The sequence below is a fragment of the Gopherus evgoodei genome, chromosome 3 (genome assembly GCF_007399415.2).
Source record: "Gopherus evgoodei ecotype Sinaloan lineage chromosome 3, rGopEvg1_v1.p, whole genome shotgun sequence".
In the NCBI taxonomy this organism is placed as follows: Eukaryota; Metazoa; Chordata; order Testudines; family Testudinidae; genus Gopherus; species Gopherus evgoodei.
Window position 1 is genome coordinate 99,576,882 of NC_044324.1, and position 125,319 is coordinate 99,702,200.

At 40.3% G+C, this 125,319-nt stretch overlaps 5 protein-coding genes across 8 annotated transcripts; 1 reads left to right on the plus strand and 4 right to left on the minus strand.

Moving 5' to 3' along the window:
• Nucleotides 1–12,094: 12,094 nt before the first annotated feature.
• Nucleotides 12,095–13,761, minus strand: DHRS1 (dehydrogenase/reductase 1). Its single transcript, XM_030556175.1, has one exon. It carries the CDS (start codon nt 13,664–13,666, stop codon nt 12,674–12,676), a length of 993 nt encoding a protein of 330 aa, XP_030412035.1. The 5' UTR covers nt 13,667–13,761; the 3' UTR covers nt 12,095–12,673.
• A 1,058-nt stretch (nt 13,762–14,819) lies between these two features.
• ZUP1 (zinc finger containing ubiquitin peptidase 1) lies at nt 14,820–29,042 on the minus strand. 2 transcript variants are annotated; one of them, XM_030556174.1, is made up of 9 exons: nt 28,741–29,042; nt 26,056–26,166; nt 24,657–24,766; nt 22,957–23,125; nt 20,784–20,972; nt 19,922–20,090; nt 17,739–17,890; nt 17,142–17,362; nt 14,820–14,909 (listed from the first exon to the last, which is right to left on the minus strand). In XM_030556174.1, exons 1-9 carry the CDS (start codon nt 29,030–29,032, stop codon nt 14,862–14,864), a joined length of 1,461 nt encoding a protein of 486 aa, XP_030412034.1. In that variant the 5' UTR covers nt 29,033–29,042; the 3' UTR covers nt 14,820–14,861. The 2 variants fall into 2 exon arrangements, with proteins under 2 accessions (XP_030412034.1, XP_030412033.1); XM_030556173.1 differs by having other exon boundaries at nt 24,657–24,769.
• A 373-nt stretch (nt 29,043–29,415) lies between these two features.
• Nucleotides 29,416–61,367, plus strand: KPNA5 (karyopherin subunit alpha 5). Its single transcript, XM_030556172.1, has 14 exons — nt 29,416–29,498; nt 31,628–31,761; nt 35,649–35,750; nt 35,834–35,933; nt 38,841–38,935; nt 40,380–40,511; nt 41,553–41,641; nt 43,506–43,605; nt 45,305–45,468; nt 46,948–47,026; nt 49,743–49,868; nt 51,845–51,972; nt 55,685–55,863; nt 57,476–61,367. The coding sequence occupies exons 1-14, from the start codon at nt 29,495–29,497 to the stop codon at nt 57,661–57,663; spliced, it is 1,620 nt and encodes a 539-aa protein (XP_030412032.1). The 5' UTR covers nt 29,416–29,494; the 3' UTR covers nt 57,664–61,367.
• FAM162B (family with sequence similarity 162 member B) lies at nt 58,692–68,785 on the minus strand. Its single transcript, XM_030556176.1, has 4 exons — nt 68,448–68,785; nt 66,780–66,891; nt 62,879–62,987; nt 58,692–62,573 (listed from the first exon to the last, which is right to left on the minus strand). The coding sequence occupies exons 1-4, from the start codon at nt 68,602–68,604 to the stop codon at nt 62,481–62,483; spliced, it is 471 nt and encodes a 156-aa protein (XP_030412036.1). The 5' UTR covers nt 68,605–68,785; the 3' UTR covers nt 58,692–62,480.
• Nucleotides 68,786–84,645: 15,860 nt separating this feature from the next.
• GPRC6A (G protein-coupled receptor class C group 6 member A) lies at nt 84,646–100,922 on the minus strand. Of its 3 annotated transcripts, none has more exons than XM_030554239.1 (6): nt 100,729–100,922; nt 94,598–94,901; nt 92,204–92,515; nt 89,016–89,228; nt 87,842–87,965; nt 84,646–86,564 (listed from the first exon to the last, which is right to left on the minus strand). In XM_030554239.1, exons 1-6 carry the CDS (start codon nt 100,920–100,922, stop codon nt 85,441–85,443), a joined length of 2,271 nt encoding a protein of 756 aa, XP_030410099.1. In that variant the 3' UTR covers nt 84,646–85,440. The 3 variants fall into 3 exon arrangements, with proteins under 3 accessions (XP_030410099.1, XP_030410097.1, XP_030410098.1); XM_030554237.1 differs by having other exon boundaries at nt 91,688–92,515; XM_030554238.1 differs by lacking the exon at nt 89,016–89,228 and having other exon boundaries at nt 91,688–92,515.
• Between the last annotated feature and the right edge of the window lie 24,397 nt (nt 100,923–125,319).

Genomic DNA, 125,319 nt, shown 5'->3' on the forward strand with positions numbered 1-125,319 from the left:
AAAACAACAACAAAGGCATGAGCTGCAGGAATAAAAGGAGAATGCAGGCAGAAGCCCAGCAACAGAGTTGGGGCTACCCAGTTTATTTCACCCAGTGCAGCATGTATGATTACCTACCCTATGGGCAGGTGGCATATGCATACATTCAGTGCAAAGAGCTGCTGGTCCTCAGAGACCACTGTGGCAAGGCACCTTCTCAGTCTGTCAAGCCTCAGCTGTTTTTAGCTCTGGTGAGATGGGCTTGGGGTAAAACAGTCCCCATTGGCTGCACAGGGGCAGGCAGTCTGTCCTTCTCTCAGCCAGTGTTTTAGGGCTTGTTTTTCCTCCCTTATGGGAGGGAATACAGGCCCCCCGAGGCTTGGTCCCCTATTGCTACTCAGGGAGAGAAGAAGAGTGTGAGTGCACCCATGCACTCTCTCTCCTCTTATCCCAACAGGAGAGGGTTTTAAAAGGTCTCAGGCAGCCCTTAGTTGGAATCAGCTGATCCTGATTGATCTCTGGTAGCCCCTTCTCAGCTGATCCTAACTGATCTCTAGTTGCCCCTTCTCAGCTGAATCCCCTCTCTTGAGAACCCCATAAAATGTTCAAAATGTTCAATTTGATACTATGTTTTTTGTTTTGCCCAGTGAATCTGCTAATCTCCCTGGAGCTTTTAAATCAGATTGAGGAATAATGTGTTTGTTTGTTTACAGTTAGATGTGTCTGTGGAAAAGCACCCTGTGATAAAATAGTTGAGTCATAAGAGCAAACAAACCTCATTCTACTACATAAATTAGAAAATAACTCATAATAATATGCTCTCACCCAGCAGTACTGCAATCACTTTGAAGATTCCCTCCCTTCCTGCTTTCTGAATGCAATCAGCCCCCTTGCTAATTTATTTTATTACTTGCATTATTTTTTTCCCAACTTATAAAATTTCAACTTCCTTTTACCCTTCAGGCTGTACTACAAGCTCTACAGAAGTTTTCAGCTTGATGAACACTGCACAAGGGCTGGTCTAGGGTGGTCACTCATATGCAGGAGTACGGGACTTATAAACTTTCTACAAATATCAAATTTCAGCAGTGATGTGTAGAATGACATTAGGCCAGCCAGGTGCAACAGTTGTACACAAACCTGTTTCTCCCTTAACTTTTCCATCCACCTCTGCTGACACAGCAGGAACTATCAACTACCAATTAAAAGTTCCATCATCATGCTGATATTGTAAAACAGATGATGGCTTAAATTACTTTGAACTCTTTAACACACACTGTTGTGACTTCTTTGTTGGATAACCACACACACCAAAAAAAGCATTTCAGAATCAGTTTCCCATGCCACTCAGCTTATTGCCAAAGAACAGTGATGGAAAATATTTCCACGGCATACAGTTCACTGTGGAAGTTTATAAAATATTTAATTCATTCACAGATTTACTGATGGAGATATTTTAGTAATGTTATATAATAAAATAATATTTACCTTTTCTGTGCTATCTCTGCTGCTCCAAGACACAAGCCCACACTTCTGCCTTCCACTTGAATAAACAAGACTGATATTCACTCCTAGAAATATAAAAATACTTTCTTTACAGCTGGTGTGCAATCTGATTGGAGTTTTATGGGAGTGTTTTTTTTTGTTTTTTTTATTTCTTCCAACCTTTGATCTGAAGGCTGACCACTAGTGAAAGATTACCAAGCAGGGTAGTTCTTAGAAATATGAAAAGAGTTCAAAATGTCTGAAAAAAAATAATATGACTGCAATTTTCTGAGTATGTCTGACTGTTCAAATGATAGCATAGTAGTTTTCACTTTCACTCCAACTTTTTCATAGCAGCAGTATCATTAAGGAAGACAGGTTAAATGGAAGGAGGAAAAACTATTTGTGCTTTTTGTCCCTGATGAACTATATGAAAATTATCTATTCACAATCTTATAGATTTGAAAATATGTCCACTTACTTTCATAGAATCATAGAATATCAGGGTTGGAAGGGAGCTCAGGAGGTCATCTAGTCCAACCCCTTGCTCAAAGTAGGACCAATTCCCAACTAAATCATCCAAGCCAGGGCTTTGTCAAGCCTGACCTTAAAAACCTCTAAGGAAGGAGATTCCACCATCTCCCTAGGTAACCCATTCCGGTGCTTCACCACCCTCCTAGTGAAAAAGTTTTTCCTAATATCCAACATAAACCTCCCCCACTGCAACTTGAGACCATTAATCCTTGTTCTATCATCAGGTACCACTGACAATAGTCTAAATCCATCCTCTCTGGAACCCCCTTTCAGGTAGTTGAAAACAGCTATCAAATCCCCCCTCGTTATTCTCTTCTGCAGGTTTAACATTCCCAGTTCCTCCAGCCTCTCCTCATAAGTTATGTGCTCCAGCTCCCTAATCATTTTTGTTGCCCTCTGCTGGAATCTTTCCAATTTTCCACATCTTTTTTGTAGTGTGGGGCCCAAAACTGGACACAGTACTCCAGATGAGGCCTCACCAATGTCGAATAGAGGGGAATGATCATGTCCCTCGATCTTCTGGCAATGCCCCTATTTATACAGCTCAAAATGCCATTAGCCTTCTTGGCAACAAGGACCCCCTGTTGACTCATATCCAGTTTCTCATCCACTGTAACCCCTAGGTCCTTTTCTGCAGAACTGCTTCCTAGCCATTCGGTCCCTAGTCTGTAACAGTGAATGGGATTCTTCCGTCCTAAGTGCAGGACTCTGCACTTGTCCTTGTTGAACCTCATCAGGTTTCTTTTGGCCCAGTCTTCTAATTTGTCTAGGTTCCTCTGTAACCTATCCCTACCCTCCAGCATATCTACCACTCCTCCCAGTTTAGTGTCATCTGCAAACTTACTGAAAGTGCAGTCCACACCATCCTCCAGATCATTAATGAAGATATTGAACAAAACTGGCCCCAGGACAATCCTTGGGGCACTCCACTTGAAACTGGCTGCCAACTAGACATGGAGCCATTGATCACTACCTGTTGAGCCCAAAAATCTAGCCAGCTTTCTATCCACCTTATAGTCCATTTGTCCAGCCCATACTTCTTTAGCTTGCTGGCAAGAATACTGTGGGAGACCATATCAAAAGCTTTGCTAAAGTCAAGGAATAACACATCCACTGCTTTCCCCTCATCCACAGACCCAGTTATCTCCTCATAGAAGGCAATGAAGTTAGTCAGGCATGATTTGCCCTTGGTGAATCCATGCTGACTGTTCCTGATCACTTTCCTCTCCTCTAAGTGGTTCAGAATTGATTCCTTGAGGACCTGCTCCATGATTTTTCCAGGGACTGAGGTGAGGCTGACAGGCATGTAGTTCCCCAGATCCTTCTTCTTCCCTTTCTTAAAGATGGGCACTTCATTAGCCTTTTTCCAGTCATCCGGGATCTCCCCCGATTGCCATGAGTTTTCAAAGATAATGGCCAATGGCTCTGCAATCACATCCACCAACTCCTTGAGCACCCTCAGATGCAGCGCATCCGGACCCATGGACTTGTGCTCATCCAGTTTTTCTAAATAGTCCTGAACCACTTCTTTCTCCACAGAGGACTGGTCACCTTCTCCTCACACTGTGCTGCCCAGTGCAGCAGTCTGGGAGCTGACCTTGTTTGTGAAGACAGAGGGAAAAAAATCATTGAGTACATTAGCTTTTTCCACATCCTCTGTCACTAGGTTGCCTCCCTCATTCAATAAGGGGCCCACACTTTCCTTGGCTTTCTTCTTGTTGCTAACATACCTGAAGAAATCCTTATTGTTATCTTAACATCTCTTGCTAGCGGCAACTCCAAGTGTGATTTGGTCTTCCTGATTTCACTCTTGCATGCCTGAGCAATATTTTTATACTCCTTCCTGGTAATTTGTCCAGTCTTCCACTTCTTGTAAGCTTCTTTTTTGCATTTAAGATCAGCAAGTATTTCACTGTTAAGCCAAGCTGATCGCCTGCCATATTTACTATTCTTTCTACACATCGGGATGTTTTTTTCCTGCAGCCTCAATAAGGATTCTTTAAAATACAGCCGGCTCTCCTGGACTCGTTTCCCCCTCATGTTATTCTCCCAGGAGATCCTGCCCATCAGCTCCCTGAGGGAGTCAAAGTCTGCTACTACTTTCAGGTAGTTTATTCATAAAAGGAGAAAATCCTTTGATATACAATATTGACACACATATATCTATATCTTTTTGTAAAATAGTGATTATTATGAAATTTAGTTCCTAATTACAGAGTTTAAATATTACCAAGCAGAGTGTGTGTAATTACCACTTTCATGGTTTAAACCTAGGCCCTTTGGTACTGAACACACAGACCTTTACCACTACAGCAACTCTTCCGGGCCATGGCTATGTTTGTAACTTAGTACATTGTGGGGGGGTTTATCTGCCTTCAGCAATCTGCAACAAGGGACCCCTGATCAGTTCATAGACACCACATTGTTATCCCGCATTCAAGTCAATGTTATCTCCCATCTTTGTGGCCTCACAGCATGGTGCTGTTTCAGTATGAGCGCTTACCATTCTGCTCAATCACTGTTCTGTATGCATTCTGGGATTTTTTCGTGCTGTGAATTGTGAGACTTAGCGTCAAACGCTTTAATTCTCAAGATGCCTCTTGCTTTCATCCCCTCATCCTTCTTATGTTTGCAAACCAGCAGCATTTTCAAAGCAAGTGCTGCCAGAAAGGCAGCATGGGGGAAATTGGCTAATGCTGCACTTCTTATGATGATGAATGTAGCCAGGCAGCCGCATGCATACCTACAGTTGTGCAATGAGCTCAGAATCAGGAATACAAGGGCACCACCTGAGGAGGAGGAGGCTGATACTGAGCAGAACTTTAGAGCCCTGGCCTGCCCAATTGCAGGCATACCCCTGTCTACTTAGAAAGGGGAGAATGCCACCAGTGGCACTTTCTCCAGCTGACCAGCTTCATTGATGTACGGAAATCTAGAAGTGAAACAAGTCAGCTCTCTGTAGAAGCTGCCAGGGAAAAGTAGGCCAGCAGAGCCAGGAGCCACCCACACAGACAGCTCCTGCCCCTGTGAATCATTCCCCAGGGGGTGAGAGTTCTCACCCCAAGCCTTGGCATCCTTTAAGAGACAACATATGTAAAACAGAAGTGATTGCATTTTATTATAATATTTTTTTCCTGCTGGGAAAGCAGCTTTTATTAGCACTTCATTTTTACAAATACAACAGAGAACTGTGCCAGATTAACTTAATATGTGTGTGTATGTTTGGGAAGAGATACGAAGACATCTCTACATATAAAACAATACGTCTAGGTCTTCCAAGAACAATGGTGTAAGTAGCAGGCTCCCATTATAGAAAACTGAAATACTGATTTAAGGGACAAATGTCCAGTGAAGAGAGGCCCTTGTCTGTGTATTCTCAACTGTGCAAGTTGCTACTTTGAGCAGGGCTGCGGGGTGCTATTGTGCAGCCTTCCTGGCCAGATCCAGTTTAGCGTTGCAAAATGGAACTAAACACACATCGTCACAACATAGCGTTAAGGGACTGACAAATTCACAGAAGAGGGGAACTTCAGAGATAAAAGATCATGCTCCACTCTTCATTCACCTTAGTGAGCTAGAGCAGCAGGAAGAGGTCAACACCTCAGAACTGTAGGTTAAATTATGTAAACTGAGATACCTGAACACAAAGGGAGGAAACCTCAGAATTCCCTTGTGGTAAGGACAGATATCAGACAATTACAATGATTAAGACAAGGTCTTATTTGATACTTCAGTCAAAAAGGCAACAACCTTGTAATAAAAAAGGTGAATACGTGTCATTTTAAGTTAGTTGTGACAATAGAGAACACATTCCCTTTGTCAAAGCAAGTTACACAATTTCCTCTGCAAGATTCCCAAAGATATGCCTCACCAACTGACTCAGGATAGAACTCATGGAATCATGACAAGAGCAATAGTTGCCATTAGCCACCCCAGACACAAATTCCTGTTTCTTCTTTCCCTGGGTCAGTGTATCTTGGAGCAGTCAGTCCTTTTCAGGCAAATTACAGTCATCCTTCGACAGTAATAGATGTGTCCTTGCATAGTCCAGTTTAAATGGAAAGCTGAACGATTCAAATGCAGAGATGGTCAAAGCTGCAAGGCAGGTTTCTAAACTGGAGCACTGTGGATAAATTGGTAACCCCCTTATCAGCATTTGTACAACAATAGTTTACGTGGCACCCATTGTTGTGGGATCTTAAAAGAATTAATATGAGACATTCAAAATCCCAATAATAGAGACTAAACAACATGCTCCTCTGCTGCCAGCCTGCCTATGACTATCATGGCTACGTCTGGGAGCTACTGGCTGTTGCAGACATTTTTCATTTAAAAATTTTAGTACAGCATCAGTGACTACTCCTTCTACAGCATCAAAATCAACATTATAGTGCTTCAAAGCCTTCACTTTCTTGCTCGTTTCTGATAGGGGATAGTATGAGAAATTGGAAGCCAAAAGAAATTTGAAAATGCTGTGAAAGGGGTAACAGATAGAACGGAATGTTTCATGCAACCTTCTCTGTGGTATTGCTACTGTGATTCCATGGATTTCCTTTTATCTATTTCTGAACTTATTGGCAGTGTTACCAGCTGCCCTCTTCTTACCATGTTATGGGACAGGGCGGAAGGCCTGAGCAATTCTCTCTCTACTCTTCTCAAGTTTGGATACCTTAGTTAAGTGCCTTAATTTCTTTCACACACAATAATCCTTATTTATTTGTTTGTTTGATTGCCAAGAAAACATAGGGACTTAATTTTCAGCACTCACCAGGGGCCTGATGTTCACACTGGGTAATGACAAGAACAAGCAGTTATTGTTCAAATTCTACTATTCATGTCAACAGTGCTAATATGTTTTTCCCTCAGTTCTGGAATTCCATTCCCACAGCCTTTTTCCCAGTCTTGCTTTGAGCTTGATGTGGTGAGATGTTTTCAAATGATTCCTACATGGCATATGATACTTGAGTCTGTGGGTGCTAGCTGGGAGCTGATCTTACCACATGATGGAAAGGAGAGAATAACTCAAAGGTGCAGCACTAGCAGGCTGCTGATGGACTAAAGGTGTTACAAGGGTGTGGGTGCAGTAGAGTCAGCCTTGTTATTAACTTCATTTTCACAGCTTACAGGTCGAAAAAGGGGGTGCATAGCAAAAGGGAGTGAGGAGGAAAGCCAGACTAAAAACTGATGTTCACTTCTGCAGTCTGCATTTGCTTTGGACCACATTAGAGTTGCGTGTGCACAAAAGGCGCACACATTCTTTTCAAAAAGGCCATGGGAAAAGCCGTGCTCTTTTTTGAAAGGCTGGCAACCCCAGAGTTGGTTTGGCAGTGGAAGAGAACTGCAGGCTACCTTTGAAACAAAGAGGGAATGACTGTCAAATAATCTCAGGGCTCAACTGGAGCATGACCTTTGACTCAAATTCTCTTTTGTAAAACTTGAAAGTGTTCACTGCAAGATAAATCAAATACTGCAGTAGCATCAAATGGGGGATTCAGAGCTCGCAGCGTTTTAAATTATCTTCCTGTTTTGTAATGGATGTGTAGCATTTTAGGCCAGGCTTGACATGAGTAGTGGACATAGATGAGGCCTTATTTCTTGGATGACAGGAATAGGGAGGAAAATGAATCAGCAGGCTGGAAACAGAATGTCTGTAGCAGCTAAGATAAAGAGGGACACCCATTTCAAATGGACAAAACAACAAAACACACTGGGATATCTAAAGTTTCTGGGTCCAGGGAAAGATGCTGCAGTATTCCCACTTCTGCAGTTTGTGATAACAGATCAAAACGGTTGAAAATACAGCAGTTGTCTGCCCACCAAAACAAAAGTGCACCTCGTGTGTGGGGGAGGGTTTGAGTCACACAAGAGTGAGGCCAACCATGCAATGTTATCAATCTTATCTACATGTATTATCTCTCTAGTTACTATAAGTGGCTGTTGAAGGGGCGGGGGTTGCAGAATTGCCTTGTGTTTGAGGTTGCAGTAAGCTTGCCTTGGGGAGTGGAGTGCCAGTTCTTTTGAATGTCAAAAGGTGCTAATCCTAGGTGGAGGGAAGGAGAATGGTGGACCCTGGTATAGGCGGGAGGGGAGAATGGGGACAGAGAGCCCAAGCCCCCTGGCCTGGAGAGGAGAGAAGAATGAGGGTTTGCAGTGGTCCTGAAATAGGGGGGAATAGAGGAGTGGCTTGTGGAAGGTAATGGAGGAATGTAAGGCCCCATTGGTGTATGCAATGCCCTCAGCCTAGGGAAGCAATTCAAACCGCAGGATCACACATTTCATCTCCATTTGTCCCATCCTATATTTCCTCCAGGAACTGCTGCTTCTATTTTAGAGCTCATTATTTCTTCTTTGTTGCTCTGGAAGTGGAACTGGAGGATGTACAGGAAGATTATTCACTGGGGGCAGAATTTCAGAAAGAACTGACACTGAAATCTAGTGTTTTTATAGTCGTGACACTAGAAGTCCCAGTTAAGATTCAGAGCCCCATTGTGCTAGGCATTGTACATATACACACTAGGAGTCGGTCCCTACTCTTAGGTGTTTACACTCTAAATAGGTGGGGCACAGTGTCATAGGCACCTCTCCTCACTGCAGGTGGCGCCTCCCTTCCTGGCTGCTCTAGGGATTAGCTCCTTCTGCCTAACACCCTCTTCTTGCACTTCCCCAGTCTGCGTCTTGCTCTCTCACTCTGCGGCCCTCTCTTGTGTCTCAGGTGCTGCCATGCCTCATCTTTGCAGCTTAGCCCTCTGGCCAAATCATAAGAGTCCTCCCCTTCCAGGGTAATATCTACGTCTTCCTCACCATTCCAGACAGGTCTTAAGTCCACTGCCTGGCTGGGCCACTCCCTTAGTGGCTAGGACACATGGTCCCAAACAGCCTCCAAGTTCACTGCCCAGATTGTGCCACTCACTCAGTGGCTGGTAGGGGACCCCAGGCCTGCCCTCTACTCCAGGTTCTAATCCAGGGGCCTATTTCCAGCCGTGAAGGCCTGGACAACCACAAACCTTCCTGCCACCCCCTGGACTACCTCCTACCTTCTAGCCCACATACAGAGAGCCTCACATTTTGGTCACCATCCTAGAGTCCACGTGACTAGGCTTTACAATGAGTAAGTGTATAGATGGGATCAGGCAACCCCGTATTAGACTACGGATAGAACAGTCCTTCTGACATACTTGCACAGGGACACTGAACCCATTTAATCACAGACCCTAATCCCTTCACTGGCCTGCCTTCATAACAGCCTTCCATGCCATTCCACGCAAGACTGAGTCAGAGACTTACTCCACAGGCCACCTCCTGGCCACTCTGCCAGCACCTCCCCTACTTTGGGGCTTAAATAGTTTAGCAGGCCTGGTACACTAGGCTAAATTTCACTCACTTAAGGACAAAAAAATATATATATTGCAGAGTTTGCTCCATTTTGACAGTAAATAGAACAAACTGCCCAATCTCCTCAACCTGTTTGTTGTCCAGGGTCTTCTCGAAATCTTGTCCTCTCTTAGCTTTTGTGACTCAGTCCTCTTCTCTCTCTAGTCACTCCGTCATTCAGAAGATTCTCTTCATCAACTCGCCAACTGTCTGTGGGGATTTCACAGGGCTCTGTCCTGGGTCCCCTCCTCTTCTCCCTCTATACCTTGGCACTGAGCTGTTTTATTTTCCCTGTTCAGAATTAGCATAGCAGGAAGGCTAGTCTTGTTAGCCATGTAGTCGTTTCTTCTGCTTTGCTGAATTAGCATCTGTATTTGGAGGGGTTAGTGGGATTTAATCTTGATAACAAAAAGCGTTGAAAGTTGTATCTCCTTTCTGCTTATGTTCTTATATTGGCCCACAGTATTCCTTTTGACAATTCTACTGACAATAATTCTTTTTCAAATTTTATAAAATTCACTAAACTTTAAACCTCCAACAACTACATTGAATTTTGGTCTTTTTTAAGAATTACATTTTCTAGCAATGGCACAGCTGTTGAATGAGACTAGGAGAGCTGGCACTTGGGTATTTTACGACATCAGCTTAGTCCCACTGAGAGAAGAAGCCATCAAAATTTGATCTGGCCTTTGAGATTAAAAGCCCAGTAGCTAGTCAATAGACTACTTATTGATATTCTAAACTTAAGAAGGAGAACAGACAAAGTAAACTTACACAACCCCTTTGCGCAGACAGCATTTGAAAGCAGCACCATGCACATGGGAATATTGTGACTATCCAGCATTGAATGCAAAGGGCTGACAATGCCAAAATATCAGTCATTTTGCAGAAGACTGCAGAACAAAATGGGTAACAGAGGTAAAACCTATATATGACATTTAAGGCCTGCCAGAAAGCAATGATTCCATCTCACCAAAAATGTCAAGATTTTGAAATGTCGTTTCCATTCCAATGAGGAAAGGAAATGAATAATCAATATTTTTCATGAAAAGTTTATGAGAGACAAAGAGAGAGACCCCAACATAACCAATAGCCCATCTAGTACTTTGACCATACATGTGGGATGTGGAAAACACAGGCCTGCAAACCTGAGTTTCCTATTTGCTAAGTGATTGCCCCAAACCACCAGAGCAAAAAAAAAAATTTCAACTGGCTCTAATGACAATGCAGTCTTTCTTCCTAGGGTAAGTCAGTTTTTAGGACACTTAACTATGGATATCAAATTTGTTAATTAAGACACACTAGTTGGGTGGGAAGGAATTAATGGGTGCAGGGTTTCCAGGTTCAACAACTAGTAAAATTAGGCCAAATTCATTGGCTTAATGTAAAGTTTTGCTTGGGCTTTTCAGACTGTATCTGAGAATTTTGTGAAGAGAAGGAGGGACACAGGTCAACCCAAGCTAGCCCAAATCCTCCTAAAGGTTCACTTTCATAATGAAACCTAAGAACAGATATGTCCTGGTTACAAGGTTTCATTATGAAGGCTTTGCCTCGGTTTACATAAGACTTGATAACATTGTGAAAGACCAGATTCCTTTCCATTGATGTCAGCACTTCACATCTCACTGTAATTCTATGGTGTGACTAGATTTGATCTGCTTGGACATGTTTATGGTTCTGTACATTAGCTGTACAGATATTGAAAAGCCTCACCTTAATCATTTCCTCATAGGAAAGGAAGAAAATATTGAAGTCATCCCATTGTGTATACCTCCCTATGACATAGTCAAACCATAAGCTTCCCATAAACAAACCAAGAAACAGATGTTAATTAATAATCTGACCACTGCCTATTCCATGAGCTATCAGTGGGATGTTTGGGTTTATAAACTGGACTGGATGGACATTGTGAACTAATTGGCTGATTTCAGCTAATGTAATTATCTTTCCAAATTTAATTACACTCATGTTGGGATTACAAAACCTTTTTCCCCAGTCAGATCCCAAAATGCCACACCCAAGCCTGCTGTAAATATTAATGTAAAAATGAAAATACAAAATATGTGCTAGGTATTCAAAAATACTCTGCCATTCATCTTTCACACTCTTTCTCTCCCACCCTGTCTCTTCCCCCATTCTGTTTTTCCATCCTCCCTTTCTTTTCTCTCTTTTCCCCTTTCTGAAGCAGGATTTCAAACAATATCTCCACTTCACCCCATTGCAAGCCATGGCCACCCAGGAAAATTGTTACCAAAGTTCCAGTCAGTCACATTTATGCAATCCCACTGATAACAGAAGATTACACAGGGGTGTGGGAGATCATAATTTGATTTGAAGAAACTTCATTCCACTTGAACGCTAATAAATACAGTTTAGTACTTAAGTCTCAGACTGAGTTTACAGTGGTAGCAGTTATTAAAACATAAAGCAGAACTTTATCTGTAAACTGAGTATATGAAAAAAAAATTGAGACACAAATAAAACTCCCACAATACTATTTTTTCCAGTAATTTTTCTGAGTAAAACTGCAATCTCAAACTCAGATATCAGGTCGTAGCATCACCAGAATAAATTTTACAGTAAAGTGCTTTTCCCAGAAATTCTCGTCTAATTTTACAATGTTTATGAATGACATTTCCTTTTATCATAACAGCCTACACCTGGAAGATGCATCAGGGCCTAACGTTGGGACTGTGGGGCAGTAAAAAGGTCAATCAGACAATTATACTGAAAGCAGGACATAATCCGTTTTATTATGTACTGTAAGAACTTCTCTGATAAATCAAGATATCCTGGAACAACGTGGGTTACAGCTGATATATTTGTTCCAAAATCTATGGGTATCCAAAGCATTCTAATGAGAAACTCTTACACAGCAAAGGATTAAATCTGAATTTAAAATTTTGCAGGAAATGGATAAGTGGTTGTACACTAAATAAAAGTTCTGTAGTCTTTACATTATGGGGAACTAGCATGAATAGCTGCTCTTTGGCCTTGAGGGGCAAACGAAGGCAGGAATTATTGCAAAACTTCAAAGACAATTTCAAAGGCTCACTGAAACACTCAGCCAAACCCTTCATCCCCAGAGGGAGAGATTATAAACACCCACCTTATAATGAATATCCAAATCAGGGAGTGTCCCTCACCAAAAAGGAATAAGCTCTGGGGAAAGCCAGCTTTGAGGATTTTTGAAGACTCGCTGGGCACCAGGGGGAAAGTTTCAACCCCAAGACACATTTTCAGAAAGCAATGAAGAAACAGAAAATTAAAAACCATCATGGGCACATTTTTTATTATGAATTTATCAAACATTTTTTCCAGGTTTGAGGGCTGGTTGCAGGGGTGGATAGACACTGAATTTGCTGGAGTAAAGTGTGAGAGCCCATTTGGGTATGCTGACGCACTCTGGGATGAGGCGGAAGAGGCAGGTCAGCCCTGGCATCAGCATCATGAGAATATTGCGCACCGATACGTAGTTGTAGACGGGTTTCCCATCCACATCACGGAAGCGGTAGCGGCGGGCGAGGTCTGGGGTGAGCAGCACCTTGCCGCTGAGGCACATGATGGCGGGATCGGACGCCAGGCCCACCACGCACTTGCCGCTCACTTCGGGGCTCTCCGAATTGCCAATCATCTTCTGCAGCACCTCATCCCACGAGCCTGAGCCTGAGCCCTCGGCTTCCTTCAGCACCGCCTCAGTGCGGACAAGGCCGGGCCACAGTGTCACGCAGGCCACGCTGTAGGGGCGCAGCTCGACGGCACAGTCGGCAGCCAGGCGGTCACAGGCGGCCTTGCCCACACCATAGGGCACGTTGAACATGTAGCGCAGACCGCCGGGCGAGGAGATGAAGACGATGAGGCCGTGCCCGGCCGGCACCATGAGGCGGGCAGCGTAACGGGCGCAGAAGTAGTGGCCCCGCAGGCCTGCATTGTTGATCAGGTCCCAGAGGGCGGCCGGGCTCTCCCAGAAGGGCAGCCCCCGCTGAGCGCCGATGGCATCCACCCCGGAGAAGGCGTTGGCCACCAGCACGTCCAGCCGCCCGCCCTCCGCCTGCTGCAGCCGCTCGAACAGCGCTGCCACCTCCTCCTCCCGCGACGAGTCGCACACCACGGGCACGCAGCGCCCGCCCCGGGCCGACACCTCCTCCGCCGCCCGGAGCAGCTGTTCCCGGTGCCTGGCCGTGATGTACACGGTGGCGCCCGCCTCCGACAGCTGCAGCGCGATGCCCTTCCCTAGGCCCCGCGAGGCGCCGGTCACCAGGCACACCTGGCCCGCGAGCCGCCCGCCACTGGACATGCCGCCGCTGGCGCGGGAGGGCGCTGCCCGGAGTCGGCGCTGCTGCACCGCAAAGCAGGGAGAGTGCGGCCGCTGCAGCCCGGTTTTTAATCCCGCCTCCCCCGCGATGCAGCCAGGGACGCGCCGGAAGTTTCCAGCTCAGACAAGCCTCCCTCGCCTACAGCTAAACGCCGACCTGCCCCGCTGACACAAGGGGAGCGGCCCCTGCGCTGGAGACACCGCTTGGCTCAGGCCAGGCCCGTTCCCCCTGGCGCCGGAGCACGGCTGGGGGCTGCTGGGATCAGGCCTCCGCTATCCCCCTTCCCTGGCCGCACGGGGATGGGACAAGAAGGCTCCGAGTCAAAGTCCAGCCACCCAGAGCTCCTTGCAGGAGCACCACCCCCCCACCCCCGGCCCCACCCTAGCTGCGCCGTCACACCACGAGTGAATACTCAGACCGTGAAACCCCCGCATTAGGAAAGGCTCTACAGGCAGCACTGGAACGCATCCAACACTTTGAAAGGAATGACAGATTTGAGTTAATCCTCTACTATTTTACTACAGCTTCTGAGCTCCACCTTTGACATTTTTTTTTCTGCAACACTGATTCATGTGAAAAGCTGTAGAGGAAATAGAAGCAGCAGCTCCAGGTATATAGTGCATGACCATCACCCTGTGACACAATTTCTCATCTCAAAGACAACATCATAGATATAGGAGAACAAGAACGTTGCAATTGTTAAGGCAGTTATCAATTACACAGATACACTAGCCCTATAGAGTTGCTCCTATACAGAAAGGGTGGTTATTAGAATAGATACTAATAAAAACTGGTGGAAGAGTAAATAAGAGCCTTGGTAAGCCATACAGCTGTAACACATTACAGTTAAAACCTTGTGGTACTATTGCCACTCAGGAGCAAGTCACTATACTCTTCCATACTCCAGTAAATTGACCAGATTCCCCACTTTATTATGCTACATGGCTAACATAAGGCCCAACCTTATATCCCTGCAGGGTATAGAGTACACAACCATGAAGCCTATAAATAGTTACTAAAAAATTAACAGGACAAACTTATTTTTTTGGCAAGGTATAATTAAAAATGCTGAAAAATATTAACACATTATAAATAAGATGATTGAAAAGCTGTCTAAATGCATTTAAAGTTTCACATCCACGGAGTTCCAGAGAAAAGTAGTAAATAGGCCACCCTTTAAGGAATCCTCTCTGCTGTGAACAGTTGAGAAGCCTGGCAGCGAACCTTAAAAAGAAAATTAGATGCATTCAGAGAACAAAAAATACACTTAACATTTACCTTATGTAATTCTGAGCATTAAGTAATTTCAAAACAGTATTATAAATTAGTTTAAAAAAATTATATGTATTAAATAACTTTAACCTGAGTTAAGGTTACCTATTTCTTTCCATTATAAACCTTGCTTGCAGTTGCTTATAACTTTACCAAACTTTTAGACATTCACGCTGAAGTTTGTCCATGCTGGGTGTCTACCTTAGGCTGAGGGTTTAAATTTCAACTGAAAGAATGAGATTAGGGAAGTAGTTATTTTGCCTATACTAAAAAATTCATATAACCATTTTGTTGAGAAGCTCTAGCACCTCCATGTGGAGGGGGGCACCTGGTGTCAAAGAAGTGCCTTTTGTTAAGGGTGATTGCCCAAAAAGTTCACCCCAAATTTGGCCAAGTTATAAGCCACTGAAAAATTTGTTTGGATGTGCTCAGCAGAGGCCTATTAGAGTTCTAATCCATGGAGCACTGCATCACTAATGGTCTGGATGATGGGATGGATTGCACCCTCAGCAAGTTCATGGATGAGACTAAGCTAGGGGGAGAGGTAGATATGCTGGAGGGTAGGGAAAGGGTCCAGAGTGACCTAAACAAATTGGAGGATTGGGCCAAAAGAAATCTGATAAGGTTCAAAATGCTCAAGTGCAGAGTTCTGCACTTAGGATGGAAGAATCCCAGGCACTGCTACAGGCTGGGGACCAACTGGCTAAGTGGCAGTTCTGCAGAAAAGAACCTGGGGATTACAGTGGACGAAAAGCTGAATATGAGTCAGCAGTGTGCCCTTGTTGCCAAGAAGGCTAACGGCATACTGGGCTGCATTACTAGGAGCACTGCCAGCACATCGAGGGAAGTGATTGTTCCCCTCTATTCGGCACTGGTGAGGCAACATGTGGAGTACTGCATCCAGTTTTGTGTCCCCCCCCCACCCCCAAGGATGTGGACAAATTGGGGAGAGTCCAGCAGAGGGCAACAAAAATGATTAGGGGGCTGGGGCGCATGATTTATGAGGAGACCCTGAGGGAACTGAGCTTATTTAGTCCACAGAAGAGAAAGGTGAAGGGGAATTTGAAAGCAACCTTCAACTACCTGAAGGGGGGTTCCAAAGAGGATGGAGCTAGGCTGTTCTCAGTGGTGGCAAATGACAGAAGGAGGAGCAATGGTCTCAAGTTGCAGTGGGGGAGGTCTAGGTTGGATATTAGGAAAAACTATTTCACTAGGAGGATGGTAAAGCAGTGGAATGGGTTACCTAGGGAGGTGGTGAAATCTCCATCCTTAGAGGTTTTTAAAGCCTGGCTTGACAAAGCCTGGGCTGAGTTGATCTAGTTGGGGATTGGTCCTGCTTTGAGCAGGGGGTTGGACTAGATCTAGATGACCTCCTGAGGTCTCTCCCAACCCTAATCTTCTATGATTTGTACTGAAGGAGGAGAAAACAACCTGACTGGAAATCAGAGGGGCAGGGGAATGGTAGGACTTAAAGGGTGAAGAGCAACAGAGGGGGAGGGGGAAAGGGACAGACAGGAGATACAGGGGGAAAACAGTCTAGTCTAACCACTGAGTACACTCCCCTCCAGAACCAGGAAGTGAACTTAGGTGACATAAGACTATATTTCTCTGCTCTCAGCCAATACCAGCGTGAAACAGGCTGGTGATGTGTCTCTCTCATCCCCCACTGATTTACATATAAAACAACAACATATTGCTACAGCCTTAATCTTAGTGTAAACAAGATCTAATTAAATTCTCTTTACAGTTTCAGTTGGGTATGGTATTCTTTGTTTCTGAGAAGAGCTCAGTATTCTTTTCGAGAAAATGCTGTATACATGTAAAATATTATGTACATACACAAAGTTGCAAGCTTCACAAAACTGATGTAGGAAACTGTTTTTAAGAATAGTAGAATTAGTATATATATTTTGGTCATGAATATTTCTTTAATTAGAATTACAAGAACTTGAACCACATGAGTATAAGAATGTGTATTATTGTGTTTTAAAGATCTTACTTTTATCTGAAGAATAAACAGATGGGCATTTTGTTTTGGGGTGTTTTGCTGGAGTGTGAGGTGGAGAAATATGAAAAAAAGATCACAACACATCCAGATTATCAAATGTATATATCCAGAGTGGTTAAGACAAAAGATTAATTCTATTATGTTTCTGTGTATAGAAACTTTTCTGGAATACTTACAACTTTCTCCTCTGGTGAGAGCTTGCCATCTACAGCCACTATTTGGTACTGTTTATCTTTTAAACTACCCACAAATTTCCGAAGTAGTTTGAGACTGGTATCATCATTGCTTTGTTTTAACAGTTTCTGCATTTCTTGGGATGGACATCCTGGGTCAAATATTAGTAAACATAATGTTCTATTCTTCCTCTCTTCTATTCCAACAATAGTACGGCTATGCCCTAATTTCAAAACAAAATAATGACAGTAAAAACTCGCATAAGATACTAGGACGTCTTTTATCCCTTTATTGCTACAAGTAAAAAATGATAACATTTTATTTAACAAGCTATTTGCCAATGAAAAGTTTATTTCAACCAGTTCAAACCCCAAATCTGGCCTTGAGTTGACTAACAATTTTAATCTGATGGGAATTTTATTTTATATATTTCTCTTACTTATAACAAATAAGATAACAGGAAATAAATTGGGAAACTTCCTGCATACAGGGATGAAGGAGGCAGAGAATATGAAATGTCATTTGAAATAATACCATGTTATACAAATATAATAAAATTCTATACAAGAGATCAAGAAACTAGTACAGATTATGCTAACCTTGGTGCTGCATGTAGATAGGTGGTTTGGGGGTACACACAACCTTTGTACCACCTTCTCTGTTTGAAGAATAGTAGCTCAAAACCCATTCAAATAAACGAGGGTGTGTACCCAAGGGGCCAGTTGGCTTGTGAAAGTCAATGATTTGACACCTACAGGAGATTTAAGATGAAAACTCAGAGTATTATAGTAAGTCCAGGTTTTTTCTTTGAATGGTTTGTAGTGTCTAGTCTTTATTCTGTAATGTCAGATACACTTATCACTGCCTTTACACAAATAGTACTAGCAGTAGTTTCATAATTGCGTGGAACCAGAAACAGACCACAAACCCTGCTGGTCTGGAATGGCCTGATGACAGTTCAGCCAGATACCTTCATATTATGCTTAAATTTTTTTTTTTAAACTAGAGCAAAAGCTATACTTGAGAAGCAATGTGATTTCTATTGCCCAAAACTCTGAAAAAAAAATCCCTTCAGTTACAAATGTTCTATTCTTAGTCTCAGCACAAATTTGGGGAGTTTATGAAAATCCTTTCACCTTCACCTTGAGTTATCCAAAGTGGCAGGAGTACATCATATTTTAAGTTTGAGTAGTAAATTGAGACACACGCAAATCAATAACTGCACTTAAAACTTTTTTCATAAGACTAGACTTCCATTAGGAAGTGGCTGTGAAAGTTTTAATAAATGTGAAGCTTTACTTAAAGTGAGTTTTATGCATAGGCAGTATGGAATTTTACTAAGGCCTTGTCTATCCTGCCACTTATGTCGATGTAAGTTATGTTGCTCGGGGGTATTAAAAAACCGCACACCCTTAAGCCATCTCACATAGACTTAATGCACCGCATTATGTTAGCGGGAGAAGCTCTCCCGTCGACATAGCTTCCCTCTCTCATTGAGGTAGATTAATTGCATTGATGGGAGAGCACTCTCCCATCAACTTATTGTGTCTTCACCAGACTGCTAAATCGATGCCGCTGCATTGATAGTGGTGCCCATTTAGTGCCATAGTGAAGACATCCCCTAAATTCTAAGCTGAATAACTGCCTGCAGTTCTATGCAGATTCACAAATTGTGTGGTGCTTTAACTAAGGACTTCTCTATACCACAAAATTAGGTCAATTTAACTTAGGTCTTCCTACAGCCACCTCAGTAATTCAATTGGCTGTTGGTGTCCATACTACACTCCTTTTGCTGGTGAAGCGTATCCTCACCAGGAGCACTTGCACCAATTGAATTGGGGCACTGACAGCCGCAAAGGGCTCACACCTGGAACCTCCATGCACCTAAGGGTGATAGCTCCCAGCTGTGAGCTTAGTACTGGGCTCAATTTCACAGCTGTAAGATTGACATTCTCATCAATTTCATGTTGTTATTGTCTCTGCTCCACAGGGCTCTGAGCCTGGACAGCTGGTTTCCACCTGGGAGCTTTGCAGAGAGCTTTGGCTCTCAGTGCAGGGCAGCCTGGCTCACAGCTGTAGCTGTGAAATTGACAAACTGTAAGCCCTCCACTGGCTCAATTTCACAGCATGGCGCCTACCAGCCTGAAATTGACATTCTTGTCAATTTCACAGCTACAGCTGTGAGCCCCAAAAGCCACTTTAAAGGAACACAGTGTCTACAGGGACACTGTGTAGCCCTAACTACACCAACATAAGGGCTATACCTCTTGTGGAGGTGGGGTTATGAAGTCGGTGTAGTAGGGCATTTACATCGGCGGGAACAAGGCTGTAGTGTGTACGCTGACATAATTAGGTCAACGTAAGTTGCCTTATGTCACCCTAACTCTGTAGTCTACACTAAACTTCAGTCTTATGTGCATTTAAAGACCAGTCAAGTTTAAAGCCAATGAAGTTGCATAAGTTATACAGCTCCAAAAGCAGAGTGCCTGGTTCTCACTCTCATGGAAAGGAATTTAAAATAAGAAACCAATGGCCTAAATTGGTTTGAGTGTGCAGATATATAAAACACAGCACATGTATAGGCTAAGGATTTTGGCATCTCCACCACCTTCAAAGCTGATGTGATGTGAAGAGAACAGACAGAAGTGTGGTCAATTATTAGCTCTGTAATTATAAAATTAGACAAGCAATACAGTGTACTATCGTGTTACTGCTCAATATGTTTAGTTTGGAACTGAAAACATCCCTTATTTTTAAGACATTATTGAAAATCTTCACGTACTTTAATCTGAGACTGGTTAACAGAGAATAAATTTCACATGCTCCTATCCATGCCTTGGTACCATGTAATCTATTGTTGAAGTGAGATGCTCCTTGAGGATCAAAACCTTCTTTCCAAGCATCTTCAATCATGGACTGAATTTTTGGAATACAAGGAATTAAAGTAATATCTGAAACAAAAAAAGCAATATTAATCTTGCTGATCTCATAAACTGAAGCAGTCTCTTATTGCAAAAAATGCAACTAAGGGTATGACTTCACTACCGGACGGATCAGCAGGCAGCGATAGATCCAGTGGGGATTGATTTACCATGTCTAGTCTAGACGCGATAAATTGATCCTCGAGCGCTCTCCCGTCAACTCCTGTACTCCAGCTTGGCGAGAGGCGCAGGCAGAGTCAACGGGGGAGTGGCAGCAGTCAACTCACCATAGTGAAGACGCTGTGGTAAGTAGATCTAAGTCTGTCAACTTCAGCTACCTTATTCACGTAGCTGAAGCTGCGTAACTTAGATTGATCCCCCCCCCGCCCAGTGTAGACCAGGCCATAGTCTTAATCAGTGTTTCATTTATAAAAACAGAAATGATAGATAATAAAAAAGCCTTAATGTGTTACAAAATACATTTCTCTTTTTAGCTCTTTACTCTAAAATATTAATTTCAGTTGTGTCTCCTTCAGTATTCAGTCTTCTTGTCTCAAATTTGTTCCTGAAAATTTGTAGAATATCTGCTAACGATAAAGAAAGTATTTCATAGATATCACTAACCTATTAAGTATAGCAAAAAGTTTACACTCCCTGATTTCTAATTAATCAGAATGTTGTATGCAGAAGTTAACATTCAAAATGGTAACTCACTGTACATACCTCTCAAACAGTCGTTATACATGCTGTTGCTCAATAACGAAGAAAGCAGCATTTGAAAGTTCCTGTAGCCACAACCCCAACCTTTGTCTCCCAAAGATGAGTGGAAGTGATCCACTCCTGTAGAAAGCCATACGCGTCTTACATCTTTGATTTCATTTTGATAGTACCTGCAAAGTGCTTCAATGACTCCTAAAAGATAGGATATAAATATTAAGCCTACACAATGCACAAGTTAATATTCTGTAGGGGCAGGTTCTCTTTATCTAGGAGCAGGTTGAGAAATCAAAAAGACAGTACAGGTCAGAACTGATGAATGAGCATATAGCAGTCAGTTAAATCATGAACTTAGGTCATGTACAGACAGACAATCTGGCCATTTCATTTCTCTCCCACCCATCTAACTTGATGAATCAACATACTTCTGATATATTTTAAAAATCTGGCTGAGCTTTTCTGTTGCAGCCACATCAAGTGCCTTTTCTAAGATCAATATAGCATCATTGCATGAAAATATAACAGCATATGTATAATTGGTAAATTGTGAACTACAGAAATGATACAAGAGATGTGACTAACTACCACTAATTACGTGACAAGTAATTCCAACAGACAATGCTAACACTCTATCCCCATTATGTTATCCCTTTCAACCATGAACATCCTTATGGATACTATCGGTAATCCTCCCTCACTTCTTCCAGACCCTCATTTTTTTAAGGCAGTCCTTGAACAATTACTCACCAAGCAACATCCCCCAAAGTAATGTTCAAGAAAACAATGGCATAGAATTCAAATGTTCAAAAATTAGAAAAGTCACTCATTGTGGTGTGCCAAGTCTTTCCTTGCTGCATAACAATACTTTTCTTGGAAGTAGCTTTGCATTCATTTAAGTGCCTCATTTGTTGTTCTGCCACAAACATTACCCCTTAAAGTTTAAAAAGCATTGCAGTTCATCTTTAAGGTCTCAAATTTTTAAGACTAAAGTTGTTAATTCCAATTAATACAGGTGGAATTAAAAGCTAAATTTTAACTATCAAGGCCTAAATTGAAGTTTCTGTAAGCACTAGTTGCTAACTATAGCTGAGGTAACAAAACCTTGAACTCTGGTTTTGGCAGGTAAATAAAATGAATGGATTTTCAATGCCTTTTTAAAAGGCACTGGTAATTTTTAGTACACTTAACATACTGAACGTAGTTTAGGATCTAAACTTTAGCATATTAAATGCTAACTGCATTAGGTACTAAGTAAACATCTACCACTGAAGAATCTTTTCCTGGACCCTCCAATTAGGAGAGTTGAAGTTGTCACCAAAAGAATCACTGCTAGAAAACAAAAGTTGCCAGTAGGATAAACTTTCAGAGGTATAAAATGCAAGGAAGTGTTAAGGAAAAAAATACAGCTGAGTATAAAATAAGCCATTCTGGTACCATGTTGCTGTCTTTTCGCTATCATTGGTACATACTGTAACCATGCCACTGAGCAAGCACTACACTGTCTTCAGGAGAAAGTGAACGTTATTGGTGATGGAAGGTTAAATAAAGAACCTTATGGAATTAGCTGAGACCCTGCTAAACATAAACAGAAATGTAAATGACTCAACCTCAAAAAAAAGACATGAAAATGTAGGGGAAACCCTATTAGATCATGCGTAATCCAGACAAGCACGCAGAGGGCCAAATGGACAGACCAGATAGCTAGATTCCAAATTTTTAGGGCCATCGATCGCAGAAAGATGGGAACAAACAAGTCAGGAATGTGCTGGGCTTTACCTAATTAATAGCTAGTACAAATATCTAGGGATATCCAACAGCTCTGAATTAAGACTGAATCTTTCTCTATCTAGCTCAGGTTCTCGACCTGCGGCCCAATCAGCATAGAACTGTGACCCACGTGACATCCTCAGGGCTATGTAGGTAGTATTAGATGCAGCCCACAATGGTAAATAGGTTTAGAACCACCGGTCTAACTAAATACATGGTACAGAAACTGAGGTGAGCTACATAGTAGTAACTAGGCAGAATGAGAAGACCAACTACATGAGTAACAACAAGAGCATATTAGGCATAGCTGCAGTCATAGCAATGCCATCACCACAACTTTTGGTCTCTATCAATCTGAGCCGAAAAGATGAAAGGATCCATGCTCCTCCAACAACACAGGTTAAATACTGACCCGAGGTCTTTGTTTTCCCATCATCTACTCCAAAAGCCAAAGATTCCATCATGTCAGCTTTTCTCTTATGATATTCAGAAGGCTGCATCCTTCCCCTAGCTACTTCCCTTTCCATATTCTTTAGTGACTGCTGCTTGTAGCCTCCAGCACTATCCAATCCATATTGTCTCTGTTGAGCACAAAATATGAATAATTTTAATGGGCTTCTTCCTGCTGATTATCATTGTGAATAAAAAAGAATGCAATTAACAGGTATTGTTCTGAACAAATTTACAATGATTTGGAAATGCACTTAACATGGAACTAATTCTGCCATGTGGCATTTTGTGCTCTACTGCAGCTATGTCAAGCTTGAACTGATAACACCAGTCTGCCAGAAAGCACCTTTCTAAGTAAGCGTTTGAGTATTATTGGACTCTAGCATACAAAAATAAATTGCAACACAAGAACATTATTACTGAAATTTTTATGCTGATTTAAATTCATAAAGCCTACCATTGTTATGAGCTTTTACTGAATTTGGACCTCTCAAACTTCCATTCTCAGAGGAGTTAATTTTACATTCATACTTCATTATGTGACAGCTACTATACAGAGACATGACATAGCCACTTAATGCAAATAAATAAAATTAAATAATAATAATACTTAACATGTATCTAGTGCTTTGCATGATCAAAGCACTGTATAGATATTTAACTAATTAATTTTCAAAATATCCTTGGGAAATGATTCACATTTCACAGTTGGGGAAAATGAGACAAAAGTGAAATGACCTGCCCCAAAGGCTACACATCATGTCAGAGGCAAAGCCAAAATTAGAACCTAGTACCTCCTGACTCCCGAACTGCCCATTTCTCCAAGACCACATTACCTTTCCACAAAGGCAACTCTGAATCTCATCATGACTTAGAGACTTCCTAACAGAAGCATTTTCCCCAGCTTATTCATTTGTAGTGAGATTCTGACAAAGGTCACTCAGCCAATCAAAACAGTTGAGCTTTTTTCTTCTTATATACTCAAATTTCATTGGTCAAAAATATGTTAACGGTGATGTGGTAATGACTGTAGCAATGAAGTATGACCTGCTGATAGAGCTGCTTGACTAGAGTTTTTTGAGTTAGATACATGGTAGCTATGTTTATCCCACTCTAAGCCAGAGCTTGACTGCTTTTTATTATATTGCTAGTCATGTATTAGAATTTATTCTTACGCTATAGATAAGAAAAGCATGACTTTCTCTTTATATGGTACAAAATGCACTGCGCCTATAGTACATCACATCTGGGATACTACCAAATTTAATCATTTCAGGTTCAGCTCTGCCTGCACAATATTTATCACAGAGATACATAACTATGAAAAGCAAGACTATTTTATCAGTCATGGAGAAGGGCTCCAAGTTTCACCTTACTCAAATTAATCTGAATTATAATATGAAGTTATCAAAACAAAAATAATCTAAGTTTCTATTACAGCTGTTCAGTTTGTTATTACTGAATTGCTAGCAAATTGTGTCATAGGAAATTACCAGGCAAAAAATGTGAAAAACAGCAAGATACAACAGCAAGATACAAATAAAGAGTTATGTGGAGATGCTAAAGTGAGAATGCACAAAACACAACTCCAAGATACTCAGTTTGTGGTTGCAAAATTTTTCAGTGGTACCGTTTGGATGCCATGGAAAAAATGTACAGTACCTGCAGTTTTTGGAATTCTTCTCTTTCTTCTAATCCTTGCTGTCTGTCTTCTTCATTCTGGAGCTGCTGAGCCAGTACCAAATCACTTAAACATCCACCTGCATTTATATCTACTGGTATCATATTAAAAGAAGAGAAGATGCATGCACGTTTCAATAGGTTGACATAAATATATATATATATTTACCTATAGCAATGTGCTTGCATAGACATAGCTGGGTAGAGGATTAAATAGTGAATGCTAAGATTAAAATGTTTGCTTTCTGTATACTGACAACAAAAGAATTAAAGCAGACATTAGGCTGTGTGTAGAGTTCATTTTTGAGGAACTGAGTAGGTATGCCCTGGACAGCTATATAGTGAACTGTAAGGGACTCTTGTGAAGCTAAGGCATCTGTGGATTTGGGTTATGTCTGGATGATAAAGCATGTGAACTGAATTTGTCTGGAAGTTAACTAGTGTTTCCTTGTTTTTTAGTGATTGCATTGACAGGAAATACATTTGAGTGAACTTAACTGTAGGATAACTCTTTTTGGGAAGAATTCCCCTATTTTCCTAAGTTATTAACAAAAAACTTTAAACAGAATTGGTGTAGGTGTGATCTGATGCTATGGAGGATTACGGGCACTGTTACCTGACAAGCAGCACTTGTAAATGCTACCAAGAAGGCATCTTCTATGTCTGAAAAAAATTCTCTTTTAGTTTGCTAGAGAGGAGCCCCAGTCTGTTGGACTTTACTAGTTCCAAAAGACCAGGACTCCCACAGACAAACTTTATCAGATCCATGACAGGTTGGGTGGCATGGACTGAAAGCGAGAAACAAGAAACCTGGTGTCAGGGACTGAATGGGAATCTGTTAGAAAGCTACAGAGCTAGGGAACCAGAGAGGCCCATATAAGAGGACAGAAGTAACTGGTCAGTCAGCACCAGCTCCTACTCTTGGCAGAAAAGAACTGTGACTTTACCATAGGAAACCTATGTATGTGAAATTTAGAGTGTGTGTATTTGGACTGATATGTTCTAGGGAGTTGGAAAAAACATGAGGTAAACAAGGCTAGTTTTTTTAAGGGTCTCATAATAAATGCTTTAATTTTGCCTAATATGTACACTACATCTGTTTAGTGGTTCCATAAAAAAATAAATTGTGATGGTTTGCAGTAAGTGTAGTTTGTGAAAGTGACCTGTAAAAGGGAATTACAGGATTTTATCTCTCACTTATTGACTAAAGTTTAGTGTAACCTTAAGTTCAGCGTTGAGAGTGGCATCTGCCTAATAAAGTAAAAATTTTTCTTGTACAAACTTAGACAAATGCTTGAGAAGTTCAAACTATCTTTTTCTTGATTTGCTTGGGTACCCATAAATAAATATAAATGAAGTACAATACCAAGTTTTCATGTACCTTCTGAAAAGCGGTGCTCTTCTAAGTGCAAGTCCACATGTTCCTGGAGAATCTGACAGTTTGCACAGACAAGATCACACATTGGACATTCATATAGCTGTTGTCCATTTCCTGTATTTAAAGAAGAACTGATGAACAATGCTATTCTTTGGTATTTCATATGAAAAAAAAATAGTTGACAGTATACACCATATTCTGAGAGGGATATTCAAGCTGACAACAGTGATTAATTTTGTATTGACAACAAAATAATTTCCTACTAGATAACCCAATGAACTGTACAGAGTAATTATACTTAAAATGGATTTATATATAATTTGTATGTTAAGAAAATTAAACTCTTCCCATTTAAGCTATGACAAGTCTGTTGGTGGAAGGATTCTCTTTTTTTCTATCAAATAACTGTTCATCAAGAATAATATCCTGCCCCATTTAACTTAATGATCAGAATTTGTTACCAATTCTTCATTTCAGAGAGAGAATGTTTAGCTTGAAACATCCATTCAAAGGCAAAAGAAAGAAATGTCTGCTGTCAAGGGAAAAACCCATGTTTCCAAAAGAACAAGTGTCCAGCCCTACAGTTGTGAAACCAACATGCAAAGGAAAAACAAATCAGTTGGTAATTTTTCTGCTTTATTATGTATAAAAGAGGTGGGAAGTTTTACCTATCACCACCCAAAAGAGATTTTTCCTGCTTATTTTTTTAAGCTTAGAAATATAAAAAATATTATGATTGCCTACTGTTTTTGCTAAAGATCTCCTTGGAGGACCAGAAGACTGGAATGGGGAATTGCTTATTTCATTTACATATACAGGATACTGTGATGAATCTTTAACTTTTCTTATAACTTTTAATCACTTTTTTTTTATTTTAATGTGTTGTTAAAAGCAAAAATAGTTTTACAGAGTGACAAAAATTCACTTTCCTTTCTCAATTATCTTTCTTGGGACATACTCAATGTATATGAGAATTAATAAATGGAGCACTGTTTTTACAGGAAAATGGCGATGAGTGATGAGTGATGCTCACCATGAGTAAAAATTCATAACTGTTAGAGACAACTGTTAGAGACAAGGCCTTTTATGCTCCATGGACCTACATTCAGCAACAAAGGTACACAGCACTTTAAAATTCTACAAGGGCTTCTTTTAAGTGTGTGTGTCTGTATCTAAAATTAATGGAAGATGTACTCATCTTATACACAAATCAGCATAGTAGTGCCTCCCCCATCTTATTTTTATTAAATTCTAGCATATAATGTTGTCATGTTTTCATTTTTTTTCCAATGCCACAAATTTTTGTAGTAATGGTATACAACTACTGTAGAATTTGTCAGGAGTGAAGCTGCAGGTTTAGATAGTTTAGAAGGGGCTATTGTGGAAGCATGGAATACAGTTCGGAACTGTGAGATACGCACATTAGAAGAATGTTTCTGCTGGAATTTAATAGTTAATGTTGATATTTAAAGAGTCATCTTCAAGTGTGAGAAAGACACTAAGATTGATGGGACACACTCGGTTCATTTTTCAAGACAACCTTTGCTCCTATAAGGGCTAAAAATAACTTAGAAAAAAAAAGACAAAAATGAAAGCTAAATTCTGAAGCTCATATCTACATCAAGGGATTGATTATATGGCAAATCCTGAAGCCATGAAAGAACTGGCTACATAAGACCTTGAAACGCTTACAGCTCCCACTGCTCACTGTACTCTCAAACATCAGATTGAGATATACAGAGTTGGAGCTGTTGACTGGACATTGGAATATACGTAAAATGTTACTTTATAACAGATAAATGTATCACTGTTCCTTAGGACAGCTTTCTAAAACTGAAGACAATAATGTACTGCAGTCACTCCAAACACTTAGAAGAATCATTCCTGGCTGAGATGCCAGGACTAAACATATTTGAAGCTACAAGAAACTGAATATTGGTGTTCAGAATAGAACTCCATTTCAACTTTTAACTACAGCATAGCATTTTGACTATACTAAAATTAAGACTAGGGTTCCTGGATGCTCACTGTCTTCACCTTTGTCCCTTCTCTCTCCCAGGCTCATGCAGGACACTGCATCCACTCCTATAGCTTTCCCAGCTCTCTTCCTCAAGCTGAATGCCTTTTTCATCTCAAGCATTAAGTGTGCAGGAATAGCTTGATGGCTAAGTAGTACCATAACCCCAGTAAGTGTTGTACTTAGTATTCGGATACATACACATCATCCATAGCCAGCCCTCAAACAGTCATGCCCATGCTTAGCTTTAGGCATCATGGTGCCTTCAGCCATAGTTAAGCAGATGCAGGAGTACCGGGCAGGGGAGCCTGTCTTGCGTGAGCTGATTAACTGCTAAGAGCTTGTCTACACTTGGGGCGGTGTGTAGGCTACATGTAGCTACACCTGGCACGGTAAGGCAGGCAACATTCACACTTGCCCCAAGCCGCAGGGCAAGGCTCTGGCAGCGGGGCACTACTCTGCTAGATAGCCACGTGGGCGGCACGGCTCGGGCGCGTAGCGAGCCGTGTGTACAGGAGGGCTGGGGTGCATGGGTCTCTCTGCCTCACCGGCTGTCCATACCCGTGCTGGGGCGTGCGGAGCCGGGCTAGGAGCAGATCTACTCGGGACACGGAGCCCCACAGGCTGCCTGAGAAGAGACCCAGCAGAACAGGGGACCCGCCCGCACTCACCCGGGGCCGGCGGGTCCAGGAGGTGGCCATGCCGGGACCTCACGTGCGCCTCCACCTGGCGGCCCGAGGAGCCGGTCTCCCCGCAGAAGGGACACTGGGGCGGGCCGCCAGTGGGGGCGGGGCCCGGCTCGGGGTGCGCGCTGTCCACGTGAGCGCGCAGCTCGTCGTAGCCGGGCGCGGAGAAGGAGCAGAGCGGGCAGCGGGACTCGCACTCCAGGTGCGCGCGCAGCAGGTGGCGCCTCATCTCCGGCTCCGTGCGCAGCGCCTGGCCGCACAGCTCGCACAGCAGCATGGCGCGCGCAGGCCAGGGACCGGGACAGCGGCCGCTGATCACCGCTTCCCCTCTTCACCCGCAGGTTCCATTTCTGCTTCAAAAGCGCAGCGCATGCGCTGTAGGAGTCGTTCAGCCGCCTCACGTCATGACCTCACTAGAACCATCGCTCTATCCCTGGTCCCGAGAACTTCCGGTTTGAAGGGGTCAAGTTGTTTTTTTTCTCCCGTCTGCTACCTAGGCCCGCCCCTCACAACGGGCCCCTGCTCTCTTCTCTTCTCGGTGCATGATGGGACTTGTAGTCTTTTTAGGCAACGCCGGCTCTTCACTGACTCAAGCTTGGTGCGCAAGGCCTGCTGGGAAAGAGGGACGGCGGTGGGGCTGAGGCCGCCATTTTGAATTGCGAACCTGCGCGGGCGCCGTTTTGCGCTCCGGCGAAGCGCAGCGGACCCTTCTGAGGCAGCGGGAGCCACCGCCGCATCGATGGGTGAGAGGGCAATAGGGGAGCGGGGTGCTCCCGGCCCGGCCGGGCCTCTGGGGGCCAACAGCGGAGCTCGGTGGCGCCTGTCACCTTCCCTGGGCTTGCGGCTGCGGATCGGGCCCTTCCTGTCGTCTCCCGTGTAGCGCCCGGCGCTGGGAGCGGCAGCGTCGCGCTCGCTCGGGACTCTCGCCCTTCTTTGCCCGCCGAGGGCGCTCAGCGGAGCAAGAGCCGGCGTCCCCGGGAGTCCCCAGCGGTTGGGTGTCCGGGCAGGTGCCAGGAGAGCGACCCGGGAGACTCCCCGCGGAGCTGGCGCAGCGAGCCCGGGAGGGGGCTGGGCAGCGCGGGGAGCCCCGCATTGTCCGTAGCCGCTGGTTTCTTGTGGCCGGCACCAGAGAACCGGCCCTGCCCTTGAGCGTGGTCCCTTCGCCCGCCCCACCTGCGTTCGGATGGTCCCATCCCAGGTCAGCTATGGGCTTCGGTTCCGGAATGTTTGGAAAGTAACATCACGGCCCCTTTTTATTTTAGTTACACCGGCTCTTTGCTGTCTGCTTTCTAGAGGCACTTGCCCTCACCAGAGATTTTGGGTGGACTTCATATGGGTTGGATTAGAAGCTGTATTTCAGAAATATCTCGAGCCAAACCCATGTAACACCACTATTTTTACAGGACTGAGGTGGGGAAATCAGGGTATAACAGTATGCCTAGGAACCCCGTTCTGGGTGTCATTCTGCCGGGACCTGTCATTCTGCCAAACTGCAAAGAGGATAGTGTCTGTGTCAAAGATATATGCAGGGTTGTTATAGCTGCGTTGGATCCAGAATATTGGAGAGTCAAGGTGGATGAGGTGATATCTTTTATTGGGCCAACTTCTGTCATTGAAAGGTAGAAGCATTCACGCTGCACTGAGCTGAAGAAGAGCTCAGTGCAGTGTAGGGAGAAAGCTTGTCTCTTTCACCCACAGATGTCTAATAAAAGCTATTGTCTCACCCACTTTGTGTCTCAGAGAGTTTATTATCTAGGTGTCAGGATGCAACAGATAGACAAAACAGCCAGGTCGCTGGAGGAATGAGGTTACAAAATGAACAGCCTTCAGCAGAAAATGGCCTGAATATGTTAATTAGCAAAAGCCTGGGCAAAGAGGTTTTTACACCATTTCTTGGGAAACTTGGGCTTTATTGTTGGTGGGAAAGAATTCCACATATGAGTGCTTATTGTGGTGCCTTGAGCATCACCTTTGGGTGGTTAGTCACTTTTCAGATGAACTTTTTAATTGTGTGGAAAAGGTACCACCTTACTCAGCAGACCTCCTTACGTGTATTCAGTGTTGTTTATTTCAATAACAAATATCAATCCCTTTCAACTTGGCAGAGTGGTTGCTGCTAAGAGATGAGGGTGGGATTTAATTTTTTTTTTTGCGCATCAGTAGAAATTTTAACTATGTTACTAGTTTAAAACTATTGAAGGCAATGGGTTAGAACAGATATCACTGACATCTTAATTTGGTCTCTGCAGGACTGTTGTTAGTGATGCAAGGAAAGGACCCAGGTGGATACTTGGATCCAAGGTTGTTTGTGTGGTGGGCATTTAAGAAAAATAAACTTGTAAACAATACAATTAGTATGTTTAGACATTAACTGATAGTAAACATCAATTTGTAATTTTAAGTCACTTTTCACCTTAAAAATGCCCTCACTTTGATGTATAGTTTGCATCTCTCTCTCAGATATAACCAGCTATCTCCCATGCCTGTTTAGGAAATGATAGGCAATAATCAGCACTTCAGATTTCATGTTGAAAGTGACTTGCAGTTGGTTCACAGTGTAATTTGCTTTTTGCAGCTCACCTTCCTCATAAGGCTGGCAGCTTCATTTTGCAGTAGCTGAAGTGCCCTTCACGGTTAATCTTGGATAGAATGCACTGCAATAATCTAAGCTAGAGTTTACAAAATATAGCTAAGTCAAGTCACTATATTCTCACTTTTTGGTATTTTAGCAGTATTCAAAATGGGCTAGGCCAGGGATAGGCAACCTATGGCATGCATGCCAAAGGCGGCACGTGAGCTGATTTTTCAGTGGCACTCACACTGCCTGGATCCTGGCCACTGGAGTAAAAATCCCATTGTTTGTTTGTTATAGACATGATGGCAAGCCCAGGAAAAGATAATTATAGAATGAAAAGTTACAAGAACAATGCACTGAATCCTCAAGAAATGCGCAGACGGAGAGAAGAGGATGGAATCCAGCTTCGGAAACAAAAAAGAGAAGAACAAGTAGGTTTCTAACCATAAAATGTAATAAACATGGTTTTCAAGTGAGAGCTTTCCATTCATAAAGATTTAGTTTTACATAATGTTCACATAAACAGACTGATTTTTTCGGTAACTGTAGCTGTTTACGGATACATACTGAAGTTCTAGTTTCTAGAAGAAAGTAAAGACAGTAGAAAAAATTTTGTTTACATGTAAAAAAAATTAGGAGCAGTCTACTAAAGCATAAATATTACAGTTGAGGTAGATTTATCTCCAATATATAAATAGATACAGGAGACTAATATATTGCTCTAGGTATATTGAGGTGATGATGGTAAATATTGTATATTATGGTAGTGAACTGCATTAAAATAACATATTAATTTTAGTCAATTACTTTGTAATTAAAAAGTAATTTATCTAATATGTAACGGCCAAAAAGAGTACATCCATATCTACCTGGAATGTACAAACTCAAAATAGTGCAGGAAAATTAGCATAGGTAATCAAAGAAATGGGTAGATATAAAATTGACATCCTAGGACTTTGTGAAGTTAGATGGAAAGAGCAAGGTATGATAACATCTGGAGAAAAAGCAATATATTCAGGTGGAACTAAGCATGAGAGGGGTGTAGCAGTCATCATGAATAGCACTACATAATTACTTATGAATTGGCAGCCAATATCAGATAAGCTACTGGCAGCTAGATTCCACTCTCGGCACATTAAGTGCACCATAGTCCGGGCGTATGCTCCAACAAACAATGCAGATGAAGAGGACAAAGAGAGTTTCCATACGAAATTGAACAAATTGAAAATGAGAAAAGTACCAAACCACAATCTTGTCCTGGTTATGGGATATTTTAATGCCCGGGTCTGAAATGAAAGAAGAGGTTGGGAAACAGTCATTGGCCTGCATACAACTGGAACAACGACAGACAATAGCACAAGACTTCTTGAATTTTGTGCTGAAATCAATCTTAGCATCTGCAATTCTTTCTTCCAACATAAAAATATGCACAAAAAGACCATGGATTTCACCAGATGGCCGTACGTAAAATGAGATCAACTATATCAGTGTTGGTCAGAGATGGAAAACATCAGTGTTAAACAAAAGAGTATTCAGAGGAGCAGATATTTGGAGAAATCACTATTTGCTGAAAGCAAACATCAGATTGAAGTTTAAAGTGTTTAAAAAGAAAAAACACAGACTCGGATTATTCCATACACAGAAACTACGAGATTGCAGGATACAAAGAGTACCAGATAGAGGTCAAGAATAGGTTTGAGGCCCTTAAAGATCTTGAAGAAAACGAAGTGGAAAAATACTGAGATCTTTTCAAAACAGCTATGCTAGAAGTAGCTGAAAAGATAATTGGTAGAGAGGAAGCAATAGAGAACAGTGAATCTCAGAAAAAACATGGAAAATTATAGACAAAAGAAGAAAACAAAGCAGTAAAGAAACAATGCAAAAAGATAAGCAAAATTGGATAGAAAGTAAAGCTAGTGAAGCTGAAGAAGTGTGAGAAATAAACGATACAAGAACAATCTACATGATTTGAATTTTGATCCATATCCTGTTAACTGTTTCAAGAAGTGTCCCAGTGAAAGAGAAACGAGGAGAAATTTTGAAAACACAGGAGGAACAAGAAAATAGATGGGTGGAACACTTCAAAGATGTGCTAAACCAACCAGAACCAATTTAACAATGATAAACCATTAGACCTAGATATAGATGTATCTGAGGTACAAATCAAAGAAGTAAAAAAAAGGGGGAAAAAAAAGCATTGTAGAAGCTGAAAAACAACAAGGCGCCTGGTTTGGACAGCATTCATTCTGAAATGCTTAAATATGGAGGCGAAGATGTAGAATCAGTCTTCTGTTTGTTGTGCAACAAAACATGGATATAGGAGGAAGTGTTGTAAGAATGGACCCTCGGCATCATAATCAAGTTAACAAAGAAATGTGATCTAAATAATTATTCAAACTGGAGGGGAGTTACTTTTCCTGTGACAGACAGAAGTGTATTAACAGCAGTCCTCCTGAACAGAATTAAAGGAAATATGAATACCATACAAAGTGAACAGCAATCTGGATTTAGACAAGGGAGATCATGCACAGATGCTATTTTCACCCTGAGATCAATTATGTTCTCAATAATCCAATTCCAAGGCAATCTTGCAATCAATTTGTGGACTTTCAAAAGACATTTGGTGGTGTAAACAGAGAAACAATGTGGAAAATTGTGGAACGATATGGATTTCCAACAAAATTAATTATCATTTATGAAGGTATTTTATGCCAAGTCAAAATGTTGCATTAATGGAAAATAGATCGAGTAAGCCATTCAGCATCAAGACACATGCAAGGCAGGGATGTGTCCTGTTGCCTTTTTTGTTTATGCTAGTTGTCGACTATGGATTAAAACAATGTAACAGTGATTCATGTGGCCTAAAATGAAAAATTCAAGGCTATTTGATCTAGACTTTGCTGACAACCTGGGTCTTATCAGTGAAGATGCCATCGGACTACAAAATTGCACAAAGCAAGTAAAAGAAGTAATTTGAGTAGATAAGTTTGAGATACGATACAAAGAAATGTAAAGCCATGTTAATGGGGACTATAGGGAGAACAGAAATCAAAATTGAAGGAGAGAATCTATAGAAGGTGAACAATTTTACGTATCTTGGAAGTACCATCAGCCAAGATGGTACTAGTTCTGAGAAAATAAGAATCGGGAAGGCAAACACTGCATTTGGAAGACTCAAACGTCTCTATCAAGACACAACTGGTCCTGTACGAAGTAGTTGCTATCGCCATCAAAACATACAGCAGTGAAATATGGCAACTTACCAAGAAAGATACGCAAAAGCTGGATGCATTTAATCACAAATGTCTGAGAAGACTATTGAGAATAACATATAGAGATAGGAAGATGAATGAAGAAGTCAGAAAAATTATTGGACAAGGCACTCTGTCACAGTCTACAAAAGAAGACATCAGTGACTGGGACATATGCTGAGAATGGAGAAAAAACACTTACCAAATACCGCCCTTGAATGGAAGCCAGAAAACACAAGAAGAAAGAGAGGAAGACCATGAATAACATAGAAACAAACAGTTCTGAATGACATCTAGCACCTCAGCATAAAGTGGGAAGATTTGGAGAGAAAGGCAGTTGACAGGCAAGGATGGCAAATGTGGGTAGCCCAGTGTGCAGCAAAGCATGGGCTAGACTAAAGGTAATATGTAATTACCATATGTAAAGAGGGCACAGAATTTTTTACCAAACTTTTTTTGGTTCAGAAGATCAAGGAACGCCTACTGTAAACTAGTGCAATAAGCACCATTAGACCAGTTTTGGTGACTTTAAAATATCTTTCAGTACACAAAACCATTGAGAAATCGGTTCACATTATATACTCTCCATTTCAAAATCTCTTTCGAATTGCAAGGAATAAAATAGGAAACTATAAGGAAAGGGAATTGGGTTTTTTGAAGCCTCTGAAGCACATTAGCTCTTTCTGGATTACAGATACTGCAGGGGTGTTTGGGTTTTTCCTTTAAATTCCTAAAACTTTATTTTAAGATCCCCAGTTTCATGGGTGATTGAGGAGAAGAAGGGAGACAGTATACAGTCATTGTTAAAGTTCAGGTTTATTTGAAAATGGAGACAATACTATCACTCATCCTAATCTATATGCCTTACTGTTTCATATGATCCACTACTTTCTGTGAAGTTTGAGAATTGGTGAGAGGTTTTGATGACTGCTTTGGAAATTTATTTTCTTCAAACTTATAAAAAAAATCTATAGTAGTTCATCCTTCTATATGCTTTGCATATCTATCCCATAAATTAAAAAAAAAACACACAAAACAATGTAAAATTTGACACATTTTTCTTTTAGTTATTTAAACGCAGAAATGTTTCTCTCCTGGGAAACGAAGAGTCTATGGTGGAAAGCCCCATCCAGGATCCTGATGTCAGTTCTACTGTACCTATTCCAGAAGTAAGTAATACATAAATACATTTAAAGTATTTTTACAAATGTGCTTAAAACTGCAAACAAGATACCATTTTTACATTTTTCAGGAAGAAGTTATTACAGCTGATATGGTGCAGATGATTTTCTCAGATGATCCTGATCAACAGCTCACAGCAACACAAAAATTTAGAAAACTGCTTTCTAAAGGTAAATCAGCGTTTTACTTATTTAATGCTGCTTGTTTTATGTTCATATAACAAGTATTAGTCGCATTGAATTTATACATCTTAAATTTGCAACTTTAAAAAATACGAGCTTCTAGCTACGTTTAAATCAGATGAGTAGTCACATTCATTTGGACATAATGGCTAAACACAAAAAGATTCATTATAGTAATGTTAAGTCTTTCAGATGAAGCAACAAAAGCAAGGACTTTGTGATTAAAGGGATCTAGGGCAGTGATTGCACACTTACCAGTGCTCATTGCAATGTTTGAATTCCTTGAACAATTTTGATTCAGCTGCTAATGTTAAAATACACTTCCAGTTTATTCTAGCTGGGATTGTGGCTGATACCATAGTGGCATCTGTCTCTAATGCTGATTTGTTCCTTTATATGGAACATGATACACAATCGACTTGTTCTGTATAATCAGATCTTTAGAAAAAGTGAGTCAGATGTTATAATATTTAAATAATTATACATCCTAAAGAAGCCTAGAGAACTGAAATTATTAGGAAACCATATTCAATATGTTTATGCCTACTTATTTAAAGTATCTATCTATCTAACCATTACTATTTTGGTATTCTCCTGTTGCGTTATTTGTATTTGATTTCCAAACTAAAGTATTCAATCTTGAGCATATTTTTGTAAAGTACCTTATTTTTTGTAGTACAAACTATAATATATAGCTACAAGTTGCAATTGGATTTTTGGATATCTTGCTTTATTGGTATAGCAATCGATAAAAGGAAATATATTTACACAAAATGCAGTTACATTGTGGCAGTGACTTTCACAAATTATCATTGAAGCCAAGAGCTTAGTAGGATAGGAAAAAAACTAGACTTCTATATTGATTTATGAAAACATTGAGTTGCATTAAATAAGAATAAAAACTAAATTTGGGATGGATATGAATTGTTGTGCTTTAGGGTAATGGTCCACAAACTTTTCAGGGTCATACCCCTCCTTACCTCTGAGGCCGGGAGGTAGGCTGGCACAGAGGCTGAAACAGACTGTAGAGAATGTGCTATTCCAAAGGGAAAAATAGATTTCCCCCCCCCACCGCCACCTCTGTTATGTTGTAATTTTAGAGGTTATCTGTAATAATAGATAAGTTCATAGAAAATTCAGATAAGTGTAGTTTTTAAGTTGATGGTTTCCCTTAAGCAATTATCTAATAATTATTTCTGCTAGATAATAAATAGCTGTACAATCTACTATTCAAGTAAATCCGTGAACCTTCCTTCAAAGGTGCATGATTAATTATGTTACTTATATCTGAAGAGCCCCCAGGGCACAACTTGTAGACAAAATTTCAGACTCTGACATTTGGAAACATTCTAAAAAGAAGTGGTTGAATAACATTAGCACATCAGGCTGTGATTTTTAACAAGCTGTATATGTAGTCTGACTTTTACTGGATTCTGAGTTATTGTCTTTAACCTCGTGATTCTGGATCTTCATTGCTTTGATTTTTACTTTTTGGATATTGGTGAGTCGGATAAGTTTTAGCTGACCAATGGTTTGCTTGAAAAGCAGACTTCTCTCTGGATTGCAGTTGGGATGCTAACAGCAGCTTCAGACCGGGTAGCTGTTTATGGCTCTTCAGTTTTGAATACATAGCTGTGAATAGTAGATTGTACAGCTATTTATTATCGAGCAGAAATATTTATTGGATAATTACTATTAGCTAGTAAAAGGAAGTAATGAACACTTAGAAGGAACTTCTCAGATTGATTATTTTGAAGACATTGCCCTGAGAGATTGGCACAAAGTAAACGGTGTTACAATGAGCTGATTATAGGCCATCATGCAGGGGGCTTAACATGGTACCACAGGCTATACACAGTAAGGTACTTAATACACTACAGTAGTTTAGTGGGGCTGTATCTAAGTGCTTGTCAGCAGGGAAGCTAACAACAGGAAAGCAAAATACCTAGTGAAGGAGCATAGTCTCACATTTGACCTGATTAAGTTAAATTGAGTTTGGATCTTGATGTAAGTGATAGGCCCGAAGCATGTGACCAGAAAGAGTGATTTGCTTGTTAAACTTCTAGTGACCCTGAAAATACAAGTGTTATCTTATTTAAGATTTGGGCTAAGCAATAGAAATAAAGAAAACATGGGTCAGTTGGGCACCAGGTGTGGTAAATGATTAATTAGAAATGCTTAGTTCAATAGCTAGGAAAAAGTATAGCTAAGTGAGATAAGGGGAGAGAGCTTGAATTCAGTGTGTCCTAAACTGCTTGAGCTGACTTTAGTTAAGATCCAGTAACCAGCAGTGACATTGCTTGTTTGTGTTTATAAAGCAAGGTTGTCTAGCAGTTCTTTGAGTTTTTCCTTACCACTTTGGAGTCATCCCATGATGGGAATGTGTCTCCCTAACCTGAACCTGTTGTAAGTAGTTTGGCTAATGCTTAGGACTATATTGTTGCTTGTTATAGAATATGGGTGTATATGCTTATATTTATATTTTGGATTAAACACACACCAAGTGGCCTTTGGGACTAATAAAGGAATGTTTGTGTGGAAACTGAGTAGTAGTAAACCTTAATAAACTTGGGAAATTATGTCCAACAGCTAGGTTGTAAATTTAAAGCACAATAGTTTTTCTGCACTAACTTCCCATGTAGATGCCCTTATTCTTCACTAAGAGTGTCTTTGTGCACTTTAATTTTATCTACTTCAAACTATCTATTTCAAGCTTTTTCCCCTGGACAAACAAGACGTAAGATAATAAATGAGGGAACTAATTTTATTTGAGGTTACAATTATGGCAGGAATTTCCTGAGAACTGTGCTCAGTAATCTGTTTTATTTTTATGATGTAATTTAAGCTATTGGCTTTCATTTTCATTAGTGCAAATAACCTCCTTTTTTCCCCTAGAGCCTAATCCACCTATAGATGAAGTGATACAGAAACAAGGAGTTGTGCAGAGGTTTGTGAAATTTCTAGAGAGGAATGAGAATTGCACTCTCCAAGTGAGTGAATATTACTGATATTGACTTAGGATTGGGAATGGGGAAAAAACCTCCAGAAAACAAACGGGGGAGAATATGGCTTTAGAATTGGATTTAGTAATATGTGGCCATCAGGGATTTGTATTCCAGTTGCATGAGATGCCAGCTTATTGTCACTTACTAGAAATCCTGACTTGGCCCTCAAGAGACTTCCAAGAGACTTCCATGCTAGTCTCCCTATGTTCATTTTATCACATTCTCCTTCTGTGTGAATGGCATTTAGTTCAAGAGAGCCCTCAAACTGAAATATCAGAAACACTGACATAGATGTATAAGCAAGCTGACACAGCATCTGTCAACACTGTCTGGTTTGAAAATGTTTTTGTGACCATTAACTTCATTCACAAATCTTGTAAAAGAAAATTAGGTAAAAATGGTAAATCAAAAAATTTCTGTTTGGTCCCTCCAGAAAATCTTTATGAAGTTTTCAGCAAACAATGGAAATACACCTAGTTTCGCCCAACACTTGCCACGTGGAAAGCCAGACTAAGGGCATGTCTGCACTACAAAATTAAGTTGATTTAAGATAGTTCGACCTACAGCCACTGCAGTAATTAAATCATCTCTTCGTGTCTGCGCTATGCTCTTCTGTTGGTGGTGCATGTTCCCACCTGGAGCTCTTACACTGACTTAAGTGGGGCATTGTGGGGACTTCAGGCTGTCAAAGATAGCAACAGGCAATGTAAGCAATGCAGTGTGTATGACGATGCTGCGTTGACCTAAGCACTACGCCTCTCACAGAGGTGGAATTATTTGGTCGGCGTAGTGGGCAAGTTAAATCAGTGGGAGAAATGTTGTAGCCGAGACACACAGGTAAACATAAGATGCCTTATGTCAACCTAACTCTGTAGCATAGACCAGGCCTAAGGCTTTGTCTAACCAAGAAAGTAGCACCAGAATTAATTTTAAGCTAAACCTGGTTTAAACTGAAATTAGTGTCCATTTAGGGGTTTGCATCTGTTGAACTAAATTGATTTAAAATGACTTCAGTTAAATCAGTGCAACTTTCTTGTATTGTCAAAACCTAAGAGCTTGTCTACACATGGAATTGTTACTAATTTAACTCCATGTATGGACAGTCTTATTCCAGAATAAGACTGTCCACGCATGGAATTAAATTAGGAACAGTGAATCAGGAATAATGCCATGTATCGAAAAGCCCTAATAATGTAATCAAACCAACAACTTCCTTTACTAAGATGCTTAATAGGTACTAGATTATTTAGTTAATGCCAGTGACTTTCTTCTTCATAAAAGCATAGTAATGGAGAGATTTATTTTATTATCAAAAAAGAAAAATGTAATTGAATAATCTGATGATAATTCCAAATATGTAAAATCTACTCTGTTTTAATATGTTTGCTTTCCCATTAATGACTTCTGTTTTGTCTTTCTCCTTCAACAGTTTGAAGCAGCTTGGGCTTTGACAAATATAGCATCTGGAACTTTTCTACACACCAAAGTAGTAATTGAGACTGGAGCTGTTCCAGTTTTTATTAAGTTGCTTAATTCAGAACATGAAGATGTACAGGAGCAGGTACATATTTGTGTTTTTGTAATTTCTAAATAACTGTCCTTTTTCTGTTTCCTCTGTGTATGGTTTAAAAAGTTTTGAGTAGTAGAATGTGTACTAGTTTATTATGACTACAAAAATAAGGCTCCACACTGTATGCTCCTTTTTTCCATCTCACGAATGTCTACCTTCTTTCTGTGCTGCCCCTAATGCTTCCTCTTTTCCAGCCTCTGTCTTTTATCTCATTCTGTTTCCTCCTAAAAAACTTATTTTCTGATGTGATGTTTGCAAGGATCTTAAGGCATAGCAACAGAGAAAATAAAATAACTTCATGACCAAGATATCCATATACTTTCTTGAGTTACCGCATGATCTTGTTTCCTTATCTTTCCTCTTAACTTCTCTCCACCCCAGTGTGTCTTGCTGAATTTAGGGTGTGGCATTTCAGAGCAGGGACTGTCATTTACTTGTTTGTAAGATGCCTAGCTCATTTTGGAGTGACTGAAAAATAAGCAATAATAGTTCCTGATCTAACAAATCCTATATAATGACTCCATTTTAAATAGCTATGTGCAATTGAGTTGCTTAACCAAAGGGAACTTTATCCTTAATTGCATATAGATAGAGCCCTGCAAGTTCGCTGATATCCATGGACCATTTTTGGAGATCGCAGATCAGATGCAGATACAACATTTTTATTGTTGCAGAGAAATTATCTTTTTTTGGTTGAAGCATATTTATATTATAAAATACCATTAATTATGGATATTATTATTAATGTGTTTGAGATTTTTGTACAAATATATGGCCTTTATAAAGTTTGTCTAAAAGGCTAGCAAGCCCTTTCTTGGGTGTAATTTATCAAGTATACAAGTTTGATTTGAGAGAGTTGTACAATGAGAGGATTTTCTTTTCTAGAATGTTCAGGTAATTATAATTATGAGCTTTTTGACTCCATCATTGGAATTTGTCATGAGAGGAATACATAATGTATAGTCTACACTATAAAAGTATTTTAGATAAACTTTTATTGTGTTTTATATTAGCTTACTTTGTTTTCCAAAGGCAGTGTGGGCTCTTGGTAATATTGCTGGTGACAACGCAGAATGCAGAGATTTTGTCTTAAACAGTGGAATACTCCCACCACTCCTGGAGTAAGTATTTAAACTAATATTGTAAGTAAAACACAGTTCTAGACTATAGGAACCATACACTACAAGTTATTGAGGTGTGTGTGTGTGTGTGTGTGTGTGTGTGTGTGCATTTAAAAAAAAACTTTACATAGGCTTTTATACTTTTTATAGGAAATATTTGAATGTAGATTGTCATTTTTGCTTTACTAGCTCTTAAACCAATAACACTAAAAATAAAAAAATCTATATCTATTCTAATACTTGGAATATCTAGGCTTAATTTGTTTGGATTTTGTAATTGATTTATGAGTGGCATGGTATGGTATTGCCACTCTTAGTTCTGTGGTGCTGCTGTTGGAGCATTGCCTTCAGAACTGGGCGCCTGGCCAACAGCTGCCACTCTCTGGCCACCCAGCTCTGAAGGCAGCACAGAAATAAGGGTGGCAATACTGCAACCCCCCTAAAATAATCTTACGACCCCTTGCAACTCCCTTTTGGATCAGGACCCCCAGTTTGAGAAATGCTGGTCTCCTCTGTGAAATCTCTGTAGTATGGGGTAAAAGCACACAAGACCAGATTTCGCGGGGGGCGATCAAATGTTGTGGTCTGTGACGTGTTTTTCGTGGTTGTGAATTTGGTAGGGCTCTACATATAACTCCTTAAATATTATCCATACATAAATCTCATGATTATGATGACTGGTGAGCTACTGCCTCTCAGTAGAGACCTCGTATGCCATCTGCAAGTTCTTACTATGAATATATGCAACATAGGAATCCCTGTAAAATTATGCACCCTCATGCCCCCTGCCGGTTGGCACCAAGAGGTTCCTGGGTTAGAGTTATTCAGGAATAGCTGTTTTGCTTTAAATTTGTACCTTACTTTAGTCCAAATAAACTTTCAAATGTAGAGGAGCTCCAATGGTTTGTTAAAATAAATAACCTCAGCACTTTACAAACAACTTGAAAATGTCAAACACAGAACAATGTATCTGTCCATTCCTTCCGTTTTTGCAGCCCAAATATTGCAACATTGTTTACCATTTTCAAACTTAAATGCTTAAAAAGTAAATTTAGATTTAAAAAATTATTCTAGTAACATTGGTAGCAATCTTTTTAAAAATAGCTTAGCTTGAATGTGTTCCTTAAATGAAAATACCTGTATTAATAAGAGAGGTTCCCAACTGCTTTTCCTGGCTCCTCCTTGTAGCAGCCGCTATATTGCATTACAAGAAACTCAATTAATTACCTTCCTATTATTTTTCATGTAAGTAGTTGCTGTACTTGCCACCGCAGTGTTGTGTGATTGTGAATGAGGGGAGAGGTGCTATACAATAGTGCAGGGGTCGACAGCCTTTAAGAAGTGGTGTGCTGAGTCTTCATTTATTCACTCTAATTTAATTTAAGGTTTTGCGTGTCAGTCATACATTTTAACGTTTTTTTAGAAGGTGTCTTTCTATGTCTATAATAACTAAACTATTGTATGTAAAGTAAATAAGGCTTTTAAAATGTTTAAGAAGCTTCATTTAAAATTAAATTAAAATGCAGAGCCCCCTGGACCGGTGGCCAGGACCTGGGCAGTGTGAGTGCCACTGAAAGTCAGCTCGTGTGCTGCTTTTGGCACACGTGCCGTAGGTTGTCTACCCCTGCAATAGTGTAAGGGAACGTGTCTCTTGTGAACCACATAATCTATTAAACTGGTCTGTGCCATGAGAATATTTCAAAGCAGGCAAAAATCAGTGTTTGCAAGAAGAAAGGAGTTAAACTAGTGCAGGGAGATAAGAATTATTTCTAGACTTCTGACAGCATTAAGAATCCTAGGAAAACAAGGAAATACCACTCCTTGGTAATGAATTTATTGGGATATTTGTTCTCTTCCTTGGCAGATTGTTAACAAATTCAAATAGACTTACAACAACTAGAAATGCAGTCTGGGCCCTCTCAAACCTCTGTAGAGGCAAGAATCCACCTCCAGACTTTAGTAAGGTATGTAAGGTATCAAAATATTTCACTTTTAAGGAACTTACAAAATTTGAAGGGGCACTACACTTGTAATATGGTGTTCTCATACAGAGAAGAATCTTCTTGTAGTCAACCCAGTCAATCTCTGGGCTAAAGAATTTTTTGTTATGAGAAGACATGTTTGCAGTAGATCATATTATCTATTCTTCTCATTCTGAGCTTGTTTTAAATTAAGTCTTCACCAATAAATAGTCGCTATTTTGTGTGACAACAGAAAATGTAGATGTTACATTATATGCAAAGCATTTCTGCTGACCTTAATGCAAGTGCGAAGAGTATTGATTCGTTCGCTATCTGAAAACCAAACCAAATCCAGTGTGTCTAAATAAGCTATCATCTTTTATGATGCTTTCTATAAACAAGTGAATAAACTATTAAAAGTAGTTGAAAAGTGTCCCTTAATTTTTCGTCAACTTGGTCTACAGTATCTTGCTAGGAAACAAGTTTCTTGTATTTTGCTGTAGCTCTTCAGCAGAATAGTATTAATGTGGTGATGTCTTAACTTTGAAAAAGCAATCCATCTTTGTAATGTAAGTATTTGTTTGTCAGTGAGGAAGATATTTGTATCATTAGCCTAAAGCTTTTAAATAGTTTATTTAATTAAAGTAAATCAGTGGGTATTCTGGAAGAGGGGAGGGAAGTGAAGTCAGGACTTTTGGATTTTAGTCTCAGTTCTGCCATTGGCTTTTGTGACCTTGGGTAAATTAATTGCTCAGTGTGTCTCAATTTTCCCTTCTGCAAAACTTTTCTCATAGAATGTGAGATTGATTGATTAATAATTTGCTACTTCAATTTTACTCTTGTGTGGGGATGTTAACAAAATGGTGAGTAGTTTCTCCATCTTGCTATTCCAGTTTATAAGATGCTGCCTTCAATAATAACCCTTTCTGGTAGCATAGAACAAGAATGCTCTTGGCTGCTTACTTATTCCCTTCTCTGGGCAACTGCTACTCTGAGTAGTTCCTTTGCCCGTCCAAATAGCAGCATTAAAAGGAGATAGAGGAAGCAGAAGTCTATAGCAACTGTCAGCTGAAGAGAAAAGGACTCATAATCCCTGCAAAGAACCCAGTATTCCCAACATTGACCACTGAAGGGAAAATTGAGTGATGAGGTGGGGCTAAAACTGGCTGCTTCTTCAGACAAACTGCTATGGAGAGGTGATAGGAGGAGGTGGGTTCCAAGTTCTGCCCTGAGAGACTGCAGGTGAATAGGAACTGAGATCAGAAGAAATTTTCCTGGCTTGGTTCTGTAAAACTCAGTAGTATATAGTCAGCTGAAAAACATATGATCCCTTTTTGTAAAGTGATTATTATAATGTAATTCCTTCAAGTGGGTAGGCTGAAAAGCAAGCCTTACTTAATAAATACATTCAGAAACACACAATAAATCATTTCCTTTTCGTGCAAAGACTAACGTTACTGCATGGTTGTCTTTGTAGCAGACTGTGATAAAAGTAATTCCTGCAGAGTTCTGATTTGGGTTTATCAATCATCCTTAGCCTCTGACCATGGAACAATCTATTCTGAGATAGTAAGCCTACTCTACTCACCATACAGTGCATGTAATTTAATTCACATTTTTCTGTTAGCATAGGGAAAACAAATTTTAAAACAAAAAATAGAGGAAACATCTAATCATGTATACTTTTTTTTTTTTAACCTAGGTTGCTCCTTGCTTAAATGTTTTATCAAGACTGTTATTTAGCAGTGACCCAGATGTATTAGCAGATGCATGTTGGGCCCTCTCTTACCTTTCAGATGGACCCAATGATAAAATTCAAGCAGTTATTGATTCTGGAGTCTGTCGAAGATTGGTGGAACTTCTTATGTAAGTGGCTTTAGTCAAATCTCTATTTTAGGATGTTGCCAACATGAGCTCAAACTGTGGGCTTACAATATTGATGGGCTGTCCTCCAGAGCAGTAGTTCTCAGTTGGGAATGCACAGATCTTCCAGGGTGTACATCAACTCATCTAGATATTGTATTTACCTAGTTTTACAACAGGCTACATAAAAAGCACTGATTAAGTCATTACAAACTAAAATTTCATACAGACACTGAATTGTTTATACTGCTCTCTATATATAATAAAAATTGAAATATAAGTATAATATTTATATTCCAATTGATTTATTTTATAATTATAATAAACATGAGAGAGTAAATTTTTTATTGTTTAAAGGAGGTGAAACTTGGGGTATGCAAGACAAATCAGACTCTTGAAAGGGGTACATTAGTCAGGAAAGATTGAGAGCCACTATTCTAGGGTTACTCCATTTTTTTTTCTGTCCTCTCTTATGGCCCATGTAAAATGCCTATCTCTTTGGCTGAGAAGGACTGGACATAGCTTTAATCTAAGCCTTTCAGTGACACTTCTGGCTTGGTCAGCTCCTTGAATTTTTCCTAGGTTGCTAGTGAAAGATGCTTCCTCTGCAGCACTGGCAACCTGGAAAGCAAGGGATTGTGCTTGAGACATGAACTGTCTTGAAAACTTCAGGTTTTGAGTTTTGTATTTGTTTTCTTGCTGGTAATATTAAACTTTAACGGGTTCACTAGCAGAAAGATAAACAGTTAATGGGTGCATAAATCCCAGAATAGACTTGTGCTATTTTCACGTTTTCCCAGTTTACTAGGTGGACAGTTCATAGTCTTCCAAGAGAGAAAAAAACAAAAAAACTCTACACTTTGAGACTGCAGAATAGCAGAGTACGAATCCTTTAGCTGCTCAGTCAGCACTACTCCCTATGAATAGATGGCTAGGATACTTTTAGGGAGAGCGTGTTAGACGTTTTTTTTTTTTCTTTCATGATTGATGAAGGACAGTTCAGTAGACTCTTGTCCTAATTGGTAGTTGCAGGAGGAGCGGGGGTGTCTCCATGCTACTGTGAGAACAGAAGGGCGTCTGCCTCCCAAAACACTAGTTGGAGGAAGGGGACGATCTTCATTTTCACTGCCTCTCTGTTTAGGCTAGATGGCTACTTCAGGAATTTTGCTCACTGGATGATGTCATTCCCAGAGGCCTAGTTATTCTGTGAAATTCAGGCAGGGTGAAGTCATTCATGTCCTTGATTTGTAGACATAGCTTTCTCTGTGACAGACTATCACTGTTGCAACTTCCAAAGGGAAATCCTTCCTTTTAAAATAATCAATTGGTTGTAACAGCTATGGAGGAGAATTTGGCCAAACAGTGGAAGATTGCAAGAGATGGCTTTCTGTTGCCATGGCCATACCTTTAATCCTATCCGAAGCCTAAACCCTCCAACTGTAGTTACTGTATAAAGCAGTGTAACATTTCTACTGTCTCTAGGCACAATGATTACAAGGTGGTGTCTCCTGCATTAAGAGCAGTTGGAAATATTGTGACTGGTGATGATATTCAAACACAGGTAAGAGCAACTTCTAACTTGAGAAATATAGCTAATTTGGAAAAGAATATAGAATATTTTTGGTGTAGGAATGAATTGTGCTATTCAGAAAACTGATTAAGGCTATTAGTTGCATTCACATTTTGTCCAGGGCTGCCCAAAGTGGGGGGCAATTTGCCCCGGGCCCCGCAGGGGCCCCCATGAGAGTTTTTTGGGGCCGCTGGAGCGGAGTCCTTCACTCGCTCTGGGGTCCCCGGAAAACTCTTACGGGGCCCGGGCCCCCGGAGCTTCTTCCATCTTGAGTCTTCGGGGCACTTCGGCGGCAGGGCCCGGAGCAGAAGGATCTCCCGCTGCTGAATTACTGCCGAAATGGGGGCCCCCACCGCCGAGGACCCCAGGCCCCGTAAATCCTCTGGGCTGCCATGCATTTGTCTAGCAATGGGTGTTCAGATACTGTAGTGAAAGGGGCCATATAAGAATGTAGAGACATTCTGTATTACCAGTCTGACAAGATATTAATAATTTTGGCCAAGGACTTTTACACATAATTGCTGTGAGGATAAAGTTAATTTAGTCATTCCAGTTCTATGGGTAAAATACTGTTTCATTTTTAAATGTTACTCTTATTTGTTCTTCCCAGGTATTAACATAACACGTTTTCAGTAATTATTAATAGAAGTCATCTATATAATAATGGACTTGGACAAAGTATCTTTAGTAGCCGTTGTAGTTGCTTTCTTAGACACATGCAAACTGATTCAAAACTTCCTCTTTTTCTCCATAAAAACTTCATACAGAAGTATCAAAGTGAACTGTAATTATGGCTTCTACTTCAGTATGAACCTTATAAATCACAAGCAGTAGACCAGGAGTAGGCAACATCTGGCACAGGTGCCGAAGGTGGCACGCGAGCTGATTTTCAGTGGCACTCACACTGCCTGGGTCCTGGCCACCGGCCTGGGGCAGGCTCTGCATTTTAATTTAATTTTAAATGAAGCTTCTTAAACATGTTTAAGAACCTTATTTACTTTACATACAACAATAGTTTAGTGTTATATTATAGAGTTATAGAAAGAGATCTTATAAAAATGTTAAAATGTATTACTGGCACACGAAACGTTAAATTAGAGTGAATAAATGATGACTCAACACTTATGGAATGGCTGTGTGGAAACTGTACTCCATTCTTGTATTTATCTGTTGCATTTAGGTGGTACACTAATTATTTGTCCATGAACCTGTGGTCCCGCTTCTGCAAGGTTTCCTAAAGATTAGTCAAGTGATGACATTGAATTTGAGGCTGCGCAGATAAAGTCATTCTCTGCTTTAAATAGCTCACTATCTAAAAGACTTACAGAAGAGGGGGTTGATTTAAATAGTTATGTGATTTTATTGGGCCTTACAGAAGTAAACTTTTAGGAAGGATTTAAATGGAATGGCAAGGTCCTGTAATGCACTATGGATTAAGAGAGCATTGCGTGTATAAAGATAGCATGGAAGAAGGCACGAAAAAGAGAGCGGTAATATAATTGTGCAGGCATCCAGCGGTGGTACAAAGTACTTAAATTTGATACTGAGGACAAGAAAGAGCAGGTGGAGAGATTTGACACAGGAGTTGTTCAGTAAACAGGCTGGCTAGAAATAAAATTTTAATCGCTGCAGTTTTGGACTCTCAAAAGGGGAACAGTATAGGTTTCAGGGATGCTAGAGAGGAGGAGATTACTGTAATCAAGACTGGAGATGTGTATGCCCTGGACAAAACTGTAAGCATGTGAAATAGAAAGGAAGGCTGATGCTTTCTAAAATGTATAGAAAGTGTCAGGATTTTGTGACAGCGTGGGTGTGTCAAAAGAAAGGGGAGGAGTCAAATGACTTAAGGTAAAGGCCTGAGAGATTGTCAAAAATAGTGAAAGGAGGAAGAAATAGGGGGCTTAGGAGGAAAAACAAGAAACTGTGTCTAAATTGAATTGATGGTACTGCATCGGTCAGATGTCGAGTGATTTTTGAGTTGCCATCATATAGATATCGAATCTGTGGAGTACATTCCTTCCCAAAGATAAGTAAAAGACAAGACCAAGCAGAGGGAAATGCACACACAAGGATGGAGAGAAAGATAAACTGCTAAAAGAGACTGAAGCAGTAATTGGCAGCAGAAGGAGAATCAGGATAGGGCCACAGAAATTGAGGAGAATGGTTCTGTAGGAGTTTTATTTGCATAACTGAGTGCAGAATATGGCCCGTAACAGTTAATTATTTGTGCATTGAGCATTATTATGTGTGTGTTGGGCGGGGGGGGGGGAATGGTACCTCCATTATTTCTTCCTTTCTTTAAAAAAAAATTTGTCATTGGCATGTGCATTTATTTGGTTTTTGGATCTAGCTTCAGTAACTTTAGCTTCAGTAACTTTAGTGTAACGTAGGCATACAGTTGCCCACCTAAGTTATTTAATAATTTGTATACTAGTCTTTCAGCTGCTCCTGTTTCCCCGCCTCTCCATAACAGCTTTCCTATTTTGGCCTAATCAGCTGCACCTCTCCCCAAATCACCAAATTATCTGTTTCTGTGGCACTATGCTGTCATTAAACACCTTCATTTTAGAATACAGTATCTGATAAGGTGCCATAAAGTATTAAACTATTCTTATAAAGCCTGTCTTTTTTTAATTCACCTGTAAACTGTGAACTGTACCTTTTTATGTTGTATAGGCAGAAATTTTCAACTTTTAAATTATTTTAGGTAATTCTAAATTGCTCTGCATTACCCTGTCTCCTTCATTTGCTGAGTAGTCCTAAGGAATCCATTCGAAAAGAAGCATGCTGGACTGTTTCTAATATTACTGCAGGGAACAGAGGTCAGATTCAGGTAATGAAATGTTAGTAATATAACCATCTTCTTCTGAACTAGCACTTAGTGCTTTTCTCTTGGAAGGAAAAATATAGTTAACATATTTTACCCTTCCATTTTGATTTTAGTTTTAGTTGCAGTTTTATATTTGTTTTTCCCAGCCTTTGTGGCGCTTATTAGACATTCTAATCTAAGTTTACAACTAATTACATAAAAATAAAACCATGTAAATATCTGCATTGTTTTTGTGCTAAAGATACTGATTCCTATTTTGACTTTTTAAAAGGGACTGATAATTAATGATTATAAAGTGAACTGAAGATTTAAAAGATGTTGAGTTCTAAGTATTATTGTTTGCAAAGAATTTTTACTTGCAAGTGCTTCCTTACAAAGTTTTAAATGACTGATGCTTAAAAATGTTTATGGAGCTTTGCAAAAAATACACAAAGTGTGTGTTACAGAATGGCTTTGGAGTAGGGAAATCTTCTGGGGATGTACAGGATTTTTATATGCAACATTCAGAATTATGTACTGGATCTGTTTTTCCCAGTTATTGAAAAGCAAATTGAGTTTAAATGCTATTTCTATGTTAAAAGGACATGATTAAATTTGACAAACATGAGAGATGCAAGGGAAGCTTATAAAATATTTTTTCAACAGTATTAATATGACAGTTGCTGTTTTTCCCAAGTTAACTGTGTTAATCTCTAACATAATTCATGAATTCTGTCAACTGAATACATGTTAAAGGAGCTTGATGTGGCAGATGGTGCATTATAGCATGTAGATAATTCACTTCAGTGAAAGACTTAAATTTCACATAATTTATATCAAAATTTTCTGTGGAAAGATGTCTGTTTTGATATTTTATTTTTCGTTTTGGCACAATCAAACAGTTTTGTTGTTTCAAGTAGACTTGTAGATTCAAAAGAACATTTTTAATTTAAAACTTCTTGATATTGAAATTTCTGGGGTTTTGTTGTTTTGTGAAGTTTTTCAATATTTTTACTTCCTGTTTTGATTTGATATGGAAATTTAATTTCAAAATCTCAAAATTTCCCACAGGAAAAAAATACCATTTCCCAAGCAGCCCTAGTTATCGCCATGAAAAAGCCTTGTAGTTCCAGATTGAGATATTGCAATTTTAGTGGAACTTCAAAAAACAAATTGGTGAATAATATGCAGTGTAAAGATACATCTTTACTAACTAGCAAACCTGTGAAAGACTTGTTTTTCTTGTTTTGCACAATGATAATCAGCGTAGTATGTATTTGCAAATTTTTAATCTCACAGACATCTAGCCTAAGTGTTCAGATATTATTATGACAATACACCATTTTAAATTGTCAAATTTTCATTTACAACTTGCAGCCAACATTGCTTCAATGGCTTTCTGTAATTAGTTGTGGCCCTAATGTGGGGACTGAGTGTAGTTGTTCATATTCTAAGTTTTTTTTTGTTTTTTAAATACATTTGTAGAAGTGTGGCTTTTTGTCACAAAAGTTCTCCCGGCTGGCTGGTCTGGCTGAGGCTAAATTATTTTAATCAAAGTTTTTTAACTTCAAATCGAAATCCTAGATTTTCAGCAACTTTGTCAGGACTCTATCAGGGTCTTAAATATGTTGACCCAATCTAAATATCCTTATTCAAAAGGAACTATTCTTTGTACTATACTTTTGAGATTCTCATATTGAGGCAAATCTATAAGTCGGATATTCTTCAGAAAGATACTCCAGGACCTACCTGAATATAAACTAGTGTGCACTGGAATCTTCACATGTTAATAGACAATTGCTGATTGGTGCACTCTTAAAGAATGAATATCTTTAACAACTAATTTCAAAATAAACAAGAATTAGCTGACAGATTCTATCATGTGGTGGTATTCTCTGTTCTGGAAACATCTTTAATGTTCTTTCTCGCATTTATATTAACTTGGTTGTTTTTGCTACCATTGAAAGCCTGTTGTGTAATGTCACTGTTTCTTGTTTTAGACTGTTATAGATGCAAATATTTTTCCAATATTGATTGGCATTCTTCAGAAAGCTGAATTTCGCACCAGAAAAGAAGCAGCATGGGCCATCACTAATGCAACATCAGGAGGTACTCCTGAACAGATAAGGTAATGAATTAGAAGTTGATTCAGAGGAGTATTAATATGTGAAATTCACGTAATGTTCATCTGAAAATAACCCAGTGAATTGAGACACAATTAAGAATTCTATGATGATTTTGCCACTTACCTTTCTCTTTGACCTCAAATATTGTTTTCTTAAAGAGAAAATTCTTAGTCCCATAATTGGATTCTAGCAAAATTCACAATAAATTCCTAAAAACAAAGCTGTCTTCTTGGAACTAGTTGTTGTCTTTATACAGTGATTTTTTTTTTAAAAGAAAATGGGTTGTATAAAGTATGTGTGAAGTTTTGGGGATCACCCAGACTAGTACTCGGCTCTGTCACCTCCTGCCCTGTAACCTGGAGTATCTTTATGCTGAGCAACTTTGGTTCAGACCCCTGACACCAGTAGCCTGCCCACAAGCACAAGATGTCACCCTGGATTCCAACACCTAGTTATTCCTTGCAGGGTGATCCTAACATCCCTTCCAATCTCAAATCTGTCCTCAGAGTTCTTTGCTACCAGACATTTGGACTTTTCTTCACTGTTTTGTCAGTGACACCAATCCCCCAGACACATCTTACTTTAGTTCACACACTCAACATAGTTTACAAACCGGACACCTGTTTGGGGTGAAAGTAAAAGAAAGATTTACCTAATAGAGAGGGGGGAAAAAAAACACAGTTTCAAGGATAAAATAGTAAGAAATAGCAAACATATACAAGTTACACAGAAAATAAACAAAGATACAACCTCAGGGTTTAGAGTAGCAAATTTCCAGTGTACCATCTAGTCTTAATCGAGCATTTCATGGACAGCACCTGTCAAATGACTGTCCCTCAATTTCTGGATACTCTTCAAACCCCTTTTTTTAGAAAGTGTGGGAGGGGTTTTTATTTGTTTGTATTTGGTTTTTGTTTGGGGGGGTGGGTTTGTTATGAGTTTGAAGATTATGCAGATTGGGGAAATTCTAGCTGGGATGTCTCATTGTCTTCCCATTAAATCATTTGTCTGTCTTGGGTTGTATAATGCTAGGTGCTTGGACCCAGTCTCCTCTGGTTGTGGAGGTAGCTTCTACCTGCTTGACTGCCAACTGCCCCTCTGTGAAGTGGAGCTGAATGCTGCAGCATAAATTATTAACATTGTTTGTTTTTATTTATACACAAATACAAAAAAACAGTCTGTATACATAATTCGTAATGACTGTAAAGTTCAGAACGTTACAAGCTTTCATCAAATACCTCACACAGTATACTTTTGTAGCACAAACTTTGTACATAATAAGCAGTTGAATCAACTGATTCTTTGGGATTCAATCCCCCAACCACCATTCTTCCCTTAATGTGTCTGGACCCTGATTGTCACAGTATGCAACTGAATTAGCAGCACAACTGAAATACTGTAATTTCACTCAGTGAAATTCAGCCTTGTGAAAGCTCTGAACACTGAAGTTGTTAATCCCCCACAAAGAGTTCTGCTAATGTCATAATTTCAAAGCAAAATTTGAGCAGTTGATGAACAGCAAGTGTGTATTGCAGCCACATGAAACTGGGTCATGCCTTTTTATTGGGAGAAATTTAAAAAAATATATTCTTGACTCCAAGTTCAGGCAGTCATGTTACATAAAATTTAAGAATATTGTTTTTAAATAAACGCCTGACTACAGCTGCAAAATGTAGCTTAATTATTTTGAATCTGTTCAGACTACTTTAATTACTGTATTACTTTAATTCTCTTTGAGACTTCTTTCCACTCAGCTTTCCCAGAACTCAATTTGACTCCAGTTTTTTGTCACTTGGGTATCTTTACTTGGCATAAGGGAAATGCTCAGTTATGCTGAGTTGATGCGACTTAAACATAGGGGGTGGGTGAGGAGCGTATCATGCGTCCAAAGTTGCGTAGAAAGCTCTTCCTTTATATACTGTTACACATTACATTGCATTTACTATAAATTGCATACCTTTTGGGATTGATTTGGTTCTTAAAAAATAACCAATCTCTGTGCATCATGCTCTGTCCACATGTGACACATTCTTTACTTCCGCTTACCTTCCAGGCTTACCTTGTCCATTGTAAATGGTTCCCTGGGTGTTCCCCCTGCCCCCCCCCCCTTTATATTAGCAAGTTACAGACATTCTGTGTTTTTAGCTTACTGACCTATTTATTTATCTATCTGTTGCGAGCCTGCTGATCCATTTACCTCCCCAGTGTTGTCTCCCAAGAAATGAGGCCCCACCCATTTTTAATTACTCATGTCAAACCAAGCCTCTGACTACTAGGGTATTCCCACAGATAACTATCTGTGTTGTTATGATGGTCTGACTTGGAAAAATAGCTTTGATCTCTTTAGTGATAGAACAGAACCAAACTTTTTTCTGGTTTATCTGAATACCTATAGTTGGATTATTTGTTAGTTTAAAGGATTTATTGATAATATGTGACTACCCTGGTAACTAATTCTATAGTTGTGTTGTAAACAGTCCTTTTAAAGCAAAAATGGCACGTGCCACACAAATAGACTTATTTTTGTGAAACCAAAAGTGTGATAAGTACTTGTATATTTCCTGGAAACAGTTAAACCATTTTGCACCATTATAGCCACTAAATATTCTAATCAGAATGCCATAAAACTAAGGTATTTTTTTAAAAATTGTTCTCACAACTTAACATTTAAAAATATTATACCCTTTATTTTAAATAAAACTTGATGTGGAGTCCTCCTGAAACTTTGATTGTAAGTTAAATATTTGTTTGGTGCTATAAATACTCTACACATTACAAAATGCAGAAAAAGGTATGGTCTCTGTCACACAGAGCTTACCTCTTAAGTACTCTGCACTTAAATAATGGCACCTTGAGGATTTCAGAGTGCTTTATGAACATAATTAACTAAACTTCAAACAACCTTGTGATGTAGGTAAGCATTACTGTCTTAGTCCTGCTGATACAGTAGGAACTGAAGCACAAAGGTGGTGACTTCCCAAGGTCACACAGGAAGTTTGTGGCAGATTTGGGAATAGAAACCAGATCCTCTGAATCCCAGTCCTTTGCTGTAGTTACAACATCCTTCCCTTTTTGGTAGCTAATGTTCAGAATTAGAATCATAGACTATCAGAGTTGGAGGGACTTGAGGAGGTTATCTAGTCCAACCCCCTGCTCAAAGCAGGGCCAATCCCCAGACAGATTTTTGCCCTAGATCCTAAATGGCCCCCTCAAGGATTGAACTCCCAACCCTGCAAAATTATTTAAATGCATTCTGTTCATATTTTAATGGGTTGATACTGAATTGAAAGAAACATTCTTGTCTCTTTGAAGAGACTTGCCTAGAGCTTTGGCCATTACATACTACTCTTGATTCGAGAAAAGAGGATGTTGCATCAGACTGTTACATATGGGAGAAACATTCTTATATAATCAGAAGTATCTGAAATGCATGTTTTTAGAACAAGGTAGAATCATGTATAAAAGAGATTGGATTATGTAAACATTTTCAAACATCAGTTATAAGTAACTGTTGTATTCCTGTCTCATTAGGGTAAACCAAGGTTTGACTGTATTTCAGAGCAAAGTTCCCTTCATAGGTTATAGAAATGCTCTTATTTCAGCAGGTCAGTTACTGTTTTTAGCAGAATTCAATACCATAGAGGAATGGTGTCAAAGTTGTACTTGATTATCAGTCCTTCTTTTTTCCCCTCTTTTTCCTCCATCATTACGAAGGTATTTGGTAGCATTAGGTTGTACCAAGCCTCTTTGTGACCTCCTGACTGTGATGGATTCCAAAATAGTGCAGGTGGCTTTGAATGGACTTGAAAATATTCTGCGTCTTGGAGAGCAAGAATCCAAACAAAATGGAATGGGCATCAATCCTTACTGTGCCCTTATAGAGGAAGCATATGGTAAGCAATTATTTCTTATGAAGTGTGCGCTTACAGTTGCCTTATTTGTAACTGAAAAGGGATAATAATGTAAAACACTTTGTTAATATAGTTACAAGTTACTTGGACCTACTATTTGCCATACCAGTTTCTAGCCATATTTCAGACAAAACTAAATCAATATGCTGGAGTTAAAATTCAGCAAATACCTAATTTAAGGCAGAACAGAACAAAGAAGAGTTCTTCAAGTCCCAAACGTTAGTAAGCCAGAAACTCACAAGTAAAATCAGATCGTATCTATGAAATTTAGGCAGATTACTTTTGGTTGCACAAAGTTAGTGGTAAAAATAGAATTAATATTGTTACGAAAATTAATCTCTTCCATAAGGACCTGGCTAGCCAAAATTGGTCTTTGCAGCTGCTCTACTACAAAATCTATGCAGGCTTCTCTGTGCTTCAGAGGTGGCTAATAATTCTTTTGTCTTCAGTGACTGGGGAATACCTGATTAGATATTCCATTACTCATTTTTCTGTAAAGCAAAGTCTCTGATTTCATTGAACCTGGATGGTAGGTTGGGAATTGGACTTTTAAGATGAAGCAGGTTTACGGAATCCTCTTGACAACCTAATATGGAAGCAGAATAACTTCTGGGTCTCAATGTTAATCAGATGGGGAGAATTAACGGGATCTAAGCTGAATTTGTTCTGCCGTGGCTGTCAGGTTTATGCCTAAAATCTTCAGCCCTTACTATTGAGAGGCAGAGGAAAATAACTGGATTAAATGGCACTTTTGGGCTGACTTCCAGAACATACCTGTCAACCATGGGACAGCAATAAATAGGCTATTCACAGCCCATAAGATGTAATAACTACACCCTCACACCACAAAAAGATTGAAACTTGTCTAAAAACATTACAAGTTTTCTACCTGTCCCATGTCCATACTTCAGCCTTTCTTTATTCACCCCTTTTTAAAAAGCAAGAATAAGTCACTGGACTTTCCTGAGTAGCCACAGGTAGGAAAATATAAAGTTAGACAGAAACCAGTATTGGAGGAGGGAAACAAAGTTCTTTTGGAACTGCAACATGGAACTAGGGATATGTGGGGGCCTCGCTGGCAGATTTTTTTCATAAATCACCCTGCTTTCAGAATCAGTATTGCATGCTAATATTTAATTCTGTGTAAGTAGATATTTGAACCTCCTTCTGTTTTGCTGTTTTCACATTAATTTCATATTGTTTATAAACTGTCAAATTTGAACTGAAAAGGTAAAAGGAAAACCAAGTCTGCAAGTACATGATTGATACATTCTCTTATCAGGCTGTTGGGAGTATTTTGGCATAGAAAAAATGCACCTTGTTTTTAAAATAATAATCCTGGAGTACTCAGGGCTAATGTATATCAGTGATTTTACAGATTGGTTCAATCTGGGTTGTTTTTCTCTTAAACTAGAAAGTTCCAATTTATTTCATATTAAAACCTAATTCACTGATTCATTCATCACACAACTTAGTGATAGTATTCATTTATGTGCTTAACTCTATTTTCATCCTAGCTTTGTACTTCACCTTTTAAATCTTTTGGAGCTGTTGGATTTAGAGCATGTCTTTCTTTCTTTGTTTTTAAATTTAGGACTGGATAAAATTGAATTTCTTCAAAGACATGAAAACCAAGAGATCTACCAGAAGGCTTTCGAACTTATAGAACATTACTTTGGTGTGGAAGAAGAGGATACCAGTATTGCACCTCAGGTGGACGAGAGTCAGCAACAATTTGTGTTTCAGCAGCAGGAAGCACCAATGGAAGGATTTCAGCTATAACTATTAAAGTGAAGACAAGGCAAAAATATAAACATTTTGTAACTTTTCAGGGGTCTCCTCTTCGTGGCCAAAGTTAGAGGAGAGGCTGGAATGTGTTTGCAGAACACAGATAAAGAAGCAGCCCGTGCACTGTTGTATCTAACAGAAAGTATAACTTTTCATTCAGTGTTTTTGGTTTTGGGTTTTTGTATTTGTGTGTTCTTCATATGTTCAAAACCTAACTCTGTGAGTAATCAAGTTATTTTAACAAGAATAGTTAAGCTTGAATAATAACTTCAGTAGGATTTTAGGTAGTGGTTCTGAATTTTTCATGCAATTTCTGCAACTGCAGTAAAGCTGTTGGCAATTGCATTTTGGCAGTAAACTTGACATGCTCAATCTATATTAAATCTACCTCTATATTGAAGCAAAAAAGTTGCTTCAGAACTAAAGCATGAAATAAAGATGAGCTTGTCAAAAGCTAAATTTAGAATGTGAAAAATATTTATTTAAATTGTGAAATGTAATTTTATGCATTATACTTTGCATAGAGCATAAACCAGTGAAATATATTTATAAAACATTTAAAAGCATAATGCAGATTTTTGTTTAAGTATATACTGTTTAAATACCAGATGTAGCTTTGAATATGTGACAAAAAAGCTGTTCTGCATTATGTGGTTTTCAAGGTGTAATCACCAGAGAGCTGGCTGGTCATGTGATGCTGGCTCCTTATTTCAAGCTGCTAAACAGCATTAAAGATAATCTACAAATAAAATACTTTGCTGTGTAAGCAATTGCTGAAGTTGCCACAGGGATGTTGTGATTATAAATGAGAGAGGAGGTAATTTGCGCAGTTGTAAATGATAGGGGAGATGGTTTATGTGACTATTTCCATATTAAAATGTGGTGGTAATATGAAAGTTCGATAAATCTTGCAATATTTGCGTTTCTTGAAACATTTACTTTGTTTAAACAAAGTTTAGACTGTATGTATTGTATTTGTAACCAAATACGCTACTGCTTTTTTATTTATTTTTTTTTTTTTAAAGTCAGATGTCTCCATTTTCTTTATTTTAGGCAAAGCTGTAGAAATGTGCCCAGTTATAATCCAAATGTGCTACAACTAAGGGGAAAACCAATCTTTTTTCCATATGATTGAAGGAAAAAGGTTTGCTTTGTTGTAAATATCAAGTATATGAACACCAAAATGGATCTGAAGATGTCTGCTAAATATTTAATTTCTAAAACACTTAATGTTTGCTACTACCCGCTAAAAGAAATATATCTTAAGAATTTGAAACAATTCTTCTGTATGATTTGAAAACCTACATTAGATTTTTTTTGTATATTCAAAATGTCTATACCACACTGCTTGATCTCACTTACCAGTAGCTAGTCTGAATTTGGATTAATGAAAATGTATAATTGTGGTTAAATATGTTAGTTAAATACTGTGTTGAAATAATAGTGAAAGCTTTTTTGAGCTATGAAACTATTTGAACCATGTACAATAGTTGAAATTTCAACAGTTAAAATCACTCTTCCCATGGTAGTGTGCTTGTCTCTAAACAAAATGTTGATACACTGAGAGCCAAATTAGAGCATGGTATCATTTATTATATACTGTGTTCTGGATTTAAACTTGTTTATAAAATGTGAAAATACTGTTTTCAGTTAAAATTCATAATGTGTTTTACTTTGAGACTGTTAAAGCACTATATATTGTGTAGTAGTTTCAGGGTGGGAATTGAAGCAGATTTTATAAGATTAATAGTCATTTGTGACTGTTAATATGTTTAAGAAGCAAGATTCAATTCAAAAAATTCATCCTCATTAGAAATTCTTCTCCTGGAAATAAAAGGTATGTTATGAGGAAAGGAGTGAATATAGGTGTGTGGTTACTTTGCAGATTCTGTGTAACGAAAGATTTAGCAAACACTTTAAACCTAGATTTGTATAGAATACAGCAAGTTTGAATACTGTGCACAATGCTGAGCCAAATTTTTCTTATGTTTGAGAATTGTATTTGTGCCCTTTTTTATAATAGTTAGAGACTTTACTATACTGGCATTTTTTGCATCGTCTCTTTAAAGTTCAGGGTAATTATATTGGAAATTTACAGGATTACCGGTTAAATTATGATGATTTCAGTGTTCTTTTAGTGCAAGAATAATCATAAGTATTCAGGTAACAGGGTATTCCACTGTTTCTTGCAAACATTGTTTTGATATTACATAAGCCAGCTGTGCCTGCTTTTATTTTGAGGACCCTGTTGTAGACACAGCATTTATAAGCCTCTTCAGTTAAGCCAAATCTAAACTTTAAAAAAAAACAAACAAACCCTAATTAAGACTTGTAAATGGATGGGGGGTGGGAGGGATTTCAAGTATTATACTTATTTGAGAGGATTACTTTGTGGATATATTATTGTGTAGGTCTGAATGGTTTAAAGTGACTGCACTTTATGTATGTAAATACAAATTCAAGCCTATGGTATATTCAAAGTAGTGCTTTTTAGTGTAAATAGGAACTAAGATTGATGGACTTTGGTTACTGAAAGGGACACTAGTTGTTTAATCTCAACCTTTGGTTAATCCTAAAAATGTTAAATCTGGCATTATTCTATCATGTTGCGCTGTGTGTGTGTGTTTTATATATCTAAAATCCACCAGTCTCACTGGGAACGCTGTTATTTTTTTAAATAGATATTGTTAATGAATGATCATGGAATAAGAATGTTTTCACAAGTTAACAAAACCTGTTGTCAGAACTGACACTGATGGCATCAGTGATGCTTAGGAAAACAATGACGCTGACAGAAAAAAATCAGCTCTGCTCTGTGGAAAGCATTTAGGAGTGGGGGGATTCAGTGGCTGTGTTTGCTAAATAGATTTTTTTTCCATACTGGTTTTATCCAAAAAGCTATTACAAGTTTTGGAGGTTTTGTTTAAATAATAGACAAAGTACTAAAGTGTCCCTTCCGTTATGCAGCTTGTTCCAAAAAACAAGTGTTTTTCAAAATAGTGTACCAGTTGTTCTGTTTGAATTTGAATTCTGACAAGTTAATCTATGCAAATATGCCACATCTGTTTGTTTCATAAACTGTTTGACACTAAATCATAACTGATTTTCTACTGAATTATTATCATAGCACTTTTTGTCTTTGAGAACTTTGTTCATACTGCTGTTTAATTTTGTAGTATTTTCTTTAAACACTATATTGCTAGCAGCAATCAGAACAGGAAAACAAAAAATAGTAATGTTGGTGCAGAAATAACTGTACTGTAGAACAAGTTTGGAAAATGATCTCTACTAGGTCTATGTGTAAAAGGTGCACTATCCTTTTTCCTCCATGGTCAGTTACCTCAGTTGGGTTTTTGTCTTACAAAAATTAAATCATAAGATTGAAGTGAGACTTTTTTTAAAGTTCAAATTGATATGCAGGGTAAAATGCCTGCTGCTTAGCATGAAACCAGTGCAAAGGTTAACTGAAATCTTTAAATGAGAAATTTTTTCATTCTCACTCATGCCGTTATAGTTTTATGTAATGTATCAATCTAAAATGCCTATATTGACTTTAAGTAGACTGATAGTGCATCTTTTAATCCAGACTGGAGGCCTGTTGTTTATCTTTACAAACCAACACATGAAAAGTATGCAATATTATGGAATGTTTCAATTCAGAATACTATACAAAAACTAATAAAAGCTATTTTACAGTGGTGAGTGTATTCATTAGTATTCTAAAATTAGTCCTGATTCTTAGAAAATAGCAAATATAAATACAATCTCTATACTAAAGTAAGAGCTGAATTCAGTAAAAACTGTGGCTGACTTCCATGCTATATAATAGTGTGCCATGCTAGAAAAATCAGCTTTATGGAGAGGGGTTAAACAAAATATTGCATGAAGTGACTTTTAAAACTAGCCTTGAAAATATCTTCTCCCTAAGCATCACATGCCTTTGACCAACACCATCCTCCATCCTTTCTTCATTTGCAAAATTAATGGGAGCTCCCAAGAGTTTTTGGAGGAGAAGTCTATAGAGACTAAAATGCTGCTTATTGTGTTTTTAGTTTGCAAAAGAACTAAGTAAACTTTAGCAAGACAAGGTGGGAGAGGTAATATCTTTTATTGGATTGACTTCTGTTGGTGGAGGAGACAAGCTATTGAGCTTGGTCCAATAAAAGAGATTACCCCTCACACCCTCTTCCTAATATCTGGTACTGACACAGCTATCACACTGCATAAGTAAACTGTCAGTTCAGCCTGGTGTAGTAAACAAGATTCAACAGAGATACTGTAGTGATGCTATTAATTTTTCCAACTACATAGTCACTGGCTTCCCTAGTATTTAAATGATTTGTGGCTTGCACAATTTTTTTAGTATGCTTTCATTTCTTTAATATATAAGTTCTGAAATGGTGGTTCTTGTCAGTAATACAATTTTGTGTCTATAGAAAAGTGTCCAGAATCAAATCTAGCAGGAAGAGATTTCAGGACAGGGTAGGTGATGTATGTGTTGTCTTTGGGGACAGTTACATATTTTTATCAAATTGAGACAAAAAAAAAGTCTCTCTTGAAACTGGAATTATTAGAACTTTCTAAAGATTTGAACTGACCTTGGTCATCTGCTGCAAGTACTGAAAATATCTCTGTGTAATGTAGAATAAGACACCCTATTCCCTTTGTTCCCAACATTGTTGGGCTCCAATGTATTGATGTTTAACATAGCAGTCTGCTAACTAGTTAGACAGTCACTAATTATGCCAAGTAACATTTGTTTTTTGTGGTGTTTGCTCCTACTAGCAAATCCACAGTTGTTAATAGAAATATTATTTAGTCTTAAACTCTGATGATATTGCAGCCTTTTCACACCACTTGGCTTTCTTTGCTAGGTTCCAGCTTGTTAGGGACTCTTGTTCAGCCTGCAAAAATAAAACATCAGCTTAAGAGTAGTGTCCTGTGAATCACTAAATTACACTTAAGAAAAACCTTGCATAATGGTAGTAGCTAATGTTTATCTCATGCTTCATGAATACAGGTTTGTGGAGGGAGAAGCGTTAACTAAACGACATACATTTGAATTAAATTTGAGTCAAAGTAGCAACAATTTATCTATATACAGTATCTATAGATATAGAGATCTCTCTATATCTACATATATATATCTTGTAAATATTTATGGAACTTATCACCTTGTTTTTTTAAAAATACATGGCAACATACCCACCCTTCTAGCTGATGCAATCACAGCAAAGCAGGCGATAATTGTGAGGCCAATCATTAGATAACAGGCTTTTACTCGAGCTTTGTTCCTTGCAATGTCCAGCATTTCTGGCCTACAATTAAAATTGCATTGAACAAAATTAGCATGAAACATCAAGAAGTTAGTTCAGCAAACCACAGATAGAACTTTGGTTGGTCTTTTTTTTTTTTTTTAAACAAATTAAATACCCTATAGGAATAAACTTCCAGCTGCTAATACGTGACCATTGTGGGCTTGGCATTTATTACTTGGCATTGTCTAACTATTGACTGTTTTGCACAGTAGGACCTAATCCATCTCTAGTTGTAAACAGTGCAAGACAGATTTGAGATTCTTGATCTTTCCTATAAATATTTGCAGTGATTGAGACAAGCAGGGCGTAAACTACATTTAAAGTTATTGGTCAGTAGTGATGTGGTGAATTTCAAATACTTCCACATATATGAAAGGATTCTGTTAGAAGGGAACTGGCATTGCTTGATGTGAGGAGTTCTCTTGACTGTTCCGAAATAGATGCATGTATTAGTTGTAATACCTAAACAGCACTTCAAAAACTGCTTAAAGTTTTGACTGTATCCAATCTACTATAGATCTGGGATTTCACATATTTGATTATCTTAATAAAACTGATCAGTTTCACACCATCATGGGTTTTAGTTTTATGCATCATCCGTTTATTTTTAAAAGGATAATTTTGGTATTAAATTAGCATAGGCAATATTTGCATGCTTTCAGTTTTGCATGCCTAAAAAAGAACAGATCATGCTGGCCATGACAGAGGTAGTGTGATTTGTTGACTCCATGGAGCATAGACAGGCCTTTCCTTGAAAGGTGTTTGCCATGCTTACATTCAAATACAGCTTTTTACCTACCAGAAAACCCAACACCCTCTTCCCTCCTTATCCTGGCTTTCAATAATCCCACCCCCTTGCTTCAGATCTCCTGTCACTTGCTGGTTCTCTCCTTGTTCTCAATGCATACATTCCTGATTTTAGCTTTCTCTGCTTTCTAATTCCTGTAATAATTGGGAATCACTAGTGGACCATGCACTAAACACATGCTAGGAAGCAGAAACAGAGAATCTCTCCAAAACACGCACAAATGGTCTCCCAAGTTTGATTTCACCCTTTTGCCTGCTGGATACAAGGCCTGGAAACAGTATTCTGAAAATTACCCTTGCATCTGCAGGATTGGGAACCATAGGGTTAGAAAGGACTGCAACTGTCATCTAGCCCAGTGATTCTCAAATTTATTTGATGTTCCGCCTCCTTTTTCTGTAATAGTTTATGCCACTGCCCTCCCACCTCCTGCCACACAAGTTGCATATGCTGCCACCTTGCTTTGAAGGCAGAGTGGAGAGTGGTGCCTGCTGGCTAGGCACCCAGCTCTCAAAGCAATGCCATTGCCAGCAGCACAGAATTAAGGGTGGCACTGCTATACCATTCCACACGTACTACTTTGCTGCTGCTGGCCACAGTGTTGCCTTCAGAACTGGTTGCCCATCCAGCAGCTGCCACTTTCCCAAAGCTTTTCATGCTCTCCCCCCATCTACCAGAATACATTACTGCCCCCCAGTTTGAGAACCTGTGATTTAGTCTAACCCCTTGCCATGATGCAGGATTTGCTGTCTAAGCCATCCAATTTCATCTGTTCACTTTTTGCATTAAATGGTCTCTTAAAATTCAGTTTAGTTTTAACTGGCTCTTCATTTTTTTTTAAATACATTCTAAAAGGCATCCCATATGAAAAGAGAGACTTTTAAAACTACATGTAATGAGCTTAGACTACAATTTTACACCTTCCCTCCAAAAATAATCCTGTGAAGTGCACAAACACAAGAACCTGACAGCATTACTAGCAGACAAAGCATTTGGTAACAAGCTCTGCCAAAATCTACCTTAACATAGAATATTTTTGAAAGGGAAAGGGTATAGTGAAATTGTGGGGCCTACAATGCTTCCCATCAGCCCATAAAATCTACACCACACACAGTGGCAGATCTTACTGTAAATGAGGGTTATGAGTTGAGGGTGTAGTGCACCTCCAAGGGGATTGTCAGGGCTTGCAGGTTTGATCATTGGTGTGAGGATACTGTAGCTGTATTTCATAATGCTAAACATATTAGGTATGAGGTCAAAACCAGACTAGCACATAAAACTATTAAATCTAGGATCCATTTGGAGCAGCAGAGGCCAAAATATAAATTCATTACTTGTTTGCTTTAATGCCTTAATCATATTTTACAGTGCACTAATTGAAGCTGTTCTGAAGCAGAATCCCACTTCCTACCTGCTTTCTGCCACTGTTTCAAGGAAACAGACCTAATTATGGTTTTCTGTAGTCTTTCATTAAGGGTTGTATCTCTCAATCCTTACTCAAGCCAAACTCCTACTGAAATCAGTGGAGATTTGTTTAAGCAAATCTTGAACAAGGACTGCAGGATTTGGTCCTTAATGCCAAATATCCTACAGGAGCAGATTTTACTCACATGTAACATTTGCTTTGCCATTGCAAAGGGCCATTTTGATAGCTAATCATTTTCATTTTTAATTGCTTTACATTTGAATCTTTCAAAAATACATATTACATTGCTCTCCTATTTCTCTCTAAAGGATAACTCTCTTGTACTGAAGACTGAGTGAATTTTTGACCCTGTTGAAGTCACAGAAGTTTTGCCACTGACTTCAAGAGGTCAGGATTTCTCACTAAGGGAGGACATTCTGACAAGAGTGTAGGGAACAGCCATGAGATTAATATCAGACAAAAGTTGGGGCTATTGTTGCTTGCAGAGATGCTCTTGCTTATTTTCTCAGCTGCAGTAGGAATGAAACTTGGGAACAAAGGAAACATCCTGGAGTCATCCTTGAAACTCAGGTATCAGTGGGGTAACCGTGTTAGTCTGGATCTGAAAAAAGCAACAATGAGTCCTGTGGCACCTTAAAGACTAACAGATGTATTGGAGCATAAGCTTTCGTGGATATGTCTGACAAAGTGGGTATGCTCCAATACATCTGTTAATCTTTAAGGTGCCATAGGACTCATTGTTGCTTTATCCTTGAAACTGCCTCTTAATAAAGTCCAATATGTTATATATGGCCAACCAGGGATGAAGGCTGGTGATAAAAAGTACAGTTCTTCTGTGGATTAGTTACATTTTGTATCAATGAGGCTGAGGAATGAACATTAACTAATGTTACATGAACTTCACATTTATATTCAACTACTTAGGGAGGGAAAAGGGAGAAGAATTGTCAGTGACATGAATTGAGGTGGTTAGTGGGGGAGCAATATTTTGACATCAAGACTTACTCTCAGGGTATTCAGTATTGTCCTAGAAATACTTCTTTTTAAGTACAGTATTTTTTTTAACCGGCAGTAAGTACATGCTTCCCTCTCTCCTCCCACCCTCTTTCTCAAATACTTGCTTGCCTTGTAATAAAGTGTATGGAATGGATGATCACTAAATGATGACATGAAACAAGTTAGAAGATATATTTTGTTTATGTAGTCCGTAAACAGAAAACAACATTTACTGATACAGTCTTCCTCTGATTACACATTAGATAAACCAAGGAAATAAACAAGTTGGTCTGTAAATACAACCAAAGCTCAAACCACTGCTGCACTTAAGGCCAAATCCTGTCTGCCTTGCTCAGGGGCGTAGTTCTGTTTACTTATGATGATGAGCACCGGGTCTTGGCTCTTAAACTGTAAAATCATCTAAAAATACCTGAAATCCTCAAGGAAAACTTGACCTTTCAAATGTTGTAAAACATTGACAGATTCAAACTTTTGGGGGAGTTTGAAAAGGCGGAACCGTCTTTTCAGCCTAGTAAGCTTCAGTAGGAACCAATAATGCACTTACGGGATCCTTGAAGGAATCTCTTCATCAGTCTTGAAGCGTCCTGTCCACATGAGGATTTTTTTGTCAAAGTTGGAAGGTTTGTAACTACCAGGTACTTTGTACATCTTCTTAGCTGAAAGATAACCAGAGAAAAGCACCTCATCACTTTGTGCACTGGAGAGGTAATGGGATTGGTGGGGAGTGTCCCTAGCCATGGTCCATCTCTGTTACTGGGTTCAGGACTTTTTTTGTTCTGGTTAAGACCTTAACCTTTACTCTTGAATAACCTTTCTTGTACCTCAAATCACTTATGTTCTCTATGTTTGCAGTGGTGGTATGGCCAAGATGGTTCCAGGATACTAGAGAGACAAAATGGGTGAGGTAATGTCTCTTACTGTACCAACTTCTGTTGCTGAAAGAGATTGATTGGAAGAGCTCAGTGGAGCTCAAAAGCTTCTCTCTCTCATTTTGGGTCACACTTATGGATCGGTGTAGAAACTGGATCTACCAGGAATCTGCTGATTTTTGTACCCATGTGGCTGAATTGTACTATCAGCCTAAAGAACAAGCCTGTCTGCTCCTCAAAAATTTAAACCTTGCTGCACTATGGCACATGAGTATTGTAAAACCTCATTTCCACACCTGGCTCCAGCCAATTTTTAATCCCACCCCCCATGCTAAAGCCTCATCAGAGAACAAGTTTGGCTGCTTCCATTCCAGCAAAACCACCCAGATGTTAATTCAGCCTGGGTCTATGACAGCTCCTTGAACCCGGATCTGGTAGCTGGATCCTGCAAGACTTTGGCCCCAGTCACCCAAATTCCACTGTTTAACAGGAGAACGTGTTCAGCTGTTTCTGCTGCATCTTCAAAATCCAGTCCCAGTGGCATCCCAGTGTATCAGCACCTTAAACTAGATACTCAGACTGAGGCTCCGGAGCCAGGAGTGGTTCTTCAATGTGTTTCTTGTGGCTGTTTGCAGGACGTGATACTAAAAAAATGTGATTTAATTATTAACCAATCTGGATCCTTTTAATATGTTATTGTAAAATACTTCCTTAGACATTTTGCTGTGAGACTAAAGTGGGTGTGGTTCATTTATGCCCCCTTCTCCCCCCCAAGGAATTCACACTACTCAGACTCTTTTGGGTAATGTTGACCGCCAATTTGGCTCTTGAACGGCTGGGGTCCCACTACCCCTGCCTTAAATGCTCAGATCAAGCTGCTGCATCCTGGCAAATTTTGGCCCCAACTCCATAAACGTTGTCCTCAAAATCGAGAACAAATGCCTCTACTACTCCATCATCAAAAGGTAGCCCCCATGCCCTCTCCTCCTGGGGCAGGCCGCAGGGTGGTTTTATTGGGGGGGGGAAGGGAAAGTAGCCTTGTTCTCTATGTTAACGGTACAGTTTGGGGGTTTGGGTCCAAACGTTGGCTGGATCGAGGCAGCTCCCGCGTTTATTCTCTCTTTCCCACCCCCACCCTTTACTGGCCCGAAGCAGAAGGGAGATCCGGAGCGCTAGGCAGAGCTGCAAACACCCCGGTCGGACACGTCCCAGCGGTGCGCCCCTGGTGCTTGCCAGGGTGCTGGGGCGGCGTGCAGCGTAGCGGGTGCAAGCAGCCGGAGAGGAGGCGAGAGGGTCTCTGTGAGTCACAGCACAGGGGAGCCCCGGGCTCCCCGTTTACTTACCCAAGCTGATGGCCCCTGGGCTTCGGTTGTGGGCGCTGCTGGAGGAAGCTGCAGTGGCCGCGATCCCACGGGCTGCCGGCCTGAGCAGGCGGGCGTGCAGCTGCCCTTCGCCCAGGAGCCGGCCCAGGCAGGCGCGGCTCCCAGCTGCCGCCAGCATGGCAAGGACCGCGCTGCTTGGCTGCCGCCTCTGAGCCGGCTGAGGCTGGGCAGGCAACGCGGAGAGGGGATCCCGCACCCCCTGCAGTCCAGAGAGCAGCCGGCACCAGATCCAGCCCCTGGCAGCCTCCCTGCGACCGCCCCCTCCTCTGGGTCGGGGACCGCCAGCCTCTGCCCCCACACCGCTCGCAAGCTCAGCTCAGGACTGCAGCCCCCTCGGGATCTGCCTCCTCCCTCCAATCCAGCGAACTTCACCAGCCCCCAGGCACTTGCCGCCCCCTCCACCCGCCGTCCCATAATTTTCCCCATGGGAAAACTGCTTGTCCTAGCTGCTGCAGCTCTGGTCCAGCAAGCACGTGGCTGGTGCTTCCCTCTCACCCCTTGGGAAATGCTGCTGCTACCACTTCTCTCATCTCCTGTGCGGGAAGGAGGGAGGGAGGTGTTTCTCTTCGCTCATTAGGATGACCCATCTCCATGTGCCTGCCCTGTGGGCCAGGAAGCGTGACTTCTTACCTGCTACCCCCTCAAACTGCGGTCCCCAGCAGTTCTCTCGGTTCTGCTCCGATGAGCTGGATCTGATGGGTGTGAGAAACCAGGGAAGGTTTTGCTTCCTGCTGGGCCAAGGTTGAGAGGGCTGATCCAGGCTGGCAAAATGTGAAGGAGAGAGAAACAACAGCATTTGCTACACACTAGTAAAGTTGTGTGGTCAGAAAATACTTCACACCAATGTGGGATAGACTCATTGTAAATTAGCAAATGGGGTAAGGGAGAAAGGGGGCTGAAAGTCAGTGCCTGCACATCAGATTTCCGTCTTGCCAGTCATGAAGTATCAAGTAACTGTCCCAGTGTGCACAATGCCTAGAAAAATGGAGGCCTGATTCTTGAATGGCACCATTAGCTGCAACCACAATTCAAATAATAACAATAGATCCTGTCTCTGCATAAAATCTCACTGCTGCCATTCTAGGAAAATGCCAACAGCAGCACAAATAAAAGGTTTGCCAACATGAGACCTCATCATGTTCCCATATGCATGAAATGACCAACAAGAAAATTTAGATATTCTGTTTAAAAGGGACTCATAAATCACCTTCTTGCCTCTAGCAACTAGTGCCAGGGCAGTGTAAAATACCCATTAGCATGCAAAACCAACAGCTAATTTTCTGAAACGTCAAAATAACAGGGCTAATCTCAATGTTGTTAAATTATGTTTCTAGCCCTTTGCCATGTAAAAATAGTCTTGCGAATGAAAGTTAACAGACTGCAGGGACTGAAAACACATCACTGATTTTTCCTAAAGATCCTGGATTATTCATTGTACCCCTTCTGCCACCCATGTCTGGCCTTTGTCACTCTATGTATCTCATGGTCACAGATCCCTTAGTCATTGAAAGGAACCCCACCAGTTTGTGACTAAGGGAGGCAGTGCCGTGCATGCTGTAACTAATAGCAACAATGCTGCTTCATGCAGCCTCCCAACAGACTTTTCCCTTCTGAGAGGGGTCAACTATCTCAGCAGGTTATCACAGTGCAGCTTCATTGCTGTCAAAGGTCTTGGGAGGTGATAGTGAGTTTCCATGCTTAGTTTGCTTGCTTGTCTGCTGTGGAAAAATATCACAACTGGCAAAAGGAGTCACTGTTTGTCAAATGTTCTTTAGAACACAGGCTGTGGGATCAACCTAGCAAAAATTGTTCCCAAGGTTATTCTCCCAGAGTTTCACTCCAATAAAAGCCTGAGGCTGGATTCTCAGCCCTATGGTGGCTCTTTTGTCTCCCTCTGGCTTTTCAAAAATCTGCAAAGCCAGCTTAGCTGGCCAGCTGATGATTTCTTCTCCGTGATCCAGAGCTGATGCAGTTCCTGGTGTAGGGACATTCCTGGGAGAAATGGGGGAGCTCTCTATGTCCTGATAATCCTATTGCCAGACAGTCTCTTTGGGGCAACAGGCAGCTTGGCATAATTTAGAGCAGCCCTGCGGCTGTAGGGACCAAAGTGGCCTCTTGCCTGCCCCAAGACTGAGGGAACCCAAAGATGGCATAAAGCCACCTTCCCTTTCACTCCTTGCCCCTCACTGAGTGCAGCTCTCTAGACTAGAAAATCTAGCCTCTGGAGCACAAGGGTGTTATAATTCTGGCTGCTTTATGATAGCAGCCTTAGGGAACTCCTGAAATCTTCAGGGTGCAGTAAATAGCCTTTTTCTTCACTTTGCTGTTTATAGGGGAATGTAGAGCTTCACATGTCTTTCCTATGATATCTTCACCTAATAAAAAAACAGAGAATAGTTTCCACATAGAAAGCAGTATACTTAATACTTCCTGCACAGGAAACCATCTGCTTTATATCATGGATGGAAGGAGAGTTTTTTGTTTTATTCCCCATGCATGCACACAGTACATTATTTGTGTACATCCTAAAAGAGCAGCCCAGTATGCCCAAGTGCCTTTTGCAAAAATTGGAGATGGGTTGAAAATGCAGCTGAGGAAATGGCATGGATTTTGCATTATTTAGTTCCTTGCAGAATTTCCTCATGTAGTTTTCCTCATGATTTGCTGCAGAAGTAAACCATTTCTCTCCATTCTATGGCACACAAACTAACTTTTTCTTCAGATGTGCTGCAAATGGAACAGCGCTGCAAGATGAAATGACCTCCTGGTCAGCCATGATGATGCATTTCTTCCAGTAGGAATTTTGATGGCAAAAGTTTTAAAAAAAAAGCTGCCAGTGGAAGATGCCCATGGATATTTTGTACCAAGAATTTCTGTTGATTTAATCAAATTAATAATATGTTCCACTGCTGAGTGAGAGAAATGTGTTCCATATTTTTCATTCATTTGGCTCCATTTAGGAAGTCCTCTGGTAGCCAGAGCACAGTTGGAAAGCAGCACCTGAATGAAACCACTCTCTTGAGTCCATCTGCCTCCTGGCTCTAGCAAACTTGTATGCTACATCTCTTTCCTCACCTTTTACATTAGAATCCAACGCTGATAGCAGAAAGAGATGTGGAACAAACCATTTTCATTTTTCAATACAAAGCTGAATCAATATATCCCATATGCTATACTGTCACATACATCACTATTTCTAGGATATCACCACTTCTCTTAAGGCTCAAAAATGCAAATTCTCATAGACTCATAGACTCTAGGACTGGAAGGGACCTCGAGAGGTCATCGAGTCCAGTCCCCTGCCCTCATGGCAGGACCAAATACTGTCTAGACCATCCCCGATAGACATTTATCTAACCTACTCTTAAATATCTCGAGCGATGGAGATTCCACAACTTCCCTAGGCAATCTATTCCAGTGTTTGACTACCCTGACAGTTAGGAACTTTTTCCTAATGTCCAGCCTAAATCTCCCTTGCTGCAGTTTAAGCCCATTGCTTCTTGTTCTATCATTGGAGGCTAAGGTGAACAAATTTTCTCCCTCCTCCTGATGACACCCTTTTAGATACCTGAAAACTGCTATCATGTCCCCTCTCAGTCTTCTCTTTTCCAAACTAAACAAACCCAATTCCTTCAGCCTTCCTTCATAGGTCATGTTCTCAAGACCTTTAATCATTCTTGTTGCTCTTCTCTGGACCCTCTCCAATTTCTCCACATCTTTCTTGAAATGCGGTGCCCAGAACTGGACACAATACTCCAGTTGAGGCCTAACCAGCGCAGAGTAAAGTGGAAGAATGACTTCTCGTGTCTTGTTTACAACACACCTGTTAATGCATCCCAGAATCACGTTTGCTTTTTTTGCAACAGTATCACACTGTTCACTCATATTAAGCTTGTGGTCCACTATGACCCCTAAATCTCTTTCTGCCATACTCCTTCCTAGACAGTCTCTTCCCATTCTGTATGTGTGAAACTGATTGTTCCTTCCTAAGTGGAGCACTTTGCATTTATCTTTATTGAACTTCATCCTGTTTACCTCAGACCATTTCTCCAATTTGTCCAGATCATTTTGAATTTTGACCCTGTCCTCCAGAGCAGTTGCAATCCCTCCCAGTTTGGTATCGTCCGCAAACTTAATAAGCGTACTTTCTATGCCAACATCTAAATCGTTGATGAAGATATTGAACAGAACCGGTCCCAAAACAGACCCCTGCGGAACCCCACTTGTTATACCTTTCCAGCAGAATTGGGAGCCATTAACAACTACTCTCTGAGTACGGTTATCCAGCCAGTTATGCACCCACCTTATAGTAGCCCCATCTAAATTGTACTTTCCTAGCTTATCTATAAGAATATCATGCGAAACTGTATCAAATGCCTTACTAAAGTCTAGGTATATCACATCCACCGCTTCTCCCTTATCCACAAGGCTCGTTATCCTATCAAAGAACGCTATCAGATTAGTTTGACATGATTTGTTCTTTACAAATCCATGCTGGCTATTCCCTATCACCTTACCACCTTCCAAGTGTTTGCAGATGATTTCTTTGATTACCTGCTCCATTATCTTCCCTGGCACAGAAGTTAAACTAACTGGTCTGTAGTTTCCCAGGTTGTTTTTATTTCCCTTTTTATAGATGGGCACTATATTTGCCCCCTTCCAGTCTTCTGGAATCTCCCCCGTCTCCCATGATTTCCCAAAGATAATAGCTAGAGGCTCAGATACCTCTTCCATTAACTCCTTGAGTATTCTAGGATGCATTCCTTCAGGCCCTGGTGACTTGCAGGCATCTAACTTTTCTAAGTAATTTTTTACTTGCTCTTTTTTAATTTTCTCTTCTAAACCTACCCTCTTCCTGTAAGCATTCACTGTACTAGACATTTCTTCAGACTTCTCAGTGAAGACCGAAACAAAGAAGTCATTAAGCATCTCTGCCATTTCCAAGTCTCCCGTTACTGTTACCCCCTCCTCATTGAGCAGTGGGCCTACCCTGTCCTTAGTCTTCCTCTTGCTTCTAATGTATTGATAAAAAGTCTTCTTGTTTCCCTTTATTCCCATAGCTAGTTTGAGTTCATTTTGTGCCTTTGCTTTTCTAATCTTGCCTCTGCATTCCTGTGTTATTTGCCTATATTCATCCTTCGTGATCTGACCTAATTTCCATTTTTTATATGACGCCTTTTTATTTTGTAGGTCACGCAAGATCTCGTGGTTAAGCCAAGGTGGTCTTTTGCCACATTTTCTATCTTTCCTAACCATCGGAATAACTTGCTTTTGGGCCCTTAATAGCGTCCCTTTGAAAAACTGCCAACTTTCCTCAGTTGTTTTTCCCCTCAGTCTTAATTCCCATGGGACCTTGCCTATCAGCTCTTTGAGCTTACCAAAATCCGCCTTCCTGAAATCCATTGTTTCTATTCTGCTGTACTCCCTTCTACCTTTCCTTAGAATTGCAAATTCTATGATTTCATGATCACTTTCACCCAAGCTTCCTTCTACTTTTAAATTCTCAACAAGTTCCTCCGTATTGGTTAAAATCAAGTCTAGAACAGCTTCCCCCCCTAGTAGCTTTTTCAACTTTCTGAAATAAAAAGTTGTCTGCAATGCAGTCCAGGAACTTATTGGATAGTCTGTGCCCCGCGGTGTTATTTTCCCAACATATATCTGGATAGTTGAAGTCCCCCATCACCACCAAATCTTGGGCTTTGGATGATTTTGTTAGTTGTTTGAAAAAAGCCTCATCCACCTCTTCCGCCTGATTAGGTGGCCTGTAGTAGACTCCCAGCACGACATCACCTGTGTTTTTTACCCCTTTTAGCCTAACCCAGAGACTCTCCACCCTTCCGTCTCCTATGTCCATCTCCACCTCAGTCCAAGTGTGTACATTTTTAATATATAAGGCAACACCTCCTCCCTTTTTCCCCTGTCTATCCTTCCTGAGCAAACTATACCCTTCCACACCAACATTCCAGTCGTGTGTATTATCCCACCAAGTTTCAGTAATGCCAATAATGTCATAGTTGTATTTATTTATTAGCACTTCCAGTTCTTCCTGCTTATTACCCATACTTCTTGCATTTGTATAAAGGCATCTAAGATACTGGTTTGATCTTGCCTCCCAGCTTTGCCCTGACCCTCCTTCCTCTCTACATTTATTTCAGATAAGTACTTTTTACCTTTTCTGCTTTTACAATGCTTGACAGAGCAAAGAGGTGCAGTGTAATTGGAGGGACCTCAGGCAATGGTAGTAGGTAGCCAACTTTCTACTCACACAAAACCAAACACCCTTGCCCCACTGTGACGAGTTCAGTCACAAAGACCCCCCTGGGACTGTCACCTGGTGTGCTGAAATTACCTCTGAGCCCATTTTCCCTGCCAGCTTGGGACGTCCAGAACCATGCCTTGTTGAGCCAGACACGCTAGCCTGATGGTCCACACCCCCAAAGCTGCAGACTTAACTGAAAACAGCTCAGTAGGTTGCCTATCTCCAGCACCCAGATACCCAGATCCCAATGGGATCCAAACCCCAAATAAATCCATTTTATTCTGTATAAAGTTTATACAGGGTAAATTCATAAATTGTCCTCCCTCTAGGACACTAATAGAGAGATATGTAGAGCTGTTTGCTCCCTCATGTATTAATCACTTACTCTGGGTTTATTAATAAAAGTGATTTGATTAAGTATAAAAAGTAGGATTTAAGTGGTTTGAAGTAGCAACAGACAGAACAAAGTAAGTCACCAAGCAAAATAAAGCAAAAACACGGAAGTCTAAGCCTAGTAAGTTAAGAAACTGATTACAGGTAATATGTCACCCTCAGAGATGTTCCAATAAGCTTCTTTCACAGACTAGACTCCTTCCTAGTCTGGGCCCAATCCTTTCCTCTGGTACAGTCCTTGTTAGTTCCAGCAGACATTTCAGGTGGTAAGCAGGGGTTTTCTCATGACTGGCAGCCTCCTTTGTCCTGCTCCACCCCCTTTTATAGCTTTGGCACTAGGCGGAAATCTTTTGTCTCTCTGGGTCTGCACCTATCCTACTAAATGGAAAAGTACAAGGATTAAAATGGATTTCGTTATCAGGTACATGGTCACATGTCACTGTAAAACCTCCTAGTGTCTATTTTTCCTGGGTTGAAGGTAACAACCATTTACAACCAATTGTCCTAGTCAATGAGCACCATCAAGATTCTAAACCACCATTAATGGCCCACACTTTGGATAATTACAATAGGACCTCAGAGTTATACTTCATATTTAGCTTTAGATACAAGAATGATACATGCATACAAATAGGAGGAATATATTCAGTAGTTTATAACCTTTGTTATAATACCTTACAAAAGACCTTTTGCATGAAGCATATTTCAGTTACATCATATTCAAAAGCATACTTCCATAAAGCATATGGAGTGCAATGTCACACCCACCCCCTCCCACACCCCTCATCCAAGTTCCCACCCTGCCCTGCCCCTTCTCTGAGGCCCCGCCCCCACTCACTGCCTTCCCCTCCCCTGTCACTAGCTTTCCCTACCCTCACTTGCTAATTTTCTCCAGGCTTGCTCAGGGGGTTGGGATTTGGGTGGTGGGGGGAGGGCTCTGGCTGGGAATGTGGGCTCTGAGATGGGGTCAGACATGAGGTATTCAAGCTGCACGAAGTGGCTCCGGGCTGCAGCAGGGGGTTGGAGTGTAGGGGGGTGAGGCTCTGGCTGGGGGTGTGGGCTCTTGTGTGGGGTCAGGGATGAGGGATTTGGGATAGAGGAGGGGGATCTGGACTGGGGCAGGGAGTTGGGGTGTGGGGGAGTATAAGGGCTCCAGCTGAGGGTGCAGACTCCGGGGTGGGGCTGGGGATGAGAGGTTTGGAGTGTAAGGGGGTGCTCAGGGCTGGGACCGAGAGGTTCGGAGGGTGAGAAGGGGATAAGGGTTATGGCAAGGGGTTGGGGCATGTGGGGGTAAGGGCTCTGTCTGGGGGTAAGGGCTCTGAGATGGGGCTGGGAATGAGGGGTTTGGGGTATGCCACTAACTGTACTTTTAACAGCCACCAGGGTTAACGGACTTTTAACAGATGCTGACTGTAGCCGCCAGGGTCCCTTTTTGTCCAGGTATTCCAGTTGAAAACCAGATGCCTGGCAACCCTAAGTGGTAGCACCTCACTTTCTTATATTCTCTGCCTGTGGCACGCACCACTTTGGTCTAGCTCAAGCTGTTAGGTTCATTTGGGGGGTATCTGGGTGAAATTTAAGGGCCTGTGATATACAGGAAGTCAGACTACATGATCTAATGGGCCCTTCGGTCCTTAAATTCTGTGAAATGATGGAAGAGCAGTTGTATTTTTAAAAGTTACAATTTACATTTGTAATACTAATTAGTATCTCTATATCAATTGAAACAAATATATGTAGATTTTAGAAGAAATGGGAAAGAAACCACTGCAAACAGCAGCACACCACCAATAATAATGCAACTTAATTTTGCATTAAAAATATTTCTAATACATCAGCAAAGAGGCAGATCACTTTAACAGTTATTAGGCAGCACTAGAACTTCCTTGTCCAGCACACACAGACAAAACGCAATATTAATGCACCACCAGATGGCAGCAGCACAAAAATTACATAAAACACTAGTTCAGCAAGTAGGATCAATATTGGTGAAATGCATCTGGAATGCTAATATGGCTTATTGCCTTTAAAACAAATATTGAAGTGCTACCAAACAGTTCACCCTAATTTTCTCCACTGGTGAAGGGTGAGGTAGGCAACTTCTCTGAGTCTTATAAATCTAAATATGGGCATAATCTTAACTGTTTCTGAAATCAAATATTTAAGAGCCACACACTGTGGCCCTGACAATTGTGGAAAAACTTGAGCACTAAAGAACAGTAAAGTAGAGAACTAACAGCAACCCCATAAAGTATAACCATAATTAAATAGACTCTATGATGCAGATTGCTGTATGTCACCCCACTTCATAGAGTATCTCTTTCCTCAAAAAGCTCCTTTCAAAAAATGTACTTTGTAGTGATGTCCCGAAGGTCAACAGACTTTGGCTGTTTCAGACGAAGATGAGGGAGGTTGGCTTCCCCTAACTAAGAATGCTCTAATTGGTTCAAGTAGGCCCAGGCTGGACACAATTGAGTTCGTCATGTTGAGACACTTACCACTTGGAAGGATGTTGCAGCAGTTAGGGAGCTAGCCTAGGATTAAGAAAACCCAATTCTGTTCCCTGTTATGCCACAGACTTCCTGGGTGATTTATGACAAGTCAATTAAGTCTAGATCCTCAAAGGTATTCAGAGCCTAAATCCTTTTGAGGATCTAGGCCTTTCTCTCTCAGTTTCTTGTCTGTCAAATGGAGATAATAGTACTTTCCTATCTCACAGGGATATTGTCAGGATAAAACCATCAAAGATTATGAAGTCCTCGTATCCTGCAGTAATGGGGGCCATGGAAACAACAAAAATTCACTATCAATGGAACCTTCCTCTGAGTTTTCCAGGTTAGTAACATTAGTTGAACCTTGTGTCTGAAATGCTGACTGGAATAGGTATTAAGATCTGCAGCAAAATGGACAGCTCCCAAGGTACAATTTTTCTTGTATTGTCCTGTTGACATAACAGTGCACTGTTTTGAATGATCATGTTCTAATTCTTGCGTACTTGCCCTCCCCTATGCTACATGTCAACATGGACAGCTATTTTTGGATCAATCTATAGTCAAAGGAAAGAGACATTAAATGCCTTAGTATCTGAGTAAATTTTATTTCCAAAATCAGAGTTTAGTCAGGTAGCATGTAACTTGTACAATATACATTATGTATGTTTCAAGGGTTTTTTGTTTTTGATATTTTTCCCCCCAGAGATCTTGTGTATTGTGATTACACTGGTCTACAATTTTTGAGAAGTCGTCTGCTTCAGAGATAAAATGTGATATTTATTATGTATTTTGATGTGCTGAATTCAAATATGACAATTAAAACAACTGATTGGCTACTGTTTCTAAGATATTTAATGTTTTACATTTTATGTCTATGTATATTGTGTAGATAGTAGAGTTTTAATCATAAATTGTAAACCTAGGTCTTTTCATGAGTTTATGGTTGCTTTACATGATATTTCACCTGTCCTGTTTATGTAACACTTTAAAAATCAGCAAAAGGATTATATAAATAAAATTGATTATGAAACAAAAGGCAAAAAACTAGTATGTACGTAGTTTAGTCCTATTCAGTGTCTACTCGGCGCTTCTTGGCTTGTCTCTTGTATTCATGAAATGGAGCATCTCTTGTCACTGTCCAGCAATAGTCTGCAAGCATTGATGGGCTCCATTTGCCCTGATAGCCTGCCAGGAGATTCCACTGCTGTAGTCTGGAGCCCAACAGCTCTGCCTTATTCTTGGGTAGTTCCAAATCCCTGACAAGGTCATTCAGTTCACCTTGTGTTCTGAGGTGTGGTTCAGAGGAGGAGGATGGGAGAAAATGTGGGTCCTGTGACATTGATGGTTCAGGACCAGAAGTTTCATCCTCTTCCTCTTCCTCTTCTGACTCAAGTGAGAATGATTCTGGTGCATCAGGAACCGGCAGTCCTTCTCCGTGGGGTACTGGGCGTAGAGCTGATGGAATGTTTGGATAATGCACAGTCCACTTTTTCTTCTTTGACACACCTTTCCCAACTGGAGGTACCATGCAGAAGTAACAATTGCTGGTGTGATCTGTTGGCTCTCTCCAAATCTTTGGCACTGCAAAAGGCATAGATTTCCTTTTCCTGTTCAACCACTGGTGAAGATTTGTTGCACAAGTCTTGCAGCATATGTGTGGGGCCCACCTCTTGTCCTGATCTCCAATTTTGCAGCCAAAATAAAGGTGATAGGCTTTCTTAACCATAGTGGTTATACTGCGCTTTTGTGATGCAAAAGTCACTTCACCACAAACATAGCAGAAGTTATCTGCACTGTTCACACAAGTACGAGGCATCTCTGCTCACTTTGGCTAAACAGAAATGTGTCCCTTTGCAAAATCAAACACTGACAAGTAAGAGAGCACGACACTGTATGATTTCTAGAGCTGATATAGGGCAATTTGTTCAGCAGAGTTATGTAAGCTTTGTTATGATTGCATCATCCATGACTTCTAGGATAACATGATGCAATTCATATCATGTATGATGCAATACTAGCTTCAGATTGCATCATTCACTGTTTTGCCTAAAAAGCAAGTACTGTCCAAACCCAGTCATAGATTTATTCATAGATCCAGTCAAAGATGTATTTTAGTCATTTCTGGTTTAAATTGAGATCCCTTCCCTTTTTAACTCACGTATCCTCCGCCATTCCCAAGTCGAGGGTCGTATATACTGACCCAATAGCATATCTTGAAAACGAGAGCCAATCAACAATTTTAAGCATCATTTTCATTCTCAGTGACCCAGAATTAGTAAAGTTGGACTACATTTATTTCAGAAGCATTTTGGCTGTAGAGCAGTGTTATATATGGCTCCAAATCGCAATCGTTTAGTGGCTTGTGCTTATTATAATAAGCTAAGAGAGTTTTTGTCGTTTAATTAGCTGTTATTTCATTCCCCTAACAGAACAACATCCTGCTAACTTCAAGCAATGAAAATTCCATGCTGGAGCTTTCAGTGGTCATTATAATGTTTAAAGTGGGGGCAGATGTGTATGTGTGTGTAACTCCTGCTGCTGTTACAAGTGCATGTCTTTAAAAACATCCCAAAACATCAGCTATCATTGTGACAATGAATGGCAAGGTCCTTCCACACTAAGAGAGTGGAGGTTGTTTTAAAGAAAACAGCACAATCTGTTCAACATTACACAGCCTGACACACAGACAACAACCCCATAGGTAAGGTTGTGCTGAGACTTGGACTTGACTCAGGAATAAAATCCTTGTTTTTCACACTTTTGTGGTGGAAATGCGCCTCCAAAACTGACACATTAATTCAGGGGTTGGCAACTTTTCAGAAGTGCTGTGCTGAGTCTTCATTTATTCACTCTAATTTAAGGTTTCGCTTTCCAGTCATACTTTTAACGTTTTTAGAAGGTCTCTTTCTATAAGTCTATAATATATAACTAAACTATTGTTGTATGTAAAGTAAATAAGGTTTTAAAAATGTTTAAGAAGCTTCATTTAAAATTAAATTAAAATGCAGAGCCCCATGGACTGGTGGCCAGGACCCAGGCAGTGTGAGTGCCACTGAAAATCAGCTCATGTGCCACCTTTGGCATGTGTGCCATAGGTTGCCTACCCCTGCATTAACTCGTCCTAGAACAACTGAATGGTCTATTAGTTTTTTGTTTGTTTGTTTTTGGGAGCCAGGCAGTGTCTCCCTTTCCCTCCCCCCAACAACATGGCCTTGGAGGAGAACTCTCAAGAGGTGCCAGCCAGACTCTAGCTGGTAGCTACAGAAGAGGGACCTTTTTCACCTTCAGTCAAAACTGTGGAGTGTTCTCTTTGAAAAGCCCTGCTAGGCTAAGCCTATGCTGACTGACTATTTCCTCCAACCTTCCCCTCTCCTCCCTCCAGTCTCTTCATCTCAGCTTCACTCCACACATGCCCTACTTACTGTCTTCTCCCCTGCCCTGTCCACCTCACCCCCTTCCCTTCCCTTCTCTTTCCATTTAGCTGATCCTCTCCTAACTAATCCCACCCCCAATATTGACTCATTGTTTCCTTGTACTCACCCATCTGTCTGTACCCATTGGTTGTCTTTTGTCTTATACTTAGATTGTAAGCTCCTTGGGGTGGAGACTGTTCTGAGTTTGTTCAGCTCCTAATACAACAGGGCTTTAAGTCCATGACTGGGGCTCCTAGGTGCTATGGGAATACAGATTATTATTAATTATTATTATACATTGTCCTTGGCAGAGGAAACATTTAAAAATACTCCATTTTTGAAATTGAATCCTTAGTATCTCCCCCTTTTTCAGCTCCCCCTAGCTAAGGAACCACAGTCTCCATAAACTGCATGACACACACACATAAGGTCTAATGACTTCTCCCAGATAGGCTGCTTTGGACATTTCCACACATCACTTAACATAATTTGGCATATCCTTTACTAGTTCTACTAAGAATAGCCAGCAGAATTGTCAAGTCTTATCAGCTACATTATTAGACTTACAAATGGTGTCTTGCACAGAACTGGGGAGCCAGGGAGGCAGTCATGGGGCTGGGGAGCAGAAGGCCATGATGGGGGATTCAGTGCCTGGGCAGAACACAGATATGTGTGAAGGGAGAATGGCCCTTGAGGGAGGAGCAGTGGATGGGCTTGAGGCCTGGAGGTTTAGCAGGGCACAACTCCTCTCCATTCCTCTTTGGCCACCCATGCCCCACATCTCCCTCATGCTCTCCCCATAAAAATCTGCCACATCCCCCCCAACTCCCATGCCTCCCAGAATGGATGCTTGCCCTGCTAGGCTAATCCTACAGCTCCCTGCTCAAGACATGTTACCGCTATGACCCTCCCAAAACATATTGCTCCCAAAATCTCCCACAGAAGGAACACAAGGCAAAACAGGGAGAGAACAGATTAAAAAATACTGAGATAAATTAAATGTGTTCAAATCAGCGCGGCCTCATTAGATTCACCCAAGGATACTTACGGAACTAGGTGAAGCAGTTGTGGAACCATTAGCAATTACCTTAGAGAACTCCTGGAGGACGGGTGAGGCCCCAGAAGACTATAGAAGGGAAACATAGCACCCATCTTTGAAAAAGTGAACAAAGAGGACCTGGGGAATTATAGACCAGTCAGCCTAATTTTGATACGTGGAAAGATACTGGAACAAATTATTAAACAAGCGATTCATAGACTCATAGACTTTAAGGTCAGAAGGACCATTATGATCATCTAGTCTGACCTCCTGCACAATGCAGGCCACAGAATAGACGATAATAGGCTTATAAAGAATAGCCAGCATGGATTTTTCAAGACAAAGTCATGCCAAAAGAACCTAATTTCTTTCTTTGACAGTTCTAGTGGTGGGAGGCAGCAGTAGATGTGATATAATAACGCTTTTGACACAGTTCCACATGACCTTCTTATGAGCAAATTAGGGAAATGTGGCCTAAACAGAATTACTGTAAGGTGCACAACTGGTTGAAACATAGTAGTCAAAGAGTAGTTATCAATGGTGTGCTATCTAACTGGGAGGGCATATTTAGGTGGGTTGCACAGGAGCCAGTCCTGGGTCTGGTACTATGGAATATTTTCATTAATGACTTGTATATGGAGTAGACAGTATGCTTATAAAATTTGCAGATGACACCAAGCTGAGAATGGGGGGGTAGGGGGTTGCTAGCACTTTGGAAGACAAGATTAGAATTTAAAATGACCTTGACATATTGGAAAAGTGCTCTGAATTCAACTAGATGAAATTCAATAAAGGTAAATGCAAAGTACTTCACTTAGGAAGAAAAATTAAATGCACAGCTACAAAAAGGTGTTGCTGCTGAAAAGCATCTAGGGGTTATAGTGGATCACAAAATGAATATGAGTCAACAAAGTGATGCAGCTGCAAAAAAACCTGATATCATTCTGGGATGTATTAGCAGTAGTGCTGTATGTAAGACCTGGGAGGTAATTGTCCCACTCTACTCAGCACTGGTGAGACCTCAGCAGTAGTACTGTGTCCAATTCTGAGTGCTACACTTTAGAGATGATATGGATAAATTGGAGAGAGTCCAGAGGAAAGCAAAAGAAATGAGAAAAGGCTTAGAACACTTGACCTATAAGACAAGGGTATAAAAACTGGGCATGTTTAGTCTTGAGAAAAGAAGACTGAGGGGGGGACCTGATAATAGTTAAGATTGTTATAAAGAGGACTGTGATGAATTGTTTTCTATGTCCAAAGGTCAGACAAGAAGTAATGGGCTTAATCTGTGGCAAGGGATATTTGTTAGATAATAGGAAAAACTTTCAAACTCTAAGGTAGAGTTAAACTCTGAAATAGATTTCCAGGAAAGGTTGAAGAATCCCCGTCACTGGAGATTTTTAAGAATAGGTTGGAATAACACCCATCAAGGATGGTCTAGTTATACTTCGTCCTGCTTCAGTGCAGTGGACTAGATGACCTCTCAAGATCCCTTCTAGCTGTACATTTCTATGTTTTCTATGGTTTAATGTGTTTTCGCCTCATGGCCTGCCCCCTTCTCCCACCCGCACACCTTGCCACTGTCCTCAACCACATTCAGCTTTTAAACAATATGCCTAAAATACACTGATATGTATGGGTGCAAAGCACTGGGGCTTTCTATGTTTGTTCTGTGTTTGTACAGTGCTTAGCACAGCAGGGTCCTGGTCCATGACTAGGGCCCTATGGCACTATGGAAATACAAGTAATAATAATAATTAATTTTAATTATTAATAAATTTGAGCTAAATATTCTTTTTATTCGAAGCTGAGCAAAAATTCTGAGGGAGAGATAAGGAAATCAAACAAACAAACACTGTTTTAAATAATACCTTTTATTACATTAATCATCTCATTTCCTTATATGTTCAGGACATCCTAGTCTTAAAATTTCTGAAAGCAACATACATATATGCCTACAGTGGCCTTCAACATATATGCCTTTAGCTGGCCAGACGCTAAGAAATGGCCAGCTTAGCATGAGCTTTGTTTCTCTCTTTTTCACGAGTTTTGCTGTTGCAGAAGCAACTAAACTCCAGCAATTTCAGATTTACAATACAAAAGGTTTTACATTCAGAACAGAATTCTTACCACATTGTGATGTGTGAGCAGCAATCATATATACAATTATATATACAGATATACTTTTAATCAGGCTCAGAAATTGTATGCACAATTGCTCATTCCTGAACATAAGTTGCACCTGTATAATTCACACTCATTTTAAATGAGTGTACGTTTTCATGTCAAAATCACTGTGTTGTATATGCTTATATTGAAAGTGATCTATAATAAGAAAAATAGCATGCTGAATTGCCTATTTTATCACAAAAATCAAAGGTTTGTTTTAATAGACACTTAAAACACTACAAAGGTATAATATAAAAGTATTCATTTTCATGTTTAGTAGATTGCTAATAGAGATGTAAGTAAAATGACACTGGAATCAGTGGGCCTGATTTTTATCTTCCTTGTCTTCAAGTTACTTATGATTTATGCTTGTATAAGTGCAAATGAGGCCCACTATCCCAAAGTTATATTTACGAAATCTGTGAAATTCTGGACTACCATTGCATAGAAGTTAAAATATAAAGTGATATTTTCCAATTTTGCAGGTTAATGGCATAACTAACCAACAGTTCTTTACAATCTTATTTAATATCAGTCAAACTTTGTGCTGTTTCTTGGTGTCAGAAAGAGTTCATTGTCATTTTTCTTTCAAGACTTCTTTACTAGTATTATAAAAGCTAAAATTTTCATGACATTTTTCATTGATCCCAGCCATCGAATGATTTATCCAAATGAGATGGGGGAATTCTTTAGGATTGAAGTAAGTGCCATTATCATGTTTTAACACAGAGTTTCCTTATTTGGAAAAAGATGATACCCCTGGACAAGCAATCTGGTACAGGTTCTCTTGACATATTCTTCCCTCCTTATGCATGGGAGCTACAGTCTGTGTGTGAGGATATGGGGGAGAGAAAGGGACTGACAACAAAATGCAGATACAGAACTGTGGGGAAGGCTTTCTTTTTGATACAAGTCTGTCTCTTTCGTTACTTATCACCCTGGCGTCTGAGCACTTTCACTCTCCTCTTTCTGCTTGAGAATAGGATGTGATGTTTGGTGATGGTTAGTTTTTGTGGGTTTTTTATTTTTTTTTGGCCATCTCCTGAATTGTCATGCCAATGTACAGCTGTTTATGCATCCTATGTGGGCGGGACAGGGCCTTGTGGAGAGCCCAGGGGCAGGAGACCTGGAGAAGAGCTGGCTTTCTGAAATTACTCTTTCCCTATCTAGCTGCTCCAATGCTGCACACTCATATGCTAGACAATCTCTTCCTTGATATTGTCCCAGCGGTATTTTCCGGAGGAACATTCTCTCTTATCAGACTATGTTTGGAGACTTCAAAGTGGCAGTTGCCATTCACAGAGGTTTGTTCAGCTTTACAGCAAGAGTTTGTGATGGGATACTGGGGGGTGGTACAGTTAGACTCCAAAGAAATTTGGCTTACCGTAAGGCAGCCTGCACTTTTGGAGGAATAGTTGTAAATTATTTTGAGAAATGCAGATTTTGTGTTTGTTTCTTGCTTATAAAGGATGATATAGCACTTAGGAAGGAAGGTGCAGCATAGGATTCCATAATTTGATATTAAAATAACAGTGATCTCAACTGCTGGCCGGTATTTACCAAACGTAGTTGTATAGACAGGGATGAATGTAATCCAAGCTATGAAGTAAATGAGCATGCCAAAGGTTATGAATTTAGCTTCATTGTAATTCTCAGGTAATTTCCTGCCTTTAAAGGCAAATATGAAGCAAATAAAGGCCAGAGCAGCTATGTAGCCTAACATGACCCCAAAAGCCACAATAGAACCTTCATTACATTCCAGTATAATAACTCTTCGGATAAAGAAATTTTGCTCAACAAAAGGGCTTCTAAATATTACCCAAAAAGTGCAAATGACAACTTGAATTCCGGTGCAGGTGACCACAATAGGAACAGGTTTGTAGAGACACTTCAGAAAATTCTGTAATTTTGGATCAAAGCTGAAGGCCAGTAAAATTTTCAGTGACTTCATTAAAATACACGAGATGCAGAGTGCGAAGCTGATGCCAAAGAAAGCTTGCCGGGTTTTGCATTTGAATTCCCTTGGCTCACCAATGAAAAAGCCAGTGCTAGCAAAAACGAGGAAGTGGCAGAGGAGAATAACATAACAAACAGTTAAACCACCTGATGCCTTTACAACAGGGGTAGCCAGGTTTCTAGTAAATATTGTGCTAATTGCAAAAATCAACACAACTCCGAGGCCAGAGAGGATTATTAGCAAAATAGCAAACCAGTCATTCCAGCTGAGGTATTCAACTGTCTTTTTGTAGCATGTAGTACTGTTCACAGGTGACCAGTGAGTTTTGTTGTTGCACAGAAAGCAGTAATCCATATCTAAAAGGAGAGAAGTGGAGATTACTGAGTAAGCCCAAAGTAGGCCAGTTATCAGAGATAGAGGGCTTATTCTGAGCTCTAGAACAGGACAAATGTTGTTTTATCTGGGTCCCAAAATAATACCCTTTAAATTAAACCTATTACCTCCTGGATACTTGGAACTATAATTCCTCTAGAAATTTTATTTCTACTGTGTGGGAAACTTCTGAATACCCTACAGTAACTTTCATTTTACAGACACCTTTTCAAAATACAATAGTGAGGAGAGACACTACTGTAGTTTGCCCTTTAGAAGTCTAACTTTATTGTAACTGGGCTACCTTTTGGCACAGCTCTGTCGAACATATCTGTAAAATTCTTTGCAGAGAAATTTTGCAAATGCTTTGGTTTCTATGAACAGCATAAAAAGAGGGTAGTTTACTGCTGGTTGCTATCAGAATGTTCAAAACATATGGTATTGAACAATTTCTTAAGACTACTTTTTTTCTTTCCCCTCCTCTACTCTTCACTCCCCATTTTTAAAAGCTTTATTAAAACTAGGTACTGGTACAGAAGGCAGTATTGAAGTCCTCATCCTACATGCATCTAGGAGATATTATTGTATACTCTAACCTGACAGTACTCCCATTATAGACAAAACGTGTTTGGTAATGAAAACTAACAGAACTTATATTGAAATGGATGTACTGCAGAACGATTACGAGGACCCTGTTCTAGTTTTCAGGAGAAGTGATCCAGAGATGCAAAATTAGGCCCTGATCCTATCATTGGATCCACATGATTAATCCCCTTTACCCAAAATGATGCCTCGATGAAGTCAATAGACCTCCACTTACATGGATCCAGTTGTAGAATGAGATCCTACATTTGGGGCTATTTGGATTGGAGGTTTGATTCAGTTCATTAGAGAGGTCAGGGTTAGATAAAGGATCAGTTTGGATCTGTATCTGAATTTTCTTAAAGTTCAAGGGTGTTTGGATCCAGATTTTGGGCTCAAGCCATTTCTACCTTAAACAGAATCATATATGGTAGCAGGACTGTCTCACAATCCCAGAACAAACCCAGTGAATTGGGGCATCTAATCACCTTCGCTTTGGAAAAACTGATTTTTTAAAAAAAATGTAAACTGAGTTGTGTGCTGAATATTCCTGCCCTGTGTATTTAGGGCACTGAATGTAGACAAATATATTTATTTCATTACAAGTTTTTTCCAGATTTCCAAAGCATATACTGTACATGAATAAAACAAATGCTTTATTTGGATCATAATTCATTACCTGCCTGATTAGTATAATGGTCTTCTGGGCAGTTCACACACTCATAGCAGCATGTGTGTTTACTTGCTGAAACCTTCTTCATTTGCCCTGGTCTACATTTCCTGGAGCATGTTGATTTAACTGTCTGCAGTGTTATGGAGAAAACAAACAGAACACAAACTAGGCACAAAATCACTCGGGTCATTCTACGGTTTGATCAAACTCTTTGCTATTAAACAGCATTTTAATACAACCTACAAATGACTCTGTAAACATTGCATTGTAGAGCTCCATGTTTATTGTCCCAATACTTTTCATATGTTTTCATTTTACAAGTAAAAATATGGGGGAGTTTGTAACTGATAACTTGGCAAATCCCTTAAGTCATTTTTGAAAATGGAACTTGGGCTTCTAAATTATTTTGATGCTTTTAAAAATTTGACCTGAATCTGACCTTTGGGTAATTTCTTTTGCATCATCTCCAGTAATATAGGTTTTATATCAGATTAGGTGTTCAATCACAGCTGGGCAATCACATTTTGCCCTCAGTGTCATCTGTGCAACTCCTCTGATTGGGCCTGTTTCCCGCACAATCCCAAAAAACAGCAATGGGGTTGGACAACAGTTCTATTGATAAGGCACCAGAAGGAACATAATTTTAGTACGCTCTTTTTTAGCTGTGTTGACTCTGCAAGGCTATTAGAAGCAAAGAGCAACAAAGGCATATTTTTGTCACTAAAGTGACCATAAATGAAAGGAATAGATGCTTTGCTAAGAAGTTGACATTTCTACATAATTACTTTTTAAATTAGAATGACACTATCAAGTTCTTCAATAGAAGTCTTAGGACAGATGTAACTTGTAAACTGTCCAGTAGAAAAGCATCTATAGGAGGAGCTGGATTTCAGCAATGTTTCAATTGAAATAATTGAGACCACTCGCAGATCAAGGTATTAGTCAGAGTAAACCAGAGTGGCAGAATCTGTCTCTAAAGTAATAGAGCATTTGAACCATGACATCCGGGAGGAGTCTTCACTAATAATACTAAGTACATGTGAGGTGAATATTAAATACATACCCCAAGTGCTATATTCTGCAGGAGAAGGGCAAGGACATGGAACAAACTTCCCAAACCATATTTTGTTGCTAACACTTTCACATTTTACAGTACAAACACAGTGTGTCCTTCAGATACCTTTAAATTCAGAAACTCCATTTCTTTCTCCTCATCCTTGAAGATAAAGTCATCTTTCTGCAAGTCATATTCTGCTATCTCAGTGATCACCATGCAGCCACTGATTTCCTTCCAGAGAAGTACATCATATCCCATGTTAAGGTCTCCTTTGGCATCAAAATGAACTTCTTTTTCATTGTCATTGAATGTTACTTTTTTAAGTTCTTCAAGCAGCTGTAGCAGTAAAAATAAGCAAACAAATCAATTTCCTTTTAGTTTGGTAAAATGGATCTAGTTTATTATTTACATGATTGCATAAAGATAAGATATACTGCTTTTAGGAACATAAAAATCTTAAAATCAGAAGGAACCATTATGATCATCTCATATGACCTACGTAACACAGGCCATAGAATTACATTAGGCAGGAGGCCAAACAAGACAATCATACAGGTCTCTTTTGGTGTATATACATAAAAAGCAGTTTTCTTATCATTACTTTATATAATCACACAAATACTCATGTTATTGCGTGTCCAGCTTGTGACAGTTTGGTACAATAAGGAAAGGAGAATATCTGCTAACAAGCAATGGAGAAGGCCTTCAAGAACAATCCTCTTGTACAGAACTTTACCTGGCTGATGCCAGCCATTATTGTTCAGCTGTATCTGAGGTAGAGAGGGACAGAGTTTAGACTCAGATATGGATCCAGATCCAAACTCTCCCAAAGCTCTGGGATTGTTCAGATCCATATCCAATTCTAACATTTTTCAAATGTGACTCTGATTAAGATGAGTCATTTAATGCCATGGTTACAGGATGGGGCTGAGAAGGAATTTTGAAGTTAACAGCCTTTCAAGTCATTACATTTTCTTATACAAACACCTTCTGTTTGAATACAATCAAAGAACCATTCCTTTGAATACAAATGTGTTAGGCCAGTTTCTGCTCTCAGTTACTATAATGTAACTAGCGACAAAGAGTCATGTGGCACCTTATAGACTAACAGACGTATTGGAGCATGAGCTTTCATGGGTGAATACCCACTTCGTCAGACGCATGTAGTGGAAATTTCCAGAGACAGGTATAAATATGCAGGCAAGAATCAGTCTAGAGATAACTTTTTACAGATCCAGATGAACACAGCTACCCCTCTGATACTAGTGTAACTATAACTTCATTCATGCTACACTGGCGTAAGTGCAAAGTTTATCTTTAATAGAATTCTGCCTAATTTTCACTGGTGTACATGAGAGGAGCATCAGGCCCTAAGTTACTAAGAGGCTGAGGCCAAAGTTTCAAAAGTAGCCTTTAACTTTGGGTGCCTCAGGTTTTTTGATGTCTAACTTCAGACACCTTATGCCTGATTTTCAGAGGCACTGAGTGCCTAGAAATCCAGATGTAATCAGAACTCAATGCCTCTGAAAATCAGGCCTTTGATGTCTGGGTACCAGAAACAGAGAAATCCCAAATTAGAGACCGCTTTTGAATAATTGTCTCTTTCTGATTTGTCTAGAATCGTATGTCAGCTGGAACCAGTTAGTTGCAAAGCCTGAATCTCCACTGACCTTATGGTTTCTCAGTACAGGGAGATGTGCTAAAGAGTCCGTTTCAGCCTAAACTTTGAATATGCCTGCTCATGGACTTAAGCGTGAACCCTAAGGGATACATTTTCAAAGCAGTGCATATTAGTCAATTGTCACAACTCCCTCTATGTCTTGGCCTCTAAACAGGTTAATTCCTATGTCCTATAGGTTTTGGACTATACGTTCAGCTGTGATATGAATGCAATTCCACTGCAGTTAATAAAGTTGTAGCCACTTATACCAGGTCCTTTGTGTTTAAAAGTTTATGTAAAAAGTTGATGTTTTCTTCAATCTCTATCATGTTTGACCTGCCCTGACCTGGGATAACAGGTCACAACAGGTCAGGGTGCTTCAGAATTTGTTTGCCTTTTAAATGATCTTTGTTTAACTATCCCAGTAAAAGTGTGTAGAAGTGAATAGGCCTGACCAGGTACTTCGGTAAAAGGTCAGGTCAGGTTTATTTGTCTGATTTCTCCTGCTCTTTCCCCACTCCACCCACCCCCAAAACCAGATGGGTATTAGGCAGAATACTTCACTCATCCCAAAGGTAACAGGGCCTGCTTTTCCTGTCATTCACTCCAGCGTAAAATCAAGATTAACACATACACATACAAAAGAATGGTTTGCTTCAGTTTGACTTTCAGGTGAAGGTTCGTGTCAGATGAAAGACAGCTGAACCCAGGCAAGATGGAGGTAATGTTGGAAGGAAGTGGGAAATGCTTTGAGTAACTTTCTTCTTCTCTACTAATCCTATCTATCAAGAGCATCCACTGCATATTGTTAAATTGGTATGCAGCCTCAGATACTAAAGTAGTGGCTGTTTAATGTCTTAAAAATAGATTGATTAGATTGTTCTGATTGTATCTAAGATGTCTGACCAATCTCTAGTACACAAATTTTGGTTTAAATTGGCATAGCAACGGTGAAGGAAGGACTAAACATATACCTATGTGCCTCAATTCAGGGAACAGGTTTCTGCTGGGAAAGAGTAGGTTACACAGTAACAAGAGGACAGAAGTGCACAGTTAGTGAATATGGGTAACAAAGAAGAACTAGGGAATGAATGGTGTTCATAGAGGAGGAAGTGCAGAAGTATCATAAACATACTTCCCAGGGAGCAAAAGCAACAGGATTCTTGCAGTCTCTGTCTTTGCACAGCTCCCGTACAGCATATGCAATAGCATGGACTGCAAGCATAGTACTTTGGATAAATCCTGGCTCAATGTTGGCCCTCAGAAAATCATCTCTCCAGCTCTGACTGCACATCCCAGCCTCATAGATCAAATTCTCCTGAGAATAATTTGAAATGCACTTGTTCAAATCCTGGTCCTCCACATGTGCGCAGGTTGACAAAAGCACACTATATTCTTTTAAGAACATGTTGTTTTCAGTGGGTTGCAAATGCAGGGTTTTCAAGAAGTCATGAAACGTAGACATGTTTTCACTTTTATATGCAAATCCCACGACTGTTCCAAGGTGCTTGATGTTGGGAATGGTAGTAATCTTGACAGCAGCTGACCAGTTATCACATGCAATCCAGATTTTATGTATGTTCCTCTCAATTGCTTTTCTAAATAATTTTGTTACATGGAATTGTCTGAGAAAAACAACGATTACATTTACCCTGGTTTCCTGGACAATCTTCTCGAGTGCTTGATTAACTTTGGCATTAATGGTGCCATCGGAGAGATAGGCTGGCAACATTTCTTTAAAAGCAATACAGACATTGTTTGCCATGGCCTGTATCCCAAAGCTGTCCAGAGCAGATCGCCCATAGTCATCATCGGTGGCTATTAATCCAATCCAGTTCCATCCAGATCTGTGGATCAAGCGGGCCATTGCTCGCGTCTGATAAAAATCACTAGGCACAGTGCGTAAGAAGGAAGGAAAGCGGATTTTGTCACTGAGGATTTCAGCACTTGATGCGTGACTAACCTAGGAAGGGACAGAACATTTCAGTTACAGAAACTGTGAATTCTGAGTAGATGCCAAGAGATCCCAAGCTGTGCTTTGAACTAAAGGTTTAATCCTCAGGTGTGCCAAGTTTGAGCCTGATGCAGCTTTGCGTGGGAGACGCAAAGGTGGCTCTAAGCCATCTTTCTGCCTCCCCCAATCCTGGGGCTGGCTGGGGGCTTCAGAGACATTCCCAACAGCCCAGGATCACCCAGTTCATCACACTCCACCTCCACCCTGTCATGACCTGAACCTCCCTCCTCCCTACCCCTTTGCTGTCCCCAACATTCCCAGTATGTTAGACAATTGGCATGGGTGATTCAAAGCTGGCTGAGGATTCCTCCATGTCAGGGGAAAGAGCAGCTGACTATTTAGGGCTGGTGTGAGGACTCCAGGCCAGATTTCTAAAGGTATTTAGGGAACTAAAGATGCAGACAGGGGCCTAGTGGGATTTTCAACAGTGCCTAGGCACCTATCTGCATCTTTAGGCATCTTAATACCTTTTCGGTTCTGGTCCTTTGGCCTACTCTGGTGGCACAAAGGGATCTTAATGATGGCTGAGGATCTGGTGTTAAAAGAAGAAATGACAACTACGCTAGTACTGTCATTTTATTTTACAGATAAACTTTGTTCAGATTATGTCAACCTGCTGTTAAAAAATACTAATCAACATTTTTGGAAGTATTCAAATAGTTACTGTTCAAACTGTTGATATCCTTAGTCTTTGTAGGGCACAACTATCACCAAGCCTGGCAGAACCATTTGCACAGATACATATTCATTTATCAGAACTTTAATTAATTTTAAATAAATATACAATCTCAATATCTACTGGAGGAACATCCCTGAGAAAATAGTAGCAAATAGTTGGAAAGTGTAGTTCCAGAAAGAGTGAGACAAACTCTTTTATAAAACTAGTTGATGCACTGATTCCATGGAATATAACTCAGATAGCTATGAGTGGAAAAGTTTAACTTAAACCAAAGTAACTTTTAGTCCCTGTTTGTCTTTGGAGATTTTCCTTTGCACATATTCCCTGTCCTCCTAGGCATCTTAACTGTCAAAATAAATACAAACTTGCCAACAAGGGAAGGATGACCAGGCTGGTTGATACCAACTATTATTGTTGTTAGCTGATTATGGAAATTAGTGATGGGAAAAGCTTTTATTAGGTCATCTTTCCCATCTCCCTATGCCAATGTATGATTTGTTCCTATAACCTGCCTTTTGATTAAGATCAAGTTTAGGATCAGTTTAGTATCTGCCCAATAGGGGAGCTGGAGAGCACGATCCCTTCCTATCGTTGCAGAAGAAGGGATTTAGTGATCTTATATGTCTTTTTCCTATCTCTCTAATTACTATGTCCTACCATATAGTCTGTACTGTTAGCAGTATATTCAGGACTAGATCCTGGCCCCCAGTTCCTCCCCTTTTGCACCACTGGAGCATCCCAAAGGCAGATACTGAAGCATGTGCCTAAATTTAAACATGTGAGCAGTCTCATTGATTCCATTCCAGTCTCACGGATTCCATGTCAGGGATGGAGAAAGATATTTGGCTGCAGGGAGGATGTGGCTTGGGCACCATGTGCTCCACCAATCCTTGGATGTTCTACGGAGCGGGAGAGGAGAATTTCCAGATTTATCCCCAAACTAGATCTTCATCTTTTTTCAGCACAGGACAAGACACTAACACAGTCACCCCAGACTAAGTAAGACACTCATTGACTTCAGTGGATTTTGGATCAGGTCCTCAGTTTCCCCAGCCTCTCTAGTTAGACAGATTGGGCCAAATCATCATGTGCCACTGCTCTGTGGTTTAGAGGGCAAATGAACAACTCCATAAAGCTCTTGCTTTATGTCCTTCCATTGAATAACTGAAAGAGAGTGACTGCAGTGTCAGCCCTGGCAGCACTTTCCATCTTTGATTCCTGAAAACAGCAGACAAGTCTTTGGGCCAAATCTGTATGTGCAACTATCATTCATTTCCATTGGCGCAGTGCCTACTTATCCCATTGCTAAATTTGGTCCTCTATTCAAAATGAAAATATTGCCTCAAACTTACCAGTGGGATTAGTTGCAAGTTCAATAGCCTTGAAACTGCCATTGCTATTTCAGAGTAGCTGGAACCTATGACAGCCTTAATTCTTGGTATGTAGTCTGAATAGTTACATTTGTATTCTACTGTGTCCTTGGAAGCATTGAATTTAGCCAGGAACCTCAAAGCTGCTCCCATGGCTTTTGTAACTTCTGCACAAGTGTCGTAGATTTCATAGCCCAGTTTAATTCCGGATAACAGTGTTGAATTGTTGATCATTTCAATGGCATGTATCATCGCAAGAGTCTGAAGAAACACTTGAATTTCGAAACTGTCATGAAACAGAATTGTTACTTTAGTAAAGATTTGCAGAATCAAGGCTGGAACAAAAGCAGTTCTTTAACCCCTGACATTTACTAAAATGAAATGTCAAAATTGTTATTGCGTGTGATCTGTTTGGTTTTGGGGGAGAATATTAAATTTAGTTTGTTTTGTCTCACATTCAAATGTGAGATTTAGGAAGCCAACACAAAACCTTTAATACAATGTAAATAAGAATTTGCATGTCATGGAGAAGCAGAATACACCTTGCTATTCAATTGTCAAACTATATACATTAATGGGCCAGATCCTCAGTTGGTATAAATCAGCAGAGCTCTGTCGAATTCAGAGCTCTCTGCTAACGTACATCACCTGAGGATTTGGCCATAATTTTCTGTTTGAAGCATTTTCCTTCAACATATACCTGATGAGGAAGTACTTTTTCCATACAATGCACAATTAACCTGTGGAACTCATTGCTGTAGGATGTTGTAATGGCCAAAAGCATAATTGTTCAAAAAAGAGCTAGATAAATTCATGGAGAATAGGTCCATCAATGGCTATTAGCCAGATGGTCAGGGATGTAACCCCATGCTTTGAGCAATCCTAAACCTCTGACAGCTAGAAGCCAGGAGGGGAAGACAGGGATGGATCTCTCCAAAATTACCCTGTTCTTTGAATGCCCCTGAATCTCTGGTACTGACCACTGTCCGAGACAGATACTGGGCTAGGTGGACCATTGATTTAACCTAGTGTGGTAGCACTAACGTTCTTATGGTCTTAAACAGAAAGAGAAAAGACTCTAGGGAAATAACCATTTCTAAGACTATAATCTGAAATCCATATAGCATTTGGGTGGATGCTCTTAGGGCCTGATCCAAAGCTCATTGAAGTTAGTGGCAAGTTTCTCATTGGATCAGACTCTTAATCATAAGTAGAGACATGCAAAATATTCACACTAAGACTACCTCATCTCCACTCTTGGCCAAGGTTCTGTAAGGTTCACAAGGCTTTGAGTGAAGCTGGAATCAATTTCAAGTGGAGCAATTTATGAAAGATGCGGAGAAATTGGAGAGGGTACAGAGAAGAGCAACAAGAATGATTAAAGGTCTAGAGAACATAGGGTGACCAGATTTTATAGGAACAGTCCCGATTTTGGGGTCTTTTTCTTATATAGGCTCCTATTACCCCACACCCTCGTCCCGATTTTTCACACTTGCAGTCTGGTCACCCTAAGAGAGCATGCCGTATAAAGGAAGGCTGAAAGAACTGGGTTTGTTCAGTTTGGAAAAGAGAAGACTGAGAAGGGACATGCTAGCAGTTTTCAAGTATCTAAAAGGGTGTCATCAGGAGGAGGGAGAAAACTTGTTAATTTTAGCCTCTAAGGATAGAACAAGAAGCAATGGGCTTAAACTGAAGCAAGGGAGGTTTAGGTTGGACATTAGGAAAAAGTTCCTAACTGTCAGGGTGGTTAAACACTGGAATAAATTTCCTAGGAAGGTTGTGGAATCTCCCTCTCTGGAGATATTTAAGAGTAGGTTAGTTAAATGTCTATCAGGGATGCTCTAGACAGTATTGGTCCTGCCATGAGGGCAGGGGACTAGACTTGATGACCTCTCGAGGTCCTTTCCAGTCCAAGAATCTATGAATCTATGACTTTATGATTTAGCATCAAAATTGTTCAAAATTTGCAATTTTGTATAATTGTGATGCAAAACCAGGTGACACCTGAATATTTCAACTGATTTGCACTTTCAGATTTTGTGTTCCTTTGAACCCAGAACTCAAAGTAAAAACTGACGGTTTGTACCAGGATTTAAAAAAAAACAGCATATAGGAAAACCACGGGGTCTGACAAAGTTGTAGCCATAAAGAGCTACTAGGACAGGGGTGGACAAACTTTTTGGCCTGAGGGCCACATCAGAGAATAGAAATTATATGGCGGGCCATGAATGCTCACAAAATTGGAGTTGGGGTGCAGGAGGGGGTGAGGGCTCTGGGGTGGGGCTGGGGATGAGAGGTTTGGGGTGTAGAAGGGTGCTCTGAGCTTGGATTGAGGCGTTTGGAGGGCGGGAGGGCGATCAGAGCTGGGGCAGAGGGTTGGGGCATGCGGAGAGGCTCAGGGGTGCAGGCTCTAAGCAGCGCTTACCTCAAGTGGCTCCTGGAAATAGCAGCATGTTCCTTTTCCGGCTCCTACACAGAGGTGTGGCCAGGCAGCTCTGCACGCTGCCCTGTCTGCAGGCATTGCCCCTACATTTCCCATTGTAGCACGGCTATTGGGGCACATAGGAGACAGAGCGGGGGCATGCTGCAGCTTCTGGGAGCCCCATGATGCGGCCTCCGACCCTGCTCCCCGGGCTGATTTAAAACTGCTCCTGGGCTGGATCCGGCCCGCGGGCCGTAGTTTGCCCACCTTTGGTTTAGGTAATACTTAGTCCTGCCTTAGTGCGTGGGATTGGAGTAGATGACCTATTGAGGTCCCTTGCAGTTCTATGATTCTATAATTTTCCCTTTTGCAGACCAAATCATAATATCCTTGCTCAGTCCTTATTCAGCAAAAGTACTCACTGAGAACTTTGATTAATGAAGAGCTTCGGTATCTGGCTATAGATTTGGGGCAGAGTTTTGAAAAGTATCTGAGTGAGTTACGATCACTTGTCCCATTGAAAGCCATTGCTCCTAATTCATTAGGTACTCTTCAAAATCCCACTCTGGGTCTTTTATGAAATTCAATAACATTCAATTTCAAGGATCTCATTTTGAATATATAAATGATAAAGAAAAAACAGTACTTTATGTTTCAAACACACATTATTTTTCACTTGAAAATGGATTATAATTTTACACACTTCAAACGGCTACCTAATTTATGCATTTATTTTGCTGTTTGTTAATGTCCTATTCATAATACTCCTAGTAGACCATCCCTGACATGTATTGTTAAAATACATTCTTAAGACTGTATTCTTAAAAACCTCCAATGGTGATTCCACAACCTCCCAAGGCAATTTGTTCCAGTGCTTAATTACCCTTGCAGTTAGGAAGTTTTTCCTAACGTCTAACCCAAATCTCCCTTGCTACAGTTTAAGCCCATTACTTCTTGTCCTGTCCTCAGCAGATAAGGAGAACAATTTATCACCCTCTGCTTAATAGCAAATTTTATGTACTTGAAAACTATTATGTCTCCCCCTCAGTCTTCTCTTCTCCAGCCTAACCCCCCCATCTTTCCTCATAAGTAATATTTTTAACCCTTTAATAATTTTTGTTACTCTCCTCTGGACTCTTCTCTAACTTGTCCACATCTTTCCCAAAGTGTGGTGCCCAGAAATGGATTCAGTATACCAGCTGAGGTCTTATCATTCCTGAATAGAGTGGAAGAATTATTTCTTGTGTCTTTCTTACAACACTCCTGCTAATACATCCCAAAATGATGTTTGCTTTTATTGCAACAGTATTACATTGTTGCAACATATTCAGTTTGTGATCCACAATAACCCCAGATCCTTTTCTGCTATACTACTTCCTAGGCAACCATTTCCGATTTTGTATTTGTGTAATTAATTATTCCTTCCTATATGTAGTACTTTGCATTTGTCTTTATTGAATTTCATGCTATTTATTTCAGACCGTTTCTCTAGTTTGTCTGGATCATTTTGAATTCTAATCCTGTGCTCCAAAGCACTTGCAACTCCATCTACAAACTTTATATGTATACTCTCTGTGCCATTATCCAAATGAAGATATTGAATAGAACTGGATCCAAGACACTCCCTGCACACATCCCTTGATAAGCCCGTCTAGCTTGACTGTGAATCATTGATAACTAGTCTCTGAATACGGTTTTCCAACAAGTTGTGCACTCACCTTATAGTAGATTTGTCTAGGCTGTATTTCTCTAGTTTGCTTATGAACAAGTTAGGTGAGACAGTATCAAAAACCTTACCAAAGTTGAGAAATTATCTAGTGCTTTCCCTCACTCTCATCCACAAGATTTGTTACCCGGTCAAAGATTATTAGGTTGGTTTAACATGATTTGTTCTTGATCAATCCATGTTCACTGTTACTTATTACCTTATTATCTTCTAGATGCTTACAAATAGATTGTTTGACTATTGATTATTTCTTCCATTATCTTTCTAGATACCAAAGTTAAGATGACTGGTCTATAATTCCCTGAGTCCTTATTCCCCTTTTTATAGATAGATAATTTTCCAGTCCTCTGGGATCTCTCCCATCCTCTGCGAGCTCTCAAAGATAATTGCTAATGGCTCCGAGATCTCTTCAGCCAGTTCCTTAAGCAGTCTAGGATGTATTTTGTCAGGGTCTGCCAAGTTGAACATCTAACTTGTTCTTTCCCTATTTTAACCTCAGATCCTATCCTATTTACACTGATATTCACTTTGTTAGTCGTCCAATCACTGCTAACCTGTTTGATGAAAACTGAAACAAAAAAAAGGCATTTAACATTTTGGCCATTGCTGTGTTTTCTGTTAGTGTCTTTCCCTCATTACTGAGTAAAGGATCTACTCTGTCCTTGGTCGTCTTCTTGCTTCTAATGTATTCATAAAATGTTTTTTTATTACCCCTTGTGTCTCTAGCTAGTTTAATCTCATTTTGTGCCTGGGCCTTTCTAATTTTGTCCCTGCATGTTTGTGTTGTTTTTTTTAATATTCATCCTTTGTAATTTGACTTGAAGATATCCTGGATAAACTAGGTAAGTCAACATGGTCTCTTCCTATCTTGTCTACTCATTGGGATAGTTTGCTCTTCTGCCTTTAATAATGTCTCTTTTAAAAACTGACATATCTTCTGAACTTTTTCCCCCTTAGACTCGATTCCCATTGTATCTTACCTATCAATTCTTTGAGTTTGCTAAAATTGTCCTTCTTAAAGTTCATTTTCTTTATTCTGTTTTTCCCCTCTATCATTCTTTACAATCATGAACACTATCCTTTCATGGTCACATTCACCCAAGCTGCCTTTCACCTTCAAATTCTCAACCAGTTCCTTCCTATTTGTTAGAATAAAATCTAGAACAGCCTCTCCCTTAGTCAATTTCTCCACCTTCAATAAAAAGAATGTACTATAATTTAGAACATATACAATATACAGTGCTGGCCAATACAACATATTCAAATGGTATACACCTCTACCCCAATTAACACTGTCCTTGGGAGCCAAAAAATCTTATCGCACTATAGGTGAAACTGCTTTATATTGAACTTGCTTTGATCTGCCAGAGCATGCAGCCCCGTCCCCTTTACCACGTTACATCCGAATTCGTGTTATATCCGATCTCATTATGTCGGGTTGGAAGTGTATTATTATATGACCAATACTTAAGTTACAGCAATGGATTTTAGGCTCTTTGGAGCAAGGACTGTCTATTTGTTCTGTGTTTGTACAGGGCCTAACACAGTGGGGCACTGGTCCAGGACTAAGGTTCTTAGGCACTACTGATAATAAATAATAATACTTTAGGGTACTGTTTAGGCAAATAGCAAATCAGAGCTAAAATGATAATTGAAATGAAAAAGATTACTCATCCCCAACCTCCAATGCCATTTGATTCCAGGGGTAAATAGATCCAGGTGATCAGAGGAAGAGTTACCCTATGTTCAGCTGGTCACAATATCTTCTGGGGAGCATATTATTACACTACTCTGTGCTCTGTACACACACACACACGCTTACTGGGAGGATTCACAAGACTAACCTGTTTTTAAGAAATAATTATTCAGAATTGCAATTTATCAAGCATTTTTGATGTTTGCTCATGAGTGGTTTCAATGATATCATCCTGGTGTTTCATTTGTATTATTTGCAATGTTACTCACCCAGCACAATTCTGAATCACTGGTCTCATGGGGTGTTCTTCTGGATGTAGCATTTTGCCATGAACTGAAAACAAACCACCGATGACAATGTCCCCGGGAGAACTGGCACCCACAAAATTGTCAGTATTCTGGCAAGAGTGGGTGATATCAAAGCTGATCACAAAGCAGGGGATCAACAAACCCCCTAATGCCATGTTTCTGTTTCACTTGCTTACTAGCTGCCTTGAGTCAATTAAGCTAGCTACAGTGCCAACAACACTGTTCCTATTTCACCTGTAAACAGCAGCAAAGGAAAAGGGCTGCACTGAAAGTTAGTCACACCTCGCCAGATGCCTGTGTTTAGTTCAAAAGGCTCATGTTATTGCCCTGATGCCACTAATGCAATACTCTTTCAAACAGCTGAGTGAGAACCCTGAAATAGATTTATTAAAATAGATGGGATGTTGGACACAAAAATTCTGTGTACTTACAGTAATATATTATTGGGCTGTATATGAAACATATGTCAAATATTTTGATGTAAATTTGGGATACTCTATCAAAAGCATATCCTGAATATCTTCCAGCCCAAGGCATATGAACATCAAGCCGTGTAAAATACTAGTAGAAATACCATATCCACAATTTTGCCACAAAAAGCTTTAAAGGCCGGATCTAAAACCCATTGAAGATATTGGAAAGAGTCCCATTGACTCCAGTGCTTTCTGGAGCAGGCCCTGAAAGAAGAAGTTGTCTCCAGACTGCATTTCCTCATGGCCATTTTCTGAGAACTTTTTAACATGTTGGTTTAAAATACATGTTTGGATGGGCTTGATCCAAAGCCCAGTTCCCATTGACTTCAATGGGCTTTGGAGCATGTGCTGAGTAAGTAAAGGGCCAGATCGTGCCCTCTGCCTTTTCAGCCTGGCATTTTAAATCAGTAAAATTCAAGCTGGTTTGAACTCTATTTTGTTTGAAGGAATGCTTGTATCATCTCTTCTCCATTTGACTCTGCAGAAATAATCTCCATGAAGATGATGGCTCTGATTTGTGAGTGGCAGGGAATAGCCACTCTCAGCAACAACACTTCCAGCCAAATCCACACGACTATATCACATGGAATCCCACTTCATGCCAATAGCTAGCCAACTGTACAGCACAGAGGCACTCAGCCTCCGTGTAAATGTTGCTACCATCAATAATTGCCCGTGACTGTGAAAAAAACAAATTAGAAGGTTCATTTTGAAACTCTGTCCTAAATTTTCCAGGCTTCCATGGAGTTTTTGTGAGGAGGGCATTATTGGACCAATATTTGGAGTGGCAGCCCGGATTTTGTTTTTCTCACCTTAATTCTGAGAGTAGTTATACTGCCAGTGGTTTCAGTCTGTTATTGTGCCCTAATCCTCACTCTGTGGGAAAATTCACAGAGAAATATATGCTGTAAACACTAGCATTAATTTTGGAGAGGTTTTCTGTCAGAAATCTTCAGGTTGCCAAGGAGGCCATATACCACGGTGATGAATTAATGAGAACTAAAAAGGTTGTTTCTTGGCTCTACCCAGCTTCAGGTGGCTCTGTCCCCTCAGAATTCTGCCAAGCCCCAAATGTAGGGTGCTCCGATGAAGGGGTGTCAGAAGGAGGAGAGGGTGGTTACATCCACTCCACTTCTAGAATTTTTGGCCATGCGTATATTAATAGTAAAGATGGAGGGAAATTAAATAAATAAGTCATGACAACTTTTGAAAACTTTGAAAATATGCTCATTTCAAAGTTGTGGAAACAGACCTGATTTTTTTTTTCAATTTAGTTCACAAAATGTTTTTATTTAAGATTTTTGATTTTCAGTTTTCCCTCTCTTTCTCCACCTTTTTTCACTACCCTCTTTCCATTATGAAAAGCAGGGAAATGGGCTAAGAGAGAAAAAAAACAAATTTTGGCTTGTCAGTTTTCATAAACCTCATAAAATTTAGAAAATAATTTTTGATGAAATTTTCTTTTAAAAAGGCTATTTTTGATAAAGATATATTAATGATTAGCATATGGTTGCTCTCTGTTAATGTATCACAACTACTCACTATCCTACTTCCTGTGGATCAGAATCCAAGTGATGCTACTGCACAGATAGCACCATAGCCTTAGGATACAGAGTAGATAAAACTCATCAGACTTGATTTTTCTTGACATTGGCAAACTTATTTTTGTATCTTCACAATAACTTCTCAATACACAGCCTATTTTGGTAGTGTGCCAAATCACTATGAAGAGAATTGATTCAACTAGATGTTGATCAAATGCAATTGTAATATGAGAATGTTGTTTTTTTACATAGCAGACATATTCAGCTAAGCAATCACCTTTTCCTTGCTGACATAAAGACTTAAATAGGATGCACTTTGTATTCTCAATTTGAACTCATAGGCTTAGTTTCAGCTTTCTCATTAGCCTCTTAAAAATCCCCATTCACAATACTGATAGTTGATTTTAGTCTCCAGTGGCAAATATGCATGTTAATCTCCACCAAAGTCAGCATTCTACCTCATTCTTTGTTATATAATGTCACACAGTTTGTCTCTTTCCATTTTATATTCAGACTGCCTGTTCATGGCCTATAACGACAGCAGACTGCAATTTCTGAAGTGCTTATGGCAAGCACAGATGGGCAGATTCTCATTTTTACTAGTTTTACATTGCTGTAACTCTAGATATTTCACTTGTATTGCTCTTAATTTACGCCATAAGTCAATTCAGTTGAAATTAAATGGAATGATAATCAAAACCAGTTCATCAACTGTGAGTTTTGATTTCAAAAGGGCAGACTTTGGAAAATTAAGGGAATTAGTTAAAGAAGACATCTGATCTCCAATTCTCAGGTCAGTTCACAGTCTTGGTGTCCTATTGGATTTCTCAATGTGATGGGATACAGAAGTAGGCTATAACTCTTTAGCGCTCCCTCTGGGAGAGGGTGGGCACAGCTCTTGTCTTGGAGGCTGGAATAAATGCCAGGTGGATTAGGAACTGAATAAATGGAAGAGATAATGGGTTGTGTTGAAATGTGATTATCAGGCTAGAGGGAGGTTACCAGTGGAGTTCCTCAAGGATGGGTCTTGCAACCAATCTTAGTCAATATTTTTATTAATGACCTTGGCGCAAAAAGGAGTGTGTGGTAATGAAACGTGCTGCTAATACAAAATTGGGAGGTATTGTCCTTACACAGGAAGATCTAGATGACCTTGAAGACCAAAGTGAGAGAAATGCGATGAAATTATCATGCACTTAGGGTCTAATAAGAAGAATTTCTGCTACAAGGTGTGGGCTCATCAATTTTAAGCAACAGAGGAGGAGAGAGACCTAGGGGTGTGGATCAATCACAGGGTGACTATGAGCCAACAATGTGATGTAACTGTAAAACTAGCAAATGCAATCCCAGGATGTATCAGGCGAGGCATTTCCAGAAAGAAGGAGAATATAATAATACCATTGTGCAAGGCACTGGCAAGACCTCATTTGAAATACTGTGTAAAATTCTGATCATTCATGTCCAAGAAGCATTAGTTTAAACTGGAACAGTTTAACTGAACAAATTCAGGCTGTAAAATGAGAAGAAGTTTCTACCCATCCGAGGGGTAAGGTTCTGGAACAGCCTCCCAATAGGCATTGTGGAGGCAAACAACTTAATTAGTTTGAAGAGAAATGGACAAATTTATGAGTGCAATTCTATGACAGGATTGCTTGTGATGGTAAGGGCCAGGGCTCGATAGCCTTTGGGCTCACTTTCTGTTTATATCTTATGTTCTTAAAAGCTCAGACTTCAAGGTTTCAGTTGCCCACCTGCATGGATCAGGAAAGGATTCCTCTCCTACGTCCAATGTGCTCTGTTTTGTGTTTGTTTGTTTTGTTTTTTATCTCCTTCCTCTGAAACATCAGGGATGGCCACGTTCGGAGATGGGTCACTATATGGGGAAGGCCAGAGCCCTGAGGTGTACCTGAGCATTATTTCTCTCAGGTGCTTGGCTGGCTGGTTCTTGCTCACATGCTTGAGTCTTACTGATTGCCTTATGTGAGGTCAGGAAGAAATTTCCCCCCAGGTCAGATTGGCAGTGACCTTGACTATTCTTCACCTTCCTCTGAAGCATGTGGTGCAGGTCACTTGCCAGGATTTCTGGGTGTCTTTCTGGATGTCTCTCACTCAATTGTTTCCCTGCCATTTCAGGGGCCTGAATTCTGGTGCACCTTGGTCTTGCCTATTATCTGCCTGTGGCACACAATAGTCTAGTCTCCTGAGGGCTACAATATTTGGGTTTAATTTCAGTTGTTTGGTTTAGCGTGTGGGTGTTGGGTGGTGTTGGAGGTAAGACAAAGTGATCTGGTGGAACCTTCTGGCCTTGAATTCTATGATTCTATGACTCTAAGTGAGATCTGAATCTAGCCCCGAGTTAGGAGCTGTGTTGGCATGGTATTTTGCATAAGTATTCTTACATATCTGTTGCAGCCTTTAATTGTGTTTAATCATTAATGATGATATTATGATCCACCTCCATTTGCTTGGTGTAATGCCATACCATTGCTCTGTTTATAAGGATTGTAATATAAACATCACGGGTGAAAGCATCTCTGTGGCTGGTGCTTTCCAGCTTGCAATACATCTGCCACATCCCTGAGGAGGGTTGTGGCAAACAGAAACACTCAACCTTTGTCTGTATTGACAAACCCCGGCTTGATCACATATCCCTGTTGCACGTTTCCCCATATATTTGCTGGCAGCTGGTGAATCTTTCTTGGTCTGTGGTCATTCTTTCCTCTTCAGCTAGTGCATTATATAGCTAGGTCCCACTGTCTTCCAAGCCCATGAAGTTCTGTCTCCCGAACCCAGGAATCCCCCTGTGTTACTGTCACGATTTCAGTGCAATGTAGCTATCATGGGAGGACATGGTTGTAAAGCAACACAATTTAGGACTAATTTCATGTAGGGCTTTGAATATCAGGACCAAGACCTTGAACTAGACTCTGTATTGAATATGGAGCTACTGCAGAGAGAGAAGTGATCCATGTTTCTAAACAGATGAACTTCTCTATTTTGTACCAGACAGAGCTTTATGAGGGTGTGTAGATTCATTATTAGTTCTGAGTTGCAGTAATCAAGCTTGGAGGTCACAGATGAGAGAGAAGCTGAGCCCTGATTAGGGGGCGGGACTCCTCTGACTAGGGTCCTATAAAGGTAGCCAGCCAGTCAGACAGTGGCATAGACAGCTGCAGCGGCACAGGAGCCAGCAAATAGAGCTGTAAACAGGGGAGTCTGAGTGGATGTTTGCAAGGGGATTTTGAGGGGAAGACTAAGAGAGTCAGGCAGAGGAACAGGCAGGCTAGTGAAAGGAGTGTGTGGTGATCTGGCAGTGTTTTGGTGCTCATTGGGGGTTGTGTTGCTGTGGGTGGTGGTGTTGTGGTTTGGTTTGTGTTTCCCAGACTAACAGGACTTAGGTGAGAAGGCTGTGAGAGATACAGAGGCAGTAGTGGTAATGACCCAAGCTGTGGAAGACACAATGAGGATGACTGGATGTGGAAGCTGCAGCATGTACATGATCCTGGAGGGGGTACCTGAAAAGAGTTTCATCTGCATGAAGTGCAGCCTGATAGAACTGATGGAAGAAAGGATCCGAGGACTAGAGATGCAGATGGAAACTCTGGTTGAGTTTAGAAGGGGGTCCAAGCGGATGATAGAGCAAAGACCTGAGGAGGCTGAAGGGAAAAGCTCAGACATGCAGATGGAAACAGGACCAAAGAACTCTGCTGGGTGAGGAAAGTGGACGGTGGAAGCATGTGACTAAGAGAACCAGGCAGAGGAAAAGATGGGCTAGTGAGGGAGAAATAGAGCTCAGGAACAGGTTTGCAGAGTTGGAAAATGAAGAAGGGGCACAGCAGGTCGTTGCTGAAGGTGAGAGGACAAGGAAGAAGAGAAGAGCAGCTAGTCCTACATGAAGAGGGGAAGTGTCAATGGAGATAACAACACCAAATATGAGCCCCAGGAGGATACAGGATGGGTTGCGGAGGATTGCAAAGGATAATAGGAATTGAGAGGACTTGCAGCCAGAGGGAACGGGATAGACTGGAGAATCGCACCATCACCAGGAAAAGACAGGTCTATGTGATTGGGGACTCCTTACTGAGAAGAATAGATAGGCCTGTAACTATAGCTGATCCAGAGAACAGAAAGGTGTGCTGTCTGCTGGATGCTAAGATACGGGATGTGGACCTGAGATTGAAGAGGATCCTAATGGGAGCAGGAAAGACTCCACTGATTGTCCGTCATGTGGGAACAAATGATACATCTAGATTCTTACTGGAACATATCAAGGGAGACTATGCCAAGCCTGGGGAAGATGCTTAAGGAAATCGAGGCTCAGGTGATCTTCAGTGGGATTCTGTCTGTTCCTAGAGAAAGGCAACAAAAGTGTGACAAGATTATGATGGTCAATAGATGGCTCAGGCAGTGGTGCTATAAGGAGGGCTTTGGGATGTATGGAGGGCACTGGGAAGCATTCATGGACAGAGGACTGTTCTCTCAGGATGGACTTTACCTGAGTAGGGGGGGAAATAAACTTCTAGGATGAAGGCTGGCACAACTGATTAAGAGAGCTTTAAACTAGGAATTTGGGGGAGATGGTTGGGAGATGTCCAGATAATCTCCATGCCAGATTTTAACTCTTAATTTTTTTAATGAAGTAAATACTAATAGGAATTGTGTGATCATGGGAAACTTTAACTTCCCAGATATAGACTGGAAGACAAGTGCTAGTAGTAATAGTAATGCTCAGATTTCCTGGATGCAATAGCTGATGGATTCCTTCACCAAGTAGTTGCTGAACCAACAAGAGGGGCTGCCATTTTAGATTTGGTTTTGGTGAGTAGTGAGGACCTAATAGAACAAATGATTGTAGGGGACAACCTTGGTTCAAGCGATCACGAGCTAATTCAGTTCAAACTAAATAGAAGGATAATCAAGAATAGATCTGTGACTAGGGTTTTGATTTCAAAAGGGCTAACTTTTAAAATTAAGGAAATTAGTTAGGGAAGTGGATTGCTCTGAAGAATTTGTGGATCTAAAGGCAGAGGAGGCCTGGATTTACTTCAAGTCAGGGTTGCAGAAACTATCAGAAGCCTGCATCCCAAGAAAGGGGAAAAAACTCATAAGCAGGAATTGTAGACCAAGCAGGATGAGCAAGCATCTCAGAGAGGTGATTAAGAAAAAGCAGAAAGCCTACAAGGAGTGGAAGACAGGAGGGATCAGCAAGAAAAGCTACCTTCTTGAGGTCAGAAGATGTAGCGATAAAGTGAGAAAGGCAAAAAGCCATGTAAAGTTGAACCTTAGAAAGGGAATTAAAATCAGTAGTAAAAGGTTCTATAGCCATATAAATAAGAAGAAAACAAAGAAAGAAGTGAGATCGCTAAACACCAAGGATGGAGTGGAGGTTAAGGTTAATTTATGCTTAGTCCATTATCTAAACAAATACTTTGCCTCAGTCTTTAATGAGACTAATGAGGAGCTTAGGGATAATGGTAGGATGACAAATGGGAATGAAGATATGGAGGTAGACATTACCACATCCGAGGTAGAAGCCAAACTCCAACAGCTTAATGGGACTAAATCAGGGGGCCCAGAAAATCTTCATCCAAGAATATTAAAGGAACTGGCACATGAAATTGCAAGCCCATTAGCAAGAATTTTTAATGAATCTGTAAACTCAGGAGTTGTACTGTATGACTGGAGAATTGCTAACTTAGTTCCTATTTTTAAGAAAGGGAAGAAAGGTGATCTGGGTAACTATAGGCCTGTTAGTTTGACATCTGTAGTATACAAGGTCTTGGAAAAAATTTTTGAAAGAGAAAGTAGTTAAGGACATTGATGTCAATGGTAATTAGGACAAAATACAACAGGGTTTTACAAAAGGTAGATCGTGCCAAACCAAGCTGATCTCCTTCTTTGAGAAGATATCAGATTTTTTAGATAAAGGAAACGCAGTGGATCTAATTTACCTCAATTTCAGTAAGGCATTTGATACGTTTCCACATGGGGAATTATTAGTTAAATTGGAAAAGATGGGGCTCAATATGAAAACTGAAAGGTGGATAAGAAACTGGTCAAAGGGGAGACTACAATGTGTCTTACTGAAAGGTGAACTGTCAGGCTGGAAGGAGGTTACTAATGGAAATCCTCAGAGATTGGTTTTAGGACCAATTTTATTTAATCTTTTTATTACTGACCTTGGCACAAAAAGTGGGAATGTGCTAATAAAGTTTGCGGATGAAACGAAGCTGGTAGGTATTGCCAGTACAGAGAGGGACAGGGATATCCTACAGAAACATCTGGATGACCTTGTAAACTGGAATAATAGTAATAGGATGAAATTTAATAATGAAAAGTGCAAGTTCATGCATTTAGGGATTAATAACAAGAATTTTTGTTATAAACTGGGGATGCATCACTTGGAAGTAAAAGAGGAGGAGAAGGACCTCAGAGTATTGGTTAATCACAGAATGACTATGAGCCACCAATGTGATATGGCTGTGAAAAAAGCTAATGCGATCTTGGGTGCATCAGGCGAGGTATTTCCAGTAGCGATAAGGAGGTCTTAGTACTGTTATACAAGGCACTGGTGAGACCTCATCTGGAATACTGTGTGCAGTTCTGATCTCCATGTTTAAGAAGGATGAATTCAATCTGGAACAGGTACAGAGAAGGGCTTCTAGGATGATCTGAGGAATGGAAAACCTGTCTTATGAAAGGAGACTGAAAGAGCTTGGCTTGTTTAGCCTATCCAACAGAAGGCTGAGGGGAGATATGATTTCTCTCTATAAATCAAAGAGATAAATACCAGGGAGGGAGAGGAATTATTTAAGCTCAATACTAGTGTGGACACATGAACAAATGGATATAAACTGGCCATCAGGAAGTTTAGACATGAAATTAGATGAAGGTTTCTATCATCAGAGGAGTGAAGTTCTGGAACAGCCTTCCAAGGGGAGTAGTGGGGGCAAAAGACATATCTGGCTTCAAGACTAAGCTTGATAAGTTTATGGAAGGGATGGTATGATACGCTAGCCTAATTTTGGCAATTAATTGATCTTTGACTATTAGCGGTAAATATGCCCAATGGCCTGTGATGGGACACTAGATAGGGAGGGATCTGAGTTATTATAGAGAATTCTTTCCTGGGTATCTGGCTGGTGAGTCTTGCTCACATGATCAAGGCTTACCTGATCGCCATATTTGGGATCAGGAAGGAATTTTCCTCCAGGGCAGATTGGAAGAAGCCTTGGGGGTTTTCGCCTTCCTCTGCAGCGTGAGGCACGGGTCACTTGCTGAAGGATTCTCTGCATCTTGAAGTCTTTAAACCACAACTTGAGGACTTCAGTAGCTCAGACATAGGTCAGGGTTTGTTACAGGAGTGGGTGGGTGAGATTCTGTATCCTGCGTTGTGCAGGACATCAGACTAGACGATCATAATGGTCCCTTTTGACCTTAAAGTCTATGTGATGCATGGATTACTGCTCTTCATCCCATTGCTAATTTCAGCTAGGCATAGAGAAAGCCAGGAGATGGACATAAAGAAAAGGTATGACTCCATGATGTCTCCATATTCATCAGTTGCTGAAACCTTTGTGTCCCTGCTAATATTGTGTCTGGTTATCCTCTACCTTCTAGCAGTTTTTCAAGATGACTGTGTTTGTACAGTGCATTCTTCAATTCAAAGCTCTTTGTCAAAGGTGAATCTTGATGTTTTTTCTCATTTGGGACAAGCATTTATTCAATACATTTTGTACGTCAAATTGCATATTGATTTATCTTATATTTGTCTGGGTCGTATGTGGTAAATAAGCTGAATATTTTTTTTCATTATTTACCAAATTCTGGCCACCTATTGTCACAACTTAGGTATTCACCCACTAAGAGTGACATAAGCATAGTCACTTAGCACAGTATTGCATTGTGACCAGAATCTGATTAGAATCAAGCCAAATATCAGCATGCAAATAGGTGAAGGCGTGGATCCACTTAGCATCTCAAAAATGGAATAACTTACTCAGATGCTGTGCACAGCACGATTTGTCAGTCAAGTTTGACAGTAGTGTACTTACATTGATTTGCATGTGGATCACACCTACTTTGGGACTAACCAATCCCAGGCAATATTCCCTTTTCCTACATGCATGCTTATTAAATATTGATGGCATAGCACATACTGGTAGATTTCTATACTGGTAGTTTTTTTCCCCGAGCAAAATCGCAGTGCAATCACTGTTTATTACATAGCCTTTTGCACCAGCAAATGCCATCCAACGTCTTGTTTTGTATAAGTGTTCTTGTAAATCTATTACCAAAATTATATCCTCTGAAATATGAACAGCTTGGAATTGAAGCTAGCCTTTCCCTTGAAAAGCTAGTGAGAAAGATTCAAGTGTCTCTTGGGTAACACATGGACACTTCACACATTTAACTTTCAGGGGCCTAACATTGACTATTGCATCAAGTATACAATGAGATTACAGTTTTGATCATTCAAGACTAATTAGCAATTATGGCTTGTGGTTTAGAAGCAGGTGAGAGCTGGAATTTCTGTCCTGCCCTGTCTGCAACAAGCTAGTCATTTTTACACAGGAGGATTAGATTTAGAAAACAAAATCCTTGTCTCCTTATTTTGGAAAATGAAAGTTGACAGAATAAACATTACACATAATTTGATGGTATTTATAAAAAAATCCTGAAATGATGTGAACAATAACATAAACTGCTTGGAGTTCCTCCCTTGGACCAATACTGTGCAAAACATTTTTGTGGATAGTTGGGTTAAACTTTTATTTCTAGCATTGTATCCTACTGCTGGTTATCTGTTGCTGCTTGGATACCAAGGTGCTAGGTGCTTGAAAATACCTTAGCCAGATAAATATACCTAATCTACTAGTGTAGAATCAGTTAGATAGTTGAAAAATCCCCTTTTCATTGATGCATTGTAATTTTTACGAACCGGAAATTTACAAGGTGAAAATCAGATCAGGAAGCCTCTCTAGCATTAAGAGATTCCTTGTTTGCAGAGAAACAGGAAAGGTTTCTTTAAGAAATATCAAGCCAGTTTCTGGTGTAGAAAGGTGCAAGCTATAAGCTAGAGGATTTGTAAAGATATTCTCTTTGCCTCTCCTAGGCAAAAGTGATGCTCATTCAAAGGACCTTTTTTTGTGAGCTGACTTTGGAAGCCAATTGAATTGTGGACCATGAACTTAACCAAGGAGCTTGGGGAAAAGACTTGCTCTTCCTCACTGGTGGGCAGAAGAAGTGTTCAGGGAAAGCTGGAGTGACCTGACAGACCCTACGAAAATGCTGGAGACTTAAGATAAAACATCTGTTCCTTGGAGTAACTTGAAAGAAGAAAGGGATGATCACGAGGGATTCTCCATTTATGTGAGGAGACACTCAGATGTCTCCTAGGTGATCCAAAAGTCTGTTGATAATTTCTGACAGAAATAACTTTAGATCCAGGCCAGTAGTTAGTGAAATGCTTTTCTGGTCTATGAAGGAATGGCTTTCCTTCAGTTTGATTATCTCCTCTTATTCTGGCTTGTGTAGAATTAAAGGATTTTGGCATTTCCAGTACTGGTGCAATCACCTGAAGCAGTTGTGAGACACTCCATGTTCACACACACAAGTGGTCCTATACCATTGCATAAGTGTGACCAATTGCACCACCTCTTAGCAAGTTTTATAAACTCCTCTACCCACACTGGTTCATTCTGAACCTGGTCAATGTTCGTGGGGATGGGAAATGAAGGTACTGTGGCTGAACTGAACATTTGATCCCCTCTCAGCAAATTCCTACAGTGATCCAGCCCATTTCTCTGATAGCTCAAAGCACAGACTGAGTCACCTCTCAACCATCCCTGCACAGATTCTATGCTTGTAAGCTGCTGCGATTAGCTCTGCTCTTTTATGCCAGCCCGCAAAATCTGTCAGTGTTAAATGTTTCCACTTTGGATGAGTGCAGTCTGGACATGCAATCATAAATAAACCAAGGAGGTCAAGATGACAAGTAAGCTTTGTCTCACTGTGGCCTTGTACATGAGCTCTGCTAGGTTTTATCCGTCCTGTGTACATGATCTCCCGAAGTAGCAGTGACTGGAGAACAACAGAAACCAAAGTCTGAGCCAGTTCTTCCCTACTCTGCTGTTGTAACTGGTTGCAGCTGACTCAGCTGGTCAAGGCAGTTCTAAGAGTATGTGATTCTTTGCTCTTTAAATAAAAATGAAATGTATATTGCAAAATATTTGTTGCTCTGAAACATTCTGGTAATATCATTGGGCTTTCTACATTATTTGCATAATATGGATTCCTTGGTAATTGTTTTGTCTTAGAAAAAGTACATCACCATATGATGCCCTTGTACTTAAAAAGCTATGCGAGAGCCAAAGTCAGCGTTTTCACCATGTAACTCTCCATGGCAGGCTGAGTTTAATAGCCTGTGGAGAAGTAGAGAGCATGACTTACCAACTCTGTGGTATTGTCAGTGCCATTAAAAGCCATAACCCCTCTTTGTCCAGATACACTCCACTCCCAAGAACTCTGGTCGTGACTATGTGGAGTTCACACAGAGAAGTATCTTTGCAGTCAGAAGGAACTGGATATGATTCCAGTTAGATGCAGCCTCAGCTTACTCTGAAAAATGTTGATTACCACATGTTGATCTTCTGCTTCTTCCATCTTGTCCATGGCCACAACTGCAGGGTTGAGCTGGTTTTATACAGAAGGTAATTTTATCTGACACTAACTTTGGGGGTACACTATATCAGCAAAAAGAGAGAGACTATATTGCAGAGGATCAAACAACTATAAGTTTGCAGCATCTGTCTACCCTTGCAATTGCTTTTAACAGTGGAGAGTCCTACAGTGCATATTGTATCCCAGGGCCAGTTTCTTTTCTGTAATGCACACCCTCTGAGATACTGTAGGACTTGTGGGAAGACATTTTAATACCATTTTCTTTCAAATATAATCACTGTTTAATGTAGTTCTTTACAAAACAATGTGCAGTAAAACTCCAGATCCTCAGCTAAGCCAAGCATATGCTCAGTGCAGATGGGAGAGTGGGAAAGGAGGCAGGGCCCTTGGTCATTTTCACCATCCAGAAGAGCTGGTCGACATCTCTCATTCAAGGCTGTGCCGCCTAGGCCCAGGTGAGTCCTAACATATTTTGGAACACAGCAGGACTGAAAAACAAAATCTTGTCATGTGTTTGTATTCTAATGTTCTTCTGAGTTGAGAGGGATGAAAACCCACTAACATCTCTCCTGCATCTGTTCCTATACGAAAATTAAGACCCCAAGAAAGAAAGGATGGTCTTGGGATTAAAGCACTGGACTGGGCCTCAGGAGAGCTGGGTTCAGTTCCTAGTTCTCCCATAGACTTCTTCTGTGACCTTGGGCAAGTTACTTAGGCCCAGACCTCAATGGGAGTTAGGTGACTAAATTCCTTTGTGGAACTAGTGTCTCTGCCTCAGTTCTCAGCTGCAAAATGGTATAATAATACTTCCCTTCATCTATCTTGTCCATTTTGATTGTAAGCTTTTGAGGGCAGCGATTGTCCCTTGCTATGTGAAAGTACAATGAAGCCCTGATGCAAATGGGGCCTCTAGCTGCTATTTCAATAAGATAATAAATAACAATAATAATAAAAACAACAATATGGTAAGAGAAACTATACACATTGATCCAGGCCCTGGTGTAAATCAATGCCGTAAAGGGAGGAGATTAAATGGTTCTTCTATTCATGTTTGCGTTTGAGCAGGGTTAAAGACCGGCTATTTTCCCACCACCGTACATGTTTTGCCTTTCAAAAGGTCTGTTTAAAAAAAGTGTTAGCTTCTTACATCACTCCCTTGATCTTGAGAGTACTGTAAATATTGTGGTTTCATAATCCCTAGTCCTTTAAAGGTTCATTCAGTACAAATGTCAGCTTGTGAGTGCTGTTGTCTACATCTCACTCTGCTGATGTCCCTATTATTGCTCTGGCCAGCAAACTACCATATGTATATGTCTTCCTTACAGGACCCTTCTGAAATCAGTGACGACTGTACACTTGCCTGAAAGGCTCCCAAGCAGTGAAAATTAAGGACCCTGCTCTTGCAAGGTCTTTCTGGAATCACTATGAGCTGAAGGTACTCGGGTCTCCCAGAAGGTGTTCTGTACCTCACAGATACAGGTCCAAAGGTCATAGCCTTGAATCTAGTGAAGAGAAGATAAGGTCAGGGTGAAATGTGAATGTTCATATGTGTCTAAGGCTATGTCTACTGCACTACGAGCTAGGTGTGTGATCCCAGCTCACATATGAGCTCGATGAGAGTTAGCATGAGTGGAAATAGTAGTGTAGCCGTGGTGTGACAGGCAGTGGCAGTGGTGACACAGCTTAGCTATGCTGAGTACAAATCCACCTGGGTATGTACTCAGCATGGTTGACCCATGCAGTCACTGCCCATATTACCACAGCTACACTACTATTTATACCCTCGTTCGCTCTCATCAAGCTAGCACGAGCAGAGGCGAAGTGTGTGAAGGGGGACATGGGAGTCACATGCTCCCCAAGATTTGCTGCTTGGTTTGGACTGAGCATGCTCACACAGACTGAGCATTCTTAGTAACACTGTTGAAGCCGGCTGCCCTCACTCTGCCCAAAAATTCAACCCAGAAGTGGCAGCAGTGGGCAAAAATGCTGTTTTCTATATTAACATCACTGTTGAATTTAGCCCAGAGCCTTTTGACTCAGTCCATTCAAACAGACAAGCAAGAAGAAGAGAAATAGAAATATATTCAAATGCTCACTTGTACATACTGGTAACAGTGTAAGCTTGTTTTAAAAAGTGAAAATGAAAGTATGGAGCAGAGGACAGCCTATTATTTTGATTTTTTGACTTTGCCAAAAGAAAAAGCTTAGGGTCGTCACAGTCATAGAAAGTAAAAAATCCTCCATAGTCAGATGGAGCTTGGCTGAAAACCAAACACATTAATTCCTAAAGAACAAACTCAGTTTTCAAGGTAATTAGTTTTGTCCTCTAGGCCCCTGTCACATGAGTTACATAATGGGAAAATGTATAATTTTTGTCCTTGTAGACTTAGTTCTGTAATATCTATGCTAACATGATGCTGTCTTGTGGGATGGAATCACCCATGATCCACAATGCTTTTGCTACAGTAAACTCTGTGGAAGGCTGGGGTGGTGGAAAGTCTGCCCAATGGAGGGTTCTAATAATGCTATGAGCTGTCAATCTTCTTTTTGTGGGTGAGGCCAGGCTTGTAGTCACCCTGTGCAGTCCCTAAAGTGGTCTGCTCTGGCTAGGAAGGGATGCAGTCAGGACATGTGCTGATATAGTACATCATCAGTGCAGCTTCTATTGATTAGACTCCTATGAAGCTGTGAGAGATTAAAGCTTTCCCTTTACAGAACCACTAGGGGAAAGATAGTGATAAAAATAAACCCCACCTCTACCAGTTGCAATGTCCTTCGCTAATGAAGGGAGGCAAAGTTTGAACTTGCATTAATGGGAATGATTACAGCCCTTTAAAAGGGAAAGGTTACACCAAGGATATGTCGTAAGGTCAAACAATGTCTTAAATAAGTTCACATGCTGTTTGTAATTTTTCTTCTCTACGTATTACATACAAAAAGCAAGTTAATATAATGTAATATAATATTTGAACGGCAAAGTCAAGTACTTGAAAACTAGGATGCTCCAAAACTAAGGTTGCTTTCATGCTGTGCAAAATATATATTTGTTGTGATACAGCCTATAATCATGTGTACACATTCTATTTTTTTCTGCAGGACAAGTCCTGACATATTCAGAGGCCACAAGTCACCTTCAGACAGTAAAGGGTAGAGAAATGGAAGCCAGTTTTTACAAATATAGCCCATAAAATCCAGGTGCGGCAGGTGTGATTCAAACACAAGATATTTGATTGTTTTCTTTTCAGAATCAATCACCCAATTTTATTTACTTTACCTTATCTCCTCTCTTCTCAGAACAAAAACAAGTTGATACAAAATGTGCTTGTTCCTTGAAACATCAACAGGGTGCCCAACTCCGCAAATTAATACATATTGATCCTATATCAGACTTAGGGTCCTAAGGCCCAGATCCTCAAAGTCTTATAGGTGCCAGCTCCCATTGATATCAATGTGAGTTAGGAGCCTAAATACCTTTAAAAATCTGGGGCTATGTAAGTCACTCTGAAGAATGGGATTTAGACCTCTAAATCACTTTGGCACTTCTGAAAATTTGACCCAAGTTCTTCATTATTATTGCCTTTATGCTTTTTTTTTTTAAGAACTGAAAAGACACAGGTCAGGTAATAAGGCTTGTGTTATAAGGATAAACACACTTCTGCAAACAACATACAGCCAGAGCAGGTGACTCCAGTAAAAATTCCTTTGAGATAAGGTAGGTACAGATTTCCTGAAAAAAAAACAAAGAATTTGCAGGAAACCGTTCTGCTAAGAGACTACAAAGAGAGGAAGGTATGGCGAAAAGTCAGTAGATAGTGTTCCATTCAAATGCTCTGTCTTAACACAGGGTATTATAAGCCATTAATTAACACATTAACTTTCTACATCTGTTTGGAGTGCAGGTACCGGAGAGTTCTAATTGCTCGCACAAGGGAAATATTTCAGTATTACCTTTGGCTAGTCATAATGTAAGTAACAGGTTATTGTGTTAGTTCATTTCTACTAAATAGCGACTAACAAGAGATTATCTTCAAAGCCACAGTTATAACAATAAATAAAATCACTAATGAAAATGTATCCTCCTTTATTCAGGATATACTGGTTGTGGTAAAACACATAATGGTTAGAAATTCAGTCGCAGACCTGTAGTTGTGGAACCTTTGGATTACTCTGGATCTTGGTATTGCATCTATTTGGAGCCATGCTCCTGTGCTTATTATATGTGGAAAAGCCATCCGCATTACATTCATAATCTGTAAGGTGAAATTCAAAGCTAGGAAAGAAGATGCAATTCCTGGTTAACCAAAAGATAATAAGAACTGGTTAGAGTCAACGATGGACAGAGTTGCAGTGGTAAAGAAAACACATTGGAGGGAACAGCTGTGCATCATTTACAATTTTTGTTCCACAAACATTTGGCTGAAAATTTGCACTATTTCAGTTAATGCATCTTCACACCCCTGACTTTTAGAGTATTCACTATTTTGATGTCAAGAAGTTGAATGTTTTTAATGCAAAAGTCATTTCCCCATAAAAATAGGGTCATTTTCTCAATCCCTGATTTTTCTCAGAAGATTTGCTTAGCTTAACCATATCTTCTGCAAAATGGGCCCATTTTTCAATTTGCAGCTATGTACAAAAAGCTTTCATCCCCAAGTAGTTTTGCAATTTGCTATAAAGATTTTGCATGCTCTTGCAGCAAATGGAGTTCACTGGCAGCAAACCAGAGAAGCATTGAGAAAAAGAATATCTGGAAGTTTGAAGCCTGGGCATAAGTAACTTGACCCAACAACAGAGATGATTACTGGACTCGGGTGCTTGGCCATCTGTTCTCCTAAACTCATCATGGTTTCCATCTTCTCTCACTCATGGCTGTTTACACTGATTTCTAACACTCACTTGGGAACTTCATGTGTTTTGTTTTGTTCCCAGTGGCGGGAGAAAGTATCATCATATGGCAGTATGTAGACACTGTACATATATTCTAACTTGAAACTAAACTCTTTGATTTAAATGGAACTGCAACTATGATTTCACAACCAAGGGCTGCCAGGCTGGCCTTTACACTAATCATGAATGACTTTACTCAGGGCCAGCTCTAGGCACCAGCAAACCACGCACGCGCTAGGGGCGGCACAACTGCAGAGGCGGCATGGCGACGTTCCCGGGACAGCTCTCTGAGGATTTTTATTTTGCTTTGGCAGTTCGCTCCCGGTAGGTTTTTTTTTGTTTTTTAGTTTGTTTGGTTGGGGTGGCAAAAAAAACTAGTGCTGGCCCTGGCTTTACTGGTCTAAGTGTTTCATCTACCTCAAATATATTGTAATGAGAATTCCTAAATTGGTTCCTAAATATTAGTGGCCAAAGTTGGTTCTTATTTACATGGATGCAACTATCTTTTACCTGAATTCATATAAATTGATGGTTGAATTGAGTTGCCTGCATGTAGGCACATTATAAATTGAAAAGACTTATGGATTGACTAGATAACATTTTTGTTTTTAAAAGTGTTAACTTTAGTATTGCCAGCACAAATCACAAGTGGTAAAGAAATCATATTAGAGGGAATACTGTGAAACATGCACAATTTTTGGTGAGATGAATCCTGAGATGTATAATAATAAGACATTGAGATTCTTTTATTTGCTTTTTGGTGTTTGAACCTTCAGAGTGCATGTTTTCAAAAGTTTCTCTGCAAGCACAAGGACTAGAAACTTACTTTTTAAAAAAATGAAAGCTGAAATTCTCACATAACAACATAACTCCAGGACCTGGGTCATAAAAAATCACTAGCATTTATGCTTCAGCTAGTCTTCTACTGCCCATAGTTTCATTTATTAGTAAGAAGTTAGGAAACAGTAATCCAAATTCTGCTTAGTTTAGCAGAGTGACTGAGGGTTTGATCCTGCAAGGTATTGCATATCCTCAATGCTCATTGATATCATGGGGGGGTTGTGAGTGCCTACCACCTTGCACCATTGGACCTGAGAGATTTACACTAGCATCATGAAGGTAAAACAGTTCAGTAAATTGCAGAACAGACCAAACATTCCCTCACCAGGTTTCAAAACACAACTAGGGTTGCCAACCCTGTAGGATTGTTCTAGAATCTCCAGGAATTGAAGATTAATCTTTAATTAAAGACAATGTCATGTGATGAAACCTCCAGAAATTCATCCAGCCAAAGCTGGCAACCCTAAACAAAATATGATCTAATTATTTAAAATGGACTTTGAAGATAGCTTTGTATAATATGGCAACATAACACTGATATTATTTCAAGATACTTTCAGTACTAATGGAAGAACAAAAAGAAGAGAGCAACACTGACGTATTATATTACATTTTTTTCAAGTGTCTAGTTCAACAACAGCAATGAAAACAATTACAAAATTATTTTGTCATGCTTATTGTGTCATGTACTCTATAATCCTATAGCATTGCTCAGTATATGTACAACAAGCAGTGTCTCTACCACACTCTTCTGCCACTCCCAAATCGCACACATACAGTAACCACAAACTACTATCAAAGGGTCATTGGCAGGTTGATTTAAATCTAAAATGTAGTTTTTGTAAAAAGCAAGGGGTTTTACAAAACTTAACAGCAATAGAAACACTGTCATGACACTTTATGTTTAAATTCCACGGAAGCAGTTTTCTATTTGGATTGACACATTCCAGTACAGCGCTGGCAAACCAAATAGCATGGCACTGTTGTGGTAGTATTGGAGCAGAAAGTGAATCTGACTTGAAACAAAAGTGAGACTTGTTATCCTGTGTATCTTTGTCTATCTGTCTGTCTGTTCCACTTGAAATACACTCATTACCTTGGAGTCTAAAGGTATGGCTACGCCGCAGCTGGAGGAGTGACTACAGATTGTGTAGACCTACTCATGTTAACTTTTATCTAGGCTGAGAATAACAGTGAAGACCTGGCAGCAGGAGTTTCAGTGTGGGCTAGCAATACGAGTATTTACCCAGGGTCCCCCACATGAAGCTTGTGCCACTGTAGCTTCACAGCTATTTTAAAGTTAGTGTGAGTATGCCTATAGGCGTTGCAATCACATCTCTGATTGCAGTGTAGACAGACCCTTAAAGCCTCATTGTCCAAGCTGCAAGAAAGAAACAAAATCAATAAATCACCTTTAAAGATGAAAAGTAAATTAGAGGTTATAAATGCATCGGTTAGGTTTTATCAATAACATAAGTGAGGGCATTTTAAACACATGCTTTTTAATCTGACAGTATTCTTTTAAATTGGACAATCTGGAGGAGAGGGAAATGCCTATTAATTTCATACTAGTATATGTAAGGGCCACGTCAGGATTTTGTGAAAGGCGAATGAACACATGGACTTGCATCTTCCATTAAGCTTTCATTCACGGCTGCTCGGAATCACTGACATCATTTTAGGATACACAACTGGATAACAATTGGCACAATGGCATATTAATGCAGGGGTCCATGGGGACTGCATAGGAGCTGGAATGAGGGGTGCTAACGCACCCCCTGGCTTCAAGTGGTTTCCATCATATACAGCGTTTACAGTTTGGTTCAATGGCTCTCAGCACTCCCATTATACAACTCTGGGGGCCTGTGCCCAGGGGTCCCAGCGAATATGGGCTCCACCCCATATGGGCTCCACCCCTTCTCCTCCTACTCCTCTTTTCCCTGGGCTCTGGCCAGACTGGAAGCCAGAGCTGCCAAGGGAGCTCAGATCACTGTGGGGAGTCCCGAACCCGCCACCTTCCCTGGGTAGGGAGCCAGGGGGCCCGAGATCAGCCTCCGGTCTGTGTCTCAGCCACCTGGAACATGCTGCCCAGGGCAGTTGAAGGGTCCAGGGGTGCCCGCAGTGACTCGGGCTCCCTGGGCAGCTGCCGCAGCTCTTATCACAGCCCTGCTTTGGCTTCAGGCCTAGCCAGGGAGTGGGGTCTTGGGGGGAGAGAAGGAGCAGTGAGCAGGACCCTATGGCGAGGGAAGTAGTGGGAGGGGAAAAGTTCTTTGTGCCCAGAGACCCAGTAAATATTAATCCATCTCTGGGTGTCTATCCGCCTCCCACCACCCTGTCATAACAATGAGTAACACTGCTAGAGTGCAGAACTGCAGTGTCTTTTTACCTGGGGCTCTTTGCCAGTGATCAGTGCCAAGGATACTACTACCAGCACTAAAAGCCTATTAATTTTGCAATAGCATGTAACGCTGGGAACTCCCAAGTTCAAGCACTCTTAGGCTGGGCATTGCTTCCCGAATTCTCTGGCATTGGAACCACAGGCAACTCAGACACTAAAAGCCAGAAATGAAACAAAGACAAAATCAAAGAGGCTCTGGATAAAAAAATAGTTTGAAATTAATAGCCATTGTTTTAAAACAACGTTCTAATTTCATCCTGTGGGATGGAAAAACAAAAACATCTCTGACAAGGCTCCCTTGAAGAACAACTGGGTTGATAGGATTCAACGCAGATGCTTTGACCTTGACTGTCTCTTTTTCCCCGTCTATCTGGTAACTGCACATGCACACACAGGCATAGCTTCTTATTACAACTCACACCATTGTTGGGAGCCTTCACCTGGGCCCTGGAGAGCTGACAGCTCTGTCACTCCTAGAGGTGTTTCTGCAGAACAGGGCTAAAAAGAGATTGGTGCGGAATTGTGGGGAGACTATTACTTCAGCATCTATCACTGCCTGTTGTGTGGTAAATAAAACATCATGCAAAATTCTGTCCAAAAATGCACATGCCTGTCTTCAGTGGGAGCTTCATCTACACATTTAGGGCTGAATTTGGCTCCCTTGTGTTTAATCTCATCCATCCAGCATTTTATTAAGCATTCAGTTCATTTCAATGTCTAAAAATAAAGGAACTAAGAGTGCTAGTCTCCTCACACTCCCATCTCTACAAAATGCAGTTAGATACTTTCTAAATGAGAGGCAGTGTGATCTAAGGGTGGGACTGGGAATGAACAACTCCACAGTACTAACCCCAATGTTACCACTAACTTGCTGAGTGACCTTGGGAAAATCACAATGGAATTGCAAAGATGTAACCCGGGCTGTGTCTACACTACAAGCTAGGGGAGTGATTTCCCTGCTCATTGGCACAGACTCACACTAGCTCTCCTAGAACTAGTAGGAGTCGGAATAGCAGGGTAGCCACCATAACACAGGTAGCACCATGCTGAGTACGTACCCACTGGCTTCAGGCGGATTTGTACTTGGCACAGCTCAGCTTTGGCTCTGCTGCTACTTAAGATGTTACTGCAACTACACTGCTATTTATACTTGCGCTAACTTGATGATAGCTAGTATGAGTATGTGTAAATGAAGAGGGAATCACACTCCTAGTTTGTAATGTCAACACAGCCTAAGAGGGGATGGGTTATCTTCCTTATTTGTGAAAATGGGATAATGGTACTAGATCATGAGGATTAATCTTGTAGAGCATCTGCATTGCTTTGAAGCTGTAAAGTGCTAATAATATTATGTATAATTCAATTCGTAAAACAATCAGTTTTGTACTTGGCTACAGAGATTTCCAAGTGCTTTTTTGCCAAGTTTTAAATCCTCACATAGTTTTCTTGGGACCCTCTTTTTACTCGTATTTCAAAATCAAGATTCACAGACTGTCCAGATGGTAGTGTGAGTCCTTGTGCTATGAGTTTTTCAGAGAGTCTATGAGGCTGAACCCATCCCCTGAGTTTCCCACCGTGAGCTTCATTCCCATGACAGCTTTCATGTTTACTAGGCCTAGTACTTGTCCAGTCTGTTTGTTTATATTCTTTTAGATTGGTAAACAATGATTTTGGAAATGCCTCCTTTTTAATTAAGTGATATTGAACTGGAACTAGATAAATCGGGAGATATATCATTGTTTGTTCTCAGCAAGTTTACATATAAGAAAAAAATGCTGGAGAAGTGTAAGACGGAAAAGCTATCAAACCCTTTCTTTTAAATAATTGCCTCTTTGAAAAAAAGATCAATGAATTAGGTTTTGCTGAGGGTTGATCTTGGCTACTATCTCTTATTCCCAGGAGGAAAGTGAAGAATGTTCTTATGTGAACAACAAAGGAGATTATGGGGTGGGGAAGGAGGGCTCCTCCTGATTTCAAGTAGGTCAGCCTAAATCAGTGGTTCTCAAGCTTTTGTATTGGTGACTCTTTTCACACAGCAAGCCTCTGAGTGTGACTCCTCTTTATATATTTTATATTTAACACTGTTATAAATGCTACAGGTGAAACTGGGCTTTTTTGGGGGGAGGTTGACAGCTCACAACCCCCATGTAATAACCTCACGACCCCCTGAAGGGTCACGACCCCTAGTTTAAGAACCGCCTGCTTAAATCATTCATATAAAATTATTGTGGGTTAGATCACGCAGCCTTTACTCACATTGGTGCATGCTCATTGTCACAACAGAAGAGTCCTAAGATAAATTTCCAACATCTGAATGCTCAGTCTTCTGCAGATTCCTTGAGCGCTGGGGCCATGTGCATGAGACTCTTCCAGTGACTTTTCATGTACCCTTTTTTTTATGATAAGTGTTGCTGCTAACATCTCTTTTCTCCCCATGCTGCTACCAATTAGTTTTACAATGACTGGCATGTAGGACACCCCTGTTCTTGATGCATCCAGCCACTTTATCAATTAACCGTTGTTTGTAAAGAACAAGGTATTTCTCTTTCTTGGGCAAAAAAATGTCCTGGTCCCTTTTCACAGATATCAAGATACACTGTAATTGGCTATTATTTGTATTACATTAACACCTCAAGACCTCCCCCAGAATAAGCCAGGCACTGTTCATACACATAGCAAGAGTATGTCTCTGCTGCAATAAAAGACCTGCAACTGACTCAGGCCCGTAGGGCGTGGGCTGTGGGATCATAAAACAGCACTGTAGATGTTCAGGCACCAGTTGAAGCCTGAGTTCTGAGACACCGCAATAGGGGAGGGTCCCAGAGCCAGGCTCCAGCCCGAGCCTGAATGTCTACACTCCAACTTGATAGCCCCTCAGCTGAAGTCCTGCGAGCCCAAGTCAGCTGACCTGGGTCAGTCACAGCTGTGCTGTAGGTCTTTTATCTAAGCATAGACACACCCTGAGAGGCATTTCCTGGGCCCAAAAGCTTACAAGCTAGAAGGACAAAAGGGAGAATAAATCAGCATTTTACAAATGGGGACTAGAGAGATAAAGTGACTTGTCAAAAAGAAAGCAGGATGTGTATGGTGGGGGCAAGAATGGAACTCAGTTCCCAGTTTAGCACCTTAATTGCAAGCTCATCCTTCTTCACCATGCATCAAAAAATGTCTCTAGCAAACTTTGACACACAGTTTGCAGACAGATAAAAATGATGATGAATCACTGGCCAGACTCAAGTCACCTGTGATTCTGAGGTTTGAGTCAAACATTTTACAGAGCTCTTGTGATTACCCGTGAGCAGAGAAAAAACAAATCCCCACTAAATGTACCATTTTGTTACGAGGCACAGTGCTGAACAGCAGTTCAGAATATTGAAGCACAAAAATACCTTTAATTACAACATGATTCAAATGGCCTATAACTACAGAGTACATCAGGTTCCGACTGCAGCAGGCTGTACTGTTAAATTTGTTATCCGACACAAATCTGCCATTCATTTAGTCTGTTGATGAGACACAGTAATGGCCTCTCTGATGTTTTCAAAATACTTCCAGACTGAACAGGTGGTGCTTAAGGAGTTCCAGTTAGAGGAATAGCCTAGTTGAGGCTGGCTGTGACTAAGAGAATATTTTACCCTGTGGTTTGGTGCATAAACAGAAAGTAAGAAAGAGGTAGGCTTGTTGCCCCATTGTCCATTATTACATTACTTCATTACATTACATTACA

Coding starts and splice junctions, on each gene's coding strand:
- DHRS1 (XM_030556175.1), bottom strand. CDS start 13,666: ATGTCCAGTGGCGGGCGGCTCGCGGGCCAGGTGTGCCTGGTGACCGGC.
- ZUP1 (XM_030556173.1), bottom strand. CDS start 29,032: ATGCTGCTGTGCGAGCTGTGCGGCCAGGCGCTGCGCACGGAGCCGGAG. Junction 26,167..28,740: donor CCTGGACCCGCCGGCCCCGG/GTGAGTGCGGGC, acceptor CTTTAAATACAG/GAAATGGACAACAGCTATAT. Junction 20,973..22,956: donor TGGGAAAACAAAGACCTCGG/GTCAGTATTTAA, acceptor CCTATCTTTTAG/GAGTCATTGAAGCACTTTGC.
- KPNA5 (XM_030556172.1), top strand. Junction 35,934..38,840: donor TAGAAAACTGCTTTCTAAAG/GTAAATCAGCGT, acceptor TTTTTCCCCTAG/AGCCTAATCCACCTATAGAT. Junction 38,936..40,379: donor ATGAGAATTGCACTCTCCAA/GTGAGTGAATAT, acceptor CTCCTTCAACAG/TTTGAAGCAGCTTGGGCTTT.
- FAM162B (XM_030556176.1), bottom strand. CDS start 68,604: ATGCTGGCGGCAGCTGGGAGCCGCGCCTGCCTGGGCCGGCTCCTGGGC. Junction 66,892..68,447: donor CCCAGGGGCCATCAGCTTGG/GTAAGTAAACGG, acceptor GTTATCTTTCAG/CTAAGAAGATGTACAAAGTA. Junction 62,988..66,779: donor GAGATTCCTTCAAGGATCCC/GTAAGTGCATTA, acceptor TTTTAATTGTAG/GCCAGAAATGCTGGACATTG.
- GPRC6A (XM_030554237.1), bottom strand. CDS start 100,922: ATGGCATTAGGGGGTTTGTTGATCCCCTGCTTTGTGATCAGCTTTGAT. Junction 94,902..100,728: donor GTGATTCAGAATTGTGCTGG/GTGAGTAACATT, acceptor GTTTCATGACAG/TTTCGAAATTCAAGTGTTTC. Junction 87,966..89,015: donor TGGAGTTTCTGAATTTAAAG/GTATCTGAAGGA, acceptor ATAACACTGCAG/ACAGTTAAATCAACATGCTC.